This window comes from Callithrix jacchus, chromosome 6 (assembly GCF_049354715.1).
Source record: "Callithrix jacchus isolate 240 chromosome 6, calJac240_pri, whole genome shotgun sequence".
NCBI lineage: Eukaryota > Metazoa > Chordata > Mammalia > Primates > Cebidae > Callithrix > Callithrix jacchus.
The window spans coordinates 13,091,075-13,235,253 of NC_133507.1; the positions used below are offsets into that span (position 1 = coordinate 13,091,075).

The 144,179-nt window shown below is 40.8% G+C and overlaps 1 protein-coding gene across 3 annotated transcripts; it reads left to right on the plus strand.

Moving 5' to 3' along the window:
- The first annotated feature begins 2,749 nt into the window (after positions 1-2,749).
- LOC144582964 (uncharacterized) lies at positions 2,750-83,844 on the plus strand. 3 transcript variants are annotated; one of them, XR_013536627.1, is made up of 6 exons: positions 2,750-2,882; positions 6,255-6,468; positions 63,496-63,572; positions 74,575-74,707; positions 81,575-81,719; positions 82,964-83,844. XR_013536627.1 is itself a non-coding variant. In XM_078375999.1 (5 exons), the coding sequence occupies exons 2-5, from the start codon at positions 6,353-6,355 to the stop codon at positions 78,315-78,317; spliced, it is 339 nt and encodes a 112-aa protein (XP_078232125.1). In that variant the 5' UTR covers positions 2,750-2,882; positions 6,255-6,352; the 3' UTR covers positions 78,318-78,384. The 3 variants fall into 3 exon arrangements, 1 of the variants encoding a protein (XP_078232125.1); XR_013536628.1 differs by lacking the exons at positions 2,750-2,882; positions 81,575-81,719; positions 82,964-83,844 and adding exons at positions 64,256-64,474; positions 64,739-64,942; positions 78,305-79,268 and having other exon boundaries at positions 6,330-6,468; XM_078375999.1 differs by lacking the exons at positions 81,575-81,719; positions 82,964-83,844 and adding an exon at positions 78,305-78,384.
- The last annotated feature ends 60,335 nt before the right edge of the window (positions 83,845-144,179 follow it).

Genomic DNA, 144,179 nt, shown 5'->3' on the forward strand with positions numbered 1-144,179 from the left:
TGCATACTACCTGCCTTTCCTTTTCTCTGTATTTATTTTTTGATAATAGAGACCAACATTCGCCACAGCAAACAGAGCATTTACTAAATTGAAAACTTCCTTTAGACATACTAGAAACTTTTGACACAAGTTTGCTAGAATCGCAGGGTATCTTTTTCTGTCTGACAGAACTTCCTTCATTCTTCCTGGTTTCATCAAGTGCAAGACTGTTTCTCTACTAATCTCCAATACCGTCATCATCTTAAATATGGTTGTGCTGGAAGGCACTGCAATATTAATTAAAAATACAGTCTAATTATTTACCCTAGTTGGTTCATACAAACCTCTTTGGTATAATCAGTGGACTCCCTTAAGGGGTTTCACGGTATTTTGGAGTGAAATAGAAAGGTTTGTTTCTGACTTGCACTTGGCTGATGAGTGTAATTAAGTATAACCTACAATTCACCTTTAGGTCACTAGATCAAATACAACTTATCTGGGCAATGTCCAAAGGTATGTGCTGATGTTGACTGAGTGCTGACGGGCGGCATACATAAATGAGTGGAACTTTTAATTTACCTCCAGGCGTCTCAGAGAACATTCCGGGTGTTTCAGAGAGTCAGAGGGAAAGCAGAGGGCAGCCAAACAGGTCCTTCATTTTGGACAGTCCCCAGGACAAAGCACCACAAACCAAGCTGAAGAGCTGCTCAGATGGCTGGAGGTGTTTGGCGGCAACCTCCTCCCACTTCTGGCCTTAGTGCTAACCTAAAGTTGCAGGGCAACCTCTTCTAGCTGTTGGGGGTGTGCTGTGAAGCCTCCTGGATGTGCCTGGGGCTCAGCCATCGGGGAGATTGCCTTCTCAAGGAAAGCAGTGAAGCGTTTCCAGGCCCAGCACATGCTCACATCCAGGCTTCAAAACTATGTCCTTGGGCTCATCTCGCATAACAAGGGATCAATTGATTTCTCAAGGAGACTCAAAGGGTCCATTTGTCTTTCTCACAAATATGTTTTAGAAAGAGTGAGAGTAAGGCCAGGTGCAGTGGCTCAGGCCTGTAATTCCAGAACTTTGTAAGGCTGAGGTGGGCGGATTGCTTGAGCCCCAGAGGTTTAGTCCAGCCAGGACAACACAGTGAAACCCAACTCAAATATATATATATATATATATAATTTGAACACCTCCAGAGTTCAAATTACACACACACACACACACAAATAAAAATATATATATATTTGTGTGTGTGTGTGTGTGTAATTTGTATATATAATTATATATTTAATAAATACAAGGGCAGCATGTGCCTGTAGTCCTAGCTACTCAAGAGCCTGAGGTGGGAGGATCACTTGAGCCTGAAAGATGGAGATTACAGTAAGCTGAGATCAAGCCACTGCACTCCAGCCTGGGAAACTGAGCAAGACCCTCTCTCAAAAAAAAAAAAAACGGAATAAAATGCCCCCAACTCCCATCTTAAGAGAAAAATCAGGTCTGAAAGTCCTGCTCAGTTTGAAACATTGAATTGCCTGGCCTAAGGAAGAAGAGAAGTTCATAAGCAGCCCCATAAGTTGGTAAGAGAGTTTGGAAAATGGAAAACAGTGGTAAAAATAAAATAATCTTTAGTTGTAAATATTTAAATTCATTAGAAATAATAGTGGCTGAGGGTAGGCCTGTAATCTCAGCACTTTGGGTGGCTGAGGTGGGTAAATTACTTGAGGCCAGGAATTCGAGACCAGCCTGGCCAACGTGACAAAACCGTGTTGCTACTAAAATACAAAATGAAAATACAAAAATTAGCTAGGCATGGTGATGTACACCTGTAACCCCAGCTACTTGGGAGGCTGAGCCATGAGAATTGAACCCAGGAGGCAGAGGTTGCGATGAGCAGAGATCATGCCACTGTACTCAAGCCTGGGCGACAGAGCAAGGCTCTGTTTTGTTGTTGTTGTTGTTGTTGTTTTGTTTTTTGTTTTAGTTTTGCTCTTGTTGCCCAGGCTGGAGTGCAATGGCCCCATCTTGGCCCATAGCAACCTCCACCTCCAGAGTTCAAGTGATTCTCCTGCCTCAGCCTCCCAAGTAACTGGGGTTACAGGCATGTACTGCCACACTCGGCTAATTTTGTATTTTTACTAGAGACAAGGTTTCTCCATGTTGGTCAGGCTGGTCTCAAACTCCTGACCTCAGGTGATCCACTTGCCTTGGCCTCCCAAAGTGTTGTGATTACAGACGTGAGCCACCGCGCTCAGCCAAGGCTCTGTTTTAAGAAAAACAAAAAGAAATCACAGTGGCTGAACTGTAGATTTATTGATGGATATTGTGGGAAGTAAGAAGAAAATGGTGGTTTAGGCGAGATATGGAAGGCTTTGAATATCTCGAGTGTTTTTTTGAACTATCCAAAGCCAGTTTTACCTGCATAAGCAACTCAACAAGAAGGTCTCAATTCAACTAGAATTGAGTGGGAATAGGTATTTTATATGACTTCAATTGAATTCAATCTAATATTTGGCTAAGTTAAGAATTCCAGGTAGAAATGGACTAATTACGTTTCATAATTCAACAGGTGTTTGCAGTCAGGAAGGTAAATCAAGATGCTGAAGGTTTCCCTGAGGAAGATAGTAAGTGCTGACTCCCTTGGGGTGATCTGTGAAGAGGATAAAGAATAAAGCAACCAGAGACTGTGGCCTTTGGGTTTCTGCCCTGCTGAGAAATGACAAATAGAATCCCAGCCAGCTGGAAGCTCTGATTCACAGAAACAGGGGAGGTCATGTGAAATATGAAGTCAAACAGAAAGAGCTACATTGGAGAGTTGCTAAGTTTTCTTCTAAAACTTGTTAATCTTGATATTGGGGAGTGGACTGGACTTCGGTGGAATCTGCTAGAAAGCATTTTAAAATCACATCTGTTCCTGCAGGTAAGCTGTCTATCATCCATCCATTCGCTTTAAAATATTTATTGAGTTCCTACTATGTGCTAGTTCTGAGATAAACAAAAGCAGGCAGGCCCTTGACCTCAAGGAGCTTACAGTCGATGAAGTACCCAGGGACTTGCTGTACCATGAAAATGTGAACACAGTGTGAGGTGCAGAGAAGAGGTAGACGATGGTCCTACAGACCCTTGTAGGCCAGGGGAAAGATTTTATTTTTAATATTAAAGGAAAGGAGGACCCATTTAATACTTTTAAAATAAATTTTTTAAAATTTATTTTGAGAGAGAGTTTCACTCTGTCACTCAGGCTGGAGTGCAGTGGCACAATCTCAGCTCACTGCAACCTCGACCTCCTGGGTTCAAGTGATTCTCCTGCCTCAGCCTCCTGAGTAGTTGGGACTATAGGTGCATGCCACCACGCCCAGCTAATTTTTGTATATTTTAAGTAGAGATAGGGTTTACGATGTTGACCAGGCTGGTCTTGGACTCCTGACTTCAAGTGATCTGCCTGTCTTGGCCTCCCTCACTGAAGACTTTTAAGTAGGGAAATGATATGATCAGTCAGACTAGCTTCCAAGCTTTGGGTTTTCTTTATCTTCTGCATCTTCATGGGATTTTTTTGGATGCTCAGTTTCTCCCTGCTGACCATGTATGTAGATGCAGTTTTCTAGTGATCTCAGAAAATTGACCAGGGCATGAAAACTGTTGTGTTGATGAACTGCAGAAATGGAAAAGGATAAAGAGACCATTTTTTTCAGTTAAGTTTGGGCCCTCACCACCTTACCACTGGATCACACAGTAGATGTCATTAGTTGGCCTGGATCTGATGCCTGCCAAATTTTCTCAAACAATTGCTCATGGCATGGCCCTATCCAGAACCTCCATCAGGGCCTTAGGGCCACAGAGCTAGAGCTCCTTAGCAGAGCAACCTAGGTCATCCATGGAATGGTTCCTGTTGGTCTTCTATGTGTTATTGGCTATAAAGTTTGCAAAACATCACTTCTTAAACTCATCTAATGGATTGTCAATTTAATGAGATAGTCACAGCTTCTCCATTAAAAAGAAAAAAACAAAAATGGCCAGGTTTGATAGCTCACACCTGTAATTCCAGAATTTTGGGAGGCCAAGGCAGGTGGATCACATGAGGTCAGGAGTTTGAGACCAGCCTGGCCAACATGGGAAAACCCCATCTCTGCTAAAAAAAAAAAAAAAAAATTACAAAAAATTAGGTGGGTATGGTGATACATGTCTGTAGTCCCAGCTACTCGGAGGCTGAGGCATAAGAATTGCTTGAACCTGGGAGGCAGAGGTTACAGCGAGCTGAGATTGTGCCACTGCACTCCAGCCTGGGCAATAGAGCAAGACTCTATCTAAATAAATAAATACCACAAAGAAGGCAGGGGAGTCTATTAGTCAAATACATCAGGAAAACAAACACAATGTGTAATACCCTCACTCTTCCGGAGGCATATGATGTACTTAGCCTCACTAAAGTCTCCAAGAGAGGTCCTGCAGAAATGTGATTACCCCAACACTTCCCAAGCATGATCAATGTTAAACCCTTTTCTCCACCTAACCATGGTTACTTTGTTGAACAGTTTGGGAAACACTGCCCTGGCTTAACCTCTTACTTTTGCCAGGTTAGTTTATTTAAACCCAAATGCACCTTTTGAACTTCTCTTGCTTCTTTTGAACTTCTCTTGTTTATGCTGTTTCTGCCTTTGGGAAAAATCGTCATTATCCTCTCTATCTTTCCAAGCTCATCTAACTCAGATGTCACCTCCTTTATGAAACCCACTCTAATGAGCCTAACTCGGATTGACAATGCTTTTCCTCTGACTTTTGAGGCATTTTTTTTCTTTTTTTTGAGACAGAGTCTCGCTATGTCACCCAGGCTGGAGTGCAGTGGCACCATCTTGGTTTACTGCAACCTCTGCTTCCTGGTTTCAAGTGAATCCCCTGCCTCGGCCATCATGCAGGGTAATTTTTGTATTTTTAGTAAAGACGAGGTTTCACCATGATAGCGAGGTTGGTCTTGAACTCCTGACCTTGTGATCCACCCACCTCAGCCTCCCAAAGTGCTGGGATGACAGGAGTGAGCCATCATACCCAGTCACTTTTGAGGCACTTTTTTAGCTGGGCTATTTTTGGTGCTCCTTTACTACTGCCTTATATTATCCCTTTCACCATTTAAGTTTATAATGGCATTATTTTCATCTTTACTATGTGAAAAACAGCTTTAGATTTTTTTTTTTTTTTTTTTTTTTTTTTTTTTGTGAGGTGGAGTCTTGCTCTGTCGTCAGGCTGGAGTGCAGTGGCATGATCTTGGCTCACTGCAACCTCTGCCTGCGAGGTTCAAGCAATTCCCCTGCCTCAGCCTTCCTAGAAGCTGGGACTACAGGTGCACACCACCATGTCTGGCTAATTTTTTGTATTTTTAGTAGAGATGGGGTTTCATTCACCACATTGGTCAGGATGGTCTCTCTCTCCTGACCTCGTGAATTGCCTGCCTCAGCCTCCCAAAGTGCTGGGATTACAGGCGTGAGCCACCACCACCAGCCTAAAATTTCTTGAAGGGATTGATGGTTCTAATTTTTAGGTTGGAAGGCAGAATCATGAAGGAACATGAGCCTCGGATCAAGACAGTTTTTTCAGTCATATTTTGGTTAATCAGCTGCATGACTTTGGGCAAATTATCCAATTTCACTAAGCTTCAGCTTTCTTATCTATAAAACAAGGACAACGAACTCCCCACCTCTTGGAGGAGTTGTGAAGAGTAAATGAGACTGTGCAGTGTCTGATATATTGTAAGCAATCCATACATGTCAGCTGCTGTGGTTATTGTAATTATTATCACATCAATTACCAAGACTGCTAAAAATAAGAAGGTCCCTTTTTTGTTGTAGTGACTGTACATGCCCAGTATTCTGGACAATCAAAATTCCTCAGTATTCTGGATATTTTGGCATGCAAGGAGGCTGCCTCTCTCTTTGCAAAGGTAGAGAGGTATGTTAGATGTATCCATTGTCTAGCAAAGAATGGTCTTCCTCCCAGAGACAGAGAGCCTGTTGCTGTGACTTCCACACTCCCCAAATTTTCTGTTCCATCCAGATTGGAATAGTGACTCTCATATGCAAAGACATAGTCCAAGGCATTCTGACTTCTGGTTCAATGTAAGTACTGTGTCTTTTTTTCTGGTGACAGAGTCTTACTCTGGAGTACAGTGGTACAATCATGGCTCACTGCAACCTCTGCCTCCTGGGTTCAAGCGATTCTCCTCAGCCTCCTGAGTAGCTGTGATTACAGGCATACACCACCATGGCCAGCAAATTTTTTAATTTAATTTTTATTTTTTTAGTAGAGATAAGGTTTTATCATGTTGACCAAGCTGGTCTTAAACTCCTGGCCTCAAGTGATCTGCCTGCCTCAGCCTCCCGAAGCACTGTGATTACAGACATGAGCCACCATGTTCGACCAAGTGCTGTATCTTGCATGAAGATGTACTTGGTCCCTGCCTGTGGCTGGCTTGTCTACCTGGTATACCCAGTCTGGACATCGGAGGACATACAGTTGTAAGTTAATGGCTGAACAGATTCAGCTCTTTAGTTGCTTTAGGTTAAGTTTCGCTTGAATCCATGTGATCGTTTATAATAAGATAGTTCAGCAAATACAAAAATGTTTTTATATTTTGCATGATAAATATATATGAATTACAAAGAACTTCTGTTTATTCACTAAATGTTTATTGAGTGCCTACTATTTACTTGGCACAGTTATAGGCAGATATTATACAACAGTTGTTATACAACAGTATACAAAATACAGACATCCCTATTGTAATGGAGCCAAATTCTGATGGGAGAAGAGAGAAATCAAACAAGGGAATGAACTAATATATTATATACCAAGTGATGGTAAGTGCTATGAAAAAATTAAAGCAGGACGTGGAAGACAGAGAGTTGGGAAGGTGAGGGAAGTGCTTTCTGTGATGATGACATCTGAGCTCAGATATAAAGGAGAATCTGGACAATACTTGGGCTAAGGAAACTCTCTAAAGGAAAGGATCGTGTTGCCTGATAGGCAAAAAGAAGGAAGCCAAGATAAAGAAAAAGAGTGGTTTGAAGCTAGCTAAAAAACATGCCAGATTTTTCTGGCCCAGCCAACAATATTTTATCTGCAAAGGAATTGAGAAGGCATTGGTGGGTTTGAAGGAGAGGCACTACATTTGTGTTTTTGGAAGATCACTCTGGCAGTGCCTGGTGGAGAATGGGTTGAGGAGAGTGAAGCAGATACAGAGGAAGAGGGAAGAGCCCAGATGACTGGTGGTGCTATTGTTTCCAGGCTGGCCACGCTGGAGGAGGAGCAGGGTTGCTGAAAAAGATGCTCCCTTAGCTCGGTTCTGGAAGGGCGACACTGGGGCAGTCCAAGAGAGAGCCTTTCCAATGCAGATGGAAGCAGTCAGTTGAAGTAAAATTTTCCTAGAGAGGTTTTAAAGCTGGTGGCTCATGGATGGTGACTGGGGCCATAATGGGAGTGCATGGCATTATCAGGGAGCTCCTTAGGGTCAGAGAGAAGAGGACGAAAAATAGACACATAGGAAGGCTGAAGATCTGAGACCTGAAGGAGGAGCTGTGAAAACCTGGAGGCTGCTCACCAGATAGCACAATGATCAAGACTTCAGGTTCTGGTGTCCAAGCCATCTGACTCTGAATCCTGGTTTCCCAAAACTGACATGACGTTGGGTACAAAGCCTTGCAGGGTGATCGGGAGGGATTACATGTACCGTGTTTAACATCTTTAGCACATTGTCTGGCTCGTTGAAGGTGCTCAGTAAAGTGGTAAATGTGAAAAGAGATATGGAGAGGCATACGGATGGAAATTGAGATGGAGACGGAGACAGAGGTATTCCCTAAAAATGTTCAACTCGAAGTCCTTGGCAGCATTCACAGAAGGAGTGGCAGCATCTCAGTTAGCACGCCAGAAAAGGATCTGCTGTAACTCTACACAGCCCAGAGCCTGTCATGCCCTCGGGTAATGTAATGAAAGGTGTTTTCCTCTCTTCAGAACAGGTGCTCAACTGATACAATTTAGAGTCTCGAATTCCAGGGCTTAATTGTTTGTTCTACATACAAGTTAGCCCAGCTCAGAACACCTGTGGACTATGTTCTTTTGATGCACCAAAGCCTGTCTTTTATTAAGCCCTTTGTGAGCAGTCAAAATAAGACCAAATGTCCATGTGTCGCTGCCTATCCACGTGGGCATGAAACAAGCCAGCCAGCTCGAGGACGGCACAGTAAGTGCTTAAAATAGCAAGTGAATCCTTAGGCTCTGGAAAATATGGTTACGTGATTAATGTAACCAGAGTCAGAGATGAAATAACATTAAATATTTTATATATATAGAAACTTGCCTACACATACATAAAATTCCCTGTTAGTTGTACTTGAGGTTTAGCCATGTTGAATCGATAAAAAATGATTTACAGCGGATGGTTTTCAACAGCTCGTTGTGCTTTCAGTCTTCCATAAAGAAGTTAAAATTAATTTTAATATGTTGATGGTGCTTATTGATGATAATATTCATAATAAATATCCATTGGAAAAATTCTCCAGCACATCTTTGTGACAGAGAGGTTAAGAATGTTAATGACAAGCAGGACTACAAAATGCAATCCAGTCAATTACTTTAATTAAATCTAAAACTACTTTACGTCTTTTCATTTATGTAGTAAACTGGTGTGGAGAAAAGGGCACCATCTTTATCTGGCTCATTGTAGAGTCCAAAGATGTGGTCTCAGATGGTGTTTTAACATTTGTAGCTCTTATATCCTTGTGGAATATTTAAAGTAATTATGGGTCTTACAAGTAATGCTCCTGCTTCTATAAGAAGAAGAAAAGGTGGAGATTTCCCTTTGAATGCCGTTTTGTAGAAGGAGAGCTTTCTCTTCACAGACACTAATCTTGTATTTACAGACGGGGTTATATTTGGTAGAGCCAACATTCCAGGGTAAATGGGAGAAACGTCTACATTTCAGTGAATCCTTTTTAATTATATTGTTTGGGATCAGAAGAAAAAGAACACAGCTGTCTAAAGTTCTCCCTACCACAGAGGTTCAAGTGCTTATAACCCAGTCATCATGGCTGTGCAAAATGCCTTTTTATTAATTGTGTTGTCATACAAAAGTTGGCATCACCTATGTGTTTAGGCTATTAAATTTGGAGAATAGAAAGCTGCGCATTTTGGAAAATGGATCAATTGATGAATGGGCAATACATCCCATTTTTTCCATGAATATTAAGAGTGTTGGCCATGTGCGGTAGCTCATGCCTGTAATCCCAGCACTTTGGGAGGCCGAGGTGGGTGGATCACGAGGTCAAGAGATCGAGACCATACTGGTCAACATGGTGAAACCCCATCTCTACTAAAAATACAAAAAAATTAGCTGGGCATGGTGGTGCGTGCCTGTAATCCCAGCTGCTCAGGAGGCAGGAGAATTGCCTGAATCCAGAAGGCAGAGGTTGTGGTGAACCGAGATCGCGCCATTGCACTCCAGCCTGGGTAACAAGAGCAAAACTCTGTCTCAAAAAAAAAAGTGTTTAGTGCCTACTGTGTGCCGTCTAGCATTGTGGCCATCTGAACACAGCTGTAAGCCACATAGACACAATCCAGTCTGGACCTCAAGGGCTTCACATTTTAGCTTGAAGGAAATGAGGAAACAACAAAATAATTAAACTGAATTATATCAGATAAGGCAAAAACTATGCCAAAAACAAAACCCAAACAAACACAAAGGCAGGATGATGATAGGTTGACCAACTTTTCCTAGTTTGTCCAGGGCTGTCCTGGTTTTAGCACAGAAAATCTTCTGTCCCAGTTAAGCCCTCAGTCCCAGGCAAGTTGAAATGACTGGCCATCTTAGTAATAGGAAAGAGAGCAGCTAAGTGAGAATTTATTTTGGATGAGTGGTCAGGGAAGGCTTCTCTGGGGAGGTGATACTTGAGATAAGAGCAATGCAGGCACCCAGAGTGGTGGCTCACACCGGTAATCCCAGCACTTTGGGAGGCTGTAGTGGGGGGATTGCTTGAGTTCAGGAGTTTGAGAACAGCCTGGACAGCTTGGAGAAACCTTGTTTCTACCAACAAAACAAAACAAAAATTAGCTGGGCATGGTGGTGCACACATCTCTACTCCCAGCTACTTGGGATGCTGAGGTCGGAGGATCCCCTGAGCCTGCAGAGGTCAAGGCTGCAGTGAGCTGTGATACCACCAATGTGCTCCAACCTGGGTGACAGAGTAAAACCCTGTCTCAAATAAAGGTCTCACTCTGTCGCCCAGGTTGGAGTGCCATGGTGTGATCACAGTGCTCATTGTAACCCCAAACTCCTAGGTTCAGGTGATCCTCCTGTCTTAGCCTCCCAATTAGCTGCTACCACAGGTGTGCACCAACATACCTGGATAATTAATTTTTTTTTTTTTGTAGAGATGAAGGTCTCACTTTGTTACCCAGGCTGGTCTCAAACTCCTGCTCTCAAGCAATTCTCCTGCCTTAGCTTCCCAAAGTGCTTGGATTACAAGTGCGAGCCATTGTGCCCAGTGCCATAGTTGTTTTGGCCCAACCCATGCCATGGTGACAAACTTTGAAGGTATAAACTTATTTAGCTTAAAATACAAAGATGTGAGAAAGCACTTTTGGAATGGTAGAGTGAAGACATTAAAAGAAACAAACCACTTCTTCATAAAAGCAATAAGAGTACTGGAAAAATAGTTAAAAGCAACTTTTTTTTTTTTTTTTTTTGAGACAGAGTTTCGCTCTTGTTACCCAGGCTGGAGTGCAATGGCGCGATCTCGGCTCACGGCAACCTCTGCCTCCTGGGTTCAGGCAATTCTCCTGCCTCAGCCTCCCGAGTAGCTGGGATTACAGGCACACGCCACCATGCCCAGCTAATTTTTTTTGTATTTTTAGTAGAGACGGGGGTTTCACCATGTTGACCAGGATGGTCTCGATCTCTTGACCTTGTGATCTACCCACCTCGGCCTCCCAAAGTGCTGGGATTACAGGCGTGAGCCACCGCGCTGGGTCAAAAGCAACTTTTTAACTTTCCCTAGTCCCACTGCACTCCCACCAGTTTTGTAGTAACATTAACTAACAGCTTCATAAGTATGGTATCCCTGAAAGTAAGCAGCCTAGCAGTTACTGAAAGGAGAAGTCCCATCTCCAGAAAACTGTCACTATTTGACCTCTCTCACAGCTTTCTTTGATATAACTCAAGACTTTACTCTGTACTAGTAGCCTTTTACTAAACTATTTGTTGAAAACAGTCAGTGGCAATTATTTAATGTGGCAGCTACCTGAGGTGATATTAACAGGTGAGGCAACCAAGAGGCTAAGCAAGACATTCAAAAAGGAAAAGCTAAAGAATGATATGACCATAGAAGGCTTTGAAGAGCTCTAACATATTTCCGGGAACCTAGAAGTCCAAGTGCAAGTTCAGGGGTATGTACCTGCTCCAGAAAGATCTGAGGAGGTTCTGAGCTCTCATCTGACCTGAAGGTTCTGAGTCAGAGTTCTCAATGGCCTGACTGAGGATTGTAGATGCCCTTCCCTCTTCCAGCGCTTCTTGCCAAAGACTAGGGGATTCATTGTTTCAAGTCATTTACGAAAATCTCCGGGCTGGGTGTGGTGGCTCATAACTACAATCCCACCCTTTGGGAGGCTGAGGCAGGAGGATCATTTGAGCTTAGGAGTATGAGACAAGTCTGAACAACATGGTGAGATCTTGTGTCTACCAAAAAAATAAATAAATAAAAATTAAAAAATTAGCTGGGTGTGGTGGTATGCCCCTGTGGTCCCACCTACATGGGAGGCTAGGCAGGAATATCATCTGAGCCCAGGAAGTTAAGGTTGAGGTGAACTATATCTGTACCTTGTCTCAAAAAAAAAAAAAAAAGAAAGAAAATGAAAAAGAAAGAAAAGAAAAGAACAGAACAGAAAAAATAAAACCTCTGTCTAAGCATTAGCTAAGTACAGAGTTTCTAAACAGACACTTCAGTGGCTGTACATGACAAAGACTGCAAATATATAGACTTAGTTTGAAAAAGGCACTAAACAGCAACAACAATAAACTCCAACAATAACAAACCTTGGGGAAATCTTTCCAGAGTAGCCACATTACATCATTTTATGTATTATATATATATATATGCATATATATATGCATTTTATAATTTATATTTTATATAAAATGTTATATTATGTATGTGTATATATCTTCTTTCCAGAGTAGCTGCATTGTATAATTTTGTATATAACGTATATACATTTTATAATTTATATTTTATATAAAGTTTTATATTACATATGTCCAGTTTTCAATAAAAATGTATTAGATACACAAGGAAATAAGAAAAAGTAAATAGAAATAGTACTTGAAGAAGTCCAGATGTTGGAATTACTATACAAAAACTCGAAGTCAGCTACTATGAATAAGTTTAAAAAAAGGAAAGAAAAACATATTTAGAGAACTAAATGAAAGTATGAAAATAATACTTTACCATTATTTCCATCTGTTTTAGATGAGTGTAAACCCATTTACCTGGACTTTTTCCCCAGCTGCGCTTGCTAGTAGGTATACCCATTTGACTGAATTCTGGCATATAGGGTAAGAATGAAATCTCTTATGAAACTGCTCTGTTGTACCCTAAAGTTGCTAGCTCTCTATTTCCTTCCGATTTTAGGCAGGATACAGTGTGCACATGGGGGGTTGAGCCATTGTTTTGTTGTTGTTGTTGTTGTTGTTGTTGTTTTGAGACAGGGCCTCACTGTCTCCCTAGGCTGGCATGCAGTGGCAGCCAGCTACTGCTGAAAACTTCAGAATCACATGGGTTGTTCTATAATTAGGATTAGCCATGTACTTTAATTCCCTGTGTACTGTTTTTCTTTTTTCCTAAAACAAATTATTGTTTTAAAAAATTGAATAATTTTAAATTATTTTAATGTTAAAAATATTGTGCATGCAGTGGTATGCAATCCCCTCCGAAGCTCGAGCAATCCTGCCACCTCACCTTCCCAAAATGATAGGATTACAGGAATGAGCCAGTGTGCCTGGCTGCCACCTTGGAACCGGCTGTTAAGAGCAACATCGTCAAAAGCTGGGATGCTGGGCCACTTGATGAGTAGAGCCTACAGAATCAGCAGAGCCAGAGAGAAATACATTCTCTGCCAGATATTGGCTATTGTTATTTTGGCCACTTTGAAAGCAGTCAAGCCAATCTTCTCACTTATTGAATAACATCTTTGGGGTCATGATCATTTTTTATTTAAGATTTATTTTTTATTCTCATGAATCTATGCTTAGATGGTTTCAAATGAACAACACCGAGGGTATCAGGACACACATGACCAGTCCTGATCCTCTGGAAGTTTAGAGTTGAAGGAGTCATTGGCATCAATAGCTGATAGAAAATATGATAAACACAAGAGCAGAGATTCAAACGGACTTTTGTGGAAGCATAGTTCAAGTTGAGGGGAGTAAAGGAGAGCTGGAGGAAGACATAGAGGAGGAAGGTGGGACCTGAGCCACCCCCTGGATGATTGGGTGGAGAGCCTCAGCAGGTGGAAGGGTATGGCTGGGGGGAAAAGAAGAGAGGTGAGTACAGTAGACATTAGTCAAGGTCAGAATATAGCAGAGTGATTGAAGGGGAAAATCACTGGAGATGATGCTGAGCTCTTCAAGTTGACTGGAGCTGCAGATATTTACATTGAGGCTCAGGACAGATGTCCAAGTGAGAAATTTAAGTTTGAGAATCATCTGCAGAGAGATGGTGGTTGAAGAACTGAGAGAAGGGCTAAAACTTCAAAACCACATGGGATGTTCCATAATCAGGATTAGCCTTCTACTTTAATTCCCTGTGTGCTCTTTGTATTTCTTTCTAAAACAAATTTTTCATTAAAAAAAAATTAAATAGCTGGGTGCAGTGGCTCACGCGTATAATCCCAGCACTTAGAAAGGCCAAGGCGGGTAGACAACAAGGTCAGGAGTTTAAGACCAGCCTGGCCAACGAGGTGAAACTCCATCTCTACTAAAAAAAAAAAAAATTAGCGGGATGTGGTGGTAGGCACCTGTAGTCCCAGCTACGTGAGAGGCTGAGGCAGGAGAATCGCTTGAATCTGGGAGGCGGAGGTTGCAGTGAGCCAAGATTGCACCACTGCACTCCAGCCTGGGTGGCAGAGTGAAACTCCGTCCCAAAAAAAAAAAAAAAAAATTAAATTATTTTTAATGTTAATAATTTTATAAATAGGAAAACAGTGGTAAAAATTTCACTTATATGTATTAATTAGAAAACAACTCTACCTTATCAGGATACAAAAACACTATAAAAAATATATAAATTGAATGGCCAGTCATGGTGGCTCACACCTACAATCCTAGCACTTTGGGAAGCCGAGGTGGGAGAATTGCTTGAGCCCAGTAGTTCAAGATCATCCTGGGTAACATAACAAGATTCTATCTCTATAAAAATCCAAAAATTAGCTGGGCATGGTGGCATACATCTGTGGTCCCAGCTGCTCCAGAAGCTGAGGTGGGAGGATCACTTGAACCCAGACGGTGAAGGCAGCAGTGAATCATGCTCGTACCTGTGCACTCAGCCTGGGTGACCGAATTAGACCCTGTCTCAAAAAAATAATACTTATAAATTGGAATAAGAAATTATGTGGCCTTCACACACCTGCAAATGGTTTTTCTAAGGAGTTAGTTTAAAAATCATACTTTGCTTTTCTCCTGGAATACTTACTTATAATTATCGCAATGCCAACTTGGCACAATAATGTGAATACAATACAATATGTTAATACACATCATTTTAAAGTTAAATTAGTCATCGAATTGTTTTTACTTTTAGAGTTGCAGAGAAATTCAAAACAGTACAGATAAGTCCCATACACTTTTCACCCAACTTGCCCTAAGGTTAACGTCTTACATACAACCATGATTCTAAGAAAACTACAATGAAACGTAATACTATTAACTAAACTCCAGACTTTATCAGGTTTCACCAGATTTTTCTTCTAATTGGGGTGTGTGTGTGTGTGTGTGTGTGTGTGTTTCAGGATGCACTCACTGATCGAAAATCACTGGTGGTCTTTACGTTTTAAAATCCTCCTTAGTCATGTAAAAACATGGTAGTACAAGTGTCGCTCTAGTCCATCTGAAGTAAAGAAGACTGGAAGGGGAGCTATGACGTGCCTGTTCGAGACCAGGATTAGTCACTAATAAAACTCTAGACCTGTCAGGTGGATGGCTGTGGGAATGAAACGTGAAAGCACTCTGAAAATTATCAAGCGCTGCACTCCAGTGAGATCATATATTCACTTATCGATGTTTCCAATAATACTTCCTGAGCACCAGTCATATGTTAGACACTATGTTAGGCACAGGAGCCACGCATAAAAGTCTCGAGTCCTTGCTTGCTGGTAATTCTAGCCATGTAAAGCTGATCATTAAGTATTCATTGAATGCCAACCTCTGGCCCTATGATACCAATTATTACCTTTCCATTAGAGTGCGCTCAACGACTGTTCCATTACAGGCTTGAAAGAGTTAATGTGCTGCAAATGCCTCTGTGCCTGGGGAGTTCTGCACCACCTCTGCCCAGGCTGCAGATGCATTAGGCTCAAGTATGTATTTTCTTTTCCCTTCTGTTTATGTCTCTGTTTTCTGTAAAGTCTGCTACACTGCAGCAGTATCTTCCAAGTTCTCTGACAATGTTATAAATTTCATTAAGAAGATGAAGCCTTATGGGGCAATTAACTCCAAAAGTGGTACAAAGCCATAGTGAGGAGATACTGGCCTGTAGTACTTAGCACTTAGCTCTGAAATTGAGATAAGCCCTATCAACCCGGGGTTGTGTTTAATGTTCACTGCAGCTTCCATACCACAGCTACAACCTAGCGGTCACCGTGTTAACACTCCCCAATATCTATTACAATTAGTTTTTGATTAAGAGGCCTAACATGGCTTTTGAAGCTTTTTATGTTGTGTCAAATGGCTAGTGATGGAGTGAGATGCACAGACACCTCCCGGTAACAAAGCATATTGTAAAAGGTTTCGAGTGAACTATTTTATCATCCTAATGGAAACCAGATGACTCGAACTACCCCCTTAATTTCAACTATTTACTGAAGAGTCCTTGTTTTGAATTACTGAAAGATTTATTCTTAAATGACTACCTCATGCATTAAGAATCGCTAATAACAGAGCCATTTGGAATTTGGGAAAGCTTTTAAAGATGACTGAAGCAATGTTCACAGAGGATTTATTTTATTTTATTTTATTTTTCATTTGATATTTAAAGAGCAAATGTCTTTGCCCTTTCCTAGTAATTAATTATTACTTTAGTTACTGTTTATGAGGCCCCTCTCTGTTGAGTTACATTGTCTCGGCCACGGTTTCAATCAGTAGTCCTGACCTGTTGTCTAAGAAAGAGGTCACTGGTATTTTGTGAGGAGAGAGAAACTTTGTTTAGTTATGTAAGACATTCCTTGTGAACTGAAAATATGTGCTATTTTTGTAACCATCCATTTGATGAAACAAAGTACAATTATTTAAAAATCCCTTTGTAGATTAAAATGCTGAAGACCTGAATTGTTTGACATTTCATTACTCTTAACATGAACTAACATGTAAATGTAATGAAAATGGTATAGAAATATGACTTGTGAGTGTGAATCATAGGAGCTTTTTACTAACATACTTTTTTACCGACTGTCTCTGGCCTCGTTCATACACTTTTTTTTTGGACCTTAGTTTCCTCATCTGTGGTCTGGGGTTTGAACAGACGTGCCCTGGGTTTTTGTTCATGTCTCGATGTTATTGACTCTGTGATATCAGATGTGCTGGAGTGTAAGGGTTTGATCACGGGAACACAGTGTGGTGCATTGGGTTTGAGCCCTGGTTCTGCCTGTTATTAACCAGTCATTCTTTGGCATAATATCAACTTATTCACGCTCAGAGTCTTTCCATATAAAGCAAGGACAGTGTTAGCTATTCCACAGGGTGGCATGAAATAACCTAAGAAATAAATAAAATCGGATATATAGGGTATTTGGTAATTGGTAGCCTTGCAATCATTTCTGTTCCCCGCTTTTTGCCTTCATGTTTTTTCCTGTTTAATGGTGCCTCGTACAATTTGAATGAATGAAATGACCATGACGTCTGTCATGTACATCCTTATATGACAAACAGTGGGTACTTGCTATGTGCCAGTGTTGTGCCAGGTCTGAGGATCCTAAGACGAGAGGCAGAGACTTCCTCATACAAAGATTGGGTCATAGAGAATAGGCAGAATAGAGCCAGACAGTCAGCAATGAGTATAGATGGCAGCTCTCAGGGGGGCCGCCCACACAGTGCAGATCGCAGTTGGGGCTCACTCTTGTATGAGATCACATGTATCATTTCAGGTAGTCTTCTCAACCACCCTCTCAGCCTAGCATGGCAGGTGTTATCAATCTGCCCTTTGTAGACTAAAAAGCTGAAAATCTGAATTGTTTGATATTTTATTACTCTTATTAGTAAGATCCGTTCAAAATAAAACTTGCTGTCACAAATAGAATTGCAGTGAACGTGTGCAAAGATTTAGACCAAGTTAAAAAAAAGCGGTAGCAGATTTAAGCATTCATATGTAACTTATCAGAGTCTCTTTTCTAAGCATTACCTCATAGAGGGCCACTCATTTCTTTCATGCATGCATTCGTCCAACATTAATGTGCTGTTTTCCAAGCACAGGGCTAGGTGATGGGGGTGTGAAGATGAAAGCAGTAGCCTCTGCGTTCAGCAAGGAATTTGTAGTCCTGTGAGGAGATGGGCACTTCCACCCTGGTTATAGTGAGAAGTAGGTGCTGGCCCAGAGGTTGACAGAGAGAAAAGCCCTCTGAGTCCCTGGAGAGGCCTTCGATGAGGCCTTCTGGAAGAGGGGAGAGGACACTTGAACTTAGCTGAATTTTCTAGGATTAAAAAGGGACAAACAAAAGTAAGGGTAACATGAAGATACTTAAGAAGAGTCTGGGAGACAGGAAAACATGGCTCTCTGGGGCTCTTGTCAGTGGTGACAAGGTACGATGTGGTGAGGATGTGGCTGTGGAGAAGTGGAAAGGCAGCAGGTTATGAGGACATTTGGCCTACACCAGTCCTTCAGTGATAGAGTTCCCGTACACCCTCTGTAGTTCGCCTCTGTCGAAGTCTACCCCACATTTAACTGGTAAACAAGCCTTGTATCTTATTTCTTTCCACTTCCTCTCAAACCCATCTCATCTGCTGCCTGTGGCTAGTCTGGGTTTATAGTCCACCTTAGCAGTTGGTTAGAGGCTGTTATTAGTATAACCAACCTTAAATAATTTGATTTTCAGGTTGGGTAAGTCACACTATCTCCTGTGGGCTTGAGAGTCAAGCTACACATTTATTTAAAAATTGGTTTCTTCACATTATATTTGAAAGCAATGCTACTCACTCATCTGTAAACCATTAGGCTACATGTATAAAAGTATCTCATCTGACTTTTATCCACATAGTTCTGAGGATCTGTTTCAGATCCTTGCTGATATTCCAGCTCTCTAGTAAGTCTGTTGTCTTATTTTATTAGTTTTCTCTTTAGGACAATCCTACAGTGAACTGTGTGTTTAAAGGAGAAGAGAAACTGTAGAATAAATTGTAAAGGTACACTCAGACTCTCTTCCTCCTTGGCAGATTTTCAGGGGTTCTTTTCTGTTTGTTTATTTATTTGTTTCCAATTTAAACAGGAGATTTAAACTGGCCTGGTGTGGCCTGCAGTAGATACATATTGTTTGGCTCATGAGTTATGAACACTTTAAAGTCCAGAAATCTAGAGATTTCACACAAAATCTGGCTTCTTTAAAAAAATCTAAAGACACGGTGCTGTGGCTCCTAGGGGCTCTCTTTAGGGCAAAGGCACATTCATTCCCGGGTTTCTCATGGTCCCTGGGGCACCCACTTCACTCACCAGGATTTCCTGCTGCACCCTCACACCTTTGCCTTCGTGTCTACAGCTCTAGACTTGACCTTTTCCCATTGAAAAACTAAACTGGTGTGAACGCCAATCAGCAGGTATGTAACCCTCTCAGCCCAGAAGTTTTAAAATAAGGCATGGGCTTAATAACTCAATGAAGAAGCAAATACTTTTAGAGAGGCTTTGTAGTGATAAAATAAATTTACTGAGCGATTTTACACATGGCCATGGAAGGAGAACAAGAGAACCACAAATGTTAGACTAAATAAAACTTATCAAATAAATGATCACCCAGAAATTTTCCTACTTTTTGTCATGACTGTCTCAGAACTGTTTTTGGTGAGAATATGAGAAATATAAAAAGGAAAAAGTAATTCTCACACTCTCTATCAGAAATCACCACAGAGGTTTTCTCTTATTTTTCTGGGGTTTCCTCTGGCACCCACTTCCCTGAGCTTGGTTGGAAGTGCTAGTTTTTCCTGGTGTTAATTATTAATGTGACCCGTTTATGTACCAGTTATCCGGCTAACCATTAATATCTGTTTACTCATTGGTGACCTTTGCAATTGCGTACCTAGCTCCTGGCTGTAAATGTCAACTTTTTGTTTTTATATGCTAAGTGTTTTCTCTATATCTACTGAGTACCTGAAACAACTCCTTAACAAGGTAAAATAATATCAAGCAACACAAATATAGCCTTTATGAATATGAAATAGAAGACGAGCGCTATTTTTTTCGGAGGCAACGTAACTTTCCTGTTTGGAATGAGCAAGAGATGTCCCCAAATGGCAAATGCAAGGATCCCTGGGGGGAAACAACAACAAAAAGAAACCTTTGGCAAGAAAAAACATTCTTCTGCTTCTGTGCTTAGTTTGTGGAGGTGGGGTCGGGGCGGGGGCGGGGACAAGGGAAGGACTCTAACCTAATCCTGGGGAATGAAACCCAGTTTTACTTTTTCAAAATGTCAGAGTTAAGCACATGCACATTCAAGCAGGCCTGCAGGATTTATCTCTAGCTACCCAGTCAGTCTACATTAACCCCAACACGAGCAAAACATTTCCATTCCACACAATTGTAATGGCTAAAGCTGAGATTAAGCAATGCAGCTGGATTAGGGCTGCAACTGGTGACCTTAATTTTACCCATCATTGGAGCCTGTGTACATTTGACTCTTCTTAATTGCATTTGCCTAATTTAAACAGACAATTGTAGCCCAAGACATTTTTTCACCCCCAAATAATAAAAAAGGAAGAAGAGCATTTTCCTAGAAATTAACCGCAGGACGGTCTTGCTATGTCTGCTGCTTGGGTAACAAAAGCAGCCGTTTTCTTTTTCCTGCCCCATTAACATACCAGCACAGGGAAGCACCCATTGAAATATTACCGTCTTTGCATAACAATGCAACTTTAAAGTCTCACAGTGCTTCTTTAGCGAAATATTTTAAAATACTAATATCATCCCAGCCATAAATAACCGTGATGGCATTCATAGAGATTAAAGTTTTGAGATATGCCTTAGGTGTACATTCACATTTTCTTGTTCATTGAGTTCTAACTTCAGTAAAATTAGGTTTTTTTTTTTAGATAGAGCTCTGAACACTTGCTGTGACTGTCACTTCGTGTTGAATTTATCATATAGAATTTAAGGCGGAAGACTGGGGAGCAATCTGTCACAAACGATTGTGTTCGTAATCGTTGAGGGTTGGGATGGGGGCTGGGGAGAAGATAAGCATCCTAGGGCCGTGCTTGTCGCCTGCACCGTTCATTCGGCTCCAGTGGCAGTGGCGAGGGGATTTGCGTAGGCTGAGTGTGTAATGTGTTTCCTTCAAGCCTGCCTTGATGGCTCTGTCTATGCTGTACTTCATGCACGTAAATGCCTCTCAGGTTTTCTCAGCTAAATGATAACTCAGCTTGTCTTTCCCGGTGAATTCAGTAATAAATAGATATATGGGCTAGACGTGGGGTGTTCTGACTTAGTTAGATCCTCTCATGTCCTGGAATAGACAAGTGGACTCAATCATCATGCTGGCAACAGCATACGTACTTTTCAGGGAAGTGCAGGGTTTTATGCTAAGTTTACAATGACACGAACTGAAAAGCAACTCAAAGCCAAGGTTAGTATTGCAACCTCACGCCCATTTAGGGCATCTAGAGGGGAAAACGGTCAACATGCAACATTATTTTATTTGAAAACTGAACATCTGTTAGGGGATTTTGAAATGATAGAGAAGTAGAACAGTTGAGTTGCTTCTTGAACTCATTTAATGTGTACGTTTTACTCTGGGAACGAAGTGTTTTCCCAAGACTGCTATTCAGTGCTGCACTTTTTCCCTCTGATGTGCCAGGCAGGCATTTCTTCACAACCTCTGGATGTTGGAAGTCGAGTACTCTTAATAGCTTGCAGATCTATATCTGGGTATCACAATCACAGGCTTTTGAACTTTGCCAATCAGAATCCCACATTTACATTTCCTTTTTATGTCACATGCTCAATGAGCTTAATTGACACATGGAAAATTTCCTGTATACATCTTATTCAAAGCAACGCTGGAAATTTGGGTTTGTGGAATGTGTCGGCAGCCCTGAACGCTCTTGGCTTCTTCGCTGCTGGCTTGGTCTGTGGCCCAGAATGATACAAGTTATGCATAGCTCAGAACTCTCGGATTAGCTGCTGGGGCTGTACTTGGGAGTGTGTTCAGGCTCAGGAGCCATTTCTGAGGCTCTGGCCCACTCCCTACTGTGAGGCAGTGGAGGTTACTGTTGTTTGTGAAGACTCGGGCCATTAACTTCTGCAGGAAATCTGCCCTCATTCCCAGCCTGCAGTATGGCTAGGGGCCTCATTCCAGGCCCCTGTGGGATACTGGGATTATTCCATTTGTAGCACTTACCATATTGCCCTAAAGACTTTCTCATGGGTTTCTCCTCCAACTAGATGGGGAATACATTGAGAGCCAGGACTCAGCACTTAGCACTGTGTCTGACCTACAGAGATACTCAGTAAAGGCAGCCTGGGTGCTGGGTAGGCTGTAGGACTAAGCAGGACTGGCCACAGGGGTGACAATCATCACAACGGCTCCTAATGATAGAGCAGGTACTAAGTGATTCTAAGTGCTAGCCTAGGTGATTCCTGATGCCCATTTTACAGATGAGAAAGGTAAATAAGCTGTAGGTAGTTCAGGCCATGTTCACAGCATAAATTAGGAAGGCAGAGAACTGAAAGGGGAACTGGAACCCCAGGCTATTCCTTATGCTCTGAACATACACACTCTAAGTTATATCATGGAAAGGCAGTATTTCCAGGATCAAAATACAATTAAGCAGGAGTTTCAGAGCTAGTGAGGCTGAGAAAGAATCCAGGCCTTGCTGCAGTTTCCTTTCCAGTGGCACTCAGAGGGGTGTGTGTTTTCAGTTTCTGTGTTACTGTTTTGGCCTATGCAATATTTCATTCTTAGCATTTTGCAATAAATTGATGGTCTCTCCATATTTCTATTTATTAGGCTTTACCATGTCCTGGTGGTGAGATCTTGGACCATTTACATCTGTGTTCTTCTGTTTCCTCTGCTGTGAATGCAGGGATGGAGGATTGTCTTGAGGAGTGACCATTCTAATACTTGTCAAGATCCTAGAATGGTGCTCAGCATGTTCTGAGTGGGCAGCAGATGTTAGATGTTCTGATTTATGATTTTAGCTGTCCTTGTCTCTTCTGCTTGCCACTGTCCCCACCTACCTGAGCTTCCCTCTTATGGCTCCGCTGCCCACAAGTGTGTTGGGTGCTGAAAGCATTGGGTGGAGCGTTTGCTGCATCTGTCAGCCTGGGCTTAGGGGCCACTGGTCTACCTTCACCTGTCAGTCATCCTCTTTGAGGCGCAAACACTTCTGCAGGGGGCGGCCATGGATTGAAGCCCATCTCTGTGAGTGGCCTGCTTCTCTGCCCTTCACCCACTTCCCATCTATTAAAATCTCTCTCTGTCTCCCTGCCTCTCTCTATTCCTCCTCTCAAAGGCCCTGAGCTTTTCCCCTCTTCCTCCCTGCTGGCATTATCTCCTCCCAGAGCTTGAGCTTTCGGGAAACAAAAGCCAGGTGTCTTGGCTTTGGACTCTTAAAACAAACCTCCCCTGAGGCAGGGGCACAGAGAGGCCTGGCTTCCTTTGTAGAGCAGAGGGCAAACACTGAGATAAAAACACAAATTAATATATCAGTAAATTATCCTGCTCCACTGACATACTCTCTAATCAGAAAGACAGTGAAAACACAGGAGGATGCCAGCAAAGAATCCAGGGGAGGAAGGAGGAGCCATAAAGCCAGCAGCAGCCCAAAGAGAGCAGCCCCTCGGGAGGCTGCAACGGCTGAACTTTTCCCCTGACATTTTACTGGATGTGCAGGGAACACCGGCTTGCACCACTGTGAGGTGACAGGAGGAGATGGACAAGATCGAGAAATAGAGGAGCCAAATAAGAAAACGGGGCAGGTGCAGAAAGGCAGGGCTAATAACCACATGGGCTAAGATCTCACTCCCCTGGACTCATAATCATCACAATGACACTTACTACAGAAGTCACCCCATTTTAAAGATAAAGAAAGAGGAAGTGCAGGTTAAGTGGACTTTCCCAATTTTCTGCACCTGGTAAAAATGATGGAGTCAGGTTTTCAGCCAGATGGTGATCATACAGTTAATCACTTTGCTGTTAATACAGGCTCCTTCTTGACAAATCTGTGGTCTGATCACACAGAAGTCAGTGGGTGTGTGTAAAGAATAAACAAATATCTGGTAGAACCAGAAGACATTAATAATATAAAAGAGAATGAGCCAGAAGTAGTGGCATGAGGCTGTAGTTTTAGCTACTTGGGAAGCTGAGGCAGGAGGAGGATCTCTTGAGCCCAGAGGTGGAGACTCCAGGGATGAGGCCACTGCACTCCCGCCTGGGGGACAAAATGAGACCTCATCTCTAGGAAAATAAAAAAAGAGAATGAAGCTCTACTCCCAGGACTTCAAATATGAATGAAGTTTTCAAGTAAAAAAATAAAGTTGTCACATCCTCCACATGGTCAAGATGGCTCCACTCAACCCCATGGGATAAATCAGGGATTATTGCCATTTTATAGCTGTAGAAACTGAGGTTAAAAAAAAATTGAGTGACTGAGCAAAGTGAGTAAGAGGCAGAGTTCAAGATGGAACATAGTTCCATCTGTGACTCAAAATCCAATGTTAATGGGATGGTGGACATTCTTTATCCAAAAATTCGGAAAGTCTACTTAACCTGTACTTCCTGTTTTCTTATCTTTTTTATTTATTTATTTTTTTTTGAGACGGAGTTTCGCTCTTATTACCCAGGCTGGAGTGCAATGGCGCGATCTCGGCTCACCGCAACCTCCGCCTCCTGGGTTCAGGCAATTCTCCTGCCTCAGCCTCCCGAGTAGCTGGGACTACAGGCACGCTCCACCATGCCCAGCTAATTTTTTACATTTTTAGTAGAGGCGGGGTTTCACTTTGTTGACCAGGATGGTCTCGATCTCTTGACCTCATGATCCACCTGCCTCGGCCTCCCAAAGTGCTGGGATTACAGGCGTGAGCCACCGTGCCCGGCCTCCTGTTTTCTTATCTTTAAAATGGGTTGACTTCTGTAGTAAGTGTAGGGGGGCACATAGCCCTATACTCAAGGGTTTCCAGGGATGAGGAAAAGACTAATACCCTTTTGTCCCTGCTGGCAGGTTCACTTAGGAGCAATGCATGTTCAAGGTAAACTACTGGGGTTGCACAGATGGGAAGAGAAGAGGGATTTTCAGGTGGCTTTCAGCTGATGCATTCAATTTGTCAAGAGAGGGGAGGTAGTTGGGATTCGTGATATGAAGGAAATGTGCAGGGAGGGAGCAACAGTAGCACAAATTGCAAAGCTATGAGCTAGAGAGGAAATGCAGAAAGGATTTCAAAGCAGAGTATAGGCAAAGAATGCCTGGCATACAATCTGGAGAGGAAAAAGATGGGGAAAGGAAGTAGGAATTGAAAGCTGAGGGAACTGGAAAAGAAAGTGAACATGTGGATGATTTGGAAGCTGTCCTCAAAAAGTAGAAATGTGGCCAGGAATCTGTACAACACAAACTAAAGGGAATCTAATGTTTGGGGTAGGAGAGGAAACACCTGCCGAAGAAGGGTATATGAGAAGTCAGAGCTACACCCAGACCAGAAGATTTGGGCAGATTGATAGACATCATTATGATGAGAAAAGAACATAGTATCTCTAAGTTTCAGCCAAAATAAAACATGTGGAGCGAGAAAAGGAAGAACAAACACAAAATCAATGTTCTTTTTAGAACTTGCTAGAATCACAATGGAAATATTGAAGTTCTTAGACCAGTATCTTCTAACTATATCTGAGGATAGCTCCTCCTATTTTTAATTTTTAATTATTTTAAAGAAGTTTTGAGACAGGGTCTTGCTCTGTTACCCAGGCTGGAGTGCAGTGTCATGATCACGGCTCACTGCAATCTCGACCTTTTGGACCCCAGTGATCCTCCCACCTCAGCCCCCTGAGTAGCTGGAATCACAGTCTTGTGCCACCACACCCATCTGTTTTCTTGAGTTTTAGTAGAGAGAGGTCTCACTATGTTGCCCAGGCTGGTCTAGCACTTCTGGGCTCAAGCAGTCCTCCTGCCTTGGCTTGCCAAAGTGTTGGGATTGCAGGCATGAGCTACCACTCCCAGTCCTCTTTTTCATTTTTAAAAAACCTTCTTTAATATCTTGTGGAACTATAATTTTAGGAAGGTAGTTTGTAAAATGTTAAGTTGGTAGCATTAAGGTGGATTTTTGCAACCCTGAATTCCATCTTTCCAAATTGGAGTACTTTTTGGCTTTTGAATAGTGGCTAATAACTCTTGTGATTCTTGGTGCTTTCACCACGCCTGCCTATATGTGACCTCTGTTAGGGTATGAGCTGGAAACTCAGGCTTGTTAGAATTTTGCCTAAATAAGTGTCATAGGATTTTGAGCATTGGCTTTAGAGACTTTTCCATAAGCAAATATATGAACTTGGCACCCTGAAGCTTTTGTAGCTATTTTGACTGCCCGCAAAATTTTTCTTGCTTACTTACTTGGTTCTTAGCTTCCATTCAGAAGGCAGAACTTTCCAGCTAATTGACCTCCAAATAGTTGAAGCGTGATTGTATTATTGCTACTAATAATATTGGCATTGCTTAAAAGCAACAGAACAAGTCTGCAGATTGTACACTGCAGAGGCCCTTTAAAGAAACAGTTAATCCAGAGATTAGGCTGCATATTTTGAGGACTTTTTCAAAGTTTTGTCATGCACACACACTCATCTGTTGTCTGCAACAGTGTTGAGCATATGATTTGTGAAGTGATAGTGAACCTCAGGATGAGAAATACATGACCACCTACCTACTGGTGAGGTTACAAAGGCAGAAATTCAGCCACGACCAAACGAACAAATGCATTCTTTCTACATATTCGTGAGACAGGAGTGCACACTCACTTGTGGAATTTACAGTTTTCCACAAGTGGATTTGGTGGAGGCATCTGACTGGGGATGTTTCTATGTCTTTCACTGTATGCATCTTCTTATAATAAAATTTAAACAAAGAAATAGCAGTAGTCCTCCTGCTATGGAATTAGATTCTATCAAAAAATAAATTCTTATCACTAGTCCCAGTGGTTATACCCAAGATGTCTTTTTGGGTATGTTTAAGGCAGGATACTTCAGGCTCCAATTAGTTACATGAAAGGAAAATAAATGCTGACATGAACATGGCCAAAGGAAGGGAAATAATGATGTCACTTTGGCAACTTTTAGAGTAGTGTGTTTTTTGTTTTTGTTTTTGTTTTTTTGAGATGGAGTCTTGCTCTGAAGCCTAGGCTGGAGTGTAGTGGTGCGATCTCGGCTCACTGCAACCTCAGCCTCCTGGGTACCAGTTCAAGCAATTCTCTTGCCTCAGCCTCCTGAGTAGCTGGGATTATAGGAACGTGCCACCATATCCAGCTGATTTTTGTATTTTTAGTAGAGATGGTGGTTTCACTATGTTGGCCAGGCTGGTCTTGAACTCCTGACCTTGTGATCCACCTGCCTCAGCCTCCCAAAGTGCTGGGATTACAGGCGTGAGCCACCATGTTTGGCCTGAATACATTGTTATACTGGGCATTACTTTTATCCCCCCTGCCCCATTTATTATAAAAATTTTACTTTGAAAATGTTATTTCAAAAGAAAATTTTGTTGTGACAAAACGTAAACATGAGAGATGAAAGAATTATGCACCGAAGAATGCCAGTGATCATCCAGGTATCCATCACCCACTTCCAACAGCGAAAACTTTACTCCTCCTTTCTCACATCTCTTGTCATCTGTCCCTCCCTCTACCCAATCATCCAACCATCTTGATTTTCTGAGGCATTTCAAAGGAGTCATAGGCTTCGATACCATTATCACTAAACATTTCAGTACGCAGATCGTTAACTAGAATTCAATATTTATTTCCAAGGTTTTTTTGAGGTAGATACAGTATGATGTACAAACTATGTACATTTTGGTGGATTTTGGCAAATAAACACAACTATGTAACCCAAACAACTCTCAAGACCTGGAATGTTTCTAGCATCCCAGATTGTTCTCTCATGCCCATCCCACCGATCCCTGCCCCATTTTCCCAAAGGCAACCATTATTCTGATATATATATTTTTCACCCTCGATTAGTTTTACCCATTTTAGGATTTCCTATAGATACGCTCACGCAGTAAAAAAAAAGGTGCGCAGAGCTTTTTCACTCAGTAAGGTGGTTCAGAGATTCGTTATGATGTTGTGTGTCTCTGTTGTAGTTTGTTCTTTTTTCTTGTTGAGTAGTATTCCATTGTAGTCATATACCACTGAGCACGATTTTAAGAGAGATAGAATATGCACCGAAGAATGCCAGAGAAGAGTTTCCGGGATAATGAGATGGTGGTGGTTGGGGGAACCTGAGGCATTTTACTATAAAAAAGAGCACATTTAGGAAAGGACATGAGAACTACCTTCTACTGCTTGAGGCAAGAATCAGCAAACATTATCTGCAATGGGCTAGACAGTAAATATTTTAGGCTTTACTGGGCCGTGTGGTCTTTTTTCGACTGCTTAATTCCGACGTTATTGTAAAGTAAAAGAAGCCACAGACAATATGTAAATGAAATGTGATTGTGTTCCAATAAAACTTCATTTACGGACACTGAGATTTAAATTTCATGTCATTTTCATGTGTCACAAAATATTACTCTTCTTTTGATATTTTTTCCAACCATTTGAAAACTTGAAATCCATTCTTAGTTCATGGCCCATATAAGAACAGACGGTGGTCCAGATTTGGCCTACAAACCACAGTTTGTCAATCTCTGATATAAAAGGACTGTGAAATGGAAGAAGGAACAATTATTCTGTTTAGGACTAGTGGGCAATATGAAGACTAAAGGGGCAGCTTTTGCTCAGAAAACTGAAGATCTTTCTATTAATTAAAGTAGCGTTGAGGCCGGGCACGGTGGCTCACTCCTGTAATCCCAGAACTTTGGGAGGCCAAGGCAGTTGGATCACTTGAGGTCAGAAGTTCGAGACCAGCCTGACCAACATAGAGAAACCCTGTTTCTACTAAAAATACAAAGTTAGCTGGGTGTGCTGGTGCATGCCTGTAATCCCAACTATTTGGGAGGCTGAGGCAGGAGAATCGCTTGAACCTGGGAGGCGGAGGTTGCGGCGACCCGAGATGACGCCACTGCACTACAGCCTGGGCAACAAGAGCGAAACTCCTTCTAAAAAAAAAAAAAAAAAGTAGGCCCGGCGCGGTGGCTCACGCCTGTAATCCCAGCACTTTGGGAAGCCGAGGAGGGTGGATCACGAGGTCAAGAGATTGAGACCATCCTGGTCAACATGGTGAAACCCCGTCTCCACTAAAAATACAAAAAATTAGCTGAGCGTGGTGGCGCATGCCTGTAATCCCAGCTACTCAGGAGGCTGAGGCAGGAGAATTGCCTGAACCCAGGAGGCAGAGGTTGCGGTGAGCCGAGATCGCGCCATTGCACTCCAGCCTGGGTAACAAGAGCGAAACTGCGTCTCAAAAAAAAAAAAAAAGTAGTGGACTCTAATTTCCTACTTTGTCTCCTCTCTCCCTTTCCCCTATTGGTAGCATAGGATTAGCAAGATAGGCTCCAGGGATAGTCCGTTTAGTTCAATTGTCCAGCTCTTCCCAGTCTAGCTGTGTGACCCCAGCAAGTTAGTTAACTCTTTTCTGTTTCCATTGATTCATCTATAAAATAAGAGAAATTACAGATCCCACCCTCTAGAGACATTTTCCAGATTTAGTAAGAGTCTATGAAGTCCCAGGAACAGTGCTGATTCACAATCAGTACTCAATATACTTACGACAGTGTCTGGCACATAGTGCGAAATATGTGTTTATTATTATCATTATTGTTGCCATTGTTTTTATCATTGGGAAGCCGGATAGACGTGTGAGAATTTTGTTGAAGGAATTCCTACTTTTCATAGTAGGCTGGACTAACAGATGCTTAGTTGCTTTCCTGTTCTAATAATCAGCATTCTCTTCAATTTAGTGCCTGATACTCTGACCCTGAGGCTCAACTGTTGGCTGAAATCTGAGAAGAAATAACATAACATTCTAGTCAGTAATATCAGCATAGCCTACATAATAAAGTAAAAGTACAGTTGGACCTCCATATCCCTGGGTTCCACATCCGCGGCTTCAAACAACCACAGATTTAAAAGTATTGTAAAAAAAGTAATAATACAAGAATAAAATGAATACAAATGAAAATACAGTATGACAGCCATTTACATAGCATTCACATTGTAAGTAACCTAGAGATGATTTAAAGTATGCAGGAGGATATGAGTAGGTTATATGCAAATACTATACCATCTTATATAAGGGATGTGAGCATCGGCAGCTTTTGGTATTGAAGAGGGTTCTGGAACCAATCTCCTACAGATACAGAGTGATGGCTGTGTATTTTGTTTCTGCTTGATCTCTCCTTACTCTGGATCTTGGACCCACCTCTCAGGAGATCTGATTAATTATAAGGCCTTATGTGGATGCTGACTAGTTGTAATGCTACTTTAAGTTTTTCTCCATATGAGAAAGTGAGAGGAGTAGGGATCCTGGCTTTGTTAAGGGAAATGTGTCAAAGCATTAAGCAAGCATTAATTTTTCCTAAGAGCTTTATTCACATATTGGGCGATGCTGGATAACCGGATAGTTGTGCGAGTATTAATGTAAGTAGGTCTGGATGTCCTGTCATGTTGTGGGACCGGTGCTCCACGCCTGTTATGATTGCTGCTGCCTGTTGAGAACAGGGGAATTCAGGTAGAGCTGACTGTGCCAGATTGCCATTTGCAGCCCCTCATCTCCCAGTCAAACACTTATACTAGATTGTTGTATTTACTTGGTCTCTGAAATATATTTTCCCAAGTCTGATTATTTTACCTTCTTTTTCTCTGTTAGCTGGCTGGAATGATGGCCCCTATTTCTAGGTGTGGTAAGCATGATATAAAATCACAAAATGGTACTAGTAGAGGCCTGTGGGATTGTTTGTGTTAACATTTTCATTTTCCATATAAGGAAACCAAGGCACAGATAAGAGAAACTTTATGCCTCCAGTTCAGTGCTGTTTGTATTATGCCAGATTCGTCTTCGACTCTAAGCAGGATCAGATGTGGGGTGTGTTGCAGAAGGTGGCAGGAAGGCCAGACGGAGGAGGCAAGCCCCACCTTCATGCCTGCAATGTAGAGTTTTGGCATTATTTCCAAATAAATATATGTAATAACTGGAACGATACTTTCTAACACACTGAACATTCTCAGAAAACATTATGAATATCAAATATTAAAACCTAATTCATGTTTTTAAAAAATCCTCTTTGGGGATGTCTTTATTACCTCATATATTGGAATCTCAAATAGTGGCATTGGTCTCAGCCTTTCTGTAACTCGCAAAAGCCCTGCTGATGAGAAAGTGATACCCTAGTATTTACATGAGCGTTTAAACATTTAGACATCCTCGTGAACAGATGATTCCAGGAAGAATGGCTGGTAGGACACTGATCGACATCAAGGCAGGCCTTGATTGATCCTAGATGATAACTTAAAAACAAGGCCAACATGGACTTGAAGAAAGAACAAGAGAAGGGAAGAAATGCTCGACAGTGAAAAGGGAGAAAAGAAGAAAACAAGGAGGTAATGTATCCTGGCAGTTCCCAAGAAGTTAACGTGGGAGAGGAAATGCAAAGCTCTCTAATGGGGTGAGGCTCCTAGTCTTTTGACTGAAATAGAAATGGGGGCTTTCCCCATTAACCCCAACATCACTTAATAAAGCCTGTTCAATAGTCTCAAGTGTTTTTTGAAGCACGAAAGGATTTGAGTTGACTGTTAACTATTTTCTAGCTTGACTCAAAAGATGGTTTACAGCACCAGAAGTCTCAAGGTTTCACATAAACAATGTCATGAGAGTTATTAATTTTTGAAGTTAAGTTTATTGCCTCCTAACTGACTTTCTGAACTTGTTGGATTTAGTAACTACTGCTTTGAGGGCAAATATTTACTTTCCATATTAAAAAAAAAACCACTTTGTATAGTATGTAAAATGACATACTGACATGAACTAAATTCACAACGAAGCCGAATTCCTCTAAAAATGTTATATCTATAAAGTTGGAAAACTGTTTCACCCCTTTGTGTTTAATACCTATGCTAGTGCCTTGCTCATTCATTTTTTAAAAATCAATTTTAAGGAGAGTAAAGAATTCTGCTGCAAAAACAAGTTGAAAGTCTAAAACTTGTTTATTGCAGTAGAGGCTCCAAGATCACACATGTCCATTAGAGGTATTCAGTGCAGGGTCACTGGAGGGTCGGCAAGAGACAGCCAATTAGATGTCTGTTTTTCCTTTCAAAGTCCTGTCTGTTTCCTTCACTCTCTTCAAAACACCCTAAGTAGACATATATATCATGAGGTCAAAGCAAAAAACAAAAAAAAAGAAAGACAAAAAGAAAAAAGAGAAAGCCTTTTAATAATAAAACAGTGGACTTTTACTATCCAGTAGTCATGTATTTTAAATGCCCATCATTATCAAGAGGAAAAATGAAGCCCAGCTTCTGATAAGAAGATGTGATACGAAGTAGAATACTATTCAATTTTGTCTAAATTTAGGCAGGAAAAGGCTACTGAATGCAATCCCTGGTTTCCCACCGTGGAAGATAGATGACTTCAAAGTTGTAGCAAAAGTATTTGTTTAGAGTGGGGAGGATCAAGACTTTCTGGTATTTACAGTGAAAAAACAACAACAACCCAGCCTATCTTTTAGAAAAGGAATGCATGGTTAAATTGGCTCAGCTTGTCCCTAGCAACCTGAACTCAGAGGCCACATTTTTTCCTCTCTAAGAAGCAAGTGGGAACTTGAAAAGTATGTAGCATGTCGTGAAAAGGGAGCAGTGAACTTTGCCTAGGTCTGCAGCCAGCACTGAAATCTGAACCTTCTGTAGTCCCAGGAATGGTGTCCCTCCACCACCCCGCCCCATCCTTCCTTTTTAATCCCTGTGCACAGAGTGCCTTAGCAAACTACCTTGGCCTGGAAGCAGCGCAGTTGTGACCTCTAAGAGAAAACCTGTTCTCTAAGTAATTCTGACGCCATTAAGAAGGAAATGCTAATGACAACAACAAAAAACCCCCACTAAACCCAACGTTATGATTATGATGTTCAACCTTGTGTTTTATAATATGCATGGAAAAAATATAGCAAGGGTTGGTTTTGTTGCATTCATTTTAAAGACCCCTTTAGCAGTCTTGAAGGTTCCCCATGTAGGTTACCACTGGTTGGAAAAGTTTTCCTTACCTTGTTGGGCGAAGAACACCATTAAAAGCCCTGAATATAGGCAGCTTGCTGTATGAATCTTTTCACAACAGTAGGTTACTTGGTAACTTGAGCTGCACTCGTGCCTGAAATTCTTTCACGTAATTGAAGATTAACTTGATTCCCCAGATTGTTGAGGGTGGTTGACAGTGTGGGGCTCAGTGGGTGGAAATAGATTATTCAAATCACAAAGAAGTAGGTGTGCCCTAAGTGACTGTTCCATTACTGATCATGATTGTTTGCCGTCCTAAGTATTCATCAAACTCGGTGCTGCGGGATCATGTGGGGAGGGAGGAGAGTGCTAATGTTCAGAACACAGGTGAACCTCAGAGAAACTTAAATATTTTGTAAAGAGACTTATATGTAGTAATAGCTACTCCAGAATCCATTAACGCCCAAACAAGCCGACTCAAGGGTTCTGGCTTTCTCAAGTGGCTAATGTAAACAATATGAAAGTCAATAGTCGGGGACATTCCAAGATAGTATTAGCACGATTGATTTATTGATGGTTGCACAGTGGGAGGTTATCTTTTGTTAATTGACTCAGTAAATAAGCTCCCAGGCGTCAGTGCATAGAGGGAAAAGCAACCAGTGGAGGAAAAGGTGAGCCACCAGGATTATTATTTTTTTCAACCCCCAGCTTGTCTTGGTAAATTTCATACTACTTCCTCTGTCAACCTCAAACACAGGTTAGCAATTTTAATTCTGGCCAAAACTCTGCTTCCATGTTTCATGAGGGGAAGACTCAAGTGTGGTATGTTCCTATCAAACAGTCAAACTATCTATGTATCTATGCATCTTTTGAAAACCATTGCATCAGGAAGATATAAAACAATAGTAGGAGAGAGAGAGAGGAAATTTACTGACTTGGGTTATTTATTAATACCAATCTAGAAATGGTGGGATAGATGCATGCATGATCTTGTAACCTCCAAGAAGTTATTGAATCACGGAGAACCATGGGGGTAATGCATAGTTTGCTGTTAACACTTATTTATGCAGCATTTCTCCATAAAGACTACTAGAGCTGGGTGCGGCGGCTCACACCTGTAATCCCAGCACTTTGGGAGGCCGAGGCGGGTGGATCACGAGGTCAAGAGATCCAGACCATCCTGGTCAACATGGTGAAACCCCGTCTCTACTAAAAATACAAAAATTAGCTGGGCATGGTGGTGCGTGCCTGTAGTCCCAGCTACTCAGGAGGCTAAGACAGGAGAATTGCCTGAACCCAGGAGGCAGAGGTTGCAGTGAGCCGAGATTGCGCCATTGCACTCCAGCCTGGGTAACAAGAGTGAAACTCCATCTCAAAAAAAAAAAAAAAAAAAAAAGACTACTAGAATTTGGTACCTCTTCCTTTTAGGAGAAAGGAGGAGAGAAAACCAAATGCTTTATAAGGCCGGGCATGGTGGCTCACACCCATAATCCCAGCAATTTGGGAGGCCGAGGCAGGCAGATCATGAGGTCAAGAGTTCGAGATCAGCCTGACCAAAGGGGTGAAACCCCTCTCTATTAAAAATACAAAAATGAGCTGGGCGTGGTGACCCACACCTGTAATCCCAGCTACTTGGGAGGCTGAGGCAGGATAATTGCTTGGACTCGGGAGGCAGAGGTTGCAGTGAGCGGAGATCATGCCACTGCACTCCACCCTGGGTGACAAAGCCAGACTCCAGGTCAAAAAAAAAAAAAAAACTTTATAAATTTTGACCGATTCCTAGTACAGCAGTCCCCCTTATCTGCAGTTTTGCTTTTCACGGTTTCAGCTACCTGTGTTTAATCACTGTCTGAAAATATTTAGTAGAAAATTCCAGAAATACACAGTTCCTAAGTTTTGAATTTCGCACTGTTCTGAGTAGATGAAATCTTCTGCCATCCTGCTTTGTCTCGCCTGGCCAGTGAATTGTCCCCTTTGTCCAGTGGGTCCACGCTGTATGCCCACCCCTCCCCTTAGTCACTTAGGAGCCATCCCGGTTATCAGATTGATTGTCACAGTGTCACAGTGCTTGTGTTCAAGTAATTCTGATTTTACAAAGAATGGCTCAAAGTGCAAGAATAGTGATGCTGGCAATTTGGATATGCCAAAGAGAAGCCACAAAGTGCTTCCTCTAAATAAAAAGGTGAAAGTTCTGGACTTAATAAGAAAAAGAAAAGTATCCCGAGGTTGCTGAGATCTACAGTAAGAATGAATAAGTATCCATGAAACTGCGAAGAGAAATCTGTGCATAGTATGTACAGGGCTCACTGCTGTCTTCAGTTTCAGGAATCCACTCAGGGTCTTCCAGGGTATTCCTCAAGGACAAGGGGAGGCTGCCATATTATATCTGCTGAAGTGGGACCTGCTGGATCAATTCCTAACACTTTGAACTTGGCTAGATTTTTTTTTTGGACTTTTACATTTTCATCAGCAATAGTTTAAAATTCTAAATTTTTCACTGTTCGACCCTTTCTGTCTTCTAGAACAGTGGTTTCCAGCCTTTTGGCACTGGGAACCAGTTTCGTGGAAGAGGATTTTTCCAAGGACAGGGTGGAGGGGATGGTTTGAGGATGAAACTGTTCCACCTCAGATCATCAGGCATTAGATTCTAAAAGAAGCATACAACTGGCCAGGCGTGGTGGCTCAAGCCTGTAATCCCAGCACTTTGGGAGGCCAAGGTGGGTGGATCACGAGGTCAAGAGATCGAGACCATCCTGGTCATCATGGTGAAACCCTGTCTCCACTAAAAATACAAAAAATTAGCTGGGCATGGTGGCGCGTGCCTGTAATCCGAGCTACTCAACCTAGGAGGCGAAGGTTGCGGTGAGCCGAGATTGTGCCATTGCGCTCCAGCCTGGGTAACAAGAGCGAAACTCCGTCTCAAAAAAAAAAAAGAAGCATACAACCTAGATCCCTGGCATGAGCAGTTCGCAATAGGGGTTGGCTCCTATGAGAACCTAATGCCGCTGCTGATCTCATAGGAAGCATGATCCGACCTCTTGCTGAGGCCTGATTCCTAACAGGCCACAGATGGGTACTTGTCCGCAGGCTGGGATTGCGGACCCGTGTTCTAGAACATTCAAAAAACTTCTCCTTTCATGCTGTCTTTCACTCTGCTTTCCCAAAGGCTTTTCTTTTTTGATATGGGTATTCTTTAAGCTCTGACTTCTCTTTTTCTCTTTCCTCTGCCAAGATTGCTCTTTCTGTCAATCGCATCCAGCTGCTGGCTGCAGGGGAGTGTAGAGTGAGCGTGAAGTAGGAATCAACACCTGCTCCCTCCAGCTCTGTCTCCACCTTTGGATCATCTCCCACCCTGACTTTTCTATTTCTGTACCTAACCCACTCCATCCCATTCCGCCATTGGTTTTGGCCTTGAAACTCACTTGCCCACTTTCTTCTGTAAGTTCCCAAGTCCTATAGATTCTGCTTTTAAAATGTATAGTTCATCAACAATGAGCTTTGCCCCCCAACTGGAATAGATTGGACTTCGGATTGGCACAGGGTAAGTATTTAATTAATTTCTGTTGAATGAAGGAATGAGTGAGTGGCTCCTCCTTAAGGCAGGGTCTCTGCTCCAAAAATAACCCTACATATCTTTGCTAATACTGTATGCTTCTTCATAGTAATCATCTCTGATCACATTATTTCAGGGCTCAAAAACTGTCAGTAACTAGGTTTCTCCTGAACCCAAGGCAAACTACTCTTTTTTTTCAAGCCACCCACAATGTCTTTTTGTTTTATCTCCCGCTAAACTCCTAAATATACTATGCTCAATACAGAATATTGCTTATTTTCCTCTAATTTCTTTACATCTCTCTGCTTCCCTATTTTAGCTCATTGCATTTCTTCAACCAAAATGTTTGTTTCATCATTTTCTAAAGCTGCATTTCTTTACTTTTTTTTTTTTTAACTTGAGGCCCATTTCAAATGCTACCCTGTCCGTGGAGCTATTTTTAGTTCCAAATACCTCTGTCTCAGCCAAGCTAGATGTGCTCTTCTTCTTGGGGCATTTATTCTATTCAGCCTGTATTATAGATATTTCTATACTTGATTTATTCTTTCCTAATAAAAGGCAAATGCTTGGGAGACAGGAACTAAATCTTACTTCTTTTTTTCTGTGCCTGGACTCTCGATGCGTCATAGTAGACACACAGAATGCTGCTACTGAATTACACTAATTTTTATATTCTCATCCGTGTAAGATTTTTTCTTTCCTTTGATTGCATGTTGTTCAGCCGTGTGTGTGTGTGTGTGTGTGTTGTTCAGCCGTGTGTGTGTGTGTGTGCATGTTTTCCCATTTTCTATGTTCTGCTTAGCACCTTTAGCTTTGAAACAGTCATTTAGTTATTTATCTTTCCTTTGACCTATCAAATAAAATGTATTCTTTCATGTGACTATCCAAAGTGAGGGCGGACACTGTGAAATGTCTCATGAACTGCTGTTCCCAGGTAGTATTTACTAGCAATCCCTCTATCTGGATTTTTTTTTAATTTAATTTTTATTTTTATACATTTAGAGGGTACAAGTGCAGGTTTCTTACATGCATATATTGTGCTGTGAAATCTACATTTACCAGTCATTATTTTAAACTGCTCTTTGGAATGCAGGGAGGTCCAGGAGCAGGGCTTCGTTGGTTTGCCATGCTGCTACCTGCTTCAGGTTTGCCCAGCTTTCTGTTCCTTCCCTACCCCTTTTAACGTCTGGGAATTAGTTACACTGAAGTCCCACTCCATACAGAGCTGCCTGCAACTTGAGATGGAAACGCCAACACTGTGGGCCACTTTTTAGAAGCCTGTGGTCATTCGGGAAACAAAGGCACTCCTGTTTCCTCTACTCAATAACAAGACATCAGATTAATAGAATCTTTTAATTCTTGAACTATGCCCGCAGAATAGTTTGTGTTTGCTTTAACACAAAGGAATACTTTTCGAACCCTAAAGGTCACCCAAGAAATAAGAGAGAGTCGGCTTATGAATCGCGTATGCTGGTAGATTTTTGGAGAATGGAATGTGTCCTAGGCAATGCGTGCTGGGTTTGGAGCGACTTGGCATGAGAGTACTCTGTGATTTACTCTGAAGAGGCATTTCCTGGGCAAGGAATTCCCCCTGTATTGAAGGAGCATGCCATTAGGAGGAGAAGAAGAAATGGGGGCGGGGCGGGGTGGGGAAGAGGAAGGCTTCTTGGTTCACATTCTGGTATTCACTTAATGAGTGGAATGTTCTTGCTAATGGGATTTAACCACAATACCTATCCCTAACCTTGTCACCGAAAAGGTAGTCTACATGCCCCTTTTGTTCAATACCGTCTGGCTGGTAACTGTGCAAAAGTCTGTTCTCCCCATTTTCTAAGTGGTAATCCTAGAATTATCTTGGCTCAGAAATAAATGAAGAACTCGTGTACAGGACTCAGATTTCCCTACAGGGGTTGTCACTGAAACAAGGATTAAGTGCCAGTACACAAAACCTCTCAAGCTACGGACAACATGTCAATTGCTAAACATTCTATGGTAGAAGGCCTTTAGTTTTTCTCTTTTATAAAGCTTGAGATCAAGTTTTGGTAAGGAGTAAAAAAGCAAGGCAATTTAGCTCCTCTAAAGGGAGCTTGTTCCGAAGGACAGAGCTATATTTAGCTCGGTGGCTCTGTCTCCAGGAAGCTAAAGCAAGGAGGCAATTAAATGGTGAATTGTGTGTGTGGAGAGGGGGTCCAGGGGGAGGGCGGGTTAGGGAGATGGTAACGTAGGCCTTAAAAAAAGAGTCTGTTTAGGAAAAAAATTTTCAAAACAGTTGCAAAGTATCATGAAGATACAACAGCCTACTGATGGCCACCTGTTGCACCTCACAAACCTTTATTTTGAAGTGGAGCAGACAGAGCCTGAATATAAGTTAGCTAATCAGGTATACCCCAGACCCCCCGTATGGTAATAGTGATAATAAACTATCTGTCATTTATTGAGTACCTGCTATATACCAAACACAGTGCTTTACTTCTCTTAAGCCATTTAGTGTTGACGACTGTGCTCTCAGCAGCAAATAACAAGAGGGTCTTGCCCAAGATCACATAGCTGCTAAGTGATTGAAACAGATTTGAATTTTGTCCTCTTTCTCTCCGCACTTTTAGCTGCTTATACGCTATACCTCCTATACTCTTCTCTGCTGCACCGGCATTTTATGATTTTAAATTCTTACATTAGAGCACTTTGACCTTCTAGGAGAAAGGCATGAAATACATCTCCCTCCCATTATGTCCGTACCTGTATACGTGTGTGTGTGTGTGTGTGTGTGTGTAACATCTACATCTAAATCTACAATTTAAGTGGAGTGATATTGTTAAAAAGGGAATAATGAGAAACTCATTTACATGGTAATTTGCATTCAGATTTCCTGGAACTGTAGCTTTACTCTTTTTTTCTTTTATTAAAAAAAAAAACCTCCTTTTATTTATTATAATTCCTGGAGATTTGTCTCTGCTCGTGTCCTAGATATGGGGTTATGGGTATGGGGCAGACATCAGAGAGATAGACCTGTGTCAGGAAACAAAACAGCGGGTTAGAATTGAGTGTCATATAACTAGCTCTCAGTGGTCATTTTTCTCTCATTTTGTATGGTAAACCTAAGGCCTGTTCGATTTTGCATCTTTGATTTTAAACCCTGGGTAAACAGGTAGATGGCAGCCAATGATCCCAAATGGAAATTGTCGACTTATAAACGGATAAATAATTTGACTGAATCGAAACATGGAATTCTTCTTCTCTGAGTGGAATTTAAAATCCCAGGGCATTTTAGTGCAACATAATTTTTCCTTTTCACACCTATTCCCTTACTAAAATAGGTGGGAAACAAGAATTGCATCCCTGAGAAAATTGATTGATCAGTGTTCTTTCTGAAAAAAGAAATGGTATATGAATAAGGAGTATATTTCCTTGAATAATATAGTTGTTAGGCTAAAACCTTTTATAAAGAAGATATTCAAAAGAAGGAATTACTTCCTTTTCTCCATACCTGAATGTTTATTTCTAAATTTGATATCTGAATAAACATTCAGATTTGGAGGGCCTAACAAGGCTGCTCTCAAAGTACACAAAGGGGTACTTACAATCTTATTGAATCTCTTTGGAGCTAGTTGGACAAGACCATTGCTCAGGTACTGTAGAGCTCTTCTATTCTTTGAATCAATAGTAGCCCAATGCCCTTTCATTTCTGGGTCCATTTATTTGGGGATGGGATGGAGTGGCCAAGAAAGCAAAATTCAGCTGTTGAGTCCAGAGGTAGTTGTAGATATAAATCAGAATATTTCTCCCTCCCAGATCAAAGAGAGAAGTTCTAATATCTGCTCATGTTTGAAGCAGAGCAGCAAAAATGGTGGTAGATATAAAAATCTAGGCTTGTTACAAGACCTGGGAGGCAATTCTTAGGGGGATGATCTTGCTGTCAGTTTCCTGAGATTATTTAATTACAAGCAACTCATGATTACCTGTAAACGGGAGAGATGCAGTGGAAAACTCAAACAATGGTTGTTGCAAAATCATATAAATTGGCTTGGGAATATCCCATATGACTTTCCCCCCAAGAAATTTGCCTTCCTAATTATGTTTTGCTTAGCCCAATATTAAAAATTAGTTTGTTTCCCCAGAGTAGCTCTGAAGTTAAACTGTGGAGGGAGTTGGTTCAAGAGCATGCCAATTGGAATAGAGAGGATGAAACATTTTCTGGCACTAATGTGGCAAAAAATCCCAAAGTTATTTTAATCTTAAAGAAAAACATAATCTTGAGCACCTCACCAGCCTTCACATATTATCTGAACTGCTATAAACATTTGTAATGATTACATAAATGAGATTGTTTTTATTTAGATATGTGTGTTTTTACCTAGAGAATGTGTGTTCTCCCTCTCATCCTTCTTGGCAGCTAAAGCAAATAATAAACCAAATTTCACAGACTAAAGCATAGTGCTCTGCACACAAAATTGCATCAGAAATATTTGTTGAATAAATAAATTCTCCTGCTTGGGAAAGGTCTTATTGTGTAGCATTGAAGATAGATTAGGCTAGATTTCGAAAGTTAGACCTAGAGGTGGCTGAAAAGTCTTGGATCCCTGGGCTACAATGTTGTTGTCATGGGGGGTTCTTGATGGAATTCTCTTCTTTCTTCCCTCCCGTCCTCCTCTCCTCCTTCCCTTCCTTCCTGTCTTCCCTCTTTTCTTTTCTTCTTTCCTTCCTTCCCTTCCTTCCTTCTTTACTTCCTTCTCTCCCTCCCTTCTCCTTCCTTCCTTCCTCCCTCCTTCCATCCTTCCTTCCTTTCCTCCTTCCTTTCTTCTTTCCTTTATTCCCTCCTTCCCTCCCTCCTTCTCTCCTTCCCTTTTTTCTCCCTCCCTCCCTTCCTCCCCCTCTCCGTCCCTCCCTCCCTTCCTCCCTTCCTCCCTTCCTTCTTTCCTTCTGAATTTAAATGATTTCATAGTTTAATAGTCCTAGACCATATGCAAACTTGAAAGTAGGCATATATTCCTGAAATTCATGGCTCTTAAACAATTGCGAATCCAGTACAAATTTACAGATTGAATTCAAACAAAATGACAAACAGCATTCAAATTAATAACACTGAGTTAATGTGATGGACGATGGTTTGCTAACATTAAATTGTCACTCACGACATTAATGTTGTTTCAACTGGTATGCTGACGATGTTTTGATTTTAGTATGCCTATATTTCCTTGTGATGTATAAGACAGGTTCTTTAACGCTTTTCTTTATTTAAACTACTGCAAAGCTTTGGTCCACACAGCATGCTGGATCATCATTTGACCTTCCCTTGGCATAAATTCATAATTTACTTGCTGGGAGAGGGGTCCAGGTTTTGTGGGGCCTGAAGAGTATACAATTTTTAGGGCTTTTAAATATATATATATATATTTATATATATATATATATAGAGAGAGAGAGAGAGAGAGAAAGAGAGAGAGAGAGAGAGAGAGAGGGAGAGAATAAAAGTGAGACAAAATTGCTAGGGTCTCTCCCAAGACATTGGAAGGAATCTGCATAGGAGTTGAAGCTCAAGCTTCATTAGCTTCATGCTAAATCCATCTGTGTTTATGTATCAAGCCCTTCTCTATTTTTTCCTTGTTGCTAATAAAGAATGACCTGGTAACAATGAGGAGTGGCATTTTAAAAATAATTTTGGGAAGATCAATCTTAAATTACACATTAGTGTATTTAAGGATTATTCTCAACCTAAAATCAGAAAATTAAATATTGTCATTGATGACACAAAGGTGATTGAAAAATATCTTTTTGTTACCTTCTTTCCCCTTGATAAATTCCAAGGAGGAATTGCTGGGACCAAGTTTCAGACCTCTCACCACACTTTTCTTGGTTGGATTTACAGAGGTCAAAGTTCGGAGTGCAACTAGAGAGACTAGCAGTTCACTTCTCCCAGCCTGTCGGACTTCTCATAGCTTAATCTTCGGGCACAGCTGCTGTGAGTACACAGTCCCTGGGACTCATATCTTGCCCTGCTCCTGGCCCGAGGACAAGATTGGGAGGAGCTGTGGGCAGGTAAGGTCAAAAGGAACCTCATGCCAACATTTCTCTGGAGGGCAGAGGGACAAACAGAATCCACAGGTCAGGATCTACCTCGGGGACAATGTCTCGAGTCCAGTGGTTGCAATAAGATGTGTTATGCGTCAGAGCCAGGGAGGGAAAGAGCAGGCACAGATGATGTTGAAAGGTCAGCCAGGCAATGGAAGCCAGGGGTCAGGAAGAATTCTGAGCTACGATTCCTGCTGGAACACATGGTGGGGTGGGGGGCAGGTATTCATATCAAAATCAAGCAAGCTTTATTTTTCAGGACCCAAGATCTTCCTGCCTTCCTTTCCTGGAAGGTCTCACATCCAAGGGTTTTCTTCCTGAGCTCATAGACACTAGATCTGAAACCATGCATAAGAACAGGAAATGGAGTGGCTCGTCCTTACTGAGGAGATTCTGGAATTATTCATACCAGAGTTGATAGGAGAATGAAATATGATAGTCAAGATCAGACCTCTCCTCGCAGGCTCTTTTCCTTCTAAGTCAGGAGAATCTTCAGAGAAGTCCCCATAGAAGAGAACCCCCATGCTGCAAGTACGCAGGATATACATTCCGATTTGAGCTGAGTTCCAAGAAAATCTTTATTTTGGGACATTTGAGGCTTGTCATCAAAGAACTCTAACTTTCTATCTCCCTACCTTATGGGTTACTATGAAGTTCAAGTGATAGTGTGTGTGTGTGTGTGTGTGTGTGTGTGTGTGTGTGTGTGTGTAGTCTTCTATATATTTTCTATTCTCTACATATATTTCTATTTTCTATATAATGTATGTGAGATATATATTATAGAGAGATATATTCAATTTTCTCTCTCTATATATATATGTGAGAAAGTGTTTTGCAAATGGTGAGGTACCACCGTATACAAGATTGTTATAATCCCATTTCTGTCCAATGGAGATGCTGATTTTCATCTTGCTTGATAATTATTTTCAGGTGAGATTATATCACCTGATAAATATTTTATTTTTCTTCTGTTTCCTTTTTTTTCTTTTGTTTCTCTAGTTTTCTGGTGAAAAATGATTCTATTGGAAATTTTATAACAGAGCAAATGTTTTCAGAGAAGGAAGGGATTCTCAGATTTAAAAGAAAAACTTTCTCTAAAACTCAGAGCAGCTAGAGCGCCTAGGAAGCCCCTTTATCTAATCAATCTAGTCTTAACTATAACAAGCTCAACCGATGCTTGGGTAGAATATAAATTCCAAGTCACAGGAGGTCTTATCAGTTATAATACTGAGAAAGAATTAGCCACTCTGTTTTGGTAAGATGATAGCTGTGGGCTAATTCATTTTTCTTGAAATATTTGGGGGATTTGAAAGCTTAAGAAGTAAACAGGTTGTTTTGTTCAGGGAACCTTCTCTGAAAGAGTGACCAGGGTTCATCTGATGACATTAGCTTTGCCAGTAATTTCAATGATGTCAAGGGCACACGGGAGATTAAAGAGGGATTAAGACCTGCTCACAGAATCAAAGCATCACAGTAAATTGACTTGACTTGGCAGGCTGCACTTCAGGTTGGCACCTTTTCACCACCTCATCATATACAATACAGGTTTGTGGTGTTAGCTAGGTTACTTTCACAGAGGCCAAGAAATGCTAAGCAGGCAAGGTGGGAGGTGAAATTTGCTGGGGAGGGGTGGACGGACATCAGGAGAATGCTCAAGGCCAGGCTGCCACTTGAGGTGCTGAGGATTAAAGCATTAAGGAAAACGTTTTTTGTTTTTTTTTTTTCCTCAGGATCTTTCAAAAATGAATTTCATTTTCTACCTTCCCTCCTTCCACCCACTCCCAAGTTTTCCAGATATGCGTTCCTCCTAAAACCTTTTTAATCCCTCAGGTTATTATCAACTCTTCTGCAAAAGGAGTCAGGTTTGCCCAGGAACTTCACTGAATAAAGATGAGTTTATATTTTAAAAAGGAAACAGCTGGATGGCAAAAGCCAGGGAGGGAAGCAGCTCTTGTTTCATTAGTGAAGGGAAACTCGAGGGCCCGGAGAGAACAACTGGGCTGGCAGCCACACGGGGAGAAGAAAAGGAAACACACGATCATAAAGAACTAATCATGAAAAATGGAAAGTGAGAAAGAGCCAAGAACAACAAGCAATAAATAGATTTGGAAGGGGGAAAAGATGAAGAGGAATGCACAGCCATGCTCAGGAAGGAAGCAACAGAAGCATGTGCGTTTCTTTTGAAAAAAATTAATAATTCTGAACATCATGAAAATGTCTTGAGGAAAATGTTTTAAGATAACTTTTCAGACCCAGGTTTTATTTCTATGTGTTATTTCAGAGTCTACTTCAGTGCATGAAAAAAAAAAAATCAAATGGAACTAGGGGGAGAAACTCAACATACAATGTGCCTGAGTGGTTGGTTTCCCTCTGCTTTTTAATTTTTTTATAAATAATTTCTGCGTGATGTTGGGGAATAGAAACAGTTAGTTTGGCTATGTAGGGTCACTGATTAATTGGGGGATTCTAAGATTAACTTATACAATTCTAGCCATAATTAGAAATACCAAATATATTTTCACCTGGGCAGTGATCCCGTAACGTTCATTTGTTTGTCATGAGGGGGTGATAATTTGGGACTCACCCATGAATCTCTAAATATTTTCAAATGAAATTAGCATGGATTGAAGGAGGAGCTAAGAGGGAATCCAGATCCTAATCTGTCCTTCATCTTGAAGGACTATTGGTCATGCTTGTGTATTTTATCATGTTGAATCCGTTCATCCAAACGTGGCCAATAGTTCAGGCAATCCTAGACAGAAGCTATATATACATATATACCTATAATCTAGGTATATGTATCTTATACCTCAGCTTCCTGAATATATATATGTATCTTATACTGAATATATATATATATCCTGAATATTTATATATATATATAAACTGTTTGAAGTTTCACATCAGTTACAGACAATACTTTGTCAATGAAATGTTGCTAGTCTTTTATTTGGAGGATGGCTTATTAGGGTTTTTAGAATTAGTTTTTAATAGCAGCATTTATTTAAGAAGGAAGAAGAAACGTTTGATGGTACCTTCTGGAATGTACACTCATCTCATTAATGACACTACAGTTCATGGTTGGCAAAACAGGACTTTTGAATCATCCTGTATTGTGTGTGTGAGTGTGTATGTGCTTGAGAAAGAAGTCCAAGGCGCTAAAGATACATGAGAAGTGCATGAAGACAGGATGCAGGATTTCCTATGATTTTATGTTGTTCTTAATTAGGAAGCATATTGGCAGCAAATGCTAACATGTGTTAGGATGTTTAGCTGAAGCCAAATAAATGTTTTCTATTACAACTCTGAATTCCATGCCTGGTCGGAACCCGTGCTGTTCTGCTCATGGCTAACAAAATCCTGTTAAAAGTCGTATCAAGGGCCAATTTTCTGTTGGCTCACAGAGCAAAACTACTTTCACCACATGTTTTCCTGAAGGGTCATCTACAACTCCAGGTGAAAGTCAAAGATTGGAAGAGGATGACCTCTGATCCCGGAACTGCATTGCTTGGTGGTCAGGAGGGGTTCTTAGTAAGCAAACTGGGTTTAATTCCAGAGACAGAAGTGGGTGTCAACAAGTCAAAGCAGCATCCTTTCAGCTCTGCTACTTTTTATCTTGGTGGAGGAATAGCCAGAGAAGAAGCTGGAGAGTAGCCAAAAAAAAAAAAAAAAAAAAAAAAAACGGTCTCTAATGTAGCTAGGTAAAGTAGCTACGTTAGAGAGCATTTGCTTGAGTACATAAGAAACCACGTATAAATATGCTCTTTACTGATTGATTGATTGACTGATTGGAGACAGGGTCCTTCTCTGTCACCCAGGCTGGAGTGCAGTGGCAGGATCTTGACTCACTGCAACCTTCATCTCCCACTGCAATCTTCCCACCTCAGGTTCCTAAATAGCTGGGACTGCAGGCACACATTACCATGCCTGGCTAAGTTTTGTACTTTTAGGGAAGACAGGGTTTTGCCATGTTGCCCAGAATGGTTTCGAACTTCTGAGTTCAAATGATCCTTCTGCCTTTGCTGTCTAATATGCTGGGATTACAGGTGGGAGGCACCAGGCCTGGCCATTTTTTTCTATCTGTGTCTTTTTCACTGCTGTGACTGAGAAATCTTACATGCTCTCATATATGTACCTGAAATGATGCAGAAATTCCCCAGGACCAGCCACTTGGTGCTTACATTTATTAATATCAATAAATCCACGAAGCCAGGTTGTAAGGCAATCTTAGGTATGCACTATGTGAGGACTGCATTGCCTGGAGCTCTTTAGCAGTTTTCCACTGCAGGGTCTTCACACAAGCTCATCCCTCTTTCTGGAACATTCCCTCTCCACATTTTGCACCACCTATCCCCTCACCTGGTTCAGATCTCTTCCCGATTGTCCCCTCTCGCCCAGCTTTCCCCAATCCCTTCCTCATTCTTTCTTCAATTTGTATTTATTTAATTTTGCTCATTGTTTCTCCCCTCCTCTAGAGTGTCCACTTCAAGAAGGAAGGGAATTTATTTTGCTTTTGCTGCTGCACCTCAATGCCTAGGACAGTGTAAGGAACGGAGAAGGTGCACAACTAATAATCTATTCATTGAATTAACAGGTCCAGTGTGTTTTTGTTACTGTCTGCATGACATTTTCAAAGCCTTGGAAGTTACTAAATTACTTTCCTGCATTTTATATGCAAGGCTCCTGTTATTTCTAGTAAGAGTCAGCTGTACATCTAGACTGCATTTTCAAAAAATAATAATAAACTACATTTCCCTTTGCCTTGTAACCAATCCCATGTGGTATATAGGCCCCTGCAAAAAAATTAACAAAAAAGGGAGAATGTACCAAACCACATTCAGTTAGTGAAAGGGGATGTTTTCCCATATTCTTAAATAAGGTCTTTTAACCAGTATATCCAATCTCTCATAAACCATGAAATGAAGTGACTGGCTATCAGAACTAATTTTGAGAAGAAAAACTGTCATCTTTAAAGCAGTAAAATCTTCATAAAACTGTGTAAACTAATTACTAGGTTAAGTAAAATTGCTGAAATATATCAGGACCTTCAAATGTCTCCAGGGCAGACATAATACAGTAATTCTCTAATAGTCACCCTGGGAAGGCACCGTAATGGGCGGGATGAAGTCATTCTAATATTCTCATTTAGTTTTGGTCCTGAGACTTATAAAAAGAATACTGGCGGCAGATTGCACATGCAGAAGAGATGCCCATTCATCTCACATGATACTAGCTGGCCTTTCCAGGCTGTGGATCACGAGCTCAGGGGAATCCAGTAGAGATGGGCATATGCATTTATTCTGCAGAGAAGATGGATATATGCCTTTAAATCCATTTGAATGTTTCTCATCCCTCCCCATGAAAGGGAGTGGAATATATTTTGTGTACAGTATTTTTTGCTTTAGGTTATTTAGATGGCCTCATGTATATTAGGTTTTTGCATGTGAGTAAGAAAGAACTAAAAACAAGAGCAAGACCTACCAGAAGCTTCAACAGAACAGATGGCCCATGGAAGACCTCATGTTCTTTTGAATTACTAAAAAGCTCTATAAATTTAAGCAGGTATCTTGGTAATCCAGGATAAGTCACAAGGATTGGGTAAACTCAATGGAATAGTAAAGGTTTATTTTATTAGGTAATGTTATATACATTTAGGCCACGCCTCTAATCCCAGCACTTTGGGAGGCCAAGGTGAGTAGATCACTTGAGGTTAGGAGTTTAAGACTAGCCTGGCCAACATGGTGAAACCCCATCTCTGCTGAAACTGCAACATTTAGCTGGGCATGATGGCATGTGCCTGTAGTCCCAGCTACTTGGGAGGCTAAGGTAGGAGAATTGCTTGAACCTGGGAGGTGGAGGTTGTAGTGAGCCAAAATCACACCACCACCATCCATCCTGGGCAACTGAGCAAGATGCCATCCCCAAACATATTTGTTTTCTCAAATCCCAGGCTAATCTTGTACTCAATATGGAAGATAATCATGACTCATCACTCTGGATTACCACTGTCTACATATGTCTTTCTTATGAGATTATGCACCTTGGAGATAAGAACTTCACATTATTTGCTTCATTCTCCAGTGTCCAGTTTGTGGAATGAATGAATAACCATTAACAGAAACCTGACTGTTATTCTCTTCACTATTAACTTTTCCTAGAGTTATAAATTCCAGCTAGAAATGTGTTCAGAAAACCACTTGTCTTTAGAAATGTAATTTCACGAGACACACAAGTTGATTTCCTCATACTCTATTATGCTGATTTCTACCTGGCTCAAGGGTGTGATTCATAAAGAAGAGTGATAGGAACTAGACTTCTTAAAAGTGGTGAGTATCAGGCCACAATCTCAGAGGATAGCGTATGAGGAGTAAAGTTGAGAAGACACATTCACATTTACCCAAATGGCTTGCACATTAAAAGCTGTACACCCTCCCTGACTCCAATTAACTCAGAGGGAAATCTTTATGCTGGTTCGGTTCTTTCCAATGCATCTGAGCCGACCATTGCTGGCTGGCCCCTGTGTCCCTTTGGAATTGATAATGAGGTTCAAGAGAGAGGAATAAACCTCACTAAGCATGTCACCTCTATTTAGCACCTTTTCCAGGATGGCAGACACTATTGTTTTATTATGTCTCTGATCAGCTGTCACTATTCATAAAGTAATCACTGCCATTAACACATCATGCCTCAAGCCATCTGCTGCAGCACAGCACACACAGAGCTGTTGGTTGCAAGCAAAGCAGGTGTCACCTAAAAATGACAGTACCACAGTAAAGGTGGGAGGTCATCATGGTGAAGAGAATATGTGTCATGTCATATAACTCTATTTTTGATGTATTGTAGTGCAATGAGCAATAGTATTTCTTGCTTAATTTGCAGAAGGCTAAACTTACAACATTCTCTTGTGAGTTACCTTATTTTCAATATTGGTAAGTTACGGAGACAAAAAATGTCATTGAAGTTTTTGAAACAATAGCATCTAGATTGTGAATGGTCTGTTGCATTAAATTTGCAGTCAAGTTTAAAGCATTTTTTTAAGAGATCTGATCCATCAGACCTTTATTCAACAAGTATTTATTGAGCACATACTAAGTGACACTGACATGTGACTGGCCCACTCAAACTATACAGTTGCTGCTTAAAAACAAAAATCACTGGTGGCTACAGCCTGTAATCCCTGCACTTTGGGAGGCCAAGGCGGGTGGATCAAGAGGTCAGGAGTTTTAGACCAGCCTATCCAACACAGTGAAACCCCATCTTTACTAAAAATACAAAAATTAGTTAAGATGGTGTGGGAGCCTGTAATCACAGCTACTCTGGAGGCTGAAGCAGGAGATTCCTTTGAATCCAGGAGGCTGAGGTTGCAGTGAGCAAATATCATGCCATTGCTCTCCAGCCTGTGCAACAGGGAGATACTCCATCTCAAAAACAAACAAAAACAAACATCGCAAGTACTGTACACGGCGAAGATTCCTGATCCCAGCTGCTGTCTCTAACACTTATTTTGATTTTGGATAATTTTGGGGCTAGTTTTCAGTTTCAGTATGATCTGTATTGATTGACTTTTATGTGGATGTATTGGAAAATAAGCTTGCATTGGAAAAATGTAATGATTTCATAAAGTCTATTATGAAGGACAATATCTTTATAGGATAATTAGTTCTCTTGACCACCTTCATTATAAAGGGGCTTTATATTTATACAACTGAGAAAGGAGTTAGAAATTTAATTGAAGATCTTGAGCGTTGATAGAAAGTGAGACAAGGGATCATAACTGGGTTTAACTATCCCTCTAGCCCCTTCCTCTCCTGCATATACACTAGAATTGCATGCCCAGCTTAACTTCAGAAAATTCGTCTATTTGCCCTTGGCAAATATATACACATACACATCTGTATGTAGATGTAAAAATTTAACTAGGGTAGTTAGTAATTCCACCCTCCATTTTATTGCATGAGTTTCTGCTCTTTTCCTGGGAGTGAGAAGTATTGGATGAGAGTTTGGATCTTCTGGCCCCTCAATTACTCTTAGCAACATCCCCCATCCTTCCCTACTGCTGATGAGAGCATCTTGCTGTGTGGTTGGTGGTTCTCAGGTATATACAACTCAGTACTCTTCACCATGATGCACATGTGCACGCATCCTATATGCTACTGCTGGTTTAGGAGATTTTTAAGGGTCAAATGAACCGTACATTTAGAATATAACTCCTATGGAGTATGTTAATTACAAACCAGTTGAGGAATGCTACATCACCCCAAAGTCTACAGAAAGCAAAGATATCCATCTTCTATATCAGGATTTCTCGACTACTTTTGAATCCAACTTTCTTTTGAGAAACAAAAATCTCAAGCTCTTCCCCTAACCCTAAAGATTTGTAGAATCATCTGTTATAACCAGAAAAAAAATAAAATCAAACTTGAATTTTTGTAGTTTGCATTCTTTTCTGAATGCAAACGTTTTTCTACATTTTTTTTTTAAATTCTATAATGATCTATATGCTTTTCAAACTGGTTCCCCTTTCTCCCCAGGGATCAATTCTATGCCAAAGCACTAGGGACATTTTAACTCAAAGGATGACATTTGTGAATCTGGGATTGGGGTGGGTGCTTTTCAAGACACCAGTGAAGCATCACAGAATGAGCAAGCACATGTCTCCTGATGACCAGTGGCCCCCCTTTATTTTTTTCTGAGATGGAGTTTCAGCTCTGTCGCCCAGGCTGGAGTACAGTGGTAAGATCTCAGCTGACTGCAACTTCCACCTCCTGGGCTCAAGCAATTCTCCTGCCTCACCCTCCTGAGTAGCTGACATTACAGGTGGCCACCACCACACCCAGCTTATTTTTGTAATTGTAGTAGAGATGGGGTTTCACCATGTTGGCCAGGCTGGTCTCAAACTCCTGAATGCAAGTGATCTATCCGCCTCAGCCTCCCAAAGCGTTGGGATTACAGACGTGAACCACCGCACCCGGCTTGAAGATCATCCTTCTGTTTTTATTTTCTAGATGGAGTCTCACTCTGACTCCTAGGCTGGAGTGCATCATGGCTCACTACAGCCTCAACCTCCCAGGCTCAAGTGGTTCTCTCATCTCAGCCTCTCAAGTAGCTGGGACCACAAATATGCATCACCATGCCTGGCTAAATTTTTTATTTTTATTTTTTGTAGAGACAAGATCTCTTTATGTTGCCTAGGGGAGTCTTGAACATTTAGGCTTTAGAGATCCTCTGGCCTTGGTCTCCCAAAGTGCTGGGATTACAGGTTTGAGCCACTGCACCTGGCAGGAGAAAATCATATTTGGTAAATAAACACGTATATCATCATGTGCCCCATGACATTTCAGTTAATAAGGAACCACATATAAGACAGTAGTCTTGAGGCGGGCAGATTGCCTGATATCAGGAGTTGGAAAGCAGCCAGGCCAACATGGTGAAATCCCGTCTCTACTAAAAATACATAAAAATTAGCTGGGTGTGGTGGTGGCCGCCTGTAATCTCAGCTACTCAGGAGGCAGAAGAATTGCTTGAACCTGGGAGGCAGAGGTTGCAGTGAGCAGAGATCGCACCACTGCACTCTAGCATGGGTAACAAGAGCCAGACTCTGTCTCAAAAAAAAAAAAGAAGTGGTCCCATTAGATTATAATACCATATTTTGACTGTACCTTATCTATGTTTAGATACACAAATACCATCTTGTGACCATTGCCTGCAGGATTCAGTACAGTAATATTTGTACAGATTTATATACAAATCTGCACAAATTTGTACAAATATTAAGTTGTACAGATTTGTAGCTTAGATGAAGCAAGCTACACCAAGTAGCTTAGGTGTATAGCAGGCTGTGCCGTCTAGGTTTGTGTAACTACACTTTTTGATTCACACAGTGGCAACAAAATCACATAGCAATGCATGTTTCAGAATGTTTCCCAATCATTAAGTGACTCATGATTGCACATAATCACTCGGGTCTATAAAATAAAGATAACCAGAAGACTTACTCCAAAGGGTTGTTGGGGTGATAATATAATCAATACTTATAATTAATACTATAAAATAATATAATACAAAGTATTTATGGTATTTATAAATATAGACCTAAAATATAAAAGTTTTACTCATTATAATGCTTTTTTTTCTTCTTTTGAGACGGAGTCTTTCTTCTCTGTCACCCTGGGTGGTGTGTAGTGGCTTGATCTTGGCTCACTGCAACCTCTACCTCCTGGGCTCAGGTGATTCTCCTGCCTTAGCCTCCCTAGTAGCTGGGATTACAGGCGCCTGCCACCACGCCCAGCTAATTTTTGTATTTTTAGTAGAGAAGAGGTTTCACCTTATTAGCCAGGCTGTTCTCAAACTCCTGACCTCAAGTGATTCACCTGTCTCGGCCTTCCGAAGTACTGGAATTGCAGGTGTGAGCCACCATGCCCAGCCTACTTACTATAATACTTCTGAGTATTAAAAAACACTTTTATGTCCAGCACATGATAAATCCTCAATAAATATAATGTACTACTATGACAGATTAAGAGAAAAAGCTACTGAAATAAGGCTGCAATACTTGCATTTAGGAAACACTGTAGGAATAGGACAGAAAAGCTTGGCTAACTGAATTGAGAAATATATTAAACAAAATGTCTTCAGAGTAGGTGCCATTTGAACTGGCTAGAGAAAGAGAGAGAGAATCGCTTGTTAGGGGAAGAAGTATCAGGAGCAAAGTTTTGGACCAGGAAGGGGAACCAACCGCTTTCTTCCTTGATCCCTCCCACTGAAGAGTTTTTCACAGTTTGCCTTACACACTTTGGGGGCCCTAGGCAGGTAGATCACAAAGTCAGGAGTTCAAGAACAGCCAGCCAAAAATGGTGAAACCCTATCTCTACCAAAAATACAAAAATTAGCCAAGCGTGGTGGAGGGTGCCTGTAATCCCAGCTAACCGGAAGGCTGAGGCAGGAGAATCGCTTGAACCCGGGAGGTGGACGTTGCAGTGAGCGGAGATCACACCACTGCACTCCAGCCTGGGCAACACAGTGAGACTCTGGCTCAAAAAAACAAAAACAAAAGAACCTCATTTTATGGGTTCTTCAAACAATGTTTTTGTGTTTACTCCAGCATAAGATCTGTCATATAGAGTCTCTTTATGGAGACCCATGCATTTTAAAAGACTCTCATAAACACCATTGTTTATGAATTAGTATTAGTATGGTTGATAATTTTACACCTTAGGTTTACAATATAATGATCTTAAGGCTTTGCTCATCCAAAATCAACTTTTCCCAGCTCCCTTACTATTAACTCATTCCTTGTATTTATTATTCAGTTTTCTATTTCTACACTTGATTTTAGCCAAAAGGCCGAAAAGTAATCAGTTTTCTATTTCTTTGGACTGAGTGGGCATGAGACATAGAATGGGAAAGAAAGCATGCAATTAGAAAATATTGTACAAAACTACTGGCTATTTTATATAAAAAATGAAATTTGAGGTCTCAGGGTGCAAAATCAATATGGAAGAATTTTATCACTTTGTTAGAAGATGCAGTCGGAGTCCATCCACTATGCTGTCAGAGACTTGGTGGATATCTGTCAGTTTCGTTTGTCATTCAGGAGGAATACCTGGATTTTCTCTGAGGAGTCATCCCTGCTTGGTCTCAGACTACAAGGTTCATGCGGTGCTTTGCCAAGTCTACTTCCTATCCCCTCCAGTCTTAGGGAGGGGGAATAGCTCAAGCTCAGCCACTCAGGCTTTCTCTTCTGGGAAGCTGAACTCTGAGTGATGAGACACAAAAGTAGCAATATACTTGGAACCGATTCTTCCTGGGAGCAGAACCTTGAAGAGGCTGTTTATTCACTCCTGCTACCTGGAGTCCTGAAGCTATTTGGTTTCCATCTTTGTTCCCTCATGATCTGAGTGTTCAGCTTTTGGTTTCTATGAGCCACTCCATATCCTTCCAATAATTTTCCTCTTTTCTTTTGCTTCATTTAGTCAGAGTTTAACTGATAGTGATAGAATGAAAGTGTGAACACAGAAAAAATACCGCTAGATGACTGAGTTCAGCTTACTAGACAGCATTTTCTCACTGGACATGTATTTTGAAAGCACATACCAGCACCAGGCACTGCTCTAGGCACTGAGTCAATGACAAACAAAACAAAACAAATTCTGAGAACAATAGGTGTGGCTGGGCACTGTGGCTCATGCCTGTAATCCCAGCTGTTGGGAGATCGCTTGAGCCCAGGAGTTTGAGAACAATAGACATTCTAACAGATATTTGTTGTTGGGCTTTCAGGAACTAAATGAATGGGCTCATGACATTTGTTCGACCTTAGGATAATTTTTTATATGACCCTCTGTGAGAGGCTCTAATAAATTTTTTTAACCAAAAGAATACGAATATTAACAACAATCTGGGTAAATATTTCAAAAAAGAGTTCTTCCTGTGGAAAAGCAAGCCAAGTGTTGATTTAAATTTCTCAATGATCAAAGTGTTAAAGTAATATGTTTTGAATAGAGCCATCTATAAAACATATCCGTATAAACAACAAAACTTGTAAACGTGTAATGGGCAAAAGTAATAAAACTATTGAAATAATGCATTTTCCTCATACCAACCCTATCCATTAATTTTTTACAGTTTTCTACCATGTAACATTACCCTTCATAAAAATGATATTTTAAAATGAGATGGGGTTGGTAAAAGAAACGACGGGTAATAACGGAAGGGGGATTGTAAAGCTGTGCTCTGCTGGATGAGGGATAAGGGAAAATACAATTCATCTGGGCTTTCTCTGAGCCAGAGGCCATGGTCTGTGGCCTTTAAAGGGTGAGCAATGCTCAGAGCCAAGGATTTTTATATCCTTATTTTGATTATTTGTTTCTTTTCTCTAAAGAAATCAAGCACAAGCTATTTAAAATAATGAAATTCACTTCAAAAAATACTTTTTAAGCAAAGTTGTGAATCTCTCATGTATTAAACATTTAAAAATTCTTCATGCATTGTTGTATGGGTTGTATAGAATCTAAATGTAATATGACAGTGGCAACTTGGTGCAGTGAAGGGACATAGATTTTGATTCGGATGGATCTGAGTTCTAATCCTGACTCTGCTATATATAAGTTATTTGACCTCTATGTAACTGTATTTATTTACCTGCAAAGTGGAGAGGATAACTCCTAGCAAGTAGTGAGTACTCAGGGTTAGGTGATTTTCTTCATCCTTTATTCTGATAATACTTCAAATTAGGAAAGAATAGCTTATTTGCAGCTACAGGCCATTGCAGTATTATTGTTATTTATTATTATTATTTTTTGAGACAGAGTCCCACTCTGTTCCAGGCTGGAGTGCAGTGACATGATCTCGGCTCACTGCAACCTCCAACTCCCTGCTCAGGCGATTATTCTGCCTCAGCCTCCCAAGTAGCTAGGCTTACAGGCATGTGCCACCATGCCCAGCTAATTTTTGTATTTTTAGTAGAGTCGGGGTTTTACTGTGTTGGCCAGGATAGTCTCAGTCTCCTGACCTTGTGATCCGCCTGCCTCGGCTTCCCAAAGTGCTGGGATTACAGGTGTGAACCACCACATTACAGTATTGTTGAGTCTCACTTAAAATGCTTGATATCCTTTGATATTATGTGTCAACAAAGTAAAAATGTGCATGCTTGCAATTCCTAAAAATAAACTAAAATAAATAAAAGGTTGAAATTCTTACATTTATATTAAAATGAGAATCCATACTATAGCATCATTTTGGAAAATGGAATTATCTGAGATTTAAATGCTTTATTTCTCCATTTAATCAGCACACCCTGAGCACCTATTAGACTCTGGGCCCCATGGTAGACATTTAGAATACAAAGATAAATAAAACATGATTCTGGACTTCAAAGAGTTACTTCACCCTCTTCCATAATGGGTGAAGATCATGTGCAGAGAATGAAATGCAGAAATATAGGATGGAGTGCCTCATGGGAACACTGGGGAGAGTTACCTCACTGGTGAGTGTGGAGTGTCAGGGGACAAGGGAAGTCTTCTAGCAGAGGTGGTGGTGATGGTATCTGTTTCAAGCCTTAGGGAATGAGTTGAAGTTATCTAGGTGGACTAGGTGGAGGAGACTAGAGTAAGAGGACATTCCAGGCAGTGGGGCAGGAAAATCATATGGAGATGAACCCACATGGTGCATGTATGTGTGTTGAGTGTGTGTGGGGAGTGGGGGTGGGTGGGTAAGGATGTACCAGGAATCAGTGCTATGGTGCACAGAGCTAGAGGTAGGGAGTAATGAGAGTGATATTATTGGAGAGGCAGGCAGGGGCCAGATCATGGGTGTTTTCTTTCCCAGGCCAAGTTGCTCAAGCTTTATGCAGAAGGACAAGTGATGGCTTGGGCACAGCTGAAATACCTCTGCTCAAACCTGTGTGAAGAATAACAATTAGGGTAGTAAAGCACATTAGGAAACGGGTGATGTGGTCTGTGTGTGGTCCAGGGCCAGGTTATAAGGGCTTGATGGAGGCCAGGTTCACTGGGACACGGAACAGTAGGAGGGCTGGATGGTTGGTAGCAGAGAGGGGTGAGCTCAGGGGCAGTAGGAAGAGAGAGAATCCAGGCTCAGCTCTGGAGTAGGTACCCGAGGTGATGCCATCATCCAAGACATGGACATGAATGAGGGTTATGATCCAAGTTCGGGCATTCAGTGAAATCAAACTGTGGGTCTCTTAAAACTGGGCTGACTGTGGTTTTGCTGCTGTTGTTGTTTTTCTTTCTCTCTCTCTCTTTTTTTTTTTTTTTTTTTTTTTGAGACTGAGTCTCACTGTGTCACCAGGCCGGAGGTCAATGTTGCAATCTGGGCTCACTGCAACCTCTGTCTCCTGGGTTCAAGTGATTCTCCTGCCTCAGCCTTCTGAGTAGCTAGGACTACAGGTGCACACCACCACACCCAGCTAATTTTTGTATTTTCAGTAGAGATGGAGTTTCACTATGTTGACCAGGATGGTCTCAATCTCTTGACCTCCCAAGTGCTGGGATTACAGGTGTGAGTCACCGTGCCTGGCCAACTGTTGGTTTCGGAATACCTTGGTGAGATTTTGTTATAGGGAGCAGCACTGACCACTTCTCCTGGTGCATGCAGAAGGCCTAACATGGAGTGAGCATGGAGGGGATGAGCCATAAATAAGCTTTCACTCCGCTCCTTAGTAGCTCCAGGATAGTGGGCAAGTCACATTAGCACTCCAGATTTCCTGTCCCTCGTTGTGGGAATAAGTTGGTTTGACAAATAATCTCTAAACAATTATTCTTATTTGATTAAATAAAACCACGTAATGTGATTCTCGTTCCCCATTTTTTTAGTTAACGGTAAACACCCCCACCCCTGAAACACGGTGCAAAAGTTTCTCTCTCCTAAATTTATGAGATATTTGATATTTAATGTCAAAATAGGAGTTTTCTTAACTCTTAAGAATATTCGTAGCTCCTTCTTGTCAGGAATTGCTTGCAACTCTTAGAGGATGTGAATCACTCCCAAAGCATTTATCTTCCAACTTTCAAATGCATTTTTGGAAACAAATATCAGTTGTTAACCAGAGCTTTCCTACGTGCAGCAGAAACTCTCTTCCACAAGGCTTTCCTTCCCTTCCCTACTCAGTAAACTGCCTAATACAAACAGGGGGTCACTTCGGGGGCAGTAACGTCTGACATTAAAGAATGCATTCTAGGCCGGGTGCGGTGGCTCACGCCTGTAATCCCAGGACTTTGGGAGGCCAAGGCGGGTGGATCATGAGGTCAAGAGATTGAGACCATCCTGGTCAACATGGTGAAACCCTGTCTTTACTAAAAATACAAAAATTAGCCGGGCATGCGCCTGGGGTACCAGCTGGAGGCAGAAGAATCGTTGTATCCAGGAGGCGGAGGTAGCAGCGAGCCAGACTGCGCCACTGCGCTCCAGCCTGGCGGCAGAGCAAGACTCCGTCTCAAAAAAAAAAAAAAGAAAAGAAAGAATACATTCTAAGTAAAACAATGTGTTTTTCAAATTAGCACACATGCCAAATATATATATATATATATAGACATAGTACACCTTAATGGCTTTCAAAGAGCCATTAGGCTCAAGTGAGTGAATATATGCACAATCGCATCCCAAAATAGCCATTTTACCTGTATATATAACAAGATAAGTTCATTACTCTTTGAATTTTCCTTCGCTCCTTTCTAAGTAATTTTCCTAGCCCATTTGAGAGCAAAGGGACACATTTTTTCAAGGTTTGGGTGTTTGCTTGCTTGGTTCCAAAGTTCATGGAATAACCGAGAAGTGTGTTCATCTGCTGTTGAGTGGCCTAAACGAGGGGGCATTCTACCTAGTTAAGACCTACTACAGTTTCCCTATTAACAGAGGCACCAGCAAAGTGTAAGAAGCCTAAGGAGATTAATGTAAAATGTTTGCAGGGTAGAAACATTTCTTTAGAAATAAAATAATACATCCTCTAACCCCCAAGAATTAGCACTTGAGGCACGTTAATTGGACAAACTCGGTGTTTAGATCAGGAGTCTGTCCAGTTGCTGTCACCAGAGGAAGTAGAAGCAAAGGGGTTAATAATTGCTGACAATTTTTTTTAACAAGCAGTTTTATTGCAGAAATGGGAGTTGAACCGGAACATTCACAATCAGAACGAAAGGGCAGGCAGGCAGATCTGGAAAACTCACCATTCTATGTGAAAAGGAAAGTTTCCACGGATTTCAGAGAAGCCAAAGAAAAGGGTTTATTTTATATTTGAGAACAAAGCTTAATTTAGGTTTTTAAGGACCAGTCACCCGACATTTGAAATCCATACATAATGCTCTGAAGAAATGCAACAATGCCTCCATTTGATAATGGCAAGGAAAGCATTTATATCTGACAATACCTTATGCAATGTTTATAAGATACATGTCTCTAGGTGTGTGGAATTTAATGTGTTGACTTTTATTTCTAAAGAATTGTGTTGTTTACCTGCTATCTTAGAGATTACTGTTCCACATTGAACAGTGAAGGTGAAAGGATACCAATCAGCCAGTGTGTATCTTCTGACAATTTCCAGATTTTTATCTAGAGACACCCAGCAGCAGAGAATCATTCATGGGTGATATGTTTTAGTAAGAAACAGCACTGCACATGGGAGTCAGAAGATAGAATTCAATGTCTCGTTCACACCTGCAATCCCAGTTACTCTGGAGGCTGAGGCATGAGAATCGCTTGAACATAGGAGGCAGAGGTTGCAGTGAATCCAAATCACACCACTGCACTCCAGCCTGGGTAACAGAGCAAGACTTTGTCTCAAAAAAAAAAAAAAAAAAAAAAAAAAACTGTGGCCATGGGGAAATAGTTTCTTCCAATGGTTCCCAAACATTATTGCATGACAAAACCATCTGTTGAGCTTTATGTATGCACATATACACCTGATCCATCCTCCTGAAATTCTAGCTCAGTAGGTCAGAGATTGGTCTCTGTATTGTTTAAAAGCAGTGGGGTCAATAACTACTGACAAATCCACCGCACTTGAGTGCCCTCATTTGTAAAATAGGGACCAGCATTTTTTATTCAGCTTACAGGATTGTTGTGAAGACTAACTACAATGATATATTTAAGACACCAGTGCAATACTCAGAAGAGGGTCACTTATTTTTCTTTCAGTGGGCCATGGTTGTTCTAGTTCAGAGCTCCCCAAAGTGAATTCTAAGGAGCAATAACCCTATGGGATGCTTTATGGAAAAACTGTGTACCATCCATCATATTTGGCAGCTGCACATTACACTCTCTTCCAGACTGTTAATGGGACCATTAGCACCTTAAAGTTTCTGAAAGGACCTGAAAAAAAGGAACTGGCTACGTTGGTTGAACTCAGTGTTTCTCAGTGATTTGACTACCCAATTCTTTCTTCCTGTGGCAATTATTTATTGATGTTGGATGGAACTTGCTTTAGTGAACGAACAGTCCTCTTTATGATCGCTAACTAATGTTCTACCTTCTATAACCTCCCTCAAGGAATTGCCCGCTTGTTTTTACTCTGATTGAAACCCAGCCTTTCTGATCATTGTGAAGAATATCTGCTCTTTTCCTGAACTGCTAGTTTAAATGGACTCTCATATTGAACACGATTCCATTTAAATACTGTAGTTTTTACTTTAACTGAGGTATGTATGAAGGCAGAACACAAATGATCTGGAAAAAAAATTAAGCCATCAATTTAGAAATAAAATTAACACCTAAACAGTAGAAATTCACAAGTTCATGACTGTTAAATAAAGGGAAGACAGTTACATTTTGAAAGCTCCTGTTTTACCCTGGAAACCAGTCAAATGGGATAAAATTTAGAAATGCAGGTTATGCTTCAAGCGATATTAATCCAGGGATCAAAAATAAGTGGTAGAAATGGATATAGATGTAGTAAAAAATTTGAGTCTTGAGGATAGCACTGTTTCTCTTAAGTCAATGATTTAAGGGCTTTTAGGAAGTTGAATATAATCATGTAGATTTTTTGGTGACCTCATTTTTCTGGTCTGTACTCTTAAAGAAAGAATAATCAGCTTCTAATGTGCCCTTCTGGGAATGAAAAGCAGAATGGCCAAGTGTATGTCTGATTGGGGTGTACTTGCAAAAGAATCACCTACTCATTCAAGCAGAAGAAGACACAGGCATAGACACATGGTGTTGGGATGGATGAATAGACATGATGTGTGGGGATGGATAGATGTGATGTGTAAAGTCAGGTCTGGCAGAGTTTACAGTAAGAATTTGCTTCAGATGACTACTCATAGAAGCATATATGTATTTTTCATGCATCTTGCTTTTACAGGTTTCTGAGATAAAAATCTCAGAAGAACAGCTTTGCTCGTGAGCTTTCCGATATTTCCACTGTGGTCCTGGCCAGAAACACTGTGAGAACACCCTTTCATTTGGTATTTGAGCCCTTCTGCCTCTGTTCCTGGCTGCAGACCAAAGGGAACAAATGCAACTGAACATTTCAGAACCTCAAAATAGTAAACCAAAAATGGTCTGCTCTGCTTTTGGTTCTAAAAATGATCAACCCCAAAGCCTTGTTCCAAATAATCTGGTGGATCCATCTCTAATGTGGATTACTGGATTTTAGAAGCCTTTTGGAGGGTGGTGTTTTTAAAATAGGTAACTAAGAACAAAGAAAACAGTTAATCCAAGTGGTTGTAGTACAGGTATCTGACCACCACAGCAGTGACTAGATTTAATAAACATACTTTATGCTCTAGTGTCAAATAATTAGAAGAAAGTGGATTAGAATTTAGAGTGGAATATCTGGGCTTGAATGTTGACTTGATCTTACCAGCTGAATGTCTAGAGCATATTTCTGAGGCTCAGTTGTTACCTGTGGGTAAAATTAATAATAAAAATGAAAAATGAGTATATCCATTTTAATTGAGTCATTATGAGGAGCAACATTATAAAAAAACTTCTAAAATTGGAATGTCCATGTTAATATGAAAGTCAGTAAATCCCAGTGATTAGAAGTTTGAACTTTACAACACAACACATCTGGGTTCAAATTTCTGCTCTTCTACTTTCTAGCTCTGTTGCCCTATATGGGTCACTAAAAATCTTTGACGATCAGTTTTATCATCTGTGAAATGGGGTTAATGTTGTCGGGAGAATGAAATCAAGTAATGTGTATAAAATATTTGGCACACAGTTAATGCTAGAAAAATTGCTGGCTATTAATACATGTATAAATGATGATCATGGTGATTTTATATACTCATAATTTTAGGTGCCAGTCCAAATACAGACATATGAGAATGTGGCTAGATCCTTGATTTTCCCCAATCTTCTTTTCATGAAGTTACATACTCTATAGCATCAGTGGGTGAGTTGACTTAGGAGGGGTGCCAGTATGAGTTTGGAGTAGCTTACTTGGTCAGATCCAAAATATGGCTTTTGCTAAATGTAAGGATCTAGGGGAGAGAGTAGAAAACTCTGCTGGGCCAATGCCAAGTATGAAGCAATGCTGATCTTGGCAATTTTTGGCATCCAATTTTCACCCATTAAGAAAGGAGGGTTAAAAGGTATAAATAAATGCAAGGCCATAATAAAATCATTGTGGAATTAAAACATTAAACCCATGGGCTCTTAATTATCAAACAGCAGTTATTATTTACAAGCATTCTCATATTAAGGACTTAGGGACTTCATAAGTCCCTCCCCTCCCCTCCTCTCCCCTCTCCTCCCCTTGCCTTCCCTCCCCTTGCCTCCCCTCCCCTCCCCTCGCCTCCCCTCTCCTCTCCTCCCCTCGCCTCCCCTCTCCTCTCCTCCCCTCGCCTCCCCTCTCCTCTCCTCCCTTTCCTGGTTTTGCTCTGCTGCTCAGGCTGGAGTGCAGCAGCATGACCTGGGCTCAATGCAGCCTCCACCTCAGGCTCAAGCAGTCCTTCCACCTCAGCTTCCTGAGTGGAACCACAGGTGTATACCATCACACCTGGATAATTAAAAAAAATATTTTTTATAAAAACTGGGTCTTGGCCAGGCTCACTCCTGTAATCCCAGCACTTTGGGAGACCAACATGGGAAGATCACAAGGTCAGGAACTCAAGACCAGCCTGGCCAATATGGTGAAACATCATCTCTACTAAAAATACAAAAATTAGCCGGGTGTGGTGGCGTGTGCCTTGAGTCCCAGCTACTCAGGAGGGTGAGGCAGAAGAATCTCTTGAACCTGGGAGGCAGAGGTTGCAGCAAGCCTATATCATGCCACTGCTCTCCAGCTTAGGTGACAGAGTGAGACTCCGTCTCAAAAAAACAAAAACAAAAACGGGGTCTCAATATGTTGCTCAGGCTGGTCTCAAACTCCCACTTCAGCTGATCCTCCCACTTCAGCCTCCTAAAGTGCTGGGATTACAGGCACTGTGTCTGGCTCAGATACTTGTCTTAAAAACAAATATTTACTACCAGCAACCTGACTGGCCTAAAATGTGACTGGCAGCTTATTTTATACTCCCCATACACATTAAATGTAGAAACTTAGTAACTATTAGATTTGATTAAATATTAAAATGTCATATTTTTCAGCCAGTGAAAAAGTTATTTTATATCTGCTCTAGGGGAAATGACTAGCTTGCTACCTTTTAATGGTATTAGTGATACAGTATTTTCTCTTCCTCCCTTCACAGTCAAAATCTTGGATGGCTTACTCTCCTTGAGAACACTTCCTCATGGATTTTGAATCTCCAGCTCGTTCCACTCCCAGGTACTGAAACCATATTCTTCATAGATCCCTCTGCCTGCTCAAGGGTCAACGTGATTCTTCTCTTGCCATTTTGCATCAGTGGCCATGTTGAAAATCCTTGCACTTGCTGTCTGCTACACTCTTCCTGTATTTTGTTTTCTTCTGAATTCTGATGAATACTTTTTTTTCTGTTGCTTTAAGGTACATGCTCAGGGTTCTGTTCATTATCATCTTCTCTTTGCCTGATCCTTTATCTTTAAGCAAACCCATCCATTCTTGCTTCTCTGGTTATCTCCTCTCTCCCAAGAACTGGGCCACCATGATTTTTCTCCTAAGCTTGTTATCTTCACCTGGATTTCCTCAAGCTCGGTATATAAAGCTAAAACTCTTCAATTGTCTTTGTAAGCCAGCTCTCCTATCCCTTCTTCTTTGTCTCAGCCATTTTGTTTGTATATGGAAATAAACCTCCTGGTGTTAAAACCTCAAAACTGCAGCATTATCTTTGTCTCTACACTCTTGTTTGACCTCTAGATCCAGGAAATACCCCAGTTTCATTGTAAGGCCTGTCAATTTTATCTCACAATGTTTTTCACACTTATAAGATAGATAGACCAAAGCAAGGGTCTGGGTGACATTCTCTGTGATGCTCATGCTTATGTTCTCAAGATAGTTCTGGAACTCTAGCTGTAGCTTCTGCATTTCAGGCAGAAAGGAAGAGGATGATCACAGAAACACAGGACATCTGCCAACTGAGCCTGCCACCTTCTAAGGGGAGCATTCCTGAAAGCAGCACGTGATAATCTTTGCTGACATTGAATTGAGCAGAGTAGTATTTCATGACCACCCTGATCTACAAGGGAGGCAGGAAGTGTAGTTCAGAAGATGTGGACACAGTGCTGTTTCCATAAATGGGAGTTATATTGGTAAGGAAGAAAGTGCGGAATGTTTTGGGGTAGGCAATTGACAGTCTCTAACACCTTTTTTCTTAACTTCCCTATGTTTACTGAAATTCCCACTGACTTTGAATAAAACAATCCTTGTTTCCCATCATCATCATCTAACTTCACGTCTTCATTGTCCTTTTGCTTAGATTACAAAACCAAGTGGACTCTGTGTGCCTCTACTTCACTGCAATTCCTGTCCTTGTTCATTAATCTATTAATTCAGCAGGAAAATATTGTTAACAGGCACCGTGCTATGTGCTAGCAATGAAGAGAATCGTGACTTTTGACTTCAGGGCCTCACAGTTCAGTTGGAGAGAGCAATGTGGCACCGTTTGACTTAGGACAACCCAAGAAGTGACATAACAGAGACAGAGGAAAGGGACCGAAGAAGCAGCGAGAACATCCTGACTAATTCAATCTGGAAACAGTGAGGAAGACCTTCCAGGGGTGAGGTTGTGAGCTGACTTGTGTATTAGGAATTTCTTGGTTCAACACACAGAGAAATAACAAGTTTTCTGTTGTTGTAAACTATTCCTTACTAATTAAAAACAAAGTGGTCCTATTCTTGACCTCACTCTGAATTTAATTTTTTAAGAATGTAATCATAAGTGAAAGCAATTTTAAAGATAGCATTATAGGGCATAGTATTGATAAATGAGAGGAAAACTGGTTCTTAAAGAGTGTACCACTCACTTACCATGCCCTGAAATTAACTGAGAGCTCATTTGTCAAGAGAGCACCTACCCTATAGAGAATTCTTCCAATTAACATCAAAAGCGATCATTCTTAACCTCTCATGCATTAAGAAAATCTCGTCTGCACCCAGTGTTCTGTTCCTCATCAATGAAGCCCTTTATGTATGTTATTCCAAATTTATCACCCTGTATATTACTAAAATGAACGAATTAATAAATGAATCTGCTGTAGGTCCAGAAGCCAGATTTATTTGTTGTCTCCCGGTTCTCATGGGATTTTCCTTTGGTCTCCAAGACATTTCACTCTGCAGTTTCTCATAGTTTGGGATATTTATTGATAGCTACTGACAGCATGAGTTGGTACTCACAGACTCACAATGGTTGTATCAGAAAAGTGGTTTTGAGGAGGATTAGTTAAATTCTAAAAATGTCAGCCAAGTCACTCTCAGGCTATGCTAAAAAGGCAGAGCAAGTGTTGTGCTATATCAGTTCTAACAGTATTATATTGCTATAAAAAGCACACATGAAGATAAATTAAATGATGCTTAATGCTGGTGAGGTCATGGTAAACCTGATGTAGAATTGTAGGCAAGGCTGGGTGTAGAAGGATACCAATGGAGTATTACATAAACTACAGAATACTCATGAGCTAGAACATGAGTACTCTTCAAAATTGGTGCTTTCCAATCATTTTGATTACATGGAGAAGTGCTTACTGTGTTCAATGAACAAGAAGAAAACAGTTGCATCCAGATCTGATCGATGTACATGCGGATACATATGTCATACATGCATACACCTCTTTCAAATGATTTGCATCAGAATGTTAATGATAGTCTAAGTTTAAGTGATAAGATATAGGAATCTATTATCATCTTTAAAGTTCTCTAAATTTTATAAATTTCTAATCAAGATGCACAAGTTTCACAGTCAGAAATAAATCACTCTTTTTTTGTGTGTGGAATGCAATGGTACGATTACAGCTCACTGCAGACTCTACCTCCTGGGCCCAAGCGATACTCCCACCTTCCCACCTCAGTCCCCTGAGTAGCTGGGACCACAGGTGATATGGTTTGGCTATGTCCCCACCCAAATCTCATTTTAAATCATAGCTCACATAATTCACACATCTTGTGGGAGGGACCTGGTGGGAAGTAACTGAATCATAGGGGTGGTCTTTCCCGTACTGCTCTGGTGAGAGTTAATAAGCCTCACGAGATCTGATGGTTTTATAAAGGGGAGTTCCCCTGCAAACATGCTCTCTTGCCTGCCACTGTGCAAGACATGACTTTGCTCCTCCTTTGCCTTCTGCCATGATTTCGAGGCCTCCCAGCCATGTAGAACTGTGAGTCAACTAAACCACTTTTCTTTCCAAATTACCCAGTCTTGGGTATATCTTTATTGGCAGCAGGAGAGCAGACTAATACAACAGGGACATGCCACCACACCTTGCTAATTTTTTATTTTTGTAGAGAAAAGGTTTTGCCACGTTCCAGCCCAGCCTGGTCTCGAACTCCTGGGCTCAAGCAATCCTCCTAACTTAGCCTCCAATAGTTCTGAGATCACAGGCTTGAGCCACTTTGCCTGGCCAGAAATTAATCACTCTTAAAAGGAAAACTTAAAAGGACCATGTAGTAGAGGATGAAGACATTATTTATAGGTATTTTTTTTTACAGGTATACATTCTACACTGCTAATTCTCAGACCCACATATAATGTGAGATCAATTTCACTAAGGGGCTCAGTGCAGGCTCTGGCCCAGGGAGGCTGCTCCAGGCTTTGAGCCTAACTGCCTGCCACCACTCTATCCCCTCCCAGCCCATTCTCAGGCTGCCATCAGATTTCTCTTTCCAAAGCATAGCTATTGCCCTGTTATCCTGTCTCTGGAAACATTTTTAAAACCTGTTATCCTCTCTCTGGAAACACTGTTAAAAGCTTCCCGATTGTGCACAGAATACATCCTCCCCCTCCACTGGCTCCAGTTCATGTCCTCAGTCTGATATCTCTCACATCTCTCACACCTCCTGCACTCCAGCACAATGGAGCTACCTTAATGACCCTCTTCGCCTCCCCCTGCCTCCCACTTTACTCTCGTTTTTGCTTCTTCTACCCATTCTTTCAGACCCTGCTCAGATTCCCATAGTGACCACTCTGAATTAATCGTTCCCTCCATTATTTCCTCTTTGCACTTTATTGATCTCTTTTATTGTGTTAATCAGAATTTTACTTGTATTATGGTTCTTTGTGTCTTTTTGTTCTTGCATTGATTTTAGCCCCCCAAATCATGTCTTCATTTGTAATCTTTATGGAGTGGTTCTCAAACGTTAGCATGTATCCCAATCATCGGAGGGTTCATTAAAACAGATTGCTGCACTCTATCTCTGGTGTTTCTAATTCAATACATCTGGGGTGGGGCAGGAGAATTGGCATTTCTAATAAATCCCCAGGTGATCCTGCTGCTGCCTCAGTTTGGCACCCACACTTGAAGCACCACTGCTTTTCTTTTTGGGTTTCTTTTCTTTTCTTTTTTTCTTTCTTTCTCTCTCTCTCTCTCTCTCTCTCTCTCTCTCTCTCTCTCTCTCTCTCTCTCTCTCTCTTTCTTTCTTGAGACGGAGTCTCACTCTGTAGCCCAGGCTGGAATGCAGTGGCACAATCTCAGCTCACTGCAACTTCCGCCTTCTGACTCCTGGCTCAAGTGATTCTCATGCCTCAGCCTCTGGATTAGCTGGGATTACAGGTGCTCCCCCTCTCACCGTGCCATCTAATTTTTAAATTTTTAGTAGAGATGGGGTTTCACCATGTTGGCCAGGTTGGTCTTGAACTCCTGACCTCGTGATCTGCCGGCCTCAGCCTCCCAAAGTGCTGGGATTACAGGGGCAAGCCACCACGCCCAGGCACTGCTTTTCAAAACTAGGAAACAATGAACTAACATAAATGAACTTGCTATAGTAGATAGGGACTGGAAGTTCAGAACACAGGACTAAAAAACGTCGGTTCTACCACTCAATGCTTAAACAAGTTATTTAATCCCTCTGAATCTTCATTTTCTTGCCAGAAAAAATGGAGATATTATTACAGTAAGTCTTCAGTGTCACCCATAGCTTCTTGGAAACTGTGAATTTAAGCAAAACAATACATAACAAAACTAATCTTACAATGGGCTAACTTACATAAATAAGAGTTAAGGGCCTATGAAGTACTTCTGGTCACAAAAGCATCACCTAACTTCTAAATAAACACAAAAACACAGCTGGGCACAGGGACTCACACCTGTAATCCCAGTACTTTGGGAGGCCAAGGCGGGTGGATCACCTGAGGTCAGGAGTTTGAGACCAGCTTAACCAACATGGCAAAATTAGCTGGGTGTGATGGCAGATGCCTGTAATCCCAACCACTCAGGAGGCTGAGGCAGAAGAATCATTTGAACCTGGGAAGTGGAGGTTGCAGTGAGCAGAGATTGTGCCACTACACTCCAGCTTGGGTGACAAAAGCCGGACTCGCTCTCAAAAAAAACAAAAAACAAAAAACACTTCTAATATTAAACATTGAAATAAATATGACTATACATATATTTAAGAAAGATTAATAAACACAAACAAGGTCATTATTTAAATGCTTTTTCCAATTCAAGGTTAGGAGTGATCAGAGCCCATCCCAGCAGCTCAGGGCATAACGTTGGAGCCAGCCCTGGACAGGATGTCAATCCATTGTAGGGGGCACTGACACCAACCCACACTCACTCACACTGGGACTGTGTGAAGATGTCGGTTAACCTAACATGCACATCTTAGGGGATACCTGGAGAAAACCCACAAAGATAGTCACCCCAGCTGGGGAGAGATTTTTTTCACCTGAGTATTATAAAGAAACAACAGTACTTTGGGAGGCTGAAGCGAAGCAGGCAGATCACAAGGTCAGGAGATCGAGACCATCCTGACTAACACAGTGAAACCCCCATCTAAACTAAAGATACAAAAAATTAGTTGTGCTTGGTGGCATGCACCTGTAATCCCAGCTGCTGGGGAGGCTGAGGCGAGAATCGCTTGAACCCAGGAGATGGAAGTTGCAGTGAGCTGAGATTGCGCCACTACACTCCAGCCTGGGTGACAGAGCAAGACTTTGTCTCAAAAAAAAAAACAAAAACAAAAACAAAAAGAAAGAAACAAAACTGAACAAAATAGTTATTCAAGAACCAACCGTACCTCTTAAATAGGGTTGTCCTGAGGGTTAGATGAGATCATGTTTGCAAAGTGTCCAGTAAGTGGTTGCTACCATGAGTATTAACTTGTTTATTCTATGCCATAACTTTATAAGATAAATTTTGCCACCATTTTACAGACAAAGAGACTGAGGCAAATGGAGGACCCATAGTTTACCAGAAGTCCTCGACCTTGTGAAAAACGAGACTGAGATTCTAATTTCAGTCATTTTGACACATTCTACTCTACCCACCACAGCATATTAAATGTAATACACACTCAAAAAACATTCTTAATGTTGGATTTCTATATTTCCTTATGCAAAATCTTCTACTGGCATTACCATATCTGAAAACATTTTCCTGGAGCTTTTCTTTCTTGAGTCTCACTCTGTTGACAGGCTGGAGTGCAGTGGTGCTATCTCCGCTCACTTCAACCTTTGCCTCCCAGGTTCAAGCAATTCTCCTGCCTCAGCCTCCCAAGTAACTGGGACTTCAGGTGTGTGCCACTGCACCCAACTAATTTTTATACTTTTAGTAGAGACGGGTTTCACCATGTTGGCCAGGATGGTCTCCATCTCTTGACCTCATGATCTGTCCACTTTGGCCTCCCAAAGTGCTGGGATTACTGGAGTGAGCCACCATGCCTGGCCCTTTCCTGGACTTTTAACTAAAGATTATTTCCATTGTGATGGGCACAAAAGCAGTTTCCATTTTATTTAAAGAGGCTGTGAGAAGCAACAAGTCAGGTAAGTAAAATTAATGATTAAAGAAGGAACTGGCACTTAAAATATATAATATACAGTTTAATTTTCTTTGGTGTTGTTTGTCTTGGGGGGTGTGGAGGTATTTTTTTTATTGTAGATTTTATGATAAATAACTTGGTTTTACTATCATGTTTGAATTTGTTAGACATTAAAATAATAGAGAAAGACCATTTTCTAAATTGAAAATTCACTTGTGTGAGCACTAAATGCTGGGATTTGATTTCTTTGTTTCTATAGAAACAAAAGAAAATTGAGATTAAAATAAGCTAAAATGGAATTAAGTTTTATGAAAACAGTAAAGGAGCTTATTTTACTTGTTCCCAATGTAGTGTGGTGAAATAAACTTTTTATTTAAAACTCAAGCTGTCTGTGGGCCATTCTGCCTTCTGAGAAAAAGTTCCTTTGGAACAGGGAGTGGCAATATTTATATATTAGAAAAACAATCTAATCTCTTTGCCATTTCATTCCAATTTGAGAAATGGCTGGTGGGATGGTTTGGAGGGGATAGTGGAGGATGAACAGTGTCTTCAATGTGAAAACTTAAGCCAGTGCTCCCTGTATTGTTCACCTGCTGCAGGTTTAGCAGAGGCAGTAATGTTAATATCTTTGGGTTGGTAATGACAGCCCAGTAGGATAATTCGGCAAAGAACCAACATTCTCTGTGATAATGGAAAGGAAGGCAAACTGTGAGTTGGAACTGAAAAGCTTTGAACAAAGTAGGCACTTAACACTTGTTTTGACTTGTTTGTGTTGCTTCAATGTAAGACTGAGATATTTAGTACAATGCAAGTACTACCAGGCATGGTGGCTCACACCTGTAATCCCAGACCTTTGGGAGGCTGAGGTGGAAGGATCACTTGAGCCCAGGAATTTGAGGCTGCAGTGAGGTATGATTGTGCCACTGCACGCCAGCCTGGGTGACAGAGCAAGACCCTGTCTCAATTTCAAAAAGCCAAACAACAATAACAAAAAATGTGAATACCCATGTGGTTGGTTTTAGGGAAATCAAGGGAAAGGGGCCAGGTTAAAATGCTGGGTTGGCACAGTTGAAATGAAAAAAGTAATGTCTGTGTTAGAATAGAGATGTGGGGAATTGGGGCTTTTAGGAGACAAAAAACTCTAATAGAAAAAGTCACCATGAGCCTAAATCCACAGGAATTTACAAAAATACTAAGAAGGCTTCCTGACACTGACATTTAAGTTATACTTCTACTACTTCGATAATATGAAATGTAACGTGGTTTTGATATTAGAGTCCTTTGCCTTTTTTTTTTTTTTTTGGAAACAGAGTCTTTCACTCTGTTGCCAGGCTGGAGTGCTGTGGTGTGGTCTCCGGTTACTGCAATGTCTGCCTCCCGGGTTCAAGCAATTCTCCTGCCTCAGCCTCCGGAGTAGCTGGGACTACAAGCACATGCCACCTCACCCAGATAATTTTTGTATTTTTAGTAGAGACAGAGTTTCACCATGTTGGCCAGGATGGTCTCAATCTATTGACCTCATGATCTTCCTGCCTAGACCTCCCAAAATGCTGGGATTACGGGAGTGAGCCACCATACCTGGCCTGCCATTTGCGTTCTTAGTCATCTTTGAGGGTCTAATAAAATAATATTTTCATATGTTACAATAATTCTAACCTAGACAGAAAAGGATACATCTTCAACTCTAGCATGGATTTGCTCCCGCCATTTAACTAAATTGCAAATCAACTGAAAAAAGATTGAAGAGGGAGAAAATCTAAATATCGTTTCCCAAAACGATGACGAGGTTCATGTCTCGGTTAAACAGAGTAAGAACATCCCCCATCCACAATTCAGAAGACTCGAGTTTGGAATTGCTGGATCTGTAGAATTTGGGTGACAATTCTTGTCTCCTCAAGTATGTTTTTCATATATAAAATTGAACACTGAGATCATGGTATCATGAGGATGTTGAGCAAATAGGAGGCCCTCGGTAAATGCACACTGTTTATTGACATGCAAAGTAACCTGGTAAACTTCGTCACTATGTTGTTTTATTATTTTAATTTTAATTTTTTTCTTTCTTTTTTTTTTTTAAGATGAAATTTCACTCTTTCACCAAGGCTGGAGTGCAGTGGCACAGTCTTGGCTCACTGCAACCTCCACCTCCTGGGTTTAAGCAATTCTCCTACCTTAAGTAGCTGGGATTATAGGCACCCGCCACCAAGCCTGGCTGATTTTTGTATTTTTAGTAGAAACGGAGCTTCACCATGTTGGCCAGGCTGGTCTTGAACTCCTGACCTCATGATCTGCCTACCTTGGCCTCCTAACGTGCTGGGGTTACAGACGTGAGCCACTGCATCCAGCCCTTTTAATTTTTACTTTTACAAGGGAATAGTAGAAGGCAATTAGGGCCACCTTTGTGGGCTTAGTACTCCAAAGGACGTCACATTTAGCTTAAGACTCTGCTGCTTGAAAATCTTCATGCTTTTTAGATGAAAGATCCTGCATTTTCATTTTGCTCTGGGTCCTGCAAATTGTGCAGTCCGCCCAGAAGGTAAAATTACTCTGTAAGCTTCAGCCTTTCTGACTGTTTCTCGAGTACTTTCCCTCTCCATTCCCTGTTATGTGGATAGCACAGGTGACTATATTGCTTAATGGGACTTCATCCCTGGCTATGGTTGATTGGTTCAGAAGAGGGCACCTCACTCCAGATGGTCCAGTTTAGTCCATTCTCATAGCCAAAAGTGATTGGCCCAAAGATGGACATTTGAGGAAAACTGGGTCAAACTCTAGGAATTTGACACTTGGATGGCATGATGGAGCTGATAGACTGTTGATGGCAGTATTTTCCACTTTTTGAACTAGGAAGGAAAAGAAAATTGATTTCGAGAGAGAATAAAAAGGAACCTGGCCAGGCGCGGTGGCTCATACCAGTAATTTCAGCAATTTGAGAGGCTGAGGCAGGTGGATTACCTGAGGTCAGGAGTTCAGTACCAGCCTGGCCAACATGGGGAAACGCTGTCTCCACTAAAAATACAAAAATTAGCCAGGCGTGATGGCATGCGCCTGTGATCCCAGCTACTTGGTGTGCTGAAGCAGGAGAATCGCTTGAGTCTGGGAGGAGGTGAATGTTGCAGTGAGCCGAGATTGCACCATTGCACTCCAGCCTGGGTATCTCAAGAAGAAGAAAAAAAAAAAAAAAAAAGAACCACCAGGCATGAAGACCATTGCAAAGATGAGGACTGGAAAGAGGTTCTTGTGAGCATTCTTGAATCCATTTCTGAGGCCCAATCGCTTTCCTGTCGTTGGATAACTATGGGAATGAAGAAAAATTCTTTCCAATCCATTCCCGTTTTGTCCCTGCATGTGCAGGGATGGCAGCCCTGAACAGGTGATGTTTGACCTAAGATCCGAAGGGCGAGCTGGGGCTACAGATATTGAGTTGAGGGTGAGGTAGGCCACCATCTGGGGCGCAGGAGACAGCTCATGCTTAGCGGAAGGAACACAATGCATTCAAGCTGCTGAAGGAGTGCCGGGGGGAGCCCAGAAACTCAGAGGAGCCTCCTGCAGGATGAGATGGGACTAGGGTGCCCAGGGTGGAGGGGTGTGGCAGGGGTAGCAAGACCTAGGGGATGAGATTATGTGCTTGGGTCCTTGGATGGGAAATGGGGAGGCAGAAGAATGAATGGTGAGATGAAGTTTTATCACCAAGGAAGAGGCTGGTATTCATGAGGTGTTTACATCAGGGATTTTTATTAAATTTAGTGAGCAGTATTGATCTGGAACTCGGTGATCTGAAGCCGAGAGAGAGAGACTTGCCCCATATCTGGGCAGTGTGCAGAGTGACCAAACAGCCACATAATCGTGACTAAAAGAGAGACATATCTCGAGGGTTTGACAAGTCTGGGGAGGCCGGGAGGGGAACCCCCAGAGAAGGAGGGGTCTTGCTTTTGAAGGGCAGGGGTGTGACGCACAGAGAATTCTCCTGTGAGTGACTTTTAGGCAGCAGGCTGTCTGCACAGTTGTGTAGTTTGCATACTTGGCAAAGGTATTTAACACAGAGGGCAGTGGGTACTTCCACCAGCCCTCTCTCAGCTCTTCAAATCTACATTATGGCAAGGGACATAGAGATGGGTTCTTTTTGACATGCTCACGGAGGCTTTAAGCCAGAGAGACCCTATTCAGGAATAACTGGGGGAGCACTTGTTGGGGGCGGGAGTGGGAAGAGGTTATGAGGTTCTTTGCCAGCTGGGAAGGGGGTCTGATCCTGAATAAATTACAGTTAATGTATTTTATTTACACCTAATGTTGGTTGGGCAGGAATTATATACTGCATATGTGTATATATCCACCCACACATGCTACGAGAGCTGTAAGTGTACATATACATACGTGCATATGTAATAGTGATGTGATGCTTCTTACATATGTTCACATTCCTTCTTTTCTCCATTTTCAGGTGCATCATTTCCCACTTACCTCCCACAGTCACTACTTCCTACATTGTCCAAAGTATTCAGCTGTTTTGGGGAGAATCATGATTATTCTACTGAGACTGCAAAAAGAGGGAAGGACGCAGCTCTTAACATCAGGTAGAAAATTTTGTTGAGTTAGTAAGTTAGCCTCTGGAAAACACTTTTCTAAATTTTTATACATTCTGGTTAACTCATTAGAAGTCAGGCCTGGAAGATGAGATCATCTAGTTCTTCAAGAGGTGGACCTCTCCTTGCTTCTGTCAAAATGGCTGAGTGAAGAGAGCATGATATCCCATGCCTGTAATCCCAGTACTTTGGGAAGCTGAGATGGGAGGATCACTTGAGTTCAGGAGTTTGAGACCAGCATAGGCAACATAGTGAGACCTTGTCTCTACCCTAAATTTAAAAAGTTATCTGGGTTTACTGGTATGTACCTGTATTCCCAGTTTCCTGGGAGGCAAGCGGGGAGGCGAGGTGGAGGATTGCCCGGGCCTGAGAAATTGAGCCATGATCACACCTCTGCACTCCAACCTGGGCAAGCATGAGATTTTGTCCTCCCTACTCCCCCGCCAAAAAAAAATAAAAGAAAAGCTGAGCCAGGAGACTTAGGGTTCCACAAGAATTGGATAGTATCTCTACAAGTCAGAAAGATAAAGCGGAAACTCCCATTTCAACTCAGGTAGAATGTGGGAGAGAGAAAGGAGATGGAGGAGATATGGCAGGAGGAGGCTTGATGCTGAGCGACAGGAAGTCTAAACAGTGGTTGAAACAGGATAGAACATGTTTCTCTCCTTTCTGGTTGCCTGGGGAGGTCAGTTCAAGGCTGGAAACGCACTCTTCTGTGTAAGAGACTCAAGCTTCACCTTTTTATTTTTTACTCTGCCGTGATCCTTATTCCAAGGTTGCCTCATAGTCCAAAATGGCTGCTGTAACTCTGTCTACCTCATCTCCATCTCACCCAGTAAAGAAAAAAAGAAGTAAAGAAGGCCATACTTCCATATTTGATTACTTTGCTTATATCCCTTAGCAGAGGTCAGTCACCTGACCACTCAGATGCAAAGGGAGGAAAACATAATTGGTATTCAGAGAAGCCATGTGGAGAGCTAAAATTCTGTGGCCCTTATAGCTAGAGGAAAAAATGAGGGAATCAGGGAGGACAAATGAGAGAACTGACACTGGGAGAAAAGAGTAGGGTGAACAGACATGGAGGTGTGTTAGAAATGAACACATATATTTAGGGGAGTGAAGGACATGGGGCCTTTCCTACTCTCATGGTATAGTCTGGGAAACCACTGTGACAGGCCCTGCTGGTACTGCAGCCACACGATGGCATCTGGGCCTGATGGATGTGCCTGAGGCTGCACTATTTCTGTGCTCAGCACAAGGTCTCAGTGGTTCCCACAGTCCTGCATGATGAGGTGTGTTGGGTTAGGGCCAGGTACCAGCAGAGGGCCAGCATGAGAGTCAAGATGCAGTGGCAGCTGGGACCTCTGAGATTAGAAGCCTGACACGTGAGCAGGTGAGACAGGACCTCCTGCCTATCTGGGTATCAGCCAGACCAGCCAACCCTCATTAGACACCAGATGTATCCAGAGTCCCCTGTGACTCTGATCCCTCCCATTCCTGCTGTTCCGAAGACACAGAGAGCTTCTTCATAGACAGCCACGGTCTTGGGGAGAGGGAGGGAGTAACTTTTTTCTCTTCCCATAAATGGGGCGCTAAATGAGAGATGGATGGTTCTTGAGAAGGTTTAGATACAGAAGCCAATTTTTAAGTTAGGCATCTGAGTATAATGTGAGTGCATTTTCTATCCCGTATATGTACATAAAATTAAACTTGCAATGCTAAATCATTTACTTTTGAGTAATAATTTACTCTTACTCTTACACTCATCAGAGTGTAAAATGAACAAAAATTAAAATTCAGATTGCAGATTTTGATTTGGGGTAGACAGGTGGCATTTTATATCAGGCTAAAGACATTACTTCAAGATATACCATTTACACAGAAGATCTCCTTAGCTAGAGATGTTTTTACAAAACTGAAACTAGTAAAGAAAAAGTTGATTTGTCAAGAGAATTGACTCCCACAAATCAGGTGTTTTCCACGTATTCAGGCATGCAACATTCACACAGATGCTCTCAGGTTCTCTTATGAAGTAATGGATTTAAAAAGTATGAGATGAGACCTCAGATATTTCAGTTACAAAACCAACCCTCTTGATCAACCAAAATATTCAGATACACTTCAGATATGATGATTTCTGAAGTGACCTGAATAACTTGTTTTCCCTTAACGCTGGGTTAAACCCAGACACAGCAACTCCAGACAGAGAGCAATTATATGGGGATATTGTATTGCTATTGCCTGCAATTTAGATAAAACAAAGGTGCACATAGGATGCACCTACACACACACACGCACACATGCACACACACTCACACACCTGCCCCCATCACATACACACTGTACAGTATTATGTTAATGCCTGCACACTCCACAAAACTAGTCCAGCAACTTGCTTATTAAGCTTTTCATTGGAACAAAGTGATGGTCTTCCCTCCTAAAATATGGTATCTAAAAAAACAAATAGTTTGTTAATTTAGCAAAAAAGTTGTGGCCAATTCTCCAGGGAATGATGAAGTTCAGGTTGTCTAATCGACATTTCTACAGTACTTTAAATATTTAAAGCAATTGCCTCTGAAATGTGGATGCCCATGTAGGGAAATGTACAAAGGAAGATAGCTTTCTCCAGTTTTGTTTGCTCCCTTTGATGTGAAAAGTTGTGAAAAAAAAAGAGTTGTGACCCTTAATTAGATAAGGATTTATCTACATTGCTTTTCTTTTTGTGTGCTCAACCCCACTAGGGCTAGGTGATCTGCCTTGCCTAGTGTTGACACAAATGGGCAGTGTAAACCTTAAACTGCTGTAAACACCTCTAAAATGTGGCCTTCCTTACATGGTCAGCGATGAGGGCTTGACGCCCGTCATCTGATAAGCTAGGGTCAGGAGTCATTCCACCGCTTTGCTTTTTCTTTGAATTTCTAAGAGCCGAAAACTTTTAATGTTTTACATGAGTAAATTACCTAAACATGTACAGTCCTTTTGCACATATTAACCCATCAGGGGCCAAAGTGAGTCCGGGAAGGCTCCCTAAACAGTCAGGGGCTGTTCACTGGGTGTGTTATGACTGCAAGACCTCGTTTTGGTGAGAATATGAGATGTAATTTGGAGAGCTTGTGTTGCATGGTAGTCACATGAGCCTTCTTAGCAAGGAGCCAGAGGGCAGGATGTTAAGCAAATGGCTGGATGTTTTTTCAAATGGTGGCAATGTCTATCTCAGAGTCAGAAACTCATCAGTAGGACTTTGATGAAGGAAGAATATTTTTCTTAAAGCAAGATACATTTTAGTGATAGAATCAGCTCTTTAGTTTATTCTCTTATGTATATATATCTACACACACATACACATACATATATAATGGCTGTTTTATAGTGTCTTGGAGATTTAGGTCATCAGGTTTCCTTCATGCCACTATTTGGAATTCAGTGAGATCAGGTGGCTAGGGAAAAGAACAATAAATTATAACAACAGCTTCCTTTATAGTCACCATGTAGAAGATGACTTATTCACTGAGTCATAAAGTCATAAACCAAAATGTCTTGGTAAAGAAAAATTTTAATTGATACTGATACATGTTTATTCTGTTCCAGGTCTACCTTATAATCACTGAGGATGGGAGAGGGCACAGTGTGTGTAACAGATATGTCAATTCTTTGGACAAGGTGCTGTGGGAACACAGAGGACTGGGGTCCCTTGGATATAGGAGGTTTCCCTGTGTTGGTCTCCTACCATCTCTCCTTGTGCTTCAGTCAGTGCATGAGAGTAGATAGGGGAAATACCAGATTCACTATACTAGGGCTTTTAAGAATATTTACAATCTTAAAATTTTACACCCAGAATAGGTCACTGAGAGCCTGTAATCCTACAAGATTTCAGAGCTGTTCATTGCACTTTCTGTAGCAACTCTTTCATCAATCTGATCATGCTCTTAATTCCAGATTTGGTGTTGTAGGTAGCCAAAATACTCGTGAGGATTCGGTTAATGCAACTCAAAAGCCAGCTTTCTCCTTTCGATCACAGATTCAAATTCTACAATTTGGAATCCATGGGCACTTCTAGATTGGGTCTTGCAGAGATTTTTTTTTTTTTTAACAACAGAAAGAATGAGAAGGCAAAAGAAAACATTTAGTAATAATCAACCCAAGCAAATTGAGCCTCTTTCTGCAGAAGGCAAGTAGTTCTAAATAAATAGAATATTTGGCAATTTTTTTCTGTCCACATTGTTTGACTCCATTCTGGGCCAAAATGATTTGTGACTAAACACAGGCAAAAACAAAGTTTATTTTTAACCTGTCTAGCACTGAGGGGATTGGCTCATGATCCAGAGGAGATGTGAATTCTTATCCTTTATCTAATATTTAACACTGTCTCACACTGGGGAGTGGTGATGGTTCAATTTCTAGCACTGATTTCCTATTGAGACTGTGGTTTCCTTCACTGATTATAAAATTCTCTCCCGTCTTACCCTCAACTCCAACCAACCCAGAGTTTTTCTTCAAAGCCACTCTCTACTTGACATACATATGAGCTTGACAATAAAATCCCTTGGATATATATTGTGAAAGTTGAGTGCATTTTCTATATTTTACATTATATTCTTGTTTCTGGGTCACCAAAATATAATGTGTTATAATTTAGAAATTCATTTCCACAAATAACTTAACTAACTGTAAGTCTAGACTCATGAAACTTGGGTATAGGCCAGGCAAGTAGCTTTTGCTTATAATCCCAGGACTTTGGGAGGCAGAGGCCAGCAGATTGCTTGAGCCCAGGAGTTAGAGATCAGCCTTGGTAATATGGTGAAATCTCATCTCTACAAAAAATATACAATTAGCAGAGTCTGTTGGAATACGCCTGTAGTCTCAGCTACTTAGGAGGCTAAAATGGGAGGATCACTTGAACCTGGGAGGTCAAGACTGCAGTGAACCAAGATCACACCACTGTACTTCATTCTGGCCAACAAAGCGAGACCCTGCCTCAAAGGAAAAAAAAAGAAAAAGAAAAGAAAAAGAAACTTGCATATAATTGTAAGGTAGAGCAACAAACCTAGGGTTTTACCTGGAGTTCCCATACCATGTGACCTTTCAAAATTGACCTTGCACAAATCATACTGAAAAGGTATGTTTCACAACTTTTTTCCCTCGTCTCACTCATCAAATATATTTTCCTCACAGGAATATCTAGTACTATCGAAGTGGATAATTAACATTCAAGGTGCTAAGACCATGTCCACATGATGAAAAGTGTTTTGGAAAAGAATAAATGAGTGCATTACTAATGAAAGATTTTTTTTTTTCCTTTACAAAAAGTCACTGAATTATGCTATCCCGGCAGCCCACTGTCTGATGCATTGATAAATGGAGGAAAAGACAATCACATTAAGAACATGAGAACATCATTTGCAATCCTGAAAGTCAGTATTTAGAATCAACAAGCAGGGAACTTTCTCTTAAAATTAGAGATAATAACCCACCCAACTGGGCAGCAGCAATGTGCTCAATTGAAGATAGAAAAACAAGACATATTTTCCACATTACGAGCCTTTAGTCCAAGGAAGTGTTTTTCAAATGATGTTGGCTGAGACCCTGAGTAATAAATACATTTTACACTGCAACACAAATGCAAATAACTGTTGAAACATCCATACATAATTGAAACGAAAGTTTCCAAAGTAAAGTTCACTCTACTATCTGCAATATGCATGTATTTTCCATTGTATTCTATTTCACTTTAATAAATGCTAGTTGCAAACCATAAAATTGATATCCCTAATGGGGAGGAGGTTTGGTCCACAGTTTGCAAAACAGTTATTTAGCAATTATAGTCATCTACACTTTTGGAAAATGTAGCAGATGGACTAAGAAACTTCCACAAAAATATATATTCATAAGCTGAGTGAACCAAAGACCACTTTAAGGATACAGTGTGACATATGATAGGGGCTCAGTATAAATTTGAAGAAATAATTAAAAGAACATAGTAGAAAAGGCCAGGTGTGGTGTCTCATGCCTGTAATCCCAACACTTTGAGAGACCAAGGCAGGTGGATCACCTGAGACCAGGAGTTCGAGAGCAGCCTAGCCAACATGATGAAACCTGATCTCTGCTAAAAATGTGAAAATTAGCCAGGCATGGTGGCACAGTAATCTCAGCTACTCGGGAAGCTTGATCCTGGGGAGGCAGAGATTGTAGTGAGCAGAGATCGCGCCACTGCACTCCAGCCTGAATAACAGAGTGAGACTACATCTCAAATAAAATAAAATAAAATAAAATAAAAACAACATAGCAGAAAAGAAGATACTGTGGATAAGCCATAACAGCAGGTGAGCAGATAAGGCAGCTGAAATGAGCCTCAAGCAATTTAGAGGTGGCCTAGTTTCGGCAAAGATTTTAGACTGATTATAAAGCAAAATGGCAACTGGTATGATTTTAAGTGCTAAATATTTTTGTAAAAAAGTAGTGAGCGATTGAGGAAAGTTTAAAGCCTTTTGTGACGGATGGATGTGGCTTTGAATCCTAGATTTCCCACTTGCCAGCTTTGTCAATGTGTCACATTCTCCACCACATCTTGTGTGGTCTTTGATAGTGGGGTGATGATATCCAGCTAACCAGGTTATGATAAAAATTTATAACAATGATCCATATAAAGAACATTATAGGGCCTAATATGTAGCAAACGCTAAAGAAGTAAATCAAGAAATATAATTTTTTGTGTTAGATGTTGGTTAAATTGTTGTTGTTTTTTTGTTAGTTTGTTTTACCCAACCTATGGCTTTAGCTTTCTTTTATGCTAAGTGAATCTGCCCTTCAAAATGTTTCGTCAGGCACTAACATACCTTCTCTGCCCAAATTGTTAACTAGCGGATAATCAGGATGACTCCACCTTTGTACCTGACTGAGGAACTTAGTGAACCCTGAAGAAATGAAGATTAAAGAGACAATGAAGACAGGAGACATCGGGCTGTGCTCTTCTAGATATGACAGGGAGCAAATAAGCCAACTCCAGGTCAGCATAGAATCTTAGGTGATCATTAAAATCACTTTTAAAAAATACATGTTTTGAAAGCTAAGTGTTCAGGGAAGCAGAGGAGAAAACAATTGGGACTGTATGAGGTGCCAGGTTTGAAGCTGTGTGGATGTGACTTATGCCAGGTGTTCATGAGGCCACTGGAAAATTAGAGGCAGTAAATTCCAAGCAAATGGGGCTTTTGGTGCTTGAGTAATGCTTGAGCATCAAAATCTCCAAACTGTGTGACACGCACCTGTGGTCCCAGCTACTCGGGAGGCTGAGGTGGGAGGATAGCTGGAGCCTGAGGTTGAGGCTGCAGTTAGCTGTGATGGTGCCACTGCACTCTAGCCTGGGTGACAGAGCAAGACCCTGTCTCAAGACAACAACAACAACAAAACACACGAAAAATAAAAAAAGTCTTCCAAACTGGACCTTCTCCCACTAGGGGTTTGTCTCTTTCTCCTCTCCTTCTCTTCCTTCCTAATTATCTTTTTTTCTTTATTCACAAAGTAGGAAAATATACATCCTCAACTATGAATAAGTATACTTATACTCAGCTATATCTTCTTTTTTCCATCTATATTAATGTATTTTTAGTAGAGACGGGGTTTCACCATGTTGATAGGATAGTTTCAATCTGTTGACCTCATGATCCACCCACCTTGGCCTCCCAAAGTGCTGGGATTACAGGCATGAGTCACCACACCCGGCCTGCTGTACATTTTTGATAAGCATTAAGTGTTTCTCAATTTTTGGTACACATTAAGTTTCCTCAGGGTGTTTGTTAGTAATACGGATTCTGGGAACCACCCTCAGAGAGATTCTGACCCAGAAGATTTGAGGTGGGTCCCAGGTATTATTTGCAAGCATTGCAGTTTTTGTTTGTTGGGTTTTTGAGACAGAGTTTCCCTCTGTTGCCCAGGCTGGATTGCAGTGGCCCGATCTCCACTCACCGCAACCTCCGCCTCCCTTGTTTAAGTGATTCTTCTGCCTTAGCCTCCCGAGTAGCTGAGATCGCAGGTGTGCACTACCACCCCCAGCTAATTTTTTTGTATTTTTAGTAGAGATGGAATTTCACCACGTTAGCCAGGCTGGTCTGAAACTCCTCACCCCAAGTGATTCACAGGTCTCAGCTTCCCAAGGTGCTGGGATTACAAGTGTGAACTTCTAACTACACCTTGAGAAGCTGGTCTAGGATAATTCAGATGAATTTTTTTTTTTTTTGCCTCCCCACATTTTAGATGTAACCAAAGCGGTGCATATGCTATCTAAGTACAAAGAAGAACGAAGAGGTGGAAGTTTGAGGCAGCTTTCCAAACCATTTTTCTGCATTTGTTTTCCATCTTAGTTGTATGCCTTAAACAAATACACCAGCTGTCTTCATTGAGCCTTCTGGAGCATCTCCACATTCCACGAATACCCATGAATCTGTGCCTACATACACACATCAATTGTTTGGAGTCCCATTTCTTAGAAAGATGAAGATTGACCCTGATTCTTTAAGTGCTGGGAATATTACCATAATAAATGGCATCACTACGTGATAAGAGCAAATGTGTGATTGCAGTCAACATATTTTCTACATCATTAATGAGAGACTAGCAGCTTGGATACACAGCAGTCTACAGTCAGTGACTAAGCAGGACTCTGTGAAGTGAGGAAATAGTTCTGACCAACCCCAGGGAGATGGTTATAATACGGAGTATAAGCTGCCCTGCAGTGATTTGGTATTGCACACAATTTCCATCATATACACAATTTTCAAACTCCTTTATATTCTAAAAGGCCACCTGAACATAAGTGGTCAAAAGACCTTCTTTTTTCTACCTTCATTCTTCCTCTGTTCTTTTCATTGGATCTTCGATTCTGAGAAGTCTGACCTACAGAAAGGAGGAGGCTTAACTCCAGGAATGCTCCCTATTCTCTGTCTCTTTCATCTTTCTTCTCACTCCCTCCATATGGCTTCGCAGAAGCATCAATGATGCCTTTTCTTTTCTCCTCTTCTTCAATCTATTCCACACAACCCCATGTCCTTGGATAAGCCGCCAACAAAAGTCTGAAGATGGTTTGCAATGGAAATGGATTATTGAAGACAGAGTCCTGTCATAAATTTTACATTTTATACCCCTGTGATGTTGCCGTTCTTAAAATTGATAAGAAAAACAGGAAATTTACATAATTCCTGTGAGTTTCTAGGACAAATGAGTTTATGACTATGAAGTACCTTGTAATCTAATCTATAGAACTGTAGGTAAATATAATTGGGTGTTATTAATGTTGTTGTCACCATCTTTCTTGTTTTCTGAGCAGTGATAATCCTAAGAAAATTAAAAGTAAGCTAAGTTCAAGTTGAGAGAGCAAGAGAAAGCCACATGGGTGGTTGCAGTTCACTTTATGGTGGGCCCCCAAGAAGCTGAGGCATCTGCTCACCCAGCTGCTGAGCAGCTGAGTTAGGAATCAGACTCCTAGCTTTTGTTTCAGAATCAAGACATGCCCCTGGAGACTCAGCCCTGAGAGCTATGCTTTAACCATCAGAGCCCTGCTCTTTGCCTGGATGTTCACCTCTGAGGTCACTCTCCCATCCAGCCCCTTTCTTCCCATTGTTCCTTCCCCAGCCCCTGCCCTACCCTGATTGGTGAAGTTGCTGCCAGGGACCAGGATGCCACTCTCCCATAGTTTATTATGAACAAGGGGAGAAAAGTGGGAAGTAAATATGTAAGAGGGGTCTTTCATATCTAGCTGCCCGAGCCAATCCACTGAACACCCATTACATATGCTGGCTAAGCTTCCATTGGTCTTTCCCCATTAGAACAATGACAGTCTCCAAGTATATGTGGGTTATGGGTTTTGGAACATGGCGACAGTGGATAATGGTTTTTATGGGAAAATGCATTTTGGGATGGAAACCGCCAACTTAGCAACAAACGTTTAGGACTTCATGCTGTCCACAAATTGAGGACTATCTTTCACTTATGCAGCAGTTACAATTCCATAGCCAGAAATACTGACATCCCATTAAGGAAGAGCAAGAAGCAATGGGGAAAACACCCTGAAAACTACAATAATTTTTAATGCCAAGAGAGAGGAGCAGCAAACATTACAAGAACAACGTACAGCAAAATCTGCCAAATAATGGGGAGTTCCTCACACATGAAGCTCATTTCCAGAGAAACAACAGATCTGTTTAAAGATGACTCTTAAGGATATTTTATTTGACTTTGTCCAAAATTTTGGACTTTTCTGCAACCATATTCTAAGAGATGAGCTTCATTAAAAATATAAAACCAGATGGGCACATTGGCTCACAACTGTAATCCCAGCAGTTTGGGATGCTGAGGTGAGAGGATCCCATGAGCCCAGGAGTTTGAGATCAGCCTGGGCAACATATGGAAACCCTATCTCTACCAAGAAAAAAAAAATAATAAAGCTGGGCGTGTTGGTGAGTAGCAAGTGCCTATGGTTCTAGCTACTAAGGAGAAAAAAATATATATTTTTTAAACTATGAATTCAAATGATATGTATTGCTTTATTGTTGTTACATAGTGATGCACAATCAGTGAAGAAATAATTAAAACAATAAAACGATTAAAAAGAAAATATGGGCCAGGCACACTGGCTCATGTGTATAATCCAAGCACATTGGAAGACTGAGATGGGAAGATCAGTTGAATGTCAAAGTTCAAGACCAGGCTGGGCAACAAAATGAGACCCTGTCTCCAAAAAAAAAAAAAAAAAAAAAGGAAAAATTAGCCAGTTACGGTATGGTGGCACACAGACTTACAGTTCTCCCAGCTACTGGAGAGGATGAGGTGAGAGGATGGCCTGAGCCCAGGAGTTTGAGGATGCAGTGAGCTATGATTATGCTACTGTACTCCAGCCTGAGTGCCAGAGTGAGACTTACTCTCCAAGAAAATAAATTTGAAAACACAAGAGAAGAAAAGGAAATATGACCTAAATAAATTTAGTGACCTCTACAAACCTTTTAGAGAACATGTATAAACACACCACATGTATTTTACTGAAATATTGAGTCATATTGAAATATGGTAGTATAGTCTGCTTTTTAACTTAAAGGTAGTACAGATCTCTTCACATGTCATCTATGGTATCACAAGGTGAATATGTTTAGTATTTCTTTTTTCTTTTTATTTTTTTGAGACAGAGTTTTGCTCTTGTTACCCAGGCTGGAGTGCAATGGTGCGATCTCGGCTCACCGCAACCTCCGCCTCCTGGATTCAGGCAATTCTCCTGCCTCAGCCTCCTGAGTAGCTGGGATTACAGGCACGCGCCACCATGCCCAGCTAATTTTTTTGTATATTTTTTAGTAGAGACGGGATTTCACCCTGTTGACCAGGATGGTCTCGATCTCTTGACCTCGTGATCCACCTGCCTCGGCCTCCCAAAGTGCTGGGATTACAGGCATGAGCCACCGCTCCCGGCCTCAAGATAGTCTTATATGATAAAGAAATGGTGAATGGGGATTAGGAAAGGTGAAGTGAATGAGTTATTATAATCCAAGATAGTGAATAAATGTGTATAGATGATCAGAAGGACAGTTTTACATAGACCTCATCTGATTAGATGTAAATCTATACATAGCACAGATCTGTTTATATTCACATTAAAGAAGCAAAAAAAAAAAAAAAAGCTGGCATAGCAGCAGCTGTTTAATTAGTAGCTATAATTGTTTTCACATTAGCACCTGTTGAATCAGAGACACTGACTCCTGTTGATTTTGCCTGTGCATCTATTTTGTACTGTGTTCTTCCATGTGAACACAGTAGGGTAAGAGCCATATTAATGGATAATGATACATATAGAATAATAAAACGTTGTCCCTCTAGATGGTTCTAATAAATAGAAAAGTATGAGGACCCCAGAACAACATTAGGATGAATGGTTTGAGAAGTTCTGATTCAATCAAGCAGCAGTGCCTGAGCACATTCTGACTTCTGGTCTGTACCCAGCGTGATGGCTACTGAGCAGTACTCCTGGGTGTGATTTCTTGGCCACATAGGCTATCACAAAGAGAAAGTATTTCATTTAAAAAGGTCTGTGTAGTATTTTTGTATTTAAAATGCAAAAACTTCAGATAACTTAGCTTGATTTTTGGCTTTGATAGGGGTTTGTGGGGCTGTTCATTATGGAAATTTGTACTTAGGAATTTAGGACATTCTATTTATTATGTGTTTCCACAGCGCACAAGTTTATTATTCAAGACGATTACTCACAATACTTACAAAACAATAAAAATTAGAATAGCATCAAATATAGGTTACTTTTGAATGAAGAACTTGAAAGTAATGAAATTTCTATTTAAAGAATTATTTCTCACACTTTCTGTTTCCTCATTAAAAATATTAATATGAAACCTCAGATGGAAATGCTTTGGACCATCTCTGACTTCAGGAGAGATGCAAAGAAAGAAATTTTAGTTTTCGAATAGTTACTTCTTTCCCGCCCCAGTCAGGAACTATCAAAATGTTTGGTCCCACATTAATTTTAGGAGACAGAAAATATAATGACCCTAATAAAATACTTCTGAGCTATTGTGAAAGCTTTCCTTGTTATAGGACAAGAAATGAAACCTGTTTCATCTGTATTGAGATAATCGGCTTCACGCTAAGAGGTTTTCTTTGCCTCCTCTTCCCTGTTTTCTTCTGATGCATCCCAGCAGCATCAGCAAGCTTTGCAGCCGTGGTGTAGCAGAACCCCATGGGAGCTTATGAAAACAAGGTTGCTGGGTACAGTCTCAGAATCTGAATCTGCACTTTTGGGGTGGCCTGAGAATCTGCATTTCTAGCAAGTGCTCAGGTGATACTGATGCTGTAGATCCTGGGATCACACTTTGAGAACCACTGCTGTAAAAGGTCAGTTATATATATATATATAATATGTATATATATATATATATACATATTATATATATATATATATATATATATAATGCTTTATTTCATTCAAATCCATAGGTAGTAACCTCATAGTTTGTTGTTGGTTTTTTTTTTTTTTTTTGAGACAGTCTCACTCTGTCACTAGGCGGCAGGCTGGCGTGCAGTGGCGATTTTGGCTCACTGCAACCTTTGCCTCCCAGGTTCAAGCAATTCTCCTGCCTCAGCCTCCTGTGTAGCTGGAACTACAGGCATGCACCACCATGCCCAGCTAGTTTTTTGTATTTTTTAGTAGAGATGGGGTTTCACCATGTTGGCCTGGATGGTCTTGATCTCTTGACCTCATGATCTCCCGCCCCAGCTTCCCAAAGTGCTGGGATTACAGGCATGAGCCACCGCACCCGGCTGCAACCTCATAGTTTTAAGATTAAGTTGACAGAGCAGAAAGAAGAAGAAATGATGGCTACTCACTTCAGTACCCATTTTACTAGTTACAAATTCCCAATCTATGTCACTCCCGATAAGTGATTTTATACGAATTGAGCCATTCCTTTGAGTGCCTCATTCAGGAAAATGACATGAGTGACAATAAACTTCCATAAAACATCAGGAGGAAGAGGTCCTGTTTAACAAATTACAGGACAGATACCTGTACTGAATGAATGCATAGAAGAATCAATCATATTCTTTCAAGTTTATACATACACTCACCACCACCCCTACCATTTTCAACACCAAGTTCATTTTGAGAAGAAAATGGGGAAGAAAATGATTTTATGCACATAATTGTCTCCCTTACGTATCATATTACATCTCATTTTTATCTAAGATCTCCAGGGGTCTTTTTATCCTTAAGAAGTTTTGGAGGCAAGAAAGAGCAGAAACCACTCTCCCCATTGGATAGATGAAGAAAGGAGTCTCAGAGAAGAGATTCATCGAGACCATTCATATATGAATCTCTTATATAGAGGTTGAATCTCTTATCTAAGAGGTTCTCTTAAGGCCACTAACCAATAAATGACGTGAGAGTAAATCAAAGCCTTGCAGTGCCAAGGTTGGTGTGATCCTCCCTGATGGGGGCCTTCACCCGTGAGGCCAAGAACAACAAAGGTACAGCTGTCTCCTTGCCACAGAGGTGGTCCAGTAACCAGAAGGAATCAACTGCCAGGACTACCAGAACTTCCCAAGGACCGAGCTCTCTGTTGGAGCTGCAATCAAGAAATTGAAACACCTGTGGAGCCCCACCTCACTGGAGAACCAGCATACCTGTCGACCACTGTCTTTCCACACGCAGACCCAGGCAGAAAACCAAGGAGCAGGCAGAGGCTATCCTAGGACTGTGCTGTTCCCCTGGGTACGCAGCCCCTGTTGTCTTCCTTCCTGCTTGTGTTACCACCTTCCCTGACCATGAGTTGAAGGATCTCTCTTCCCTCTCCCTCTCTGCATCTTGAAACTGAGCCCACTAATTTAAAGCCTGGATGATTTGATTTGCAGTGCAATCCTGGAGAAAGAGTCTGGCCTGCCTCATTAGAATCTACATGTTGCTTATCCTCACCCACTGGTGCTAGCCCTTGTACACAGAAGGCCATTTAATACATATTTCTAGGATGAATGAATACTGTCCAGAACACACACTAAGTCAAGTGTCGTTTAACATCTAATGTTCTAAAAATGTTTTGTGCACCCACCACTTAGTGGGTACCATCCTATGTATTGAGGATGTGCCAGTGAAGCAAACTGATTCATTCCCTGCCCTTGATATATTTTAGCAGGGAATACAGACAAGTAATTGCCATGCATGTGATGGTATGAGAACCAACAGATGAAAAGTTCTTATCACCTCCAGGCTCCGTCTTGGACAGAAGCACAGCCTGTGTTAGAGCCTTCATGTCCAGCTGACTTTGCAATCTGTACTTTTCAATGTCTAGTGTGAGCTAAGAGTTTGCTGCCTTTCCCCACTTTCTGCCCCATGTAGCCCTCTTCCTGGCCTCTTTTGGCCCTGGGCATGGAGTATTCCTACCTCTTGGCATAATTCCAGTCCTATGTATTGACACCTGCATCAGTGAGTGGCTATACAACTGTCTAGACCTGTCTAGAAATTAAAGCTATAACGCTGAACTTTGAAAGTCAGGGAAGCAGCAGCAGCCCTTCTCTTTTACGCACCTACCAGCCATCCTGCTGAAGATACCTGGATTCACATCTTCCCTGCAGTATACTGGATGGGATAGGAGCTATGACTGATCCTGAACCATCTAGGGCAGCAGTCCCCAACCTTTTTGACACCAGGGACTGGCTTCATGGAAGACAGTTTTTCCATGGGCTTGGTGTGAGGGGATGGTTTCAGGATGATTCAAGCACATTACATTTATTGTGCACTTTATTCTGTTATTATTACATTGTAATATATAATGAAATAATTATACAACTCACCATCATGTAGAATCAGTGAATCAGTGGGAGCCCTGAGCTTGTTTTCCTGCAGCCAGATGGTCCCATCTGGGGGTGACGAGAGACAGTGACAGATCATCAGGCATTAGATTGTCATGAGGGGGCGCACAACCTAGATCCCTCACATGCACTGTTCTCAGTAGAGTGTGTGCTTCTATGAGAATCTAATGCTGTTGCTGATGTGACAGGAGGTGGAACTCAGGTGACAATGTGAGCAATGGGGAGCAGCTCTAAATACAGATGAAGCTTTGCTCGCTTGCCTGCCCCTCACCTGCTGTGCAGTCGTTTGTAACAGGCCACAACCATGGACTACTGTTAACTCCAATTGTCCCTAAGTGGAGATGAGGTTTTCAAATGCCAATATAATATGTTGAGTGCAGAAGCACTGCAGGATCTGGATCCTCAAATAATTGTTCTTTTTCTCAATTTTGAAAAGAAAGTTGTCAATCTAAAAAGAGCGGCGTAGAAGAACCTGCTAATTAGATTAGCCATGCTTGGCTATAGGGGAATGTTATAGCACATTTTTCTTTTTTTCTTGAGTAAGATCACACTCTGGAAATGGCTGAGTTGCAGAAACATCTGGGGGCATTTTATGGCGTTAATAAGAAGTTTGGCCCTTAATGCAAGGTTAATTTATTTGGGATGAAACCATAGCTAGTTCAGCTTCCTATCATGCTCTCCAGAAAACCCCACAGCCTAGAATCCTTCCGGCAAACCTCATTTACATTTTTTATCTCCCTATAGTCAATTCTGAAATTCCAGTGGTCATGTTCAGACATAACTTACGAGAAGAGTCATTTCATTCAGAAACGTCTTAATTTTAAATGACATCTTGAGTCTCTAAATCTGTGCTATGGAGACTTCTTTATTTTGACGTGCTCATTCTGGTTGAGTACATTTAGCTCTTAAGAAAGCAATTCGAAAGTTAAAAACTGTGTGTGTGTGTGTGTGTGTGTGTGTGTGTGTGTGTGTCTGTGTGTGTGCGTGTATCCATTGAGTCCCTCTGTCTGGACAAGGAGGACTCCTTGTAATACCCTTTCTGGGACTGCAGAATTTCAATTTCCACTTACAGTATTTGTGAACTGCAATGGAAAATGTATTTCCCGCTAAGCCTCAGCTGGAAAAAAAATTTTTGAGAACTTTGGGAAAAACTGGCAAAGATTCCACCAAGGTGCTAATCAAAGTGGTCTGGAAGAGTTGCAAATATCCCCTTGGGATGTGGGTGAGTTGCACGGTAGGAGGAGCTCCAGTGGGGAGCTGATGGACCTGTGTTTAGAGTCTCACACCACTACTTATTCATTGTGTGATTAGCCTCTCCACGAAAAAGGGAGAATTACATGGTATTCCTGCTTGCTGAGTGAACATTAGCATCTGTGAATGGCTCAGATGAAGCCATTCATCTGAGGGCTGTGAAGGGCTCAGCACAGTGCCTGGCCCATCGCAAAGACTATGTAAATGGAAGTGCTTATTGTTACCAGTCTCTGTAAGCAAACTCCAGAATAGATTTGACCTGATTCACCTGGGGTTATTCCAGTTTCTGTGTTAAGGAACAAGATGCCCCATAGAACTCATTGTTGAAGTAAGGGCTTACACTATGCTGACTGGCTGACAGTGCTAGGTCACTGGGTGAAATGCACTCGGAAAATCAAGTGCTCCCTAGAATTCCAAATAGTGGGGGAAGGTTTGGGGAGGAACTAACTAGAAAGCGAGATCTCACAAGTAACAAAATACCCTAGAGAAGTAAAGGCTAGATCTAAAATCAAAGACACATTCTTTCATTCAGTAAATATTTAATTACTTAACATGTGCTGGACCCTGTGGAGGGATACATAGATAGTAGATTCAAAAGCTACCATCTCTATTATTTCCCTATCTGCAACTGAGCTCAGTTCATTCAGAATCCCCCATTTCTTTTCAGTAGCTGGAACATGGGTATGATGGTTAATTTTTGAAACTCAATGTTGTCCTAGAGCTAACTCAGCTATGTCTGCTTTATTCAGGCATGTCTGATTCACTGTCTGTGTGCAGGGGACACCTAGGGCCCATTGATTAGATGCATGGGACTGGACACCACAGGAGCCTTGCTTCACCTGATCCTTGAGTGACAGTGTCGGTCCTTATTGCATGTGTTTCAGAAGTGTCTCTGGGGTAAAGAATTCTCCTTCCAGCACTGTTAATGCACAGTTAGACACTGGCCCTGAGGTCTGGCTGTGAGCGTATTCAGCCCCCAGCTTGGAGAGTCAAAGCATCATCTTGAACTTGGCATGTAGGAGATATTTGTGGTTGCTAATGAAGGTGGAGAACACTAATGGATTGGAGATGTCCATGGACACTTAGGTGTCCATGCCTGACAGCCTTCTAAAATGTGGGCCTGTAGCTCTAGAGAAAAGCTGGAGATGAGAGATGAACAGGTGGAAAGTCATGTGTTTAGTGGTAGTATCTCAAGCCATGAGACTCGGAGAGATCACTAGTGGAGGGCCAGGTGGCTAGTGATTGGGGTGACGACTGGCCAGGCTCCGCAGTAGAGACTTAGCTCCCGTCTCTAGGGTCATCCTTCTCCTGAATCTGCAATTCTATCCCCTGTCAAGGAGGAATGAGAGCAATTTTCCATGTACTGCCTTTTTGCCTCCTCTTGGTGAAGTAGTTTGCTGGAGTTCCAGTAATTAATTCCCATTCTTGTCTACTTCTGCCTGGTGCTTTTCTCCATATGGAGTAGCAGATGACTAGGGAAGTGCTCAGTAGTGCCCTGGGAATTTGAGTGATCGCGCAACACCGTATCTTTGGTGCCTGAGAGCACATACTCATCTAATGAGACTTTGGAGTCAGATATAGACGAACAGTTCAGCTTCAATATCCTAGTACATACAAGACAAGATTGTGGATGAAGAGCAAAATACAAACCCAAGAGGGCCCAGAACTGTGGAACCTCTAGTTGAGAGGCTGAGCTTAGGGGAGGAGCATGCTCTGTGGAGATGGTTCTTCATGTACCTTCTTTGCCTGGTTGCGTGGAATCACCCTGAGGCAGGTGTCCTTGCTGAACTTATATCCTAATTCTCAACCCAATCCCCTACTTCTTTGACTTTCCCCAAAAAATCTCAGTTTCCTCCAGTGACTACGATTCTAAACTCTGGTCCCCATGGCGGTTTTCTGCCCCTTACTTTCCAGACCTACCTGGAGATTACTGCCTGCCAGTTTAGGCTTTGACCTTGGTCTGTGCTCCCCACTCATGGACCTTGCTTAGTTCCATCTGTTGCATTTTCATTGTGAAGGCCTTGCCCAGGCCTAGGATCTGCTTCTGGGACATCCTCTGGAATGGCAGTCCTGGTACGGTGAGTGTATAGCATCTTCTGGTGCTTGCTGTATGAATTTAAACTCAATCTTCCACTTGGTGTTTGGAGGTCCCTGTCAACCAAGGGCCCTTATCTTTGTTGAGAACTGGTGTGTGTGTGTGTGTGTGTGTGTGTGTGTGTGTGCGCGCGCGCGCGCAAGCACACGTGCGTGTGTGCACTTCATATCTCAAATGCCTTCACAGTAGAATTGTAGTTCTTATTTTATAGGCTACAAAAGAAGGCTCAGAGAGGTTCAGAAGCTTTCACAAAGTCACAGAACAGGAAGTTGTGGGTGCTAGGATTAACTGTCAGATTGGCTTGGTTCCAAAGCTCATTCTCTTTCCATAACTATGGGATAGTAGACCAGGAATCTAAGATCTTTACAGTAGCACAGTTTGTGAGTAACTAACTTCAGAGAAGTGGGCTTGTTAAATAAACAGAGAGGAGAAAATGGTCACATGTACAGAAGGGAGTGAAGAGACATTCCATTCAAAGTTTCAGAAAGGGGGTGTCAGCATGAAGCTTATCATAATGAACAAACTCTGCTCTTCAGAGTTAAAATCAAGATGAAATTAACGTTTCCCTTAGAAATGGCTGCTGTATTGGAATGATGGATGTTGAATTCACTTGGCTTCTGGGCACAATCTTGTTATTTCCAGGTTCTGGGACATACATGCTATGTATATTTGTAACAAATTCATCCACAAGATTGGGCCAGTAATCTTGACAACAGCCTCCAGGAAGTATGAACTTAACATTTGTGAGAAAAGCACAAATGTTTCTTCTCTGGTTAGCTATGAATAGAAAGGGCTCCACTTTGCTAGAAGTTCCTGATGTAACACATCTTAATCCAAACTATGGCTACCCCCCAACCCCCAGTATATGCAGAATAACTAACATTCTTCCTTTTCCTCTTAGAAGGTGGATTAGTACCACCTGTCTCAGCTAACGTTCATGGGATTCAGCAGGAAAAACAGTATTATGAAGGGAAAGCTCCTTTGAATGCAGTATTTTAGAATTGTTTCTTTGGTTGCTAAAGTGCTATGTTTGTATTCAAAGGTGATGAGACACTTTCTGGCAGAGAGACAGAGACATCCAAGAAAGGTGTCAAGTTAAAAGGGGGCTGATGAAAAGATTTGAGCCACAGCTATAGGAGGAGGGTAAGAGATTGGTTGCAGCCATTGCTTACATTTTCTTCTCACTGCTACAGTTGAGGGAAGGATTGTGGTCATCACCTTGCTGCCCCATCCCACCCCTCCTTCCGCAGAAGGTATTAACATGGGCCTTCATTCCAACTGGATCGTTGCCATCCACCCAGGCTGCTCAATAACTTCCTCTGTATGGAGAAAATGTGGAAGTGACAGTGTCTCGAGGTTCAAAGGGCTGTCTCCTTTAAACTAGTAGTCTCCTTTGAGTCGGAGTCCTACAACTCACTCTTGGCTTTGGCATTCAACCAGGATGGTATCATGGGCTGGGCATTTAACCCTTTGTTGTCTGCATGTCCTTTTTTTTTTTTAAATGGAGATAATTTAATTCTCTTGCAGAAGAGTTGGGAAGATTAATGAGTCAATGTTTGGTGAAGTGCTTTGAGATTCTCAGATGAAAGGTGCTACATAATAATTACAGTAGCACTTTGTTCTTACATAGTGCCTTTCTTCTAGGGAGCTCAAGCTGCTTTACAAAATTATTTCATTAATCCTCGAAGCATCCCTGTATGGCAGGTAGTAATTATATCCCCCTGTTTTCATATCAGCAATCTGGGGCACAGAGAGGCAAACTGACCTGGCCAAGGTTACACAGTAGGTCACTGATAAAATCATAAGCTGAATTCAGGTCTGATTCATTCATTCGTTTGTTCCCTTATTCACCAACTATTTACCCATGATTCCATGGCAGATACTTGAGCTATTGGGTAGAAAAAGAGGTGATGCAAAGTTAAATGAAATACATTCTCTTTGAAGAGATTGAGTCAGTCTAGTTGAACAGCGCTTAAATAATTATAGTAAAATATAGCAATCCTATCATACAATGGATTAATAGAAACAAACATGCACTAAAGTAGGCAAGAGCAACAAGAAATCTTAATTTTACTAAAGAGATGTCATATGAGTGAACTTTCTCTTGAGCGATGAGTTCACAAATAGAGAATAAGAAGCCAAAGAAACATGCCTCCCATAAGAGAAGGAAGGACAGTGATAAATGCGGGGAGTGAGATCTGATACTTGGCATAGCGGGAGCAAAGGGTTTTTTAGACAGAGGATTGGGCTAAGAAATTTGAACTTTATGCAAAACACGATTGAGAAGCATTGGCGCTTGTTCAAGTAGAAGGAATGAGGTCAGCTTTATATTTAGAACATTAGCTCTGGTAGCTGAATAGTAGCAGGTTTGGATGTGGAAGAAACGTGAAACTGTTTATTGGTTAGTATCTCTCACCTAAATAATAGCAAGCTTTTTAATGGTGAGAAGGGGTAGGAACTAGGACGGATATTTTTTTCTGCATTCTCACCACCTCGGGGAAGGGCTGACATAGAGCAGGCACTAAACGTTTTCTCATATATTGTGGCATTAGCAATTTTTACTTCATATACATTTGGAAGAAGACATAGACAGGTCAGCTGAATTGATTTTCCTCTAAGAAGAAAAAAATCCTATTTTATCATAGTAGAAAATATTTAAAAATTTCTCTGATGTATTTTCTAATTATACCCTAAGAAAACTAAGGTAAGAAAAATAGTACGTTTTGGAAGCATTTTCCTAATTTTGGAAAGACTTTTGCTTGGGGTCAAATGAGGTTCACTGTGCTTGACATGGTAGGGAGACGACACGAAAATCTGACCTTGTAAATGAACTCAAGCAACCAACTAAAGGAAATGCTATACTCCTGTGGAGAAGTGTATTCTAACTCAGTTTCTTAGGGATTATTAATAGAGCTGTCTTTCAGTATGTACTTATGCATCTTAAGTCCATACAAATCTATACTCTAGGCCGGGTGCAGTAGTTCACGCCTGTAATCCCAGCACTTTGGGAGGCCGAGGTGGGTGGATCACCTGAGGTCATGAGTTAGAGACCAGCCTGACCAACATGGAGAAAACCTGTCTCTACTAAAAATACAAAATTAGCGGGTGTGGTGGCACACGCCGGTAATTCCAGCTACTGGGGAGACTGAGGCAGGAGAATTGCTTGAACCCGGGAGGTGGAGGTTACTGTGAGCCGAGATCACATCATTGCACTTCAGACTAGGCAACAAGAGTGAAACTCTGCCTCAAAAATAAATAAATAAATATAAAATAAAAGCTATACTATAAGAAAATTCTTTAGTTTTAGCCCACTTGTTGTCTCCTTAAATTTTATTCACGTTTCTAGTAACTCCTTCTAGTATATTTAAAACACTTCTCCCTCCTTGGTAAAGGCATCCTTTGAAGGTTTCCAGCATGTTCATCCCTGTTAGTTGCTATGCTTACTTGGAGTCTGCAGTGTTTCTTCTGTGCCCTTTGTGTGCCAGGATCTTCTGGTCACCCACTGGTATATTCGAATCATTCTGACACAGAGAGCATTAGCTCCACAGTTGTGTGGTGTTGGTTTGAGGTTCTTTGTGTAACGCATGAATACAGTTGATTTTTCTACTACCTTAGAACATTGATATCTTAGATTCATTGAATCTACTTGTATCTGCATTTTAGATGGTCTGCTTTCATTAAGTAGGCACCAAAGATAGAGGGGTGCCAGGCTGACATACCAGATCTGCCATTCCAGCTCCCTGCTTTGTGTATGTCATTGTGTGTAGTTCAACTAAGACCAGTCCTTTGAAGTACTCAAAGGGTATAAGGCAGGAGCTCTAAAATGCAAGGTGTTTGCTTGTTTGTCAATATGCCTGAATAACTAAGGGATGGCCAGTGTTGTTGGCATGGTACTAGAAGTGGAGGTGGGAACAGAACACAGAATGGTTTCAAGAAGTTATACACAATCAGAGGACACCTATCTGAGGCCAAGAAGGTTGCCAGCTGCTGCCTTCAGGACATCTTATTTTAGTTAGAGGCCTGGCAGAGTCATTTTTGAGTTGTTTCAACTTTTCTGGGGGGTGTGACGACTAGGGAGACATGGGGAAATAGAAAAGACTAAGGGGTCAGGGCTTCACTCTTTTTTTAAAAAAAAGGACACATTTTTCTCTTTTTCCAAATTAGTGTATATCTGAAAAGTTCAGCTTCTGGGTGGAGCCCTCTGGATCTTGCCTAACGAGCATATGTGTATTTGAAGTGGTATCAGCACACACACACACCTTACACTCTGCATTTTTTTTTTTTTTTTTTTGCGATGGATTTTAGCTCTTGTTACCCAGGCTGCAGTGCAATAGCGTGATCTCGGCTCACTGCAACCTCCGCCTCCTGGGTTCAAGCAATTCTCCTTCCTCAGCCTCCTGAGTAGCTGGTACTACAGGCGCACGCTACCATGCCCAGCTAATTTTTGTATTTTGAGTAGAGACGGGGTTTCACCTTGTTGACCAGGATGGTCTCGATCTCTTGACCTCGCGATCCACCCGCCTCGGCCTCCCAAAGTGCTGGAATGACAGGCGTGAGCCATCGCGCCCGGCCTCTGCCTTTTGTTTCACCACATGCTAGTGCATGTATTCTGCATGACAATATTGTTCAGTACTAGTCATTTTCAACAGCTATCTGTGTTGTACCTAGTCAAGCTATGACATTTGAGTGGGCCTGTGCCTAAATTTTTACAGTTGGTGATCTTTCTGATTTTAAAGATTGTATAAACTTACATAATATAAAGTGTTTGCATTGGTGTCTAAATTAGATGCTGGCTAAGGGTTGCCCTCTTTTCTTTCCTTTTGGTTCCCAATTGGATGCAGCCCCCAAACTTTGAGATTTCTGACTCCCAGTGCTCATCTCCAAAACTATCAATCCCAGGAAGGTGATTTTCATGTAATAATTTTCTGCTCATAGTTTTAACCTCTTTTGGTGCGTTTCTATTATTTCTTTGTCCTTACTGGTGGTTACACCAGCTCCCAGTTTAATATCATTTGCACATTTCATTAATATGTGGCTTACTCCCTATTCGAGATCCTTAATAAAGATGTTAAATTAGATTGTATCTGACATTGACCCCTGGGGCACTGAAATACTTTAACGATCAATATCCCCTTTCTCTGTCTGCAGTCTATAGAGTACTTGCCGAATGCAAGAGGAGCAGCTTCAACCTGGGATACATCTTCAATTTTAATTCCAAAGCAGAAGTCAAGTCATGTGGTTTGGGATAACTTGACATTGCCAGAACATACTTGTAGTTGCTAGGAAGTCATATTTTAGCAATTAAATACAGGTTTGCCAGAATTATATGTCAGATTGCCAATCTGCTGACAATTACAAGAGACAGTCTCTCCGACCTGCTGACTGCATTTCAGTCAAACTGAGAAGAATCTTGTTTAAAAAAAAAAAAGAAAGAAAGAAACTAGGCTTTTTAAATTTCAAGGCTTGCAATCACCTTTTATCAGGTTTTAAACAGCATGCTTCTTCTGTGTTTCAAAGCAGATTTGTTAAAGAAACAGTTGTATCAATCCACCAACATAGACAGAATTCAGGGAAGCATACCAGGTGCCCCACTGAGAATTCAGACATGAAACCCACTTTCAAATTTAAAGAATTTACAGCAAGTTCTTCTTTCAAATTGGAAACATTTAATTTTTTTATAAATAGCCAAGTATAATACCCTATGATATTTTTGGCACAGAATTTAACTCTCTCATTGTATGTGGTTTAATCAGAGATTTATATGTTTACATCAGATGAAAAATATTTTCAAGTGCATTGTAGAATAATAGCTTAAAAATTAGGTTGCAGTATCAAGTAAACTACAATGTCTATGACATGAAACTGATTGTGGTTACATGAAATATGTTCTTTAATCCTATACCTAAAGTCTTCTAAGTCACTCCAAATTATAAACTATCTTAAAAGTCTTATGTTAGACATTCTCATCAACTTCTCCTGTTATACCTAAAGTAAACTTCCTTAGCTTTGCAAAGACTCTGATCTCCTCTTGGGCATACAATATTAAGACAATTCCTTAGATTTTAACAGAAAGGGAATGATTAAAAGAATACACATAACCAGAACTTGAAACTGGCCCAGTAAACACAATTTTTTTTTGAACTGTAAGCTTGACTAAAAGTGCATTTCGGCATCAATCACAGAAGGTTGTGTACGTTCTACAAGGTGAAGAAGAAAAGACGCGAGTGTGAGGGTTCCTCCCTTCCAAAGGTTTTTTTCATGCGTGTACGATTCATTGTGTCTTGGAAAATACAGTTTCACCCAACTGGTTCATTGCATTTAAGAACCTGAATTCTGAAGCCTCCAAGTGACATTCTCAATGTCACCTCTACTCTGTCATTGCCCTACCCTACCCCATGAAGAATGACTGACCCCACCCACTTTAAGAAGTAAACAATGATTTGGGCAGTTCAGCCAAGAGACCAGAACACAGTAATCTCTGTGTGTGATGAAATATTTAAATTACTGCTGTTTGATTGGGTTGAGATTTGGTGGTAGAATTTAGATAGTTCCCTCAATTCCTGGCTTCTATTTTGGGTGAACAATAGGATATCAGAGGCCGGGCGTGGTGGCTCACACTTGTAATCCAAGCACTTTGGAGGCCAAGGCGGGCGGATCACCTGAGGTCGCGAGTTCAAGACCAGCCTGACCAACATGGTGAAACCTTGTCTTAATATAAATAAATAAATAAATAAGGATATCAGAACACTATGTTATACTCTGCTGACCTCAAGGATCTAACAGTTTAACTGGCAAGACAAGGGTTGTGTAAGGAGGAATTGGAATCAGATGAGATTATGTACAGTTTGATGCAAAAGCAAAACAGAGATGGGGGCAATCGGTGTAAGAGCAGTTACTGTTTTTGGGGCCTGGCCTTTGGCGCTTGAGTCTCCTTCTTTTAGACCCTTTTGCTGCTTCCAAATCAGTTTATTCGTCTACAGGCTTTTCCCTTGAACTCTATGTTCTTTAATCCGACTGCCTACAAAACAACGCCACCTGAAAACCCAGGAAACCCGCTGGGCCGAACCTCGTGGCGGATCTTTCTGTTTTACTCTGTGCTGTGCTTCACACACTTCCTACAGTAATCCGGCTTCCGTGTGGTATCCTCAAACCAACCATCCTGCACATGTAGCTGTAGACGTTCTGGCTTCTGTATGCTGCTGAATCTTTAGCCAATTAATTTTGTCAAAGCATGTTTGATTAATTTTGTAATATGAGATCGACATTGCCAGCTGTTCTAGAACCACTCCAGACATCACCATGCTCTGTTGATCTTGTCAATAATTCCACCTTGCAAAAATGAGATGCTCCTGCATTCTTCCTTCTCTGGAAGACCAATGCCAGGCCCAAATGCTTCCTTCTTGTTTCTTGGTGGACAAACACTTTGTACAGCAAATCCTGGGGAAACAATGCCTAGATCTAGCCTCCTACCCAACATATGGGCCAGAGAACCAGAAGAACCAAAGAGAGAGCAGCAGAGAGAGGCCTTCCTCTATTTTCCTATAAACCACGGCTAACTTTCTTCCTGCAAGTGGTGTTTGCCCACTTGTCATAACTGAGCAGTGTATCATACACCATATTTTTCTTAGATCTCCTCTTTATACTACTTCAATGGTAGAAAAGGTACTTGTAATTGGCATTTGGTATGTAATAAATTATTTTATATAGGAGTATAATGTGGTTGTAACAGACTATTAAGCCTGTTTTTTAGAATGGAGAGTGTCGCTACTATTTAAATGTTATTCTAGTCCTTAAGCCAAAATGCTTATTAAAGTATGCAAAAGTAACTTATCCAGCAAATTCCTTAGGCAACCAATAGGTACACGTTGAAGAGAAAAACATTAAATTACTATTAAGTTTTTTGGTTCACAACATACGTAACTAACATCTTCCAACTTGGAATGAGAATGAAATGCAAAGCATGGCATTGATTTTGAATGTGTCTGTAGTGGATAGAGACCCATGATGGAAATAGAACAGAATTCTGCACACACACATGAACGCACCCCATGCATATAAGTATGTGCATGTATCAACCACCCTCCCGCACAGCTCTCCTTTGGCAGGGAACTGAATCTCGGCATCTTAGTTTCTACACTTGTTCAATGGGCTTTATTGCACTTACTTTGTCTACCTCATAGAGTTTCTTTGTTGATCGTCTATTAAAAAAATGCATGTCAGGTTGTGTCAGTGGCCTTGTACTGAAGCTTTCCCTTAATCTTTTTTATGACTTTCCATGTGTCTTTGAACAAGCAAACATATCCTTACGATGACTTCAGGGCAGCATGTGATCTGACCCCGTTTCTCTCGCTAACCTCCTCCTTAATAACCCCTCTTGGTAATGGCTTCTTTTTAGCCTCCACTGGCTTTCTTTTAAAACTTTGAATTCGGCCGGGTGCGGTAGCTCATGCCTATAATCCCAACACTTTGGGAGGCTGAGGCGGGTGGATCTCGAGGTCAAGAGATCGAGACCATCCTGGCCAACGTGGTGAAACCCCATCTCTACTAAAATAAAAAAAAAAAAAAAAGAAAGAAAATTAGCTGGGCATGGTGGCTTGTGCTCGTAGTCCCAGCTACTAGGGAGGCTGAGGCCACTGCACTCCAGCCTGGTGACACAGTGAGACTCCATCTCAAAAACAAACAAAAAACCTTGAATTCACTTTAGCATACCTTTCTAAGAGAGTCGCTCAGACATTTGACTTTGGGAGTGAGGTTCCCGTCTGTCTTCTGTGGTGCTAGGTCCACACCCCTACCATCCTGCACTAGGTCCGGTCTTGCCTGACGTCTGCTTGAAGAGCACCAGAGGCCTCCTTCATCAGACTCGGCTCAGTCATGAGCAACTGAATTCTTTATCTGATTAGATGACATTAGATTAAGACTGATCTTTCGTCCAGACTGTCATCCCCATCAGGGCAGGGCTGAGCTCTGACTTGTTGACACAGCCCTCCAGCACCCTGCAGACTATCAGACATGGAGCATTTGTTTTCTTTTCTTTCTTTTTTTTTTTTTTTTTTTGAGATGGAGTCTTGCTCTGTCACCCAGGCTGGAGTACAATGGTACCATCTCGAATCACTGCCATATCTGTCTCCTGGCTCAATTCTCCTGCCTCAGCCTCCCAAGTAGCTGGGATTACAGGCATATGCCACCATGCCTGGCTAATTTTTGTCTTTTTAGTAGAGATGGGGTTACACCTTGTTGGCCAGGCTGGTCTCAAACTCCTGATCTCAGGTGATCCATCCGCCTTGACCTCCCAAAGTGCTGGGATTACAGGCACAAGCCACTGAGCCTCGCTGACATGGAACATTTTTTTTAGGTGAATGATAGAAGAGAAGAAGATGATGCCAGTGATACCCAGTTTAAAATGGCAAGCACCACTTACATGTAAAATATTAATTTCATGTGTTTGAGCTGATCAATCACAGAAGCAAAAGTATATATGCTGTTTCTGTAAACATTTTTACAAGTAGAGATTAACCCATGGGCCAGGAGGAAGACTCTCTTAGGCAAGAGGTTAAGAAATTCCAGCACAATTCTCCATGGTTTTGGAATTTGTCTTTTTAACGTAAGTGCCTCAGTGTTCTATTTCCAAGGAAACTCATCTATCATAAGTCCAGAAATGAAAGATTTATTAATAAAAAAGAAATTCTGGTAATATGTATATTTGCTATTACAGTAGTCCTGTTTCTTATATCAAGGCAGAATGCCTTCTCCAGTTCTGTATTTAACATTTTAAAATAATATTCATTTGCATTTTACTTCTTGAAAGCACTTAACATCTGAAGGATTAGGGAGAAATTGTTCTAGCTGATAAGTATTGAATTAAACTTGGAGAAACGTTTTTTATCTGATGACCTTCATCATGGTAAATCTGTTTAGGTTTTAGTGCAAATCAAATTTTTCAAAGTACTCTAGAGAGAAGTAAGAAGATAGGGCTTTTTATCTCTGTAACAAATTTTGGATTTTAAAGACTTGTTTAAAACTTATTTGGCATAAGTCAGTTTAAAACTCAGTCTTAAAATTTTCTTTAAAAATGAATATTCAGTAAACCATTATGATTCTGAAGCAGAATAAAATTTGTTTAAATTCATAGATGAAAGTTGGTTTTCTAAGACTGGAGTTTTCTTTCTGAAAGCTTTCATCATAGGACTATCTTATTGGAAAATTGAATTAAAAATAACCTTTCCCATTATATCTAAACATACACATGAAGTTGTTTGTTTGCATAGCATGACAATGGTAAAATAAAACGAAGCATTCTGAGCTAAATATTTGGAGGTGATATCACTCCTTGAGAATTTACAGCTTAAGTTTGGGGCTGTTCTACAGGAAAGCCATGCGTTTTACAGACAAGACCATTTTTTTCCATAATAGCTGGTCAGTTGTGCAACAAGTAAACCAGAACGATTTTAGAGGCAAACAGAGAAGATAAGAAAGAGGGTGTCCATGTATTTTTTTTTCCTTCCATAAAGTTCAGATCATGCATCATCTCTAATGAGCTGGATAAAGCATAGCAAGGCAAATTTGCCATATTTCATCATGTTTTCCATTTCAAAAGTGACAGGCAACCTACCAGGAAAAAAAGTCTTTATTTTGTAACAGTAAAAAAGGAGTTGAGATAATCGCATTTAAAATAATACCTGCAAAGGCACTCTTAAAATCCACATCAAATATGAAAAATTGTCTTATATTGGGAATTTGTTTGGTTGATATGATTAAATCAAAATTACCAAAAATTACTATTAGTGCCTGTAAGCAAAACATTTGCTTTTAATATTTAATCCAAATCTAGCAGAAAAAAATTAAAAATCTTTAAAAATTTTGACAGAGAACGTGCTCTGACTGTGAGAAATGGCAATACTTGTACTTGTTAGAAAGGTTCCATTAGCTTTCATCCAATGCTGTTAGATATTGCAGCACAAAATGTCTAAAGGTCTAGATCAAATTTATTCTGCAAAAATCCATAATGTACTTATAGTAATTTTCTGAACGTTTGCCTATTTCCAAAAATGGTTCAACAAAATAGCATCTCAAAAATGCATCTCTTTTTGCTCCAACCATTTCCTTGGAAATCAATCACATTTTCTTATACCATGGACCTGAGTATCTCAGACCTCACACAGAGACAAGAAGAGCTAGGAATCAACTAAATATATGGGATATAGTCACATCTTTAATGCCTCAAGTCATTCTGCCTTATCTGCAAGTAGGTGAGGGAGGATAGAACATGGTTTGGTCACCGTAAGAAAAATAAAAGCTGCTATCAAAAAGAAATGTTCATTTTTTGCAATGTCTCAGAACTACAAACACACATTTAATCACAAAATATGTCACTTTTTATAATAGCCTAGGAAGTCCGTTTGTCTTTACCAAGAAGTTTAAGGATCATGTTTATTTAAAGTTCTAATCTGTGAAGTAATGAACAAATAAGAGGAATGGTATGTAGGATAGTAACTTTTTTGTTTAGAATATAAGAAGTGTATTTACACAAAGATTTAAAATTAGAAATACATTTGATTCTAAATAATCACAATTAATGAAGACCCTGAATCTTCATATTGAGGTACCGGGGTGAACGGTGCTGGGGTTATGATGGAAGCTGTTTTTTATAACTTCTTTTGCACATTAGAACACATAATTTTCAGTAGATTTAGAAAAAAAAGTCTGGTGAGACTTATAATCACTGACTTTATATAGTATAGCTAGATGTATACTTGCAGAGCAAATTCCACCATTGTTATATCCTTATGTATAAAACCATATCTTTTATATATAACAATATATTTTATACATATGAATATTAAATATTCTGTTTAATAACATTCCAGTTGTAACAGCTCAATTTACTTGCCACTGAATTATTAATATGCCAAGGTATATTTCAAGCAAACCTTTTTCCTGTGGGTACTCAAGAGCTCCTTTTTATTCTTGTCTTTGAGCTTTTTAACAGAAGAGAAATGAAAAATATGATTGTTGGCCAGGTGCAGCGGCTCACACCTGTAATCCCAGCAGTTTGGGAGGCCAAGGCAGATGGATCTCTTGAACCCAGGAGTTGGAGACCAGCTTGGCAACATGGTGAAACTTGATCTCTACGTAAAATAGAAATATTAGCAGAGTATGGTGGTGTGCCCCTGTGTCCCAGCAACGTGGGAGGCTGAGATGGGAGGATCACTTCAGCCCCAGAGGTTGAGGTTGCAGTGAGTCAAGATCACACCACTGTACCTCAGCCTGGGCAGCAAAGCAAGACCAACCTTGTCTCAAAATATGATTATTTAAATTCTTCCAGTCAACCCAAACTTATTCTATATAATGAAACAGCAAACAGAGTTTTCTTCTCTAAAGTTTATTCATTTGTGTTATTGCCCCAAATAGCATTCCTTTAAGGTCGATGCCATTTGCTTCCTTCTTCCCTGCTCTCTCAAATAGAGACGGCTGAAAGTCCTTTCCTGTGTGTCCTACTACTTTAGGGTCACCACAGACGATGCAGATAGAAAAGCTTCTCTAAACCATGGGCTCCTTGAAAATGATCGATTTTACCCAAGGGAACTAATTAGTAATCTGCCATCTTCGTATCAGGGACTGGGGACATTTTCTACCATTGCAAACCCACTGTCTGGTAAGTTTTTCAGTTCTCAGTTCAAGGGAAGACCTTTGGTTGACTGCAGTGCGTATGCTTGACTGTGTTATATTTCATGTTTCTCCTTTTCCTTCTGATTCCCTTTCCTCCCCCAAAACCATAATGTTCTTTCTTTCAGGAAAGGACACATTTCAAAATGTGATCCATGGGTCATACTTAAATTATTAACTCTTTCGTCTGTTGCCCTAAGTAATTCCTTACATTTCTTGATGTCCACACCTTTTCACAAATACTTACCTTAAAATTTATTCCTACTTACTCTTCTATGAGTAAAGTCTGATGGATTAATCTTTTAAGATTTTTAATGAATAAATGATTTCAACCACTACTTTTCCTTACTTTTATATTTATTGTCAAAGACCACTAAATTATGTGAAACTGCAAAAAGGTTTTTTGATATGACCTCCAGACTATCATAAGATTTGAACTACTATGGTTAAGTCTATAATGTCATATCCAAAAAGAAACAGAAAAAAAAAAAAAAATATATATATATATATATATATATATAATCACCAAGCTCTATTTCTGGCCTCAGGATTTGGGGAATTACCAAATATTTGAGCTTCTACTAATTCAGGCAGGGAAGCTAATAATCCAGCAAAGTATCTGTGTTGTTTTGCGGAAGGCAAGTGATCTGGCTGAGATAGCCGATCAAGACTGTGCCATTCCCTAGCCAGGCAACAGACAGCCTTTAAATGATATTGGGAAGAAGTAGAGGCCAGCCAAGCTATTGTGAGATGTAAAAAAATGTTAAACATTTTCCTTTTGTGTTAAAAAAAAAAAGTATGTTAAAGCTATTTTTATTTAATGTTCTGAGAGGAAACACAGAAAAACCAAATGTGTTAGCCTTCCGGGATAGAACTCTGGGAGTGATGGTCAGGCAGCTTTGTTTAAAGATGCTCACAGGAGGTATTTATTTCAATCAGGCATAAACTTCCTTGAAAGTGTTTTTTACCCCTTGCTTCCGCTGCCGAACCTTCTCCTACCCAGATGGGTATCAGAAAGTGAGGTTCAGGTTTTGGCCCGCTGAGCCAGGGGAATACTTACTTGGTCTACCCATTTACAACAACTAGATTTTTGCTATTCCAGTGTAGGAAACCTAATTACACCCTGGTAAATTCTCTTCAGTCTACCAAACACAGAAAAAAACAGTGACAGAAACTGAAAGGCCAGAAAAGAGAAAAGAGTCCCTAAGACCTAATGAATCCAAACTAAACACCTCTCCACAGAAATGTCAAACATTTCTCTTAGCACAAAACAAGGCTTAAAGAATTCCCTGCTTTTGTCTCTGGCCTAATTCCTTAAGCAGAGAGGGGGATTTTCCTCTGGGAGTGTTATTTCACAAAGAACGAAACAGCAAATAAACAAAAGACTCTCAAAGAGAGAGCGAGTATAAATAAAATTCATGACTCCTTAAAGAGTTTACACTGAAAGAATGTGGGGGATTATTTACAATTAAAGTAGAGCCTCTAGAATACAGTTATTATATATATAGATTTATGTATAAAGACTGAGAGTTCATTTTATTTTCTTCACAAGAAAGCTGCACCTAGACATCCTTGTTTGTGAAAAATTGTGAAACTTCATTTTATTAAGATCTTTTTGTTATAGTTTTTGTCAGATAGGCATATATTTTGATTTTTTAATATTTAAAACTTACACATTTATCCTAGCAATTCCTAATTAATTTGTATCTTTTTACAAAAAAGCTACAGGTGATGCGTGTTACAATTTGATTAAAAAAAATGAATCAGCCTGAAAGACAAAGTTCCAAGAAAAAGGTTTTTTTTTTTGCATGTGTGTGTTTAAAAGCAATTTCCTACATTTAACAAACACCTTTAAAATGAGTGTTTTCAGCGTTGAAAATATTCTTTCAGTTGAACAAAAGAAAAGTTGTAAACTATTAAGAAGTTTCAGTTAACAGAAAAGGAGGAGAAAGGACAAATTTAGAACTATCTAGTTTCCTGGCAAATCATATCATAATACAATGGGTAGTTAGTAACAGAAATGAGGTTAAAGAAGGGGGAAGATGAATCTGAAACAAATGCAAGATTTCAGTATTAATGTAATAGGCAGACAGAAATAAATGATTATTAAGATAAAGCAGCAGAGGCTAAGGAAACCAGTTGATTGTAAATTATAGAGCAATTAGTCCTTTTTTCAAGTGTGTGTGTCTGTGTGTGTGTGAGTGTGCGCGCGTGTGTTTACCAGGCATTTGAATTCTACTTTGAGTGTGACTTAATGCGGATAATAACGTTAAAAGCCGTGGTACAAGCACCATATAGGCAAGAGGAGTTTAAAAGTAGAGTCCCAGTAAAAGCATGGTCTTCTAGAGGGCTTAAGTCATGGGCCTGGGAGATGGGGCCAGGATTTAGTGCTTGCAAAGTTTACAGCAGAGTTTAGATTGAGTCTTATCCTGACGTGCCTGTCTCAGTGAAATATCTGAAACATTTGGCCCCACGAGATTAAAAGAACAGTGCTTATATTTAGCATCTGCTGCCCCCAACTCCAACTTTGCTACTAATAAAATTCAGCTCTATGGAAAAGAATTTGAATTCCAGCTGGGCAGTTTTCAAAATAAGATGAAAAGTTAAGCAGGCAATTGGTGTGTATTTAGGGCTCAAAACACCTTGCCCCCTAAGAAGACTTGAAGGAGTTAATCCCTTCTCAAGATAATCCACTAAAGAGCATCCTTCATTATGATGTTAAAAGCAAGGATCAGTGCCGAGGAGTCTAACAATAGGACAGGGGGCTTTTCAGTCCCAACCACATTCTTCCCAGGTTAGAAACAGAAACTGCTGTGATTCCAGCTGAAAAACAGAGTAGGACTTTTCTCTTATGTTAAATATTCAGATGGAAGGAAGGGGGAGAAATCTACCACATGAACTGAATTCCTCATTGGAGAGTTTTTCTTGGCAACCATCTTTTTGATGTTTTAAGAAATGATTGCACTGTCATAAGAGGAATTATTCCATAACCCAACAGTTACAAAGTTTGTAATCACTTTTGATTTCATAGAAAAGTAGATTTTTTATTAAATTGTGTTCACTTACCCCGCCCTCTATAATATTCAATCAACATAAAACTCACCATGAACTTTTACTAATGCTGCACCCTACCATTGTTATTTGGTGAAATTTATCCTTTAAGATATATTTTATATTTAAGAACAGATCTTTATTTCTCAAAAATTCTTAATCATATTCCGTAAGTAACAAGAGAAAGTATTTAATGTTTGTAAACAAATGAATATTTTTTAAAAAAACTTGATTTAAAATTTTATCTTTACTATATTTTAGCACATTTTTAAGTATTGGACATAGAATTTACTGTTTGCAAAGGTCTAAACTTCGTTGCTTTCAAAATATTTTATAAGAAAATTTTAAAATAAAAAAGATTTCTATAAACATCTTAACTGTAAGTTCATCTCTTAGGTAAATCAGAATGGAAAAGTTGGCCGTTCCATGCTAAAGGAAATGTTTCTTTTAAATATTTCCTTTTTTATTCAAAGTATAAGCACATTTTTGAAAGATGTGTTTGTTTTTAAGGAACTTCATTATTACCAAAATTGAATCGAGACAGGGAAAAGTTTTTGAGAAGTGTTTTTCAAGTGGAATAAACTGCGTCCCATGAACTCTGCCGTGTGCCTGTGATGTTCCAGGCAGCTGGCCTCTGAAGACCTGGGAGCTGAAGTTCTCGACTTCAAGGAGCTGAAGGTGGACAAGCCCATTTTAGGGAATGCGGCTTGGCATGTGGTGGGGTGACAGTAAATCACTGGAACATGGGGGACTCTTTAAAGGAGAAAGAGGCAAAGGCTGCTGTGATTTGGATTTGATGGGCTCAAAGAGTCATCTGGAAACCTCGGTAAGACGAGGAATTTGAAAGAGAGAAGTGTATCTACAATACATAAATAGAAGCCTTTGGGACGTGGGTGAAGACTTAACATTGTATGGATATATAGCCTACAGCTGGCAAGCCAACACCAAGCTGGTGATGTAGTAAAGCTAGTATTTTAAACAAAATTTTACTAATAGTTTATTTTCATGAGAAGTGTCATGGAAGGGAAGGTTTTTGGGGTAAGGTTTGTTTCCTTATATGTAGTATTTGGGATTAACTACACTTGTACACTTGATAGGTTCCTGGAGAGCCTATCAAAGCCTATGTTACCTCAATACACCCATAATAAAGAATAGAGGTCTGAAATTTTGCAGACCCTTTGTGTCCTCATCATGTGAATTTAGGCAAGTCCCCTTGTCTTCATAAGTCAGAATTTGTTGTCATCTGTCAAGTGAGAATGGTATCAACTCCCAGAGTTGCTGAGAATATAAAACGATGTGACTTATAAGTAAATAACCCAGTGCTTGGCTCATGTAAGACCTCAATTAATTCTTGCTTTAGCCAAAACAACAATTAAAATATACATATTGCAAAATGTCAGGCATATAGCAAATATGCATGATAAATCAGATTAGCTTTCCTGTAAATATATGCTTCCTATTTTAAAGGAAAGTAATATGTATTAGATTAATTCAAGGCATGCAATTGTCACTAAAAATTTGGTCTTAGAATCAAAGCATTTTTTCTAGCCCATATACCTGCAGCTGAATTTTACTGAAAAGATTTTGAAAATTAATTCATTAGTTAATGCCAGCTCATCATCTCCCTATCCTCTCCCTATCCTTATACTTCTGAGAGCAAGTTATTGAACAGCCAAGGCAAATAGTCATTTTCTAGAATTTTGGATCCTCAGAGCTGTGAATGTTACAGTCAAGTGGCTCATGTTTGATCTCCTTCCTCCTTCCTCAAGCTTTGGGCAAAATCTGGCCTCTTGATCTTTTTACTCTGGGATTTCTATTTTAAGTCATTTAGGAGAGGACTATTGCTAACTCAGGGACAAAACTTGCCTCTGACATGCATTTCATTCATTTATCGTACATTGATTGAGCGGCATTTATCATAAAACAAAACATGATTTACATACAATTTGCTTTTTATTGATTGTTACCTCATTTCATCCTCTCAACTTTCATGTAATTTATTATTCCTGGTCTTTATTTTAATAGAAGAAGAAACAGATAAAAAAATGTGCCCGTGGATGTTGAGCTGGTGCATCAAGTGGCAAAGCTGGTATTCAAACCTCAGGTCTCCTGCTCTGTGCTTTTCCATGCAACTCGGAGGTAAGATGGAGGTCTTCTTCTACTTGGTTCTCCAAGCTCCCGACATCCTGGAAGTCTTAGGGATTGCTGCTGGGCTTGGGCTCTCAGCTGTCTTAGTTGCTTCATGAATGGAGGCTCCTGGCTTCCACTGATGTTCTGAGTGACTCTGCAGTCAGGTCTGGAATTATAGTTACTCCTTGACTATATGGAGGAAAGCCACTCCCCTGGGTGGGCGGAGGAATTGGGCTAAGGCTTAAACATATGGGTGTGCACCTGCCATAGGACAAAATGTCCTATTAGTGAATGACCTAGACCTCTGCCTTGAGGAGAGACTGTGAGTGGGATTGGGAGAGTACCTCGACATTGCTTAGGGAAGCTGTGTTCCCTGATGAGCAGGCCAAAGATTGGATCTGAATATTTTTCACCTTCTTAGAGTATCATGCATTGAATAAGTGTTCAATAACTACTAATTGAATTGAATTCATTTGACAAAATAAAAGAAAAAAGTATGGGTCAGGAAATTTTCTTAGGTTAAGAAGCAATCTTGAATTCACAGCTTAATCAATAATGATTTGCAGATTCATTATTCTCCAACTCTCGGTTGGTACTGCTGGCTGCTTAGTTATTTTTAAACCTTTACTAGGTACATAAATATTTCCCTCTTTAATGAGAACCAAGCAGGGAAGCCTGTGCTTTATCATTAAGTTCCACTTTATTCACAAATGTTTCAGTTTCTGAATAGCCCTTTAAGAAGTCATTAACTTATCACCCATTTTTCTTATCTTCTTAAAAAATAAGGAGGCTGGGTGAGGTGGCTCATGCCTGTAGTCTCAGCACTCTGGGAGGCCGAGGCAGATTGGTCACGAGGTCAAGAGAGCAAGACCATCCTGGCCAACATGGGGAAACCCTGTCTCTACTAAAAATAAAAAAATTAGTTGGATGTGGTTGTGCTTGCCTGTAGTCCTAGCTACTCAGGAGGCTGAGGCAGGAGAAGCGCTTGAACCCGGGAGGTGGAGGTTGGAGTTAGCCGAGATCACGCCACTGCACTCTAGCCTGGCAACAGAGTGAGACTCCATCTCAAATAATAATAATAATAATTAATAATAATAAGAAGAAGAAGAAGAAGAAGAAGAAAAAGAAAAAGGAAGACATTCTTCTTAGTCAAAGGAGAGAACACAATTCCATCAGTGGAACCAGTAATTCAAACTACTGCTTATGCCAATTAAAGGCCAATTTAAAGCAAGGTGGACTCCACCTTGGGCTCCACCTGCCATTCGGCTACTGATTACAGCCTTGTACAGATGGACTTTCAGCAGCCGGAACCTGAAATCACTGGTGAAATAGGAAAATCATTGTACATATATTAGAAAAATGGGACCTTCACAGTCATCAGAAAAGTTGTCACTTAATGTGATTTGTCATCAGTCCTTCTTTCTTGTGATTGATTACGTTTGTATATGTGCACTTGAAACATGTTCTTAAAGTATTATGAGGTATTTTTTCCAATAAGTACAATAACTATTCAATAACAGAACATTTATATCTCATTATTACTATTGGTCACATCTATATTATGAGGCAAATTAAAGTTGAAATGCAATAAGAACCACATTTTATCATAATAGATGTTTTTCATTTTCTAAAATAATATAAGGTGGTTGATTAAAATATGTACACACAGGCTACCAATTAAAATGTTGTAAATTTAATTAAATATTAAATAATAAAAGCCACAAGGGGAAGCGAGGCAATTCTTTCTTTAACATCTAACACATTTAAATATTTTCTGATAATTACAGAAATATCAAAATCAGATCAATCTTCATATCTCAGAAAATTAAATGATTAAATAATGTGGACTATAAAAACAAATAAAACTGTTTATTCCACATAGATAAAAAATTCTATCATGTCCAGAAACACGTTTCTGATGTATGGACACCTCACCAGCATTATCTCAGGTTATTATACAGTGCCAATCTCAACCTCTTGGTGGCAGGAAGTCAGTAAGACGGACCCCAATGGGACTCATCTAAGCTGTGTCCTAATTCCTGACCCACCAACTGTGAGATAATAAATGTGTGTTTTTAAAAGTGCTAAATTCGTGGTAATTTGTTATTCAGTAGTAGATAGCTAATACACACACAGAAACAGGCACGCACACACTATTTGGTTTTCACACCGAGGAGAGCACAGGGAGGAGGCCAATTTCACGTGGCTTTTAAGGCAGCACAGTTAATTTTCTTCATCTGTGATCCACCTTGGTGTTCTTCAGGTTCTTTTTCAGGCCTTTGCCCTGAGTATGTAGGGGACCAAAGAGATGTCGTGTTATACGGATGGCATTACATACTCTATCCTTGGATCTGAAAGAAGTCCTAGAATATGTCTTAAGGAGATAATCTATCGAGATTAGAGAATTTCCTTCACAATGTTGTTTATCGTGGCAAAACTGGGAACAACCTGAATCCCGCTCCCTCCAAGAAGTAACTGAATAATATTGGTATCCCTGTTCAATAAGAATGCAAACAAACCACTAAAAAGAATAAAATAATCTTTATTGATATGAAAAGATGTTTAATGTTTACTGTTAACTTTTTCAAAGAAGTTAAAAATATCATTAAAAACTAAATTCAAATCTACTTTTATCTACTTGTATTACAGATAACATATATGAAATTTTTTTAAGTTGAGAAATTTCTGGAAAAAATACTTATTAAAATGCTATTTGTTTTCTATGGATAGAGTAAAATCAGAAAAGTGAAATAAACTATCTGTATTTTCTATATTTTCTACCATGTCTAGTCCTGAATAGACGTTTCAAGGCTTTCAGCATGTGCCTAGATTGAAGTGAATGAGAACTCTTTCTTAGCCAACTTAAAATATATCCCAATGCCAACTTCCAGGGCCATCTTCTCGAATGCAGTGGTATGAAATACTTCTCAGTGATGCCAAAGTTCTTGATAATGAATAATTCCAGTTTTATTTTTCACCCCCCTTCATTCCATTTGAGAAACAGAGTGGAAAGAAGATACTTATCATACCATACGCCCCCACTTTAGGCATGTGGTCTTATAGAACTTCTTAGGGATCTACTTTAATAAAAATTTAATTTGCTGGTTATATCAGATGATTTCACACAGTTATGAGCATTCTCTCCTATGCTTTGCCTTCTCTGCTCTACTAATACAGCTATGGTCAATTTTTCTATCATCTAGAAGAATTGAATCAGGGCCGGGCGTGGTGGCTCACGCCTGTAATCCCAGCACTTTGGGAGGCCGAGGCGGGTGGATCACGAGGTCAAGAGATCGAGACCAGGATGGTCAACATGGTGAAACCCGTCTCTACTAAAAATACAAAAAATTAACTGGGCATAGTGGTGCGTGCCTGTAATCCCAGCTACTCAGGAGGCTGAGGCAGGAGAATTGCCTGAACCCAGGAGGTGGAGGTTGCGGTGAGCTGAGATGGCGCCATTGCATTCCAGCCTGGGTAACAAGAGCGAAACTCCGTCCCCCCCCCAAAAAAAAAAGAATTGAATCTGTAGATAACTCCTACTATTTTTCTGGAAGTAAACATTTAACTGTTACATTGTAGAAAATTCAAATACGTGTGATTCCTTTATATAAGCTATATACACACATGATGAATCCATTGATTTATTAAGAGCTGTTTTCAGTAATGTTAATGCCATCTTGATCATGACATTTAATTAAAAGCTGATATATGTCAGTTAAGTAAGCTGGCTACTGTACTCAATAAATATATATACCTTTAGAAACATTAAAACACATGCTTATCACCAAACCACATAAGTAGTGCCCTTTGAAAACTAAACTACCAACTGGTAATGATTGCTTTTGTTCTAAGATCTATTGTTCAAAAAAGATCCAGAAAACACACAGACACACAATTTTATGACTTAAAAAATAGCCCGATCTTTACTTTGTTTCCTAGAAGAGTCACATGTGACCAGTGTCAATTTAAGGTTTATTGTTAAGCTGTTCCTCATTTTTACTTGGCAGAAACAAACAAATATATGGCCAACACAGTAGTATGTTCACTCCTTTGTAAAGTTGAAAGACTCACATATAACAGACATAATTAGAAATTTAATCATTAAGTATCTGCTAAAACAAGGCTTACTTGATGAACCTAATCGTTTTTCTATGAAAGAGAATATTCCATTTGACTCATGATGTAGTTGAGATGGCCTATGTTTTCTTACTTTATCACACCACCTTCCCACCATCTTCCCATCTTCCAGGAAAGCAATGAATCTCACTTTCCTCCAGCCCTTCAGATTTGTTTCTTAGTCCCATGGGACAGGGCTTGCATACCTGGGCACAAACAGTAGAAAATGTAGCAGTGCACCTCCTAGAAGAAACACTTGTATGAGGCCACCAGTCACACCCCTGGCCAGGCACTGAGTGTTTTACCAAAGACAAGCATTCACTGTGCCTTCAGAATGAAGGCTTTTCTCAACTGCTTCAGAAATAAGTGACAAGAATTTTATTAGTCAGAGAGATGTCTACGGAAGCAATGCAACGGTGATGTTATTGCTGCCTAAGTGTGAAGCTTTACTGTTTATATGTTTCTTTGCTAATCATTCCATGGTACTCAAATGGATGGTATAAAAATGTAAAGATAAGTTTTTTTTGAAAAGTTTAAACAATTGTCTGAAAACATTTGCTAAAAAGTTTTATTGGTTATGTAGGGTATCTTGAGAAGCTTGGAGATAGCACAAAAGATTTTCTTAGTAATTAATATTAATCATTAGTAATTATATTCATTAATCGGGAGGGTAAAACAAAACCCTAGCATTCATCACAATCAATGGCCTTTGTTCATTTGAGGGTTTATACAGAATATGCATCATGGATCTTGAAAGTTGTCTTGTTCTAGGTGAATATGTCATGTAATGACGTTTTTGGACACCAAAGAAGGTCACAGAAACTGTTTCTTCAGAATGTCATTGCTCAACACACTCAGTCTTTTCATATATCATGTGAAATGACCAATTTCTTCCTTTCTCCAAAATCCACAATACTTGTTAATCAACAACTTTTGAGGCATCTCATTTTATACCAATTATCTCTAAGTCTTAACAGTGTCTCTTTGGTACCTGGCATACGTATCATTTCAAGTTTCAGTTCTCAAGTCTGATAAAACTAATAAACCCACACTGCCAGAGGTGGCACATTAAGCTGGTAAAATGGTTTTCATCTTAATTGGATATGAGCACTGTTATCGCTAATAACCCCAGGATACTTCTAATTGGAGTCTCTCTCTTTTTTTATTTTTGAAAAACTAATCTCATTGACCAGCCTTAATTCCTCCATCCCCCATTCCTCCACCTAAACCTTGAAAGGCAATATAGAAATGTTCTAATTTCAGGGGTTTATTGCGGTATGATTTCCTTATGCTGAACCAGAAAAGGGTAAATGATTTTGTAAAAATAAATGCTTCCATTTAAAGTTTTTAGAAAAAGTGTAGTAGGGCTATGGTATTGGTATTGCAGTAATGTCTCAAATGCAGCTAAGTTAGCTGCCAGCTTTCCCTGAGGACACTAAATTCTCAACTTTGAGCCATTTTTAAAAGACAATGATCTTCTTTGTTGAATTTTATTATAATTTTATGGAAAGTTATATATCAGAAGGAAACATTATTTAAAAATTATCACATGTATTATTACTAGATTTTTATATTTGAGATCAAATACAGTATTTGATTTTACAAATATTGTTGGTGATATATAAAAATTACAGAAACCTGGTTGTGACATTACAATAAAGATATGTCAAGATGTGACAGGTTTCTTTCCATAGATAGCTACAATTTCCTTGCTGAGAAAGACACTCTGGCAAACACACAAGAAGATTAACACTTGTATCAGCTATTCCTCAATACCAATTTTTAAACTGAATTTCAACATGGAAAATCAACTCTGATTTTTCTTTATATATTGTTTTTTTTTTTTTTCAGATTCAGTGGGCACAAATGACACCAAAAGAATAAGATAATAAGTAAAAGTCTTAGGAGGATTAAAAAAAAAAAAGAACAGAAAAAATAATTTTCTGATTCCACAAACCAGGAATTTTTTCCCCAGTAAAAGGTGAAAACTGAAAACTGTACATTTTAATTGTTAAAAAATGTCATATGAGCCATTCACTGGCAGAAAGGATTCATTTTTTATAGACATAATATTTTTTTCTGAAATAATATATATTTTATCAGCTGACTGTGGGCCTTTATAATTGTTATTACTATTCCCATATAATTAAAAGCCTTTATGTCGATATCATTAGATAATTATGGATGTACAAAAGAAATGCTTTATTCATTTCTACAATCCATAAAATGACAATTGAAAAAACTACTCATTAATTTATATTTACATTATGGCATTTAAATTAGCAATACCTGGAGCACAGATGAAGGTAGATTAAAGGGCTTTTATAGACAGAGTATTTTATATTATCAAAGCTGTAGTGACATCACACATGCCTTTTTTTTTTTTTTGAGACGGAGTCTCACTCTGTCTGGAGTGCACTGGCGTAATCTTGACTCACTGCGACCTCTGACCCTGGGGTTCAAGCGATTCTCTTGCCTCAGACTCCTGTGTAGCTGGGATTACAGGTGCCTGCCACTGTGCCCAGCTAATTTTTGTACTTTTAGTAAAGATGGGGTTTCAACATCTTGGCCAGGCTGGTCTTGAACACCTGACCTCGAGATCCACCTGCCTTGGCCTCCCAAAGTGCTGTGATTACAGGCATGAGCCACTGCATCCAGCCCACACATGCCTTCTACATTGACTTAGGAAATTCTGTATTGTTGTGACTCTAAAAGATAGCCAAACTATCAGTCATTTGTCTTTTCTTTTTGATGTATGTATATAATATAGGATGCATATAAATACACAGACAGTAAATCACACATATTTGTGTATATATATATCATATAGGATATATAGAGAGAAAGGAATATATGTATTATGGTGTGTTTATATAATATAGAATATATAAAATATACTCAGTGAAACACATGTATTTCTGTATATATACAACATATGGGATATATATAGAGAAAGATATATGTATTATATAAAACGTACATACACATATACTCATACTCATGCATATAATTATGATAAAAATGATGGTGGTAGTGATGATGATTATTATTTTAAAACTGACTCAAGTTCTTTTGGGCCATATTCTTGGTTTCCTCCTCTTTAAAAGATTGAAATTACATGATTTCCTCATGAGATTTTTGAAACAGAAAAGCATTTCCCAATCTCAGTGTAAGAAAGAGCATTCTTCTCCCCTTTTCTTGAAGGAAGGAGAAAAGGAACACACTCTCCATGCCCATTTCTCCGTCTCGCAGCGTTGGCAATGTCAGACTTGCTTCTTTCTATTTTCAGGCAGTTGTAACTCATCTAGCCGGGTGGTCAGAACAGACTGTAAGGCACTCTGCTGGTCACTACGGAGACCTGGATCCTACCATTAATAAATGCATAGTTTGAGTGTAGAAATGTAATCTATCCACACAGTTAAAAAAAGGTGGTGAACACATATGTTCATTGTGGCACTGTGTATAATAGCAAAGACCTGGAACCAACCCAAATGCCCATGGATGATAGACTGGACAAGGAAAAAGTGGCACATATATACCATGGAATACTATGCAGCCATACAAAACAATGAGCTCATGTCCTTTGTAGGGACATGGATGAATCTGGAAACCATCATTCTCAGCAAACTGACACAAGAACAAAATCAAACACCACATGTTCTCACTCATAAGCAGGTGTTGAACAATGAGAACACATGGACACAGGGAGGGGAGTATCACACACTGGGGTCTGTTGAGGGGGCTGGGGGAGGGACAGTGGCAGGTGGGGAGGTTGGGGAGGGATAACATGGAGAGAAATGCCAGATATAGATGATGGAGGATGGGGGCAGCAAACGACCTTGCCATGTAAGTACCTATGCAAAAACCCTGCATGCTCTGCACATGCTCTGCACAATTGAGCCTAAAGTACAATTTTTAGAAACGTGGTGAAAAGGTGGAATATGGAGTTACACGGGTCATTGAAACAAGTTATGTCTAAAACTTTGACCAAATATTTTTGTCAGTAAGAAGAAAAGCCACACGTGTAGTCTTGTTTCATGTGTACACATTTATATGTTATACACATGTTGCATAATAAGACATTTTGTGCATAAAACAGACAAAATAGTAATTGAAATAAGATGAAAAGCAATATTAATAGCAGTTCTAATATTCTTTCTGCACATCCTGTGAGGTCCCTTGCCTCCTCTCAAAACCACGGATACAGACAATGCATGTCTTGTCTTTCGGTGCTTGTGTGGAGTGAGACATTGTGTTCTGTCTTGTAGATGTGATGGTCAAGGGAAGTAAGAGGGATACAGAAGCTCGGGTGCAGTGGCCAGCCTAGCCAACATGGTGAAACCCTGTCTCTACTAAAAATACAAAAATAAGCTGGGCGTGGTGGCAGGTACCTGTAATCCCAACTACTAGGAAGGCTGAGGCAGGAGAATTGCTTGAACCTGGGAGGTGGAGGTTGCAGTGAGCCAAGATCAAGCCATTGCACTCCAGCCTGGGGGAAAAGAGCTAGACTTTGTCTCAAAAAAAAAAAAAAAAAAAAAAAAAGGTGGGAATATAGAAAGCATTTCCAAATGTCAGGTGGTAAATCCCTCCTCCATCATAACTGCAAGGTTCTACCATTTATTCAGCTGTAGTGACTTTTATCTTCATGTCTTTCCCAATACCTAGAGAATGACAGTTTTACTCCCAAGACACTGGACTCTACTTTCCCGCTCCCTGACATTTCCCTTTTCCAAAACCCCAGTTCTTTGTCTTCTACCTCTGTTATTTCTTCTACTTGAAGAGTTGCTCTTTGGTGTCATCAAAAGTACTGTATTCAGCTTTCTTCCTAAATTTTGCATCCAAGTTCAGGATCAGTTAAAAAATTTGCCTAAGGTCAAGCATACTGTGAATGGGGTAAGAACCTATGTTTTCTCTGCTACTGGCACCATCTTCAGATTAGGGCCAGTATGACGGTTGTATGCAGATTATTCATTCAACAGGTGACTTATGGGTCATCTGTTCTAGGACAGGCATTGTCTTGGGCTATGGGGACAAACTGATAAATATGATACACTAAATTACTCTAAAATGGAAAGTTTCTGTTCTAAAATGGAGTGATGTGAAATAAACAGGCATACAAATAAAAGAGCAAGGTGATCAATCTTAGAGAGTAGTAAGAGTTTTGGCAATCAAAAAAATACACTGGGTGACTGAGTGAAAGTTGTGTGTGTGTGATTTAGGTGGCTGGGAAGATCTCTCTGTGAATGTGGGATCTGAGCTGAAACTTGAGTTACATAAAAAAGCTGGTATGAGAGAAAGGGAAAAGAGCATTTCAGGCAGAAGTTAACAGCAGGTTTGAGGACCCTAAGATAAAAATAAACTTTCCATGTTTAGAGAACATAGAAACAACTGTGGTATCTGGGTCATCGTGAAAAGAGCAGAGTAAGATGAGATTAGGTAAGCAGGTGCTAGATCATGTAGGACCACGACAAAGAATTTTGGATTTCCGGGCAAATGTATTAGGAAGTTGAGGGAGATTTTAAAGCTGGGGAGTGACAGAGTCTTATTTGGATGGTTTAAAGATCACTCTGGTTGTCATGTGGGGACTGGCTTCTGGAATAACAAAAATGGCAGCAGGGAGACTAGCGAGGAGGCTATTTCAGGACTCCGGGCAAGAGATAGAGCTTCAGTGGATGAAGGCTGTAGCAGTAGAGTCAGAGAAAAGTGGCGAAGGAGACAGAAGGACTTGTTGAAGGATTTGATGTTGGCAGGGTGGGGAAGAGAAGAATCAGACTCCTCTAGGTTTTTGGCTACAGTCGTAAACTAAGTATAGTGAGTATACCATCTTACACTGGCGTCAGGGAGAGTAGAAGTCTGCGTGTATGGGCAATCATGAGATCTGATTTGGCCAGTTAAGTTTAAGGATATATATTTGAGATCTAGGTAAAGATGTCCAGTAGGCAGCTGGATACATAGAGTTCAGCAGAAAGGCAAAGCCTAGAGATAAACTTCAGGAGGCAGAAGCAGATGAAGGGTGCTTACAGCTGAGGAACTGAATGAGACCACCTAGGGTGGACATATAGTCGGAGAAGACTGTATATTCTCTGACATATAGGGCCAGGGTTATTCCAATAATTACAGCTAAATAAGGGCAAGAGGATTCATCAGAGGCTTTCAGCTCAGAAGAGCCGAGAAGGAACAAGCATGGGATGGCTGTGTGCTGTCTAAAAGAAAGGACCCAAAGTCTCCCAAATTGTATTTGTGCAAACACAGAAAACATCGAATCAAGCACATGTTATGGGATAGCACTAGGTTTAGAAATATAAAATAATTAAGACATCCCAGCTACTGAGAAAGCAAGATAGAAACCATAAAGTTTAAAGTGCCATTTAGTGTCACAATTGCCCTTTCTTTGCTGGACCTTTAATACTGTATTCTGTTGCCTGATGTCTCAGCAGCCAGCTCAGACTAGGGGACTGATATCTTGGCCCTGCAGTTACCATTTTATTACGGTGTGAGACTGCATTCAGCTAAAGACAGTGGGATGAGGAGACTGAAAGCCTGTAGGAGTCAATGCCCATAATCAATGTGTCTTGGGTTGGGAAAGGAAGAAGCTGCCGCTGATCAAGCCCCTGGGTGGTGGGAAGGTGATGGTGCTTGGAGTGGGGGCATCAGGGACACAGATGCTCAGGAGGAGGTAAAATTCAAGTGGAGCCTAATTCTGAGTTTCCTTTCCAGTTTTCTGGAAAGAACTTGTTACTCCTTTCCACTTCCTTGCCATTCATTGTCACCTGCACCCAGCTCTCAACTCCGCCTCTCTTTCTCAGGACTTCCAGTAGAATTTCTGCATGGAATTTATCACTGTTTGAGAGAAAACAAAAAAAAAATTCACTTTGTGTTTAGTCTTTGATCAGACAGCCCATTACTGAATCTTCTCTGTTTAAGGAACAATCTTTGAGGGCCTGGAAAAACATCACCCCTTCCTGGTTTGGTGCTTTTAACGCCTGATGTCTTTACATTTAATCAGTACTGAATATATTTATATGTATAGAAACAAACATATTCATGTACATTTAAGTTACCATGATGAATATTTTACTGCTTCACTTGGGGAGTTTCAGAAAACAGCTATATGTGGAGATAGTTTTATCAGTTACCTGTTGAGGTTTTTTTGCTGTAGTTTTCATTTTTTGTTTGTTTTTCAGAGCTAAGGTCTTGTTCTGGCAGCAAGACTAGAGTGCAGTGGTGCGATCGTGGTTCACTGCAGCCTCGAACTCCAGGACTCAAGCGATCCTCCCACCTCAGCCTCCTGAATAGCTAAGAGTAAAGGCACACACCATTTCACCTGGCTAATTTTTAAATTTTTTTGTAGAGGTGGGGTCTCGCTATGTTGCCCAGGCTGGTCTTGAACTCCTGACCTCAAATCATCCTCTTACCTCAGCCTCCTAAAATGCTGGGATTATAGGCGAGATTTATTATCTTCTTGCCTATATCTAAAAGGTGTTTAACTTGGCTGACTATGTATGAGCAGGGTTCTAGCCCCTTTATTGCATGGCTTTTCTATATTTTCTCCATAGCAGAGACAATGCCTTTTGATCGATGTGTGGCTTCTTGGGTGGGTTGGATACATTTTTAGCCTTAATTATTCCAGTTGGCCCTTTCTATCACCAGGCCATTGTACCTAATTGCACACTTTCACCGTGGCCATGCCTTCCAGGGCTCCACTTGCACTATGCCTCTACTGTTTGAGCATCTTGTTTAGCATTTCCATGCCTCCCAGGCCTGGGCTAAGCTCTTGAAAGCTGTGGCAGTAAGCACAGCTGCTGGAATTGCCTCTAGCACACATTCTAAGACAATGTCAGTGGCTCCCATGGAATTTCCATCCTCCATATTTTTCTTTCATAAAATCTCAGGACGTGATTAAAAAATAACAGTCATTAATGTCTCCTCTAAAAGTCCACGTATGTTCTGTTTTCCTAGACTGAAGAATTGTTTGGCTAAATATACCCAGACCTTATGTAGTGTTTGCCATGTGAGCCATGTAAATTCTCAAGTGGTTCTTTAAAGGACTATGGTTAGGCAAATAAATAAATGACAATAGCTACCAATTATTGCAGGAGCATTTACATACAGGATTACATATAGAACTTCATTTAATCCTGACAGAAGCAACCACCGTATCTGCCTTGGTGAGGCAAAACTGAGTGTCTGCACATTAGAAAGCATAGCCATGTCACTGTCTACGGTTTCCATTTGGAAATATGAGCCCTGACAGCCTTGGCAGATAATCTGTAATTTTTAAATATAGTATAGGTGTGTGTATATATATAAGTATATATATATGTGTGTGTATATAAATAAGTATATATATACTTATTTATTTTATGTACAGATGGTTTTATGTACAGATAGTTCCTGAAATACTGTTCAACTTTTGAATTGTCAATTTTCCAATGGTGTGAATGTGATATGCATTCAGTAGACACTGAGCATTGAATTTTGAATTTTGATCTCTTCCCGGGCTACTGAAATGTGGTGTGATGCCTTCTTGTGATGCTGAGCAGCGGCCATGAGCACAGCCCTCCAACAGCCACACAGTCAGGAGGGTGAACAACTGATACTGTACTCCACGGTGTACTGGATTCAATATATTACATGAGATCTTCAACACTGTATTATAAAATGGACAATTGGGGTTTGCCCAACTGTAGGCTAACATATGTGTTCTGAGCATGTTTAATGTAGATTAAGTCGTGATGTTTGGTGGGTTGTGTTATTAAATGCATTTTTAACTTATGATATTTTCAACTTACAATGGGGTTATCAGAACATAATCCCATTGTAAGCTAATGTGTATTTTTACACATAGTATTATGTTATACTATATTACATTATATTATGCTATGGTATATTATACTGTATTAATTATATTATAATTATACTTTATTTATATGATCCATGGTGAAAACCAAACAAAGGACATTTGTGGGCTGTTTGCATCCTCTGGGCTCCATAGGCAACCTTTAAAGTCTATAGTCAATTTGAGGTTGGTGAGACGAGCCCAGAGTTTGGGGAGCTGTTATGTGACAGGGCATCTGGTCTTTGTTTCATTGTCTCACAAGGTCCTGTGTTGAGGGAGAAGCTAGTGATCCACTGCCTGCTAAGAACGCTCCTCTGGGTTTCATCTGTGCATCCTCAGGGTTGATTAGGGGTTCAGCTGATGCCGTGAAAGCCCAACAGGAGCTGGACCCGCTGTAGGGAAATGGGGGCCACATAACTCTCTTCTTACTTCTACACCCCACTGGAGCATCCGACCCAGCTCAAGAACTAATTATTTATGCAATATCTACAAGCTTCCTTATCTATACCTTTATTCCCATTAGATAGAAATGCTTGATAAGAATATAAATGTTTATCCTTGAAAAGAATATTTTCATTTTGATGTAGATCAGCGTCTTTCAGCAGCTTTTAAAATATGTCCTCTGAGCCTTAGGATGCTGGGTGAGGGAGAGCAAGGATGCAGCCTCCTTCTACCCACCATCCCTCCACCTGCCCCCTCACCTGTTTATTTATTTTCAGAGAATTCCCGCCTCCCCCCGCCGCTAGTCTCTGAAAAATACGTCTTTGGAAAAAGGAGTTCTTTGGCAATAAGAAAAGGTATTTGGAAAATTTAATTCTAACAGTCACGTTTTAAGCATCAATTTTTATTGCAATTTCCTCAATAAATTGTATTTTTTTCTACATATAAATAATTCTAGAAAAATTAAAAAAAGATGGGAAGAGTTGGAGTAGCTATATATTTTTTTCCACACATGGAGATATATGATCCAAACTTCTCAGCTGGAATTCTGTGATGGTAAGCCACCCCCTAAACTACTAACACGATGCACATACTGTTTTCCTGGCAGGATGATTTCGTGCCCATCTGCTCAGGAGCGCCATGCCAATGGAATGCGGGACTTGCTGGAGAGCTGGTGGCACCAGGAGTCAGCTTTAAGATCTCTCCCGTGCCAAGCAGTCCCTGAGTCAGAGCACATGCTGATTACAAGAGATCACATTTGTTGATACTGTAGATAAAGAACCATCAGCAAACATCCAGATCATGTGCCCCATTTCCCAATTTGCCTCCCTTCTGGGAATCGTGCACTGCGTCTATAGAACTGGCCAATCAGGAATGTGTAGGACTTCCCTATTTGTGTATATCCTTTATTGAAGAAGAACAACGGTTCTTTTTTTCTTTCCCATTTGCAATGTGGGGAAACCATTTCCACCAGCCCTATACTAAATCTCCTTCCTTTTCAATTAAGTATCAGTGTTTTATCAGGTTAGGCTGAATAGGGAGTCAGATGTGTCTTAAAGCTACAGTGAAGCAAGTGCCTGGATGATTCTTAGACCTTTATTTTTCTCTCTCCTTTTTCTCCCTTTCCCTTACCTTTTATTTCTGTTGAGGTCCTTTTATGGAAATCTGGGAGTCAATGGCCTTAGTTAAATATGTGCAGGCTATTTCTCTTGAAGGGCATGGCTGCAGCCACACAGACCTAAGTTGGCACATGCATGTGTGTGTGTGTGTGTGTGCATGACCATGCATGCATGTGTGTGTGTGTGCATGGGCACACACACACACACACACACACACAACCAATTCCTGTGGCCATGTCAAATATGTGTGTGGGAGCACACGTTCTCTGTAACCATTCAGAGCATGTTGTATGCTCTAGTGCAAGTGTTCCTGACTTTTTATTTTTCAAATCAAGAGCCCCTTTAATTATCTGCCTCTGACTCCCCATGACTATCACGAATTGAAGCATATCCCCACTGCATTCATTAAGTACCCTGTGTGGCTTAATTCATGGTAAATGTAAATGCAGTTTCTTAGGCTTTTTGAAATGTGGGAATTAACTGTAGGTCTATGATGACCCTCTTTGGGAATTCTTGCGAGCTCTGAAGATCTGGATCTGCTGACTGCTGTTACAAATGATGGTCTGCCGGATGGGAAACCCAGGGAACCCAACTTGGTGAAGCTACAGCTGGGAGCCTGTTCTCAGAGCCTTTGTTTCCTCACCTGTAACATGAAGAAGCAACTGCAGTCCAGGGCTGTTTTTGGACTGATGGTTCTCCTTAGACTCAACACTCTCCTGGATCTGAGTCCCGGGGGATAGGTGGGCAGATATCTGTCTGGTGGCCTTCTCAAGTTTCCTGTTCCCCCAGCACTTCCTCTCTAACATGGGTGTGCAGTTCTTTTCCAGTCCTCCCCATTCTATGTGTACAGACCGGAAGAACCCTGGAAAATTTCAAAGGAGATTCCACAGGTATGTAGGAGGAAATCCACAGCCAGAAATAAGTAAATCTGCTTGGAAAAATAAATCCATTTTATCTGGACTTGAGTAGGCCCACTAAGCTCTGCCCACATGGAGAAGCCAGGAGAAACATTCACCACTGGCAACTCCCATTTCTGCCTAGTAGAGCTCTTAATGATTAGACGGCTTTTAAAATGGATACATCAAAGACCAACAAATCAGGGTGTGAGTCTGTGTTGTGGGTCCTGATACCTGTTATCACCACTTAAGTATTTCTTCAAACATGATGTTGAGTCCAGGAGTCTGCGCGATTATTATTAAGCTAAAAACATGTTACATTCCAAAGATATTTTGGAAACAATAGATTTTGAAATTCACTGGTGGCTTCCATCACTTCAACAAACTTGTATTTAGGGAGCAGGTGGTGTCTGCAAGCCTAAACTACAAAACTAGTGTTTAGTGGTGAGGCTGATAATTCTCCCTCTTGTTTACAAGATTGCACAGAAGGGAAAGATTTCACCTGAGCATACCTCATGCCAGAAGCCAGGGAAATGCACCAACTTGAAAGATTTTGTGACATGCATATGATATGCCTAATGTATTATGTCTTTTTTTTTTTTTTGGTCTGGAGTAGAAATAAACAGCTACTGAATGACTATGTATATGGTGAAAATTGTAAATTTGTACTTTCAGAATAACATTGGTTATGGTCAATATAATCCAGTTTAAACCTAGTGGAAAAAATGTCTCGTAAAAGGAATAATAAATTCTTAACTGGAATGTGTAGGACTTCCCTATTTGTGTATCTCCTTTATTGAAGAACAACTAGTTGCATCACTTCTACTGGCGGTGACGGAATGAATCTAATAGCTCTTCCTCAAAACTCCAAACACTGTGATTTCGCAGAGACCAAATTAAGAGAAGGTTAGGTTGATATGAATGAATGGCATAGTCTTCATTAGGTGTGAATCAGTTTTGGCCTTAAGATAAAATATGTCATGTTCAATTCATGTCTGGAAAAAGAAGTTCTAATTCTAACAACTGGAAATGAAATAATGAGTCTCACAGGTTTATCTGGTTGCAAAGAGAGATGTACATGAATGGCATCACATCTCTAACCCTGCCCTGGAAGGATGTGAGCAAGGTAGGCTACAGTCTGGCAACCCTTAGCCTTTGATGATATCTTCGTCTGTTTGTGTTGTTATGAAGGAATTCCCGAGGCCGTGTAGTTGATAAAGAAAAGAAGCTCCTCTGGCCTGCCCTTTTTCTGCTGTACAAGAAGCAAGGCACCAGCATCTGCATCTGGTGAGGGCTTTAGTCTGCTTCCTCTCATGGTGGAAGGGGAAGGGAAGTGGACTGCAGAGGTTACAGGGCTGGAGGTGAGAGTCAGGAGAGCGGTGCCAGGCTTTGTAACAACGGGCTCTTGATGGAACTCTCAAGAACTCCTTCATTACTGCAAGGATGGCACCAAGCCATTCATGCATGAAGGATCTGCCTCCATGACCCAAACACCTCCCACCAGGCCCCAACCTCCAACACTGAGTTCATATTCCTACATGAAATTTGATGGGGCCAACCAAACTCATATCCAAACCACACCAGATGTGAGGTCAGGTGGAAAGGGAGTCTGAGGCTTTGCTTCAGGCCACAACCCCCAGCCCTGATCTTAAGCCTTCCTGGCATAATCAGCACAGAACAGTGTTTAAGGTTAGAGGCACACATCCTGGGTTCAACCCTCCATCACCTCTGTGTAATTGTAACATAACATGTTATTCGGTCTGTCTAAATCACAGTTCCTTCTTTTGTGAGTGGTTGATTAAAACAGCTTTACTGGGAGGATTAAATGTGATGATATGTGTAAAATGTCTAAGAATAAGAAATGTTTGCTATTATTATTATTAGCATAATCATCAACAACTATTAATTTTACTTCCTTTGAAACTAACTGAAAAGTTATCGGAGCACTATGTAAAAGATTCCTGCATGAGTTCAAAGTATCACTTTCTCAAATTAAAACTTTTTCAAAACACCAGTGAGAAGGTAGACAACCTCTAAAAGCTTGAAATCTTAAGCTTTATTTTTGACATGTCTCAGGCCTGTTTATTTTTCTGTTTTTATACCTATGACCATCAGAGTATTGGAAAAAGGATTAGATAGTCTAAAAATAATACAAATCCACTTTGCTAGAGAATTACTTTCTGAGGCAACTGGTCTTTCCAAAATAAATTTGAAAACTGTATCCTTATTAAAAAAAAATAAAAACTTGGCAAGGCAAAATAATTTAGGCCATATCAGCCATGTCATTCTAAATTTTAAAATATTTAGTCTTTCTTCAAGATAGATAGGAACAATTGAATTTAAGCAACCAAGAAAAATAAACATACAACTCCTTGAAAATGTACAAATAACTAGACAGTTTTAGAAAAATGTTATCAGAAAAATGTCTTTGCTACTAACAAGCTCTAAATTAAACAGTGGCCATAGATTATGTTTGTATCTGTGTAATGGTAGCACTGCCAGGGAACTTAGCAGTCTGGAGGTAGATGAAGCTTAGCATTTGCAGGCATTTTGGAGCTTCAGATGGAGGAATCCCAGCTGTCTGCTAACAGAAACCTGGTAGGTCTTGGGCAAAGTGGTCAAGAGTATGTGCGTTGGGACAATCAGGAAGGCTCTGAAAGAAGGTAAGATCTGAACGGAGCCTTAATTAAAGGATGGTCGGATGAGATCATACTATCTCTTACCCAGGTGCAGTCATTTTCTTTTCTTCCTTCTCTCCACCCTCCACATGGCACTAGTTTCCACCTGTTTAGAGGCATACAGTTAGCAAACCATGGAAAATTATGGGAGACTGATGATCATAGAAACATTTACTTTCTGTGATCAGTATTGATGGGAGTGAGTACTGGAAAACCAGTATTAAGTGGGAGACTGAGGCCAATAGCGATTTCATGAGGTGAAACGATTTCTTGTCGTTTCCAGGTTGCCTAATGGGCTGGTGACTGATGAAGTGTACAGCTTTGGGGTGAGATGTGAATTCAAACCCCTTCACAGTCACATGATACCTACGGCACTAGGGCCACCTGCATGCTGCTGTTTGACAGCATCTCTTACATTTGTAAAATAAGAACATGATTTGATTGCTATGAGATTAGGGGATATACTTATAGTCATTATTGTATTTTAGTTTGTACTTTGCCAAGCGCATTACCTTGACAGGTAACTTTGCTTCTATGCTATTTACTTTGCATCTAGTTTCCGAGTGAACTCAGCTAAGATCACAGGTGACACAGAACGGTGTCCTGTGATAGCCTATTAAATCTAGGACATTTTTTTCTAGTCAGGAATATTAAAAAAAAAAAAACCCTCAGTAACCTCTAATACCAGAATTTAATTGGGTAATCACTTTAAGGAATATCTGGAGTTGTCTTACTTATAGAAAATGGGTGGCTTTTAAGGACATATTTATTTCAAGTTTGATACAACTTCCCATTATCCTGCTTTTTTCATATTCAGATTTATTCCCCTTAAAAGCATTGGTATGTGCATACAAAAACCATAGTGTAATAATTTAAAGGATTGTTATAAAAGAATGTTTGTGACAACAAACATTTTTTAAAACTCCAGTATCTTATAATCTCCTGTTATCTTAAAACTGGGAATATTTTTGAGTTGCAATAATAAATCCCTAATTCTTGTTCTCATGACAAGTAATGACATCAAGTAGGAATCATCACATACAACACAAAAATGTTTAAAACTTTGGGGTACAAGCAGAGTGGCAAGAATATTCAAGAATAAAAATCTCACTCCCTTGGCTGTTTTGACTTATATTTTCCCCACCAATTATGTAAATATGAAAGAGCTGACTGGATGTGGCTGATATCCTACAAATATAATTAGTTACTTCAGATCTATTTCCCTTAGCTCTGTAGATATCCTGATCTAGAAATCAGAACTTAATTCAAAGTAAGAAGAGCAAGACAATGGTGTATTATCTTTTTTTAATGTCTAAGGTTGTTTTGTTGTTGTTGTGGTTGTTACAGTTGCTGTTATTTTCATTGACAAACATGAAATTCTTCTGGTAACTGGTTCAGTTCTCTGACCTTGAAGCTGAGCACATGACACAGGTTGGGCCGATCATACTACCTCATTCCCTGAGCCACAGTGATTTGTGCAGAGATGGGTATATTACTCAAGCTGGGCTAATTAGAATTCTTCCCTGGAATTTGTTTTACTGCAAGTATCAGAGAAAACAATTCTTCCTTCCTGGGTTGGTAAGGATGTGGCCCCACTTTCCAGGGTGTGCAATAAAGGATTAACTTTGCCTTAAAGAGGTTTGGCCCTATGGTGGTGCGTGCCTGTAATCCCAGCTACTCAGGAGGCTGAGGCAGGAGAATTGCCTGAACCCAGGAGGCAGAGGTTGCGGTGAGCCGAGATGGCGCCATTGCACTCCAGCCTGGGTAACAAGAGCGAAACTCCCTCTAAAAAAAAAAAAAAAAAAGAGGTTTGGTCCTTTTGCCCCAGCTGCAGGGCTGTAATTTCTAAGCCTTTGGAATGTTCTGCCTGTGGGAGTGCCTTTGTTTACTGGAGGCCTTGAGCAATCCCAGTTAGTCTATGCTAACAATGTAACTTTTGGTGGGAGGCCTTGAGCCGTGTGGTATCACTCAAGCCTAAAGGTGTTAGAGACTAAGGATAGTCACATGGGTGATCAGCATGTCCACATGGCCAATTCCCAATAAAAACTCTGGACAGCAAACTTGGATGGCTTTCCTTTGTTGGTAATATTCTGTGTGCATTGCTATCCATTGTTGCTGGAAGAAGTATATCATGTTTGCAATACCCACTGAGAGAGAACTGAAACGCCATGCCTGCTATGTCCTAGACCCTGCCTTAAGCACCTCCTCTCTTTGCTGATTTTAATCTGTATCCTTTCACTACGGTAAATTGTAACCATGAGTGTAATGGCTTTTCTGAGTTCTGCCAGTCCTACTAATAAATTGTTAAAGCTGAGGGTGGATTTAGAAACCTCTTGAGCATTTTATGGAGCATCTGTTTTCTTTTCTTTCTTTTTAATTTTACTTTAAAGTTCCGGGATACTTGGGCAGAACGTGCAGGTTTGTTACGTAGGGATACATGTGCCATAGTGGTTTGCTACATCTATCAATCCAACACTTAGGTTTTAAGCTCTGCCTGCATTAGCTTTTTGTCCCGAGAGCATCTATTTTTTGCACTGCTAGAAAAAGGTTGAGAGAGAGAAGCAAAGATGAGAGAGAGTAGGATGGATGAACTAAAGGAGAGAGAGAGAAAGAAACAGGAAGAGGCTGGGCGCGGTGGCTCAAGCCTGTAATCCCAGCACTTTGGGAGGCCGAGGCGGGTTGATCACGAGGTCAAGAGATCGAGACCATCCTGGTCAACATGGTGAAACCCAGTCTCTACTAAAAATACAAAAAATTAGCTGGGCACGGTGGCACTTGCCTGTAATCCCAGCTACTCAGGAGGCTGAGGCAGGAGAATTGCCTGAACCCAGGAGGAGGAGGTTGCGGTGAGCCGAGATCGCGCCATTGCACTCCAGCCTGGGTAACAAGAGCGAAACTCCGTCTCAAAAAACAAACAAACAAAAAAACAAAAAAGAGGAAGAATAAAATCATGGGTCTGGCCCTAATCCTCGAGCCTCCTGAGGCTACACTGTTTTCTTAGCTATTGCTTTGAATCTTTATACCTTTCCTCAATATACTTTCAATAATTCTCTCTCACTTCTTCAGATAGTTTGCACTGCATTTCTGAAAGGCCTTTAACTATATCATTTTAAAGTTTCAGTTATATTTAGTTAAAACGTATCATTTTTTACCCTTAGAGAAGTGAGTGTGATTAAAGTGAAACCAGGACAAAATGAAGCCTTGTGAACATTTTTGGAACTCTCAATAAAGTTATTGAAAAATATATTCATGTGAAGTGAATTAATCCAGAAATGCGGATGTCACCCTGGCAGGCCTTTTAATACCCAAGTTGTTTCTGAAATGCTGTTAGAATAAGAGATTTGGTAACAGAAGTTAGCATAGGTCTGCTAGTTTCTTAATATTTGTAAGAATTTTCTAATATATAATTTTCTACATCTTGAGCTCTCAGAATAATATTACTTTTGTTAGGCAAACCATGTACTGATTCAAATTATCTCCCACTGGGTCCCTCCCACAACACATGGGAATTATGGGAGTACAATTCAAGATGACATTTGGGTGGAGACACAGAGCCAAACCATATCACTTATATATACGTTAGAGAAAACTATACCATCATAGCTTATGAGCGAATAGCTGGAAGCAATGTATATGTATGTCAATAGATTACTGAATGACTATGGTATACTCCTGCAAGTAATGCTATGCAGCAGTTAGAATTAACAAGATAGATCTCTCCATTCATTAGCCTACTATAATCTCCATTCTCCCCTCCATCCTTTTACTGGAATTGGCCTCCTTTGGGGAATTTGCTCTTGTAGTTCCCTCTCCCAGGAAGATTCTTTCCCCAGAGATTGTTCTGGCTCATCTCTGTGCTTTGTTTTGTTTTCTGTTCTTATGTCATCTCCTTGGAAAGCCCTTGTGTGAAAATACTATAGAACATTGCACCTTTCCCATTCTTCTTATTCCCTGGCCTTCTATATTTGCTCCCAGGTCCTCTTTCTGCCCTACAAGACTACAAGCTGCATGGCGGCAGCACTTTACTTGGTTTCAGTATTGTATCCTAGTTCCCAAAAGACCCTCTGAGTGATGCTGGATGTATTTGTTGAAGGGATACATAGACACCTGCACACATTTGAAAGTTTATGTGCTCCCTTCACCTGCCCCTGGTACACCCCCTCACTAAGGATACCTTGTAGAAATTGACCCAGCAGATCCTTCTTCCTACTGTATATCTTCTCACAGTATTAGAAGAGCAAGAGGAACAAGGAGCACAAGGGCAGCCTGAAAGTCTCCAATCTCCTTGCTTCCTCGCAGCTTGCTCTCCCGGACCCTTCCATGAGGCGCCAGTGGGCATGGATGAATGTTCTATCCAGGATGAGGACTGTGTCTAGCTGGGGAGCACTGAAGCTTCCCTCCTCTGTGAGATGCCCAGCAAATGATACAGCAGCACCCCAAAACAAAGAGCCTGTGCTCACATCCCAGTGAACTTATCTGCCTCTTCTTGCACTTTTTGCAATATCACCTATGTTGGAAAAGAACATTTAGGCCGGGCGCGGTGGCTCAAGCCTGTAATCCCAGCACTTTAGGAGGCCGAGGCGGGTGGATCACGAGATCAAGAGATGGAGACCATCCTGGTCAACATGGTGAAACCCCGTCTCTACTAAAAATACAAAAAATTAGCTGGGCACGGTGGCGCGTGCCTGTAATCCCAGCTACTCAGGAGGCTGAGGCAGGAGAATTGCCTGAACCCAAGAGGCGGAGGTGGCGGTGAGCCGAGATCGCGCCATTGCACTCCAGCCTGGGTAACAAGAGCGAAACTCCGTCTCAAAAAAAAAAAAAAAAAAAGAACATTTAATGCCACAGTCTAGCTTAATGTTTACATCCCAAGGGTTGGAAAAGGATGATTGTTAAGCCCTTCAGACAAGGTGATGTTCAACTGCTGCTCTTCTGGGAGGGGATGCTATTTAGTGGGCTGCAGGGTGCTGATGTAAAAACTGCATCCTGGGATCCCCAAAGCCTTTAGTACCTCTTTTCTGACCTGGGGTTTATCTTGTCTTCTCCTGCGTAGGCTGGGAATTTGATCCCCTCATTTCCTTTAATTACATAGCTAACTTTTTCTTGAATTACTTGTGTCAGTGGAAAGAACACAGGCTTTGGAATCAGGTGGACCTGGGTTTGAATCATGGCCACATTACTTCCTAACCATTCAACCGTGAGAAGTTTACTTAATTAATTTCTTTTGATCCTCTCTTCACTTAAGTTAGAAGGGTTATAACTTAGGTGAAGACATGTCTTCTGTCTCTGGGTTTGGGGGTTGATACAATGAAATAGCAGATATAAAGCACCATACTGCTCTAATGCGAATAGGCATTAAATTTTGGCCTGCCTTAAATCCCAACTCCCTCTGTGGAGGTATTAATAATAATTTTTGTTTTTGTTGCTTTTAAAATAGGGTCTCACTCTGTTGCCCAGGCTGGAATGCAGTGGCACAATCATGGCTTAGTGCAGTCTTGACCTCCCAGGCTCAAGTGATTCTCCTGCTTCAGCCTCCTAAATAACAAGAACTATAGGCATGCACCACCATGCAAGGCTATTTTTTATTATTTTGTAAAGACGTGGGTCTCCCTATGGCACCCAGGCTGCTCTTGAACTCCTGGGCCAGAGTGATCCTCTGGCCTCAACCTCCCAATGTTCTGTTATTACAGGCCTGAGCCCATTTAACTGGCAATATTATTTTTGTTACAAATCACACATGACTACATTTTACTCAATTTCTTTTTTTCCCCACTAGCCTGGCTCCGTGAGTACTTCGTCTTTCCCCATTTGGCTTAGTGGGGCAAAGAAAGGAACAAGTGATGGTAATAACTGATACTGCTCATGTCTTCATGGAAATCTCCTTGTAACCAAATAACTTCCTTCCAGCCACATGTGTGAGCTAAATTTACTGAGTAAAGGAATGAAACAAGATGGGAGGAGATTGTGCCTTTGGATATTGAATATCCTGACCCGGGAGATGGTGAAATAAAAATTAAGCATTTAACTCTTCATTTTGAGAGGATTTACCCCAGCCCGTATTCAGAATCATATTGATAAGCTTCTACTAAACATCAGCACATCTAGAGACTCCTAATCCCAAATGATCACCTAACAGTAAATGAAAGACACCGGACTAAGCTTACTTTGTTTTCATAAATAAGGACAACTTCAGTCATTAAAAGTTAATCTGAAATAAAAGAAAAGCCTTACCCTACCTCCCCGTGTTTCGGAGTCTCTGTATGAAGAATGATCATGTTTACTATGTTCTTAAACTAGTTGTGTTCTCTTTTTTTTTGAGACTGAGTTTCACTCTTGTTACCCAGGCTGGAGTGCAATGGCGCGATCTCGGCTCACCACAACCTCCGCCTCCTGGGTTCAGGCAATTCTCCAGCCTCAGCCTCCTGAGTAGCTGGGATTATAGGCACGCGCCACCACGCCCAGCTAATTTTTTTTTTTTTTTTTTGTATTTTTAGTAGAGATGGGGTTTCACCATGTTGACCAGGATGGTCTTGATCTCTTGGCCTCGTGATCCACCCTCCTTGGCCTCCCAAAGTGCTGGGATTACAGGCGTGAGCCACCAAGCCCAGCCTTGTGTTCTCTTTTTACATGAAATCTTGGCTTGCTCTTTTGACAGCCAGTGCAGTGGGGTAAGGGAAACATACATGGGCTTAAGGGAGCTGGACCTGGTTCAAGTCATGGCCGAGACACTTAATAGATTCGTGACACCACCAACCTTCGCTCATGTTGCAGCTTAGGAAACTGAGGCCCAGTGAAGTTAATACTGTCTTGCAAAAGTCTACTGTGGATTAAACCAAATAATGTCTATAAAAGATCTTGGACATAAGAGAGTCCAAATAAATAGCAGCTGCTATTATTATTACCTCTCTTATCTACTCTTCTCTCAGAAAACTGTTGTGGAGGGCGTCACTCTCTGGCTCTCTAAATATTAAGAAACTAAGCAATGTAAAAGATTCCAGTCCACTACGTCAACGACCATGGACCCCCAGAAATCAGAGATTTTTGTGACTTATTATTTTTAAGTGTTCTTAAGACATAGCTGTAGCTTAGTGAACAGGTTGGTTAACTTGTTTAACTCCCCAATCTTTATTCATGGTTACTGCTGTCCCTTGTACTTCTGACATTTGACTTCAACTTGCTATTTTCCACTTTCATACTTTTATATACAAAATCTCCTCCTTCTTCTTCAGGCAGTTCAGGTTCTTTATTTACAGATGCTGAAATTTAGTCTCTGAAGATAGTTTTCCATGGTGTAATCATCATTCCTTTACAGTGGTTGTTAACTGGCGGTGGTTTTGCCTTGTAGGAGACATTTGGCAATGTCTGGGGACATTTTTGGTTGTCACCATAGAAGGCAGACCTTGCTTATGGCATCTCATGAGTGGAGGCTAGGGATACTGCCAAGCATCCTGCAGTGCATAGGACAGACCCCATAACAAAGAATCATCCATCTTAAACACTAGTTGTATGGAGGTCGAGAAGTCCCGAGCTAGGGTGACCCCAGACTTTTTCAATCAACCTCAGACATTTTGGGGAATGAAAAAAAATCACTTAACAATTAAGCAGAGACAGCAAGTGTAAACTGGGACTATTGCTGGCACACAGGGATGTATGGCCCCCTATCTTGTGTTCCTTTTCTTTTGCACCACTGAGATATTGCCCCAAAGCATAACATTAGTTTGCCTTCTTGACTTGCTTATAGCTGTTCTCATCAATTAGACTCTCATGTAGCCCAAACCAGGTGCTGTGGCTTCTGCAACCTCCCCTTCTCCTTCTAGTGCTGTATACGGAGTGCCTACTTGATAAATCTTCTTGATTGACTGTGCTTATTTATAATCTCTGTTCACAATTGGGTTCTTGACAAAACCTACTATAAACTTTTCAACCATCAATTATATGATACATCAAAAAATGTGGGTGAAATGATGGAGAAGAATTCAACAGGTACCATTGCTCGTAATGTAGAGAAGAAACCACCTCCTATGATATATAATTTGATGAAATATACTAAGCAATGTACAATCCCCTTAATTGGTACTCATTTAAATTACTCGTGTTTACTGTAAATGTTCTTACTGCACAAGATGTGTTTCTACTGAATTAGATCGAATTTTATTGTTGAAAGAGTGATTTATACATGTGAAATCAACAAAAATATATCAAGTTCTCCAGATTCTGCCCAGGACATGATAGATGTACAATACATATTAGTTCCTTTTGCCTTCCCATTACATAGGACATTTTAAAAATAATTTTAAGCCGTTTAATTTTGTTTTTGAAATATTGATCTGAGGGGGTATCAAAGTTACTGAGTTAGCTAAAACTGGTTGGCACGCTAGGGTTCTCGCATAACCAAGTACCACACCCTGGCTGGCTTCAACAACATAAATTTATTGCTTTACAGCTCTGGAGGATATAAGTCAACCTTTAATGTGTCGGCAGGGTTGGTTCCCTCTGATGGCTGTGAGGAAGGGATCTGCTCTCACCTCTCTCCTTGACTTAAAGATGGCGGCTTTCTCCCTCCATCTCTTTACATCACCATTGCATGCATAGCTGTTTCTAAATTTCCCTTTTTTATAAAATCAGAAATCATATTGGATTAGGGTCCACCTTGGTGAACTTATTTATTTGATTACCTCTGCCAAGATCCTATCTCCAAATAAGCTCTCATAACTAAGTGATTAGAAATTCAACATATGAATTTTGGGGGAAGACAGTTCAACCCATAGCTATTGGTAGTTAACAATCTGCTATAAACAGATTATAAGCTAAATTAAAAGTGTGTAGAGAGAATAATTCTACCATACCTTACTATATATAAAGAGAAAGTTGTTGCGTCACTACAGTTTGGACTATAAATGATGAACTTGTGTAATTGTAAGCTACTAGATCATAGTATTTGATCTTTAAAAACATTCTAAAGAACTTTCCAGAGAAAAATTACATGGATCAAAAATGTCAACATCTTTCTTCTGAGTATGTGAACTCAAAATACTTTGCCTGCCATTTAATTTATTTTTCCCCTCCCCAAATCTCTTGAGATGAATAAAAGACATGCTTTAGGTGACAAAACAGAGGAGAAAAAATTGCATGATCATTTATTTCACACCAGCATCATTTTCCATAGGCAGAGAAAAAAATGTGTCCTCAGCGCTTGCTTTATTGGAGGCATGTCTGCCCAACTGGTTAGAGCATGAATAAGATTATGGGATTCCACATTGTTGATCTTTAAGTGAATGGTATTCATGAAATAATCGGGGCGGAGGTGGGTCTTGAGGGAAGCCCAAGCATCTACCAGGCTAGGACTTGAGCCAAGTGAGAGCTTTGGCTTTTTTTTTTCAGTGTGAAAGAGACTAGATAGGTGACATCTTCCTGCTATCTGAGGATGGGAGGAGGACATTTTAAAAAATATATACATTTATATTTATCTATCACATGAAATATAAAGTATTTCACATCTATCTGTCTGTCTGAAAACAACGTTGGACAGGGAACTGGGTTCCAGCCCCCATCCTGCCACTAAACTAAGTGAATTTAGGGAGGTCCCTTCACCCACTGAACTGCTTTCTCAGCTGCACATTCCGAGTTTTATCCTGGGTGCCCCCCGCAAGGTCCCCACAACCTGAGAGTCTCACGAGGGAGAGCGTTCCAAGTATTAAAGAGTGATTTTCATGTGGTTAAAGCTAAGGATACATTGGCCCTCAAAGAACCTTAATTCTGTAACCTTGTCCCTAACATACTTACTTACCTCTGTTAAGACTTGTTTGGGGTGGGGCGGGGGAGGGCAGGGAAGCGTCAGTGTTTTTAAAACAAAAGGAAGAGCTCTCCTTCCGCCTCCTGCAGACCTCCTCACCTTGCAGAACAGCTGCCTTTTCTGGCCCCCACCCCCAACCCTGAATCTCCACTCCTGGAATAGGCATCATCAGCTCTACAGAGTTTGTATGCTGTGAACTCAAAATTTCAGGGCAAAAATCCCTGCACCCAGGATTTGCTCCTTCTGAAAAGTTTCACCCATTCTTAAAGGAAGGGAAGTTAAAAAGAGTGGGGTCGAGGCCCGGAGTCTTTAGAGGGCTCTTTATCTTCTTCCTCCACGGATGCAGGGCAGCCTCCGAAAGTTATCAGAGTGTCATTAGCAGGGACAGCTGCTGGTAAACAAGGAGGATGTCGACACAAGCGCCTCGGTCAACAGGAATTTAACTTTAATCTGTCCCTTACTTAAAGAAACACTCCTCTCATTCTCTCTTTCCCTCCGTCCACGATGCACCATTTATTTATCTCCATCGACTTCCAGATAGGAGGCTGGCATTGACTCCAGAAAGCCCACTGGGATAGAAAATTAATAAGGTGCTAGGGACATTCACCTTGGGTCAATTCGAGGGGACAGCGGAGAGAAAGGGAGCTTGCTGCAGAGTTCCTGCTTAGCTGGAAACCGATCCTACATATTTATAAAGGTGAAACTGGAGGGCTGCCAAGCGCCTGCATTTAAGTGATTAACAAATGTTTCTCTTTAAGTGGACACCTCTTGTTCTAAATATATTTGACAAGAATGCAAAGAGTCATCTGGAGGGCAGAGAGGGCGAGCCCGGGCCTCCTCTCGCGAGGCGGACAGGCTGGCAGGCCCGGCTCCCTGCTCGGTGCCAGCCCGGTTCGCCGTCGCCGGTGGGCAGGCTGCCAGCGCCAGCGGCTCCCCGCTGTTTAACGACAATGGATTTACTGCTTCTCTGCATATTGGTGTTATTTTGTATAAACAAGGTTAACACTCCTTTTAAATTAAATGCACCACCTGGTGACTGAGTGGGTGACCTTGCCAGCTCCCTTCACCTGGCTTGGGGAAGCCCGGGCTCTGGCTCCCATTTCAACCTGTGGCTCTCTTTGGAACCTCCTTTGCTTCTCGTTGAATCGGAGCTCCTGGAGGAGGCTGGCGGGTGCCTTGCCCTCTGACCCCGCCGTAGGGGACGAGACACGATGGAGGTACTAGCGGCCCCTGCGGCTGAGCCGGTGTCCAAGCTCCTTCCACGTGGCGCAGGGCGGATCAAGGCTTGCCCGGGGCCAGCGCGGGGCTGCCGCCAGCATGAGAGCCTTGGGGACCGCCCTCCTCAGGCAGCCGGTGTCACCGTAGAGTGACAGACGGTCTGGTGGGCCCTGCCAAGGCAGCCCCTAAACAGAGATCTCCAGCGGGGGCAACACAGTAGAAAAGGTTCTTTGTGTTTCACTCTAGCGTGGTATCGCTCTAAAGCAGAGCTCGGCACTTTCCCCGCCTTACAGGAATTCGAACACCTGGAAAAATTCTCCTGGCTTTACATTGGAGGAAATTTAATGGTGTAAACAAACTCCGCAGGGAGCCGCCTTTGATTTGAGAAGGCAGTGATCTGCCCTGCAGTGCTCAGCCGAAGGGGCTTGGAAACGACTTTGCCTGAGAGTGTCCATTCCGCAGGCACTGTAAGGATGGCTTGGAGTTGTTTAGAAAAATTTAGGTAGACAGCCCCGTCTTGAAAGCATGCAGAAACTTCAAGAGAAATAAACGTCAGTTACTTGTCTAATGACAGGCATCAACTGGCCAGTTCCTTGTTAATTGTCCATTTCAGAATAGGGCAGTTTTTCAGGGGTCTTCGCTGTGCTCTTGTAGCTTGATGAATTGTAGACCGGTTTGTCAGCCTTATTTCAGCTCGGCAAACAAGGAAATCAGACCTGGGGAGGTGAAGTGACTTCCTGGAGGTCACCTGACCCAGAATCGAAGACTCCAGGCCTGTAAGTTCTATGTCGTTGATGCCCTTGTTTCCCTGTGGAGTCCTGCTACCCAGGAAGTAAGCTGCGAGCTGTAGGTACAGGAGGTTTTACTCTTAGCAGCATAGACATAGCTGGGTCAATAGCTTCTGCTTAAATCATTTCTTAGTAGCTCAAATTGGAAAAAGTGATGCAATTTTACTTGCTAGAATCGTAAAACTTTTATTAAAGGCACACGCCTGTGATACCAGTACTTTGGGAGGCCGAGGTGGGTGGATCACGAGGTCAGGAGTTTGAGACTAGCCCAACCAACACTGTGAAGCCCTGTCCCTATTAAAACATACAAAAGTTAGCTGGGTGTGTTGGCGCACACCTGTAATCCCAGCTACTCAGGAGGCTGAGGCTGGAGAATCGCTTGAACCCGGGAGGCAAGGGTTGCAGTGAGCCGAGATCACGCCACTGCACTCCAGCCTGGGTGACAGAGTGAGACTCTGTCTCAAAATAAACAAATAAATAAGATATTGAATATGGATTTATTAATACCTTTCAATGTTTGAGGTAAAATATGTCCTTTCTAAAAATCTGTCTAATGGATACAATTTATGTGTGTGTGGTGGGGGGAAGAAACTGGAAACAACCTAACGAATAAAATGCATTGTCCTCGCACGTCAAGTATTGTAGCCTGTTTCTAAAGACATTCAATATTTAGTGTGAACGTTAGGGTGCTAGGTTTTGAGGACACAAAGATAAGACACAATCAGGAAGTAGATTAGTTAAGGTCCTAGGAATTTAGTGTGTACCTAAGGAACCACTTTGGGTACAGAAAGTTCAGTGCAGGAGGCTTCTAACTCCGGGTGTCCAAGCGGACTTCACAGAGCAAATAGTGCTGTACTTTAGGCAATTCTGTTTGTGTTATTGTGGAACAAGTCACAGCAGACATTTAACTTGGCTTCCACAGTGATTCCTATTCACTAGGCATTGTCCTAAATGCCTGGCATAATCCACACAACAACCTTCTGAAGCAAGAAATGTTAATCAGCTCGACTTTACAAATGGGGAAACTGAGGTAGAGAAATTAGATAATCTGGTCAAGGCGTCACAAGAAGGAAATTTACATCCAAGCAGGCGGCTGCCACTCTGTGGTTCCCTGTTCGTTGTCTTGGTATTACCATATACAGGCATTGCTTTACTCCCTTCAAACACCCTGCCTTCTAGGTACTATCTATCCCAATAGAATATATGCTTTGAACTTTAAGAAATCATCGATTGCCAGATATTGTTATGGACTTTACCTACAATGATCTTATTATCTTTCCCCCCCAACCCTGAGAAGAGGTAGATATTATTTCCTCATTTTATAGATGATAAGACTGCCACATAGCTCAGCAGCAGCAGCTGCGAATTTCTTTTTATCTTACTAAATAATTTCATTGAAACTAAATTCTGAGAGGTATCGGATTTTCTCGGGTGATAAATAATTCAAATTTTTTTTTCTACTGTACGACCAAATTCCCAGGGTTTTTGTTTGGAAGTAGAAGGCACAGAGGCTGCCGTGGAAAACACACAGCAAACAAGACAGCTCTATAAAAAAATGAACAACTCTACACAAGGGGGGTTTGCAGAAATTGCAACAGGGATTAATTCTGGAGAGCTGAGGTTGTCAGGAATGCAAGAGGCGATTTCTAGCTCATCTAACCCTGTAGCAGGATTTCCTTAGAGCAAATAGGTTTCTTTTACCTTTGGAAGGTAATATAATATCATAGTAATATAGTGTTATATATTACTGCATGTTAATATACTTAGATATTATATAATACTAAAGAAGATTGGGAAAACCATGAAGAGGGAAATAAAAAGTTATTGAAAATTTCATTACCGCAAATGTTTTTGACATTATTCCTTCCAGTCTTTTTTATTAATAGGTATAAATTTTGTTAAGGAAAAAAGGGTGTATAAACGCACACAGGATTAGGATGACTGTCATGCAGTTTTGGATGCTGCCTTTAACTCCATAAACATGTTTTCACTCGCAAATGTTCTTTAAACTTTTCATTTATTGTGATTACATAATCATACTATAGATATCTCTTGTAGTTTTTCATAACTCAGGTTAATAATTTACCTATTCCTGGACCTATAGGCTATTTTCAATTGCTGCTATTATAAATAATTTTGCATGTATATTTTGGCTGCCTCAATGGTTTTCCCCCTTTCCGTGGAATCCTTAGAAGTAGAGTTATTGGGACAGAAAGCATTCATTTTTGTTGTTTCATCAGAAATGTGAACATACATAGCACGAGTGGGTTTGGAGGGGATAGGATAAGAAGGGAAGGTTGAAATATTTGGGCATTGTGTTGCTCTTGTTTGACCTCTGTAAAGAACGACATACAATACAGGTGTATTTATATAGCTGCATGTATACTTCTTTGACAGAAACAGACAATCATGTTACGTTATCTTCTGTGTTCCACTCCGAGACTTCCACTGAATTTGACGTTGCTGCCTCTTTGGCTGGATTTCTGCTTGTTTGGTGCTAACAGACAAACAAACAATAAAAAAATATATACTGGGGATGCTGGAATTTAACATGCCTAGCATGGTTTGGAATTACCCTAAGGGAGTCTAGAAATTCCAGTTTGTCAAGTATCCAATCTTGTTTTTTTTTTTTTTTTTTATGAACGCAGGCTAGGAAAAGCCAAAGATTACTGTACAAAACTTTTACAATAATTTGGAAAGTCTGGAGTATTAAGAGCAAATGTATAACGGTATGTGGTTGCCTTAGGACCAAAAAGAGCTGTGAACTTGTAAGGCATCTAACTTTCTCTTCCTTGAATGAATCTGCATCTCTTTTCCCTTCCTTCCTTCCTTCCTTCCTTCCTTCCTTCCTTCCTTCCTTCCTTCCTTCCTTCCTCCCTCCCTCCCTCCCTCCCTCCCTCCCTCCCTCCCTCCCTTCCTTCCTTCCTTTTTTGAGATGGAGTTTCGCCCTTGTTACCCAGGCTGGAGTGCAATGGCGCGATCTCGGCTCACCGCCACCTCTGCCTCCTGGGTTCAGGCAATTCTCCTGCCTCAGCCTCCTG

What these genes read in the sequence shown, in the direction of transcription:
- LOC144582964 (XM_078375999.1), top strand. Translation starts at nt 6,353, where the DNA reads ATGAGCCACCATGTTCGACCAAGTGCTGTATCTTGCATGAAGATGTAC. An exon ending in ACATCGGAGGACATACAGTT is followed by an intron (nt 6,469 to 63,495) that starts GTAAGTTAATGG and finishes CTCCCTTCACAG; the next exon opens with TCAAAATCTTGGATGGCTTA. An exon ending in CCAGCTCGTTCCACTCCCAG is followed by an intron (nt 63,573 to 74,574) that starts GTACTGAAACCA and finishes CTCCATTTTCAG; the next exon opens with GTGCATCATTTCCCACTTAC.